Source organism: Passer domesticus, chromosome 2, assembly GCF_036417665.1.
Source record: "Passer domesticus isolate bPasDom1 chromosome 2, bPasDom1.hap1, whole genome shotgun sequence".
Lineage (NCBI taxonomy): Eukaryota > Metazoa > Chordata > Aves > Passeriformes > Passeridae > Passer > Passer domesticus.
In genome coordinates, this window is record NC_087475.1 from 55,772,957 (window position 1) to 55,917,135 (window position 144,179).

Sequence of the window (144,179 nt, forward strand, 5' to 3'; positions counted from 1 at the left end):
ATTACTACCATTTTTACCATGTGAGAAAACACAATTTTGTCAAAACACTTTACAGCTGGAAAAAGTGAAGTGTAAACAGTAGCTTGCTAGCTTAGCAATACTTTTTCTTCTTCCATGAAGAATGTATGGGTATTCTAAATATTTCCCAAGCCCATTAGACCTCTTCAACCTCATCACCACCACCAGTTGCTGTCTGCTTTGTCACATTTCTTGTCAACCATTTTGGGCTTTGGGTGCAATATTATTGAACAGATATTCAACAAATGATTTTATTTTATTCTGACTCGTTAACAGTTTTAGAGTGTACCCTAATACCTTATGGCAATTACAGTATCTAAAGCTGAAAAATCTCTTCAAAAACATGCAGAAAGTGAAAGCATCTGTTTCATTAAAATAATCAGGTCAAAAATAATTTTAATTCAAAGGCAATAAAAAGTGACACAGAAAAAGATAAATAAAACACGGAGACACACAGCTCACAATGAACATAATAACTATGACTAAAACTCTTCAACCACTTCAGTCACTAATAGATGTACCATTAAGAAAGTACAAACAAAGGTAAGTTTTGGGTTTTTTTCATTTTTAGTAAACAAATCTTACATTCACATCAAAAATATATTTTAATTGGATTGTCACTAAGATGTGACAAGATGTCAGAGAAATTTCAAAATATTGTACATTTTGTTTTCATAGAATCATAGACTCATCAGGGTAGGAAGAGACCTTAATGTTTATCAAGTCCAACTGTCTACCTATCACTACCACTTTAACCTCTAAACCATATCACCCAGAAACAGAGTTTTAAAATAAATCTTGTTGCTTATTATCCATTGTATTATTATTTTCTCTTAGGGAATATCACTTGATGGTCTGCTATGTATAAAATATATAATTCAAATGTATGATATTGCTCACAGCTGAGAGGACCATTCTCTGTCACAAGTGTTTTGAAATACAAGAAGTGGCAATCTTACTGGAGAAGTTGTAGCAATTTCCCTTGGAGGAAAGTATTTCAGAGAGCTATAGTGTCTGACAACCAATTTTTTTGCACAGTGGGGTTGCTATCAGCAGTCACAATCTTTTTATAAAGAGTGCAAAGGACAGCAAAGGCAGCTAAAGCACACTGTCATTCTTGCAATAGTTAGCTCAACAGGGGTGGAGAGAAGTCCAGACACTCTGCTCAAGACTGTGTGGGGCCATGTAAAGGTCATGCCAAAGTTATTCAGACCATAATCTCTGGGCAAAATTCTGCCTTGATCTGTCAGAGGACTTGACCCAGATAGAGCTCCAGAGGGAATATGATATTGCAGGTCTTGAATTCCTGGTGTTGAGAAGCCTCACACAAGGACAATGTGCTCTGGCCACACTGCTGAATTTCCATGAAGGGAAGCTGGAAGAATTGGACAGATTATACACCAGCTGGGAGGAATAAGAAAAAATTTATAGGGTCTTCACAGAGAATCTGCTGGGGCAGGATCCTGAGTCCATGGTGCAAGAAAGAAGGGATGCACAAAGTAATTTTTCTAAAGATAGCAGTGGATGCAGATTCCCAAAGCAGAGTTGTCTGGAAATTTGAGACTTAGGAGCATGAAGGATCCTTTTCTAGCTGCAGCTCTATGCTTCAGATCTTGTATAGTGCAGTAGAAATTGATAGTTGCAGACAAGACCTGTCACAGCAGACGTCAGTCAGAAAAGCCTCAACCAAGTGACTGCATAAAGAGAAAAACCCAGATGAAACTCACTGGCACCCTCCTCCAAGACCAAAGCAAACCAGACACCACCCTGTCTTATGTGTTTTGGGACATCAGATGCTTGTGGAGAGCTCAGACTTAGGATGTTGCAGGAAAACTCAAGATCTGCCAGACTCTTGAAGCATTGCTTCTTGCTGCTTAGCTGTGATGTGCACCAATTGCACTGTCAGAGAAGACATGAGGTGTTATCAAGAGTGATTTAATAGATTTTGGACTGGAGAGTGGAAAGCGTGGTGATATATGTCAAAAATGTTGTGACAGAGGAAAGAAGGAACTAAGGTATCCAGTGGATTCATTCTGCACAGGTCCTGTTTCAAACTGGACTTTGACTTTTTTATGGGACCCTGAGTCTGACAAGGATTGTTGGACAAGGACCAATGAATGCATCTGACAAGGTGGGGCCTGAGTATATTCAGAAACAGGGTTGCTAACCTAGTGAGAGATCTTCAAAGAAGTTATGCTAAGGAATGGTTCTCATAACCTAGGTGCAATGAAGGCATCTCAAGCAGTGAAGAAATTAAGCAGTGAACACCTGTCATGAATAGATTGATACAGGATAGAATTCACTTCACCTAACTATTGATGTATTGAAGAAAGATATCTCCTAAGCTGGTCCCTCTGGTTTCTAGTTTTCAAATTTCCTTATTGCTGTCTAGACTAAAATTTGGTTAGGCTGAAATCTAACAAAGCACATTCATTTCTGTTAGATGGGCAATATTCTTTAATATTGCTTATTTGGGAGTTGTCCAGACAAGTTATGTCCGTGTCTACAGAGGCATATTCCCCTTTTCAATGGGCTGACTTTTAAACTAGGTTTAATGGTTTCAATGGTTTAATGATAAATGGGCTATGTTTCTCTTCACTTATAACAAAAATAATCTAAATTATTATTTTAACTGTAGACTCGTATCTTATAAATAATTAAACTATAGTTATATTAGTCCCACCAACATTGTTCCCCTAATTTCACAATCAGTAAGTGACAGAAAAAATGGATAAAGTAGTCAGCCCAGTGAAGTCCACTGCAAGTAATACAAGAAAATAAAGTAAAAATAAATTGTTGCCCATCAACAGAGTGAAGGAGATCAAGGTAGCCAGACAAATAAAAGGAACTGAGGCATGACTTATTCTGTATCTAGTTATAAAAATCCACTTCATATATCAAAATAAGAGGGAAAAATTCTTAAGTGTATAAATATATGGCATTTTGTTTTGTTTTCATTTACTTGTTAAAGCATGAAAAGCAGAAGAAATAAGTGCAGACACCTGTATGGGAAGACAGTTCTGCTATTCATATTACTCTGAAATATAACACTAGTGTTCAGAATATGAATATACTCTCATGAAAAAAGCTCTCAGAAACAGTAAATGAAAATGCAAATATTAGTCCACGTGGAGAGTGGAGAGGAAAAGATCAACAGAATTCAGACTGAACCCTTATTATGAATATTGATTTTTTTGTGAGATAAAAGTGCTAGGTGAGGTATTTTTATCTTTCTGGAAGGCCCTAATTTTCTGGAGTATCTAACATTTACCTGAGCATATGATGTGGTAACAGCATAACGAAAAAATCAAATGAAATGTTTATTGATGAGAAACGAAAATTAAATCTGCTTTTCAAAGTAAGATACCATATTTCCTCTTCTTTTCCTTGGCAGAAAAAAAAAATCTAAGGTTCAAAATGTATTTAAAGTAAGTAAATTCCTCTCTCATCACTCCTGTGATTTTAGTAAAAAAATTTGAATCAAATTACTTTGCTCTCAGGGGAAAAAAAATGGCTCTTTTTTTCCAAAGGCCTATGCAATTTACATATCACTTCAATATATGTATGTTCTGCTCTCAGGTGATAGAGATAAATGTATTTCATTATCCACAAATAAACCTTTAATCCTGGAAGAAAATGTGTGGGGAGTTCAAGAATCTTTGAATCACTTGTCTGCTTTTCCAAGTGGAAAACTCAACATTTTAATGCTTTCAATAGTTTTTCCTGATATTTCAGATATGTATGAGATAATCCTTTATTATCAGTTTGTATTACATAAGAAGAGCACTTTTTAGGATACCTAGGTAGAAATTCCTTTGTGAAAAAGGTATATTTCCAAATATATATCCCTTTCCTAAAGTAGATCTCTGCATTTGGTCCTAATTTGTGTGCCTGTGAAGAAATAGTTTGATTCTGAAAATTTATACACATTGGCATTCAAAACAAGTAAGTTCTCATCATCTATATCATCTTAGGACATTAAAACAACAGCACCAGGGAGACATGTCCCTAGGGCAGGTAGCAGTTCAGCTCACTCAAACCCACTTCCATTTCACTTTGCTGTAACTCTCTCTGTATCACTGTCCTCTGTTAAAAAGATCTCAGATCTGCACTCCCTCCCTGCCTGCCAAGACATCTGCTCAAAACTAGCTCAAGGAAAAAAACCAAAGAACACTGTAAAGACAGGAAAAAAAAAAAGTTTCTTTCAAGTTGCACTGGAGGTAGAAATGGAAGCTGCTGTACCTGCAGGTCATTGTCAGAGCATCTTCCACCTCTGTCTCAGAGGGCACATGAGAAGCCTGGCCAGCTGTGGAGTCAGTGCAAGACGCACAGAGCACTCCTTCAGGCACATGGCAAGCTGGGAACATGTGACAGGAGGCAAATGGATAGGAATGGAAAGAGTTGGCATAATTGGAGTTGAATGAATGTTCCTATTAACCCTAGACATTGCAAGTCTTCCTTTTTTCCCTATATTTCTTTTCCCTGCAAAGGTGCTCTCATATGTGAATTTATATGGCCTTCTATAAATGCATATTCTTGTATAACTCAATTTTATGATCATTTCGAGGCAATGAAGACTAAAGTAATCAGTTGAATTGAAAATATAAAGAACATTTTAGAGAATATTCAATTATAAATATATGTTTATTGTAGCACTAATTTTTGTGCTGACAACTGTTTCAGTTTAAATAAAAACTTTGCTGGCAATACGTGCATGAAAACATAATAGGTATTCAGTCTTATTGTCTTTAAAATAAAAACCTGTTCAGAGAGTCTGCAATACCTTTTGTATTATTACTTACTCCTATTTTTTTTTTATCTTGAAAAGAAATTATACATCTGGTGCTTTCATGGCTATTGTAGCTACTTCTTGTGCTCTGAACTCTTAAAAATACTTTGCCAAACAGCCAACAATGATCACAGTCATATTCTAAACAAATTTGGAGAAACTGTTTGTTATAGTCCCTGAAAGCAGAATGATTGATTAAAATATTTCTGCTTTTAACTTTTGCAGAAGACATTAACATTTACAAACCATTTCTGCTGTTTTAGAGCAATCCTTTAGCAACTATTTTTCTTAAGATTGTAAATTGTTTTAAATCCTCTCCTTTGTTCTTTTTTGGGTTATTTTTTCATTTATTTATTTATTTATTTATCTGATTTTGATTATTCATTTACACACATTTATAAAGTATCTGCAATTATGCAATTAATGCCTGTATAAGTACTGTGTTAATGATAAGGAGTGAGTTCTTCCCAAAAGAATGGGCCATTTCTCTGCTGAATTATGCAGCCCAGATTATTTTTTATTCCAGGAAAAATCTAGAGGGAACCTTTTGGTCCTTTTCCTCTCTTACAGAGAAAACACGTAGACTAACCTCAGTCTGTTTGGTGCATGTAAAGGAAGATTCTCATAAAACAGGCCTATTAAATCAAAAGGATAATAACATTGCCAGAATGTCTTCTTACGGCTATATCTTTTAAACAGAGGCTTTATGATTCCATGGATTTCTGGAGATGTTTCCTTAATTTTCACAGGGTTTTTTTAATTGGTTCTTACCCACCTAAATATTTAAATGTAAGAGTAGCTGCCATTATGTATGCAAATGACACATAAATGAGTTCATGTAATTTATGTGACTGCATATTTTTAAGTGCTGAACTGAAAAAAAAATTTCCATGTTTTTCCAGCTTTGATGTGATTCAAAAATAATTCAGTTTGATTTTTCTGTGACCCTTAAAATGAAGTGTCAACTAAATACTCTAAAAAAGAACAGTACTTCGTTAGTAGAACAGCCTTTCAGTTGTGAGGGGAGTAGACTTTGTATATCAGGAAGAGACCATGAGAAACAAAAATATCATTATCTTGGTTTCAGTGTTGGGGACTTGTAAGAAGAGAAGAAATTTTTACTACTCAAAACATACCAGGATTATGATACAAATGCCCGAGTTGCCTACTGATTAAATCATTCCTCCATGAGTAAAAACATGAACACTTTTCTTGAAGTCCATTTTGATTTGCATGTGAAAAAAGGTGTTTTTTCAACCCAAAATATGTGTGTTCATGCTTGAGCTGCTGGGCTAGATAGAGTAGCCAGTGGTCAGAGAACAGTCTGTGTACTCCTAAGGGAACAGGTCTGCTCTTTCTCTATGTCACATTATATAACTTACACCTTATGTTCATAGTAGAGAGCTGAAAAACATGAAAATTTACTGTGTCAAATTCAGTTCTTCAGTCTTCAAGTCTGAAGCAAGAAGACAGGATAGAAGAACATAACCTCAAAAAATATAATTTGAAATTGGCTTGTAGTCATTCTCTTGCGTAGATCTGCAAATATTAAGGGCAATATTTACTATCTTGATCTCTTCAAATGTGAATAAGAAAAACATGAACAACTGAATAAGAAAAACATGAACAACATACCATCACAAATTTCAGTGACAGAGATGGCCATTCTGAACACTCAGCTCCAGTGCTTTCTTTTCAAGTTCATATCATACATAACATATCTGAAAGGCTTCAGGAAATTATTCATGTTTAAAGACAGCTCAGCTCATTTTAAAGACTGCAGGCACTGGTTACCTCCTGTGGAAGTTTTTCCAGTGTTTAATTACCATCACAGCTAGGAAAATGCACCTTATTCCAATATTGATTTTTTTTCTTATTTCAACTTCGACTCACTTAATCTAGTTTTGCTTATGTCAGCAATGTTCTACCACACTGATATAACATCACTTTGTCTATGTAGAGCAAGTAATTCTCAATGTTATCTTTAGTGAAATGAGTATTTTATGTATTTAAGCTCCACATTGTAAAGCTTATCTCCTGGCTTATTAATGCCACAAAATGTTCTCTGCCATCTTCATGATGGTTTTACTGTTGACCTTGACATGAGATACAAATGTCAAAAAAAAGGGGGTGACTGCATTGATCCACAGGGGAATTGTAAGTGGAGAAGCATTTAATTGACAAGAAGCATTAATTCTGCCTATTTTGAACTGGCTAGTCTGAATAGACCTCATATGAGTAATTTTCTCTCTAAATATGGTGTAATGTGAACACATGTATGATCTTTTGATGTATGACAGTAAATGCTAATTGTTGATTGGAAAGTAAAGATTTCTGTTACTAGTCAATCCTTCATGTGATCAAGTACTTTGAATAACCTCTCCTGGATCTGGTTGAACAGTATTAAATGAAGAAAAAAAAAAGAAAAGAATGCTATTCAATATATTTTTTCATGGCTGTTTTCCCATCTTTGTTGTTTAATGCATTTTTAGATTTTCCTTATGTATATTCATTAATGTTTAAGGAAATATTGAGGTGTCTAGGAAGAAAGTTTAGGAAATAAATATTTATTCTAAACTGCTGTCACTGATATTCAATGTCTCTCTTGTCACAGTGACAGTTTATTTCATTCTCAGAGTGACATATTCAGAGACTGAGGTGAGATTTTTCTGTCATTGCATAATGGAAATGTGATATAGGAAAAGTGCTTTTTTGGAAAGAGATTGTTCTTTTCTGCCCAAGTTCCATTGTAAGCAATTAACTAGCAAGAAGTTATACATCTGTTGCAGAGCAAATGTTCCTTTATTCCAATCTGCAGTTGCAGTATGGAGGGAAAGCTCAAGTTCTTGTCCTTTTAATCAAAGCTATTAACATATTTAAAACTATTGATAGTCAATCTAATTATACATAATTGCAAATTACCATAGAAAGTTCAAAGGAATCATTATTTTCTTTCTATTTTTTTCCCCTGCAGCAAAACTACTTTTCTCTAATGATAGCAGGCTCACATAACAAAAAGTTATTTTTCCTTCCCTTTAAATACGTTGACGCAACTTACCTAAGATGGAATTTTAAGAGATTTCTGAATTAAGAATTCTACTTTTAATAAAAGCTCTAAGACCTGTAAATTAAAATTGATATCACCCATAAACCAGATTATAATATGCATAGACCAAGTAGTCTGCTTAGTAACACTTCAGCAAGGGTGTCGATCCATCCATATAAAAGACATGTTCACATATGCACTGTCCTGTATATCCCAGCTCAAGCACTGTAGTTTGTCAAGATGATCTTGTTCCAGAGCATTTGGCACTGAATTAAAAGTTTGATAGCAATTACTGAACTAATGCAAACATTCTCTAACAATTAAGAGTATTTTGAAAATGGTGTTCATATTTTCATTTGACAGTGGAGAAAGACTAGGAAGTATAAAGTAGAACCATCATTTAAAAGTAGAACTATTTCATGGCACTGAAACCTTTTCAGAAGGGATTGTTGATATTACTTACACTGCTTGCTCTTCTTTTACTATTTACTTAGTGAATAGCGTAGAGCTTCATAGCATGGAAGAAGTGGTAAATTAATCCTTCCCTTATGATTGACTGAATGTGCTAAGAAACAAAAATTTCCATGTAAAAGAACATATTTCACAGAGAAAAATTTAATCCCTAATTAAACACGTAGGTCAAGCAGCGATGTTTCTGTGAAAACCAGGCTGCTGGAAGGACCTGGAGACACAGAAATAAACTTTCAGGTATCATAAGGAAAGAATATGTACAGAGGAATAGGTAAAGTGATTTGAAAGCCTTTTGGTGTTCTTATCATATTGTTAACTTTGAGGCTTCTCTCCACAAGAATCAACTACTTGAGTTATTCCAATACCAGTTGGATTTCTATGTATTTATCTTTGTAACTTTTGTAATCCTTCAAGGAATGGGTCTGGACAGATTCAAAAAGAAGTCTGATTTGATGTTCTGTCACAGAAAATGATAATAATGCTTATCAAAAGATTCCCTATTCCACATCACCAAAATGGTATTTTATTATTGTTGGGGTTTGCTGCATTACTCTAGGGCTCTTTATGGACATAACTTCAGTGGTTTTGTGGTTTTTTGGGGGTTTTTTTGGGTTTGTTTGTTTGTTTGTTTTTCTTGTTTCTTTTCTAAACTTCAATTATCTTTCTCAGATTTTTGGGGATCAGTACTTTGAACTTGTATGTGCTTATTCGAGATTAAATAAAGGTCAAAACTAAGAAAAGAACATTTATTTCTTCTATTAAATTACCCTTTCACACTATTGTTGGTAATTTACCTGCAAAGAAGTATGAAGTTTCATCTTAGCTAAATGCATTTACAGGACATTTTAATGTATAAAACTTTTGTTACAACTGTCAAACAATTTGCTGTAGCATGCTTTTGAATATGTTGCCTATAAATAAACATAGCCTTGTACTTAAAATGAAAAGCTTTTGTATCAGACAATCTCTTTTTCACCTTTAAAAGTGATTTAATTTAGATCAAGACAGAGTTTTCTTGGCTATTCTCCTATTCAAGGCTAGATACAGTGAAACAGATCTTCTTGGTATAAGTTAGCACAATTTAATGAAAAGCCGTTTTTTTGCCAATATGCAGTAAAAAATAATTTATATTTTTCACATCACTTAAAACAATTTTTTGGTGGAGAATTTAAAGAACACTGCAAAAAGATATATTTGTAATGTCTGCATGGGGGTCCTTTTGAGGACATCGCTTATGCCCATTATAAGTGCATTTTTCTAACTAAATATCTTTGAAATATTTTACTGCCCACATAAAAATACATTGATCAAAATATTTGAATAATAGTTTAAATCAAAGCTACTTTGATGCATTTGGATATATAGATATGGAATATTTTAATGTTATCTTTAAAAAGATAAAGCTATAATCAGTAAATACTGAGCTCTTGAAAGACTCCCAATGAAAGGAAATGCTCAGTTATAGAGTAAATATTGTAATTTTTCCTCCACATTGTATACAGCTATGGAGAAAAAAAGAATAGATAAACTTGAATACTATGTAGTACATTGCACTTGAATATTATACAAACCGTCATTCTTAGGCATAAGGAAGTAAAACAAGTATGATTTAAACCTTATCTTCAGTTTCTCTACTTTTATGGATTTAAGCCTGACCATTAATGCCCTTTTTGTGATTTAATTTCTTCCACAAATAAACTTAATTGCTTACTATGTCATATAATGTTCAATAAAGCAAAGCAATGAAGCAAAAAAGTAGCAGGACCTCTTAAAAAGGCTAAAATGAAACTTATGAAGACAAGAGTGAGTAATGCCTTGGTGCTAATTACAGTGGTATAGCCAGAGCATATAAACAGTATGAAACCTCATTAAGCTTGATTAAAATGTGGGTTTAGAATTTATCTGGTCAGAGCCATGAATAAAAAACGTGTAGTTTTATTAGCATCCACTGTCAACCATTGCTTCTCAGTGGGGAATATTGTCATAGGGTCGGGTTACCAAATAATGTACAATGAATGAAGGTTTTCTTTCAAGCTTTCAAGAGCAATAGACATTTTATGTACAGTTTACAAGAAAAAAAATGTTTTGATGTTTGTATAGCTTTACAAAAAAAGTTATTAACAATAATGTTTGAAATAAAAAAAATAGAAAGGAAACATTTAGAGATATTTTAAGAGTATTCAGCAGAAATCAGGGATTTTTCTTCTTCTGTAGTCTAATAATTTCTGTACTCTCATACATAAAAACACACTTTAAACCTTCATTTCTCTGTCAATCTCTGCAAACTATATACAAAAGTAAAAATCATTACACAAATAATAAATTACAATTATTATGATCATTCTTTTATTTAGTGACTGGGTGGTTCAGTTTCTCTGGGTGAATTAGGCATATGCTAAAACAGTTATGACTGCTCTTATTAAGAGTACATTATTGTGCATTAAACATCTATTTCCTCATTTGGTAAATGTGATGGGACACTGAAAAAATGGGGCAATGGTCAAAGGAAATGGACATGTCCTCTGATAAATGTTAATGAGAACACTGATTGCAATAAAATAAAGGTAATAAATCAAGAATATATGTCTCCATCTTGGCAAGCCATAAGCATATGGTTAATTTTAAATAAGTAATTCCATTGATCTAGCAAATTTAGATTACAACCTCTTTTCTGCAACTTTCCTACTCTTCTAAAAGCAGCTGATTCCACTTTCTGAAACTAATCCTACATTTTCTCGACAGCAGCAGTGATTTGCTTGTCTTTGAGACAACTAGTCCAAAAACTGCAACAGTGTCATATAGAGCGCAGAAAAGGCCAGTGTAGTTCTGAACTCCAGCAGTAATTTTGAAGGTATTGGCATTCTACCAGCTCCTAGAGATTCAATGTTTTCATTTTTCCAAAGGTGTGTAAAAGGTTTTGATATCTGAATGTGCCCTGGTATACCTGCTGGGACATATCTCAGCTTTCAGGTGATCTCTGTGCTTTATATTTAGTGTAGTTTAAACTGCAGTGTACCAACTTATGGACTAAACCTGCACCTTGGCCAGGTTAGATTGCAGATATTACATGAATAAAGGAAGTAGCTAAGTAGTCAAGTAGTCAATTAGTATTTAATGGCAATTCTTTTATGGCAGTACTTTTAAATAATGTTCAGTCCCGATGTATTCTAACTCTACATTCATTTTAACCAGAATTAAATATAGTTTTTGAAACAAACTAAAGTGAATTTTATTTTTGTTCTTTGTCTCTAGCTAAAAAAGTTTTTTATGTTTCTGTATAAGAAGGAATGACTAGCACTAGAAATTTCAAGCCTAATATCTATCAAAAGGAGATCCGAATATGGATGGAAACTATGACTTTGCTGTATTGACATTAAATGTCTCTAGAATCAAGAATAACAGTGGGAAATAAAACTAATGTATAAAGAATAAGTCTTAATAGTTACTTTTTTCTTTATTTATAATGGTCTTTTCTTAATCTTCCCAAAGTATTCAGGATCAATATTTTTAATAAAGGCAAATGTATATATTTGGTACTCAACTAGTATGCCTGAGACCAACTAACTTTCAGAACTGTAGAAGTCTGTAGATATGTAAATATTTATATATTAACATATCAAAAATATATGCAACCATATTTAAAAACTCTCATGCACATATTTTTTAAAAAACAACAAAACCAACAGTTTCACTCTGTTTCTGGATCTCCACCAAATATCTCTGGGAGCTCAGAAGACAGTCTTGAGATATACTGCATGAAAACTGCCTGAGAAAATATCAGATTATAAAAGGTGGTACATCAATATGAGGTTTTTACATAATTCTGTCACTGTTTAGTCAGTGCCACCATTAGTTAAAATACTTATAACTAATATTTGCGCTGTGCTCAGAGCCAGCCATAATCACACTGAGCTGAGCTCATACCTGCTGTTTGGAAGACTGGACTGTAGCTATAAGTTTTCTCATCTCTCTCCAACAGTGTATTTCAGTATTATATATTCTTCCTACTTTGCACCTGTACATATCATGAGTGAAATCCTGGATTTTTTTCTGAGAGAATTATTATATAGATGACTCCTTTAAGATGTAGATTACAGTTACAATTTAGTTTTTAGCATTTTCCTATCAGTATTAAAATTACTATTTTTAGGTATGTTTCTTCATTTTTAACAAATACTTATGCCAGAAAATAATATTAAATTCCTTTAGAATTTTTATGCTGTCAACCTTAGAGCTACCTGCTCATAGCATTAACCATATTAAAACAAAAATAAAGAAGAAAGAATTTAACTTTGACCATAAAGTGCTCTAGCATCAACAATGACTATTGAAGTCAAAGAGTGCAGGAAAAGGAGACCCTTCTGACAAAGGGTGGAAAAAAAAAAATACAACCTTTGCACTGCCACTCTGTGTTAAATATGGGTGGAAAACCAGATAATGGAAAATAGAGGTTTGGTCTTGCAGAGGTCTGAACAGCTTCTAAAGGTGCTTACTATGACCCTTTGGCCGTTCAACACGACAGATTTAAGAGAGGTCCTATAAAAGGGTTCTTGGCTGAAAATACTGCATTTCTAAAGGTTACTAGCAAGCCAACTGAAGATAATTATTTTTTATTTATTACATCTGTTCCAAAACAGCCTGTATTTGATCTCTGTTATTCTCAGAGTCCCATGAACTGCACAAATCTGTGCCCAGGGTATTCCATTCATAATGAATCCTTTAGCCACAAAACTGCATTGCAAAAAGTAAATTTCTTTTGTTTTTCCTATCATTTTTCTTCCTGTTTTACAATAACCCTGATAGGTATGAACACTAAACAATGACAAATTTTGTTCCCTTCCCACACAAAATCTCAAACATCACTGCAAAGAAATGTTTGGCTCTTGCCTTATCATCACAAACAGAATCTGGCTTAATGTTTACATAATCAGTGCAAATATTTTCAAGGCTTTGTGAACTGTATCAGCGTCTTAAAGTTTAATAATGAGATAAAAACATGATAAGCTATGCTAGTATCATAAAAAATGTCACTGATGATTGATTTCCAGATCTTGTATTTATCTCATCATTACAAGTAATCCCTGCATGCTTTTCTAATTTTCCCACTCTTCACCAGTGTGTAGGGTCATAGGGTCACTCACTCTCAAAATTCCTGCAATAATGTTGGTTTGTTGGTTTGTTTGTTTTTTCCCTATGTGAATATAATACTTGGTAGGAACACCAACAACCTGCTTTTCCTTACTTATAAATTTAACATGTAAAGATAGCTAGGATTTTTAATTCAGGTAGTGCAATTTATTATTATTTCACAATCAAAATGGGTAGAATATGTTGGGTTTTGTTTTCATTTCTTTAAGCAATGTCTGTATTTGTTTAGAAGCAAGAAACAGCATGCCTGTAGTGTTATAGAAGAGGTTTGCATTTTTAAATTTTTTTTTAGTTTGATTTTTTTTTCACAGAAACAGCATTTAGACCACAGTTTACAATCAGTGAATATATGTATTAGCAGCAATTAGACCCAACTAATTATCTTATCACAGAGGAAAAGGTTAGAATTAAGTTTCTTCATTGGACACCTGCTGTGCAGATAATTAAGTATCTCTATGGTTTCTTTCATTACTGCATTCAATAATAGCTAAATACCAGGGAAACTAGCCATAATCAGACATGATTTGAGGAGATATGAGGCAGAGAGAAAAGATAGAGGCAAACAATGTGTTCAAAAGGAGGTACTAGAACCTAGATTTTTTGTCTTAAATGCAAACTGTCTCAGGTAGAACTATGGAGATAGCCAAATAACAACATCATCAGGGAGGGTCACCTTAAAACATGGAGACAAGCGTATTCTCTAAAGGTGCCTTGGGTTACATTGTGGGGGATTTTTTTTTTCTGTCATGTCTTACTCTATCCCTCTGTCCCTTCCTGATAATTAGTACAGTGGCAGAGTCAGTATCATTGTCCATACGCTTGTGCTGTCCTTCCAAAATAATTTTTATTTTATGTCTATGTTTAGATTACTAGTTTCTAATTAAGCTTCCCATTTTCCCTGGAGAATTGAACTGAGATGAAATTTGCTATAAAAATATCATTTACCATCTATTATAGACTTTTTCCAATCCCATGGTCATCTAATATGTATCGACGCGGCAGACTTTAAGCTCTTCAGAAAAACACCAATCTGCTATACAGCAGCACATTAGCTACCCAAAATGATGCAGGTCTCACTAATTATAAGATTCCTGAATGGCATATTGAGATAAGCAGAAGTTTTTTCATATTTCTAGAAAGTGAATACGTTAACCAAAGTCTGAAAGTTAAATAGGTGAGGTCTTTTTCTGATAGTTTTTGAAGACACCAACATCTTTCCTTTCCCTGACTAATCAAAACATCTGTGATAGTTTGCTTGCTATATGCCTAAAAATTATGTTGAGGTCAAGTTTCTAAAGTATGTGTACTGAACCTTACATAGCACAGTAAGAACAACGTAACACCATTCCAAGTTGATCTTTTAGTCTCCAGCATTAATATATATGAATAACAATAATAATAATTCACCAAAATCACTAGAAGAAGGTAACAGTAATGCCATCTGATAGCTTCAGATTACATTATGCTTATTTTACTTTCTCATTATTATAACTATTTTCTTAAAATGATGATAAAATCATGGAATCTTTTAGGCTGGAAAATGGTTTATGGTTATTTATGGTTATTGCACCCAAATGTAAATGACATTTACATCACTGCCAAGCCCACCACTAAACCAAGTCTCTCATCACCACATATTCTTGTCTCTTAAATACCTCCAGGGGTGGTGGCTCAGCCACATCCCTGGTCAGCCTGTTCCAATGATTGACAAACCTTTCCATTGAGAAATTTCTCCTCATATATGATCTAGAGCTCTTCTAAAGCATTTTGGGATAATTTCTCCCTACCCTGTTGCTTTATATTTGGGAAAAAGATACAGATCCCCACATCACCACAACCTCTTTTTGGGTTGTTGAAGAGAGTCATAAGGTTCCTGAGCCTCCTTTACTCCAGGCTAAACAACAACTGCTGGCTTAGCTGTTCCTCATAAGACTTGTGCTCCAGACATTTCACCAGGTTTGTTCCTCTTTGAATGACCTTCAGCACCTCAATGTCTTTTTCATGGTGAAAACCAAGCATGGGATTCAAGATGTGGCCTTACCAGTCCAAACTGAGTAAAGAGATCAGGGAAAATCTGCAAGTTTCAGGATGCAAATGAATGTAGGATTAATTAATTATACTCCTACAAATGCAAGACACCAAAGTTCAGTTCTATAATTAAAAAAAATCCTTCTGATATTCTTTATTGTCAGTCCACCATAATGATTTAAAATTAATAAAAAGGAGTGACCTTTGGAATTTTTCATTGTTAGTTAAGGATAACTTTGCATAATGCTTAAAAAAAAGACAACCCAACATAATCTCATTAGATTTGCAGTCAGAAGCAATTCCTTAAAAAGATTAAATATAGCCAGAAGCTACTGTGTGATATAAATTCCATTGAAGACAGATAAAAACTAAGGTCAAAACTTTCAAATCTTAGTTTCTAGGACAGATGCCTATAAATTTTTTACATCCAAAAGAAAGTTACTTGTTTTTCAGTACTGCTCCACTAATTTTCCAAATTCAAAATGAAGTGAAATTACCAGCTATGAAGTCAGTTACCTTTCTATTCAGAGTGAAGAGTTTTAGTGTCTCCTTTTTGCAAAAATTCACAATAATACATCATGATTTTTATATACAATGTGAATTGGATTCAAAAATTGGGGTATCAGTTTAACAATTTATCATCCATATTTGATGGCCAGCACCACTATTACTTGTTAAAATTTCACTTTATTGAGTTTGATAATCACTGTTATATATGAGAGTCACAATTATAATCTCACTATCAGTCTTTCTATCCACAAAGTCTTACATAAATTTTGAAAGTAAAAAATCCATATAATTGGCTTAATGTTCCCTCTTTCTGAAATGGTAACTGGTCTGGAATCATGCAGACATACCTGAATTTCTTCAGAATTAAATAGGTCTCTTCATGCAACCCCATGGACATGCTATTATGGTCATGCATACAATGAAGTGGTTTAAAGAAAATTATAATTTACCTGAAACAGTACCTTTAAGATACAACATAATTTGATACTTTCACGTTCCTATTAATAGATATTAATATGCCTGTATTTAACACCTAGCTTTAAAAATAATCTTGTTTTTCTACAGAGTCCTTATGAATCTACATTGGAGCTTAGGAAGAAGTAAAACAAAACAGCCCAGATGTCATAAGCCCTAAGCCTACAATACATGTGCTATTTCAATTCCACAAGTGGTTTAAATTTTGACTAGGCTTTATACTGAATTATTTCAGTGTGTTCTCAGTAGCACAGCTCCTGAGAATAACAGATATGTAGCTGCTAGATCAAAATGCATGAGTCAGAGATGACCCTCTGCTCCTTCCACAAGACAAACATCTCTTGATGAATGCTATAGATCATGTGTAAGATGTGACAGCCATCACTATTTTAGGCACTTTCAACTGCAGCACTGCTATGACATTCAGGCTTTGCCCAGTGAAAAGTAAGAGAGGTACATTATACAGCTGAAAGCCTTAAGTGAAGTTAGCAAGCATCATAGCAATGTCACTAAAGGGGAAGGCAGTTACGAATAATTACTCTATCCAGAGGAACACAGCCATAGCACAAAAGTATTAGCCTTCATAATTTTTTGGACTTCTAAAATATATTGTCAAAAATAAAAGGAAATACAGAAAGTCTCAGTAGAGTCTATTACTCCATACTTATGCATTTCAATCTCAGTTCTAATTTTGTCTTGTTCCAACAGACTGTGTTCACAATCTTGACTATGCACAGACCTTCTATTCTCCCGTAAGTCTTTCATTTGGGGTTTGTGTTTCGGGCTTGTTTGGGTTTTTTCTTTAGTAATCAGGTGATGCAGGTAACTTAATAATGTCTTCATTCTTTAAACAATATCTTTGGTGAAACCATGGCAGTTTTCACACATTTTTATATGAACCAGTGAAAGGAATTTCAAAGAACAAAGACAGATTTTCCTTAATGAATTACTCTTGACTAATTCTATCAATATGTATGATTAGCTCCTACTGGAATATCATCCAGACTTTAAAAAGTCTTTTAAATTGACAAGAAATTATTCTGCTACCTGTTGAGGGTCATTATCAGCTCCTAGAATAACAGACTTAGATTGTTTCTACTTTGAAATAAAGCTACAAGGATAGAAGTCCAAGCCTTATTTCAATTAATGAAGACAAACATGTTTCCTGGGGAAAAAATATAATCAATCTCTAATTGACTAAAGAAAAAGAAGGAAAAATAATGCAAATTTGCAGTACAACAACTATTATAGGACTCCTATATCTGTAGTCATTCTTGGTTTCCTGCTTCACATTCTGAAAGTGGATTATAAAAAAAAAACAAAACTAAACCACATGGAATTACATAAATTTTCTCTGGAATTCTGGAAATGTCATTGTCAATAAACCAGTAAAATAGATACAGGACTTTTAGCTTCTATTTTTTAGTATGTAAAGCATATTTTGTCATTTTACTAGACACATCTGAAAGGTTTCTAGACAGTAGTCAACGCACTCCCCATATTATGATTCAGAGTTTTGCTAAATATGCTACGCAAGTTGAAAAAAAAGCCTACAATTAATGTTTTCAGACACCTTTGTCATACACTACTGCCTTGCAATAGTTATTATTATAGACATCTCTTTACCAGTATTTCCAACAATCTTTCCCAGTCACCAATTGAATTTTTTTATGTCCTTGCATAGGATAGGACCTTAACTCAGATATCATTCTTCTTCCTTTTGAGGACTGAGTACATGTAAAGTCTTGTGAAGCAAAAACACTAACAGCGTAAAAGATGAAGGACATTATAATTTGGTAAGCAAACTTAAATTCTATCCTAGATCAACAAAAAGCAGGGCCTTTCATGAGTTTTAGATTAAGGATGTTCTGGATGGCTTCCTGAACAGCATTTTAAATCTTTCACTTTTTTAAATAAATTGCTTGATTGTAAAGATGCACAATAATGCATTGATTTAAATCTTTATTAATTTACTACTATTGGGTCCGCAGGAAAGGGAAAACTTTATAAGGACTGAATACTACGTTTGGGTAAACAATCTCTATATCTATGAAATTGCTGAACTATTTGAAATGGAGTATATCACTTTAGAGTCTGGCTGTATTTTGTTATTAGTGGTGGGATTTGTATGTTTGTTTGTTTGATGTTGTTGTTTTCTAAGTTCTCATTACAGCAATGCATGGGAGATTTAAAGATAATCAGAAAAAAAAGAAAATTAATATTCATTATGAACTTCTGGCTCTCCACAATCTAGCTAATGACTGATAATAGAAATTCAACTTTTTTTTTTTTTTTTCCTAAAACGGGCATCACAGTGCAACAGCAATAAATTCTCTTGAAAATTCTTTAGTTATTTCAAGTTCAGAAACAGCTGAGCAACTTTGAATCTTTTGTCTAATTCAAACCTCATTAAAAGCAAAAGCTTGCAAGTTTCAATATTATGTATCTTATCACCATGTGTAGTCATGGAATGTTATGTATGTAATCCTACAAGTATATAGCAGAGAAAATGAGATTACTCAAATTCTTCCACTTCAGTAAAATTCACATGAATATTACATATACAGTTACAGACATCCTGTAGAAATAATAAGATTATAACTAAGCTACTCCCTCTAAGGATAATAAGAAAAAATGTAGTATTCTACATGATTATATTTCTTAATTCATTGTAAAAGACAGTAGAGAATATTTTTAATAGTAATAAAAGTGCAGAAGTGTCACTACTAATTCTTCATGAATCAACTCTTGCAGTATGTTATCAACATATATAAGGAGGATAGTGAAATTTCCATTTATTTTACCAGCCAAATTGGAAAATATGTTTTAAAAAATAAATAAATTTTAATTATGTGGGGGAAAAAAAAGAACTTGAGAAGATAATTTTTTATGCTTCTGCTAACTAGGAGAAATATTTTTTAAATTGTTTATTTGTCATTTTCTTGATTAATTACCTCACCTGTTTCAGTTAGAAGGAATTCACTGTGATATGAAGTTTTTATTTCTGATACAGTACCACCTATTATAAAGACTATACAATATCTGTTTTCTCTGAATGTAAGAGAAAGAGTACAACAAAAAGAAAATTTAATTCTTACAATGTTAAGCTTTTTTTAGCTTTCAGTTTGTTCAGGAGGCAATCTATTAAAATTTTTCTCAGAACTAAGTAACACACATGAATTTGGGTTGGTTGATCATTGTTGATGTCTGTTTAGGCTCTTTCTCCCTTCAGACACAGAGACAGAGAAATGTACATTTCAGTTTACATTTCAGCTGCATTTTTTCCTGATAGAAGGAGAATTATCAATAAATTTTGGAAAATTAGAACAAATCTTTTATCAAAACAATGAATTAGCAGCTTGCTGTATTGCACATAAGAGCCCTAAAATGTAAAAAAACCCCAAACATTATACCAATGTAAATAAAATAGCTTTAAAAAGACAGTGTAGATTTCATATTGGTTATTATTAGCTGGAAATCTTGAACACTGTCTGAACTAGGTCCTTCACCATTTCTGTAAAGAGCATACAAAGTTCATATAAAAAACATACAAAGATGGGCATTTGTCTTGGCAGAAATTGATCACAGTATTTCAGGAAACAAAACTTTTAAAGGAAAACCAATTATATAGTTTTAGATGAGATAGTTCTGATGTTCATACAATTACCAGGTTTAACTCATGACTATGATCAAAACATATCTGTCATGTTGGAAATTTTTTTTCTTAGAAGAAAAGGTAAGATCACAACAGAAAAGTATTTTTTCAGGGATCAACTGGACTTAAAAACAAAATAATTCCAGGAAGAAAAGTGATTTTGAGATTCTGAAAACCGTTAGTTTTGCCAGTGTGACTTCCCAAAACATATCTGAATATTTGGCAAAATCAAATACAGGGTGGAAAGGTTAAAATATGCTGCAAGGTACCATAAAATGCCAGTAAATTTCTGTGGTTAACTGCAGAACTCTTACTTGAGCCAAAACGTACTGTAGCTGAAGGTCCAGGAATCTGGAAAAGATTAGGCACTCTAAGGTGTGATAGACAGAAGCCGAGTAGGTTAGATAAGTTACAGAAAGATACAGATAAATTTCAGACTTTAGCTAGGAGTGAAAGAGGTCAACAGAATTATGCAAAAGAAAATCAAACAACAATGCAAAAAAAATCATGCAAAGAGTAACAAGCAGAAGCCTCTATTGATAACAAAAAGCTCATTCACCATGACCATCTTGTTCCTACCCAGAACAAGCTTTGAATTCTGGCAACTGAGGACATCTTTTTCTCTGAGAAAATATACAAAGGTACACTGCGAAGGTGACTATAACATCAGAAAGAAGGTGTGGATACAAAGAAGACATTTCTGTAAATTTAACTCGATTGGCATTGGTGAGGTTTGTCTGCATTAATTATATAATTTGGACTAAAACACTACTATAAGATTAACTGAACTCACAATAAATCCCACATAATAAGTGTATTTTCCTTTTCCCAACACAGTATTTTGAGGCACACAACACACCTGAGGACCTGAGATTTCAGTCTGAAATTTACTTGGATACCTAAAGCAGCACTATAGTGTAGGCACACAGTGTGTGGTAATTGGGAGTGGGCCGAGCCTCATTCCTGATGGGCTACAGCTGTGAAAAGCAGGTGACCAGTATTGAAGGTAATGAGACACAGAGTGCCCGGGTGCACTGACCAACCACCAAGGGAACAGAGGGCACACAGGTGCAATGCATGAACATGAGGGGTATAAAAGGTTGGGCCAAAGAACAAGAAGGGTAGTTGCCTGAAGCCTTTTGATGTGGTGTGCTGTTACTCTGTATGGGTGATGTTAAACCTTTCTGAAATTGGTTAGTAATAGTCTATGTGTTGTGGCATGTGCTGTGATACTATAGGAGCATCCATGTCTTTCCTGAGACAGGTTTAGATTACTACCTCCAGCTATGTGGAACGGAGAAAGACATGCAAATTCAGTTATATTATAAGACCTTGGTTTTGTGACTAGGCACTAGTTCATGAAGTGTTCAATACAAATATATGGAGGAAACATCTAGAGGTGGTGTCTGCACTCATCCATTGCAACTTTAAAGCTATATCCAAAAGAGCTGTCCTGGATCTTGGATTCCACCTGGCTTGGCTTCTAAAATGATAACGAAATTCTTAAAACTGAATATAGGCTGGGAATATTTATATGTAACAACTGTCTGTTTATGCATTTTATATATATGTAATGTATGCAAACATTCAGCAAGGAAATTAGAAATCACTCTGAATAGAAATGATGGAGAGATGTGGCCAGTTTTAAACCTCAGAATAATAGTTTGTTGTTTTGCTGTTCATTCACATTAAACATTGCCAATTATTACTACATATATAAATAGGTGTTTAAGACTTAGAACTCAAACCAGCAGCAACATGTATCTGGTACTGTATAGTCAGAATTTACAGATGTAGCTCTTAGACCTCTGACATCAAGATGACCATATCTGACAACTCTTTGACAAGGAAAGCTAGAAATAAAGCAGGAATATTTATTCTATCCCATCTTGAGTTTCTATTCATTGATCTTTTTTGTTCCACAGATCTCTCCTCAACTGAAGTGAGGTGGTCGTACCTGTTAAGGCCATAAAATTTGATCTTGTAGTACCTGTAGTTCTTAGCATTTTGCCAAATACTCTTCTTACTCTACATTCCTTTATTGAATTTACTGCTTGCATATATTTTCCTGAACCCTGCTTGTGGACCTATCCTGCAAGTCTTTGTGGTAACATTTTATATACAGCTAACATTATATATAATCTTGTGTTATAGAATTATGAACTGCTAAATCTGCTGGCTTGGTTTACTGATGTTCACATGTAAGACAAATATTAATTTAATTTTACTTAGTCTACATCTATGTTATACATATGGCAGGTTCTGGTTACAATATTGAAGGCAATCAGCTTTTCTCTAGGCTGTTCTACCTCTGGTGCTGTATCTCTACCACTCCCAGCTGCACAGTGCCTGCTTTTAGTTGCAGATGTGAAATATATAGTTTGAAACAAAAATATCTGGTGGTTTGGTGACTGTGGTAATCACCTGAGATGTGAAGAACACCACTGCAGAAATTTCAATCTAGGTCTTCTTATCTCCTAGAAAATGTTCTCCTTGAAAATTTATTCAAAAACCTTTGGTTTTAAGTGAAGTAACTGAAATAAAAAAGCACAGAGTTATGAAATGCAAAGTACAGCTTGTTCTAAGTGTACTGAATACATTAAGTCTCTTTTGCATTTTGTTGTATTTTATCTAGACATTTGCAGCTGTAAATAGATGTGTGTTCACAATCTTCAGCTTTAGGGTCTAAAGTATCTTCAAGTGACTAAGCAAGTTTGACAGTGTTTTTCTATATCATTCTCCAGGAACTAAACATAAATTTTATTTACATATCCATTTCCTCTATAATTTGCTTTGCTGTATTTAGAAACAAACTCTGATTTTGAAAGAATCCAGTGTTTTGAGCCTGATTCTGAATGCAGTATTTTGTATGTGTTTTTTAATATTACTGAAAGAAGAAATATGGGCTGCTGAAAAAAAAAAAATGTACGCACGCATATACATATGTCATAATACAGAATGTTGAAATTAATGCAGGCTGACTGAAAATACCATCACACATATTAATAATACATGAAATAATTTCTCTTGAGGTCTTAAATTATGTATTCACAGCAATATTCAGGGAGATTATTTGATAGATACATTACACATAGCAGAGCTACATCTTTCAGCAAATACTTTCTAGCAACTCTCAGCAGACAACTCTTATCACATTGTTACAACAGAACTTTTGTATGCATACCTGTAGATCAAAGTATAAATGTTTGGATTTAACAGAAAATTACAGGGATAAATTTTGGCACAATTAAGAGAATTAATAATAAGTTTTAAAATCCAATGTGCTTTAACAATCTTGTGGCTACTAAAAGTATATATTATTTTTATAATTTTTTCAAGAAAAAATTTGACTCAGGGAGAGAAAATAAATAGCTATATCTGTCAATAATTACTTCATTCTAGAGTAGGATTTATTTTTCATGTGTTTAATATCTAAATAGGTGTGGATCAGTCATGATTATCCTTTCTATTTCTCTTCATAAAGTGAGAGCACTGCTAACTTATTTCATGTAGTTCCTTCTTTTTTTGTCCCTCAAAGTTTATTTCTTTATGAGGAAATATCTGCAGTACTATACACCAGAATTTCTCATTATACAATTCTGTAATTATTTTTTTTGTCATATTAACAGAGACAAAGAAGGGGTTTAGGCTTGTGGTGTTTGGGACCCAAAGTGTTTAGCAGGCAGGGGTGTAGGTCTAGGCATAGACTAAATAGTTTGCTTAAGACTAAAAAGAGCAAACTTTGTACTCAGAAAAAGAAATCCAAATTGATAATTGTCTCAGTTTAAAATGACTTAGTTAGATCCTTTAAAATATTACAAAGAGACTTTTTAAAAAAAAACTAAACACTAGAATCTGCACGTTGACTACAGATACAGACCTAGATGAGTAGCCTGAACTAGAGGCCCGATTTTAAGGCAATGATTTTAAGTTGATTAATGTTGGGTGAGGAAGTTGCCCATTTCTTTTATGTCTAAATAAGCTGGTCTTTACTAAATATGAGTGTCTCAGGAAACATCCACAAATACTGGTGTACTTTCAGTAAAAATCAATAGCTAGCTTTGTAACAAAATGTTTACTAATATACCTGTACAAATATAATGCTTCTAAGGGTTCTTTGGTAATTTACCAAACAGGTTTTGTGTTTAGTTCTTGTTTTTATTCTGAAATACCCAGTTTCTTTACACAGGGATTGACAGCTTCCTTGGTACATGTTAAAAGAGAGCCAGTTATTACTGAGAACAGCAGTGAACTGAAACCAAGGTAAGAAGACTTGAAACACATTTTTTAAGGTCTTGGTGCCAGAAGTTAATTTTTCTATACACACAATTATAAAAATGCTACATTAAAATTACGAGGCACCTTCATAAAAGAACATCCACTGCTCATAGCGCTTCAGTGGTTAAAAAAAAAAAACAAAACAAACCACAAAACCAAATTATAATTCACTAAGCCATGGCCAATTCCTTATAAATAACTAAATATAAATATGAAAAATTCTATTTGAATGTGAAGATCTTAATGGCACATACAAGAACGAAAAAAATATATTCTCTCTTTGGATAGTAACTGCAAACAAAGATCACCTGACATCATTTTCCAACTCATTTCACATAGCACTGGTAGCTATTAATTGTTGTTTAACATGTCTGAAGCAGGAAATACATTATGAAACTATTAAAGTTATTCCACATGAACATCTGAATTTTGTCTGTGTAAATAGCTTTAAAAAAAATTGAACAGAAATGGAGCATTGAGCCTACTAGATAGTATTTATAAAATATATTTAAAATTATACTTCATTTGTAAACACTGTAAATCTATGATAAAAAGTTTTCTTTTGATACCAACCTAAAATTGTCCCTGATTAAAGAACCATTAAAGTGGTTTTATTCAAGATTTTTCATCTTTCTAGGATAAAATGGTTGCTGAAGGTGTGCAACAAGTAGGAGTTCATTTCTAGAATCAGAGACCCCTGTTACTACCAAAAATAGCACTAATATAAAAAAAATAAAAATAAACCAACTCAAATATATTGCCACTTATATAATGAAAAATAAAAGATACTTTCCTTCTGGAAAAAGGAAAAGTTTTTAGCAGGCCTAATCCAGGTAATAGAAAAAATAAAATTCCATTCATAGGTTTTGGTGCAAGTGGCAACTCCTCAAATGGCTTCAATTATTACTTTGTCTAAAATAACAAAACAACACTGCCTCTTCTTGCTGGATGGAAAGGACTGCCAGTGTTCCCAAAAGAAGGATGAGCACATACATTAATATCAAAATATCACAAAATTATAAGCCAGCATAAGGTTAGAATGGTTCAAAATAGAAATCATAAACTGTGGCAACGTAAGAAAATATCTTGTGACAAAACCAGATTTATATTTAATCTCTCTTCTACAGTTCTCTCTGAGTGTAATCTAGTATACAATGCTCTTGATAAAAAGAATTTTGATATAAAAAGAAGAAAATTATATTGAAACCACATTTGTTCAACAATTCATATAATTGTCTTGATTTAAAATAGATTTTATTCTAAAATTCTTCTCTTGTCTTCTGACACATAGAGAAGTTTTTAAAGTGTAAATCCAAGAAAATATTTTTGACAGTATAAAAAAAAACCACCCCAAACTTCTGATCTTTCTGCTTGTTTACAGTAAGTCACTTTGTAGTACAAAATATAAGCTAAAGATTAATTAGGCAGCATCAGTTTTTGAATAAGAGACATTGTAAGTAAATGTCATTTATATTACGAATTTTATTTTGAAATATGAACTGCAATGGCAACTAAATCAGGGTTTATTTCTTCTGTTATCTGGCAGAGTTGAAAAATAATCAGTAAGTTGAAATTAAAAAATGTGACTGAATTCTTAAACCACACTGGTCTGCTACAGCAGCATTCAGCTTGTCCTGACCCTCCATTACCTATCCAGCATTGTATCAAGAAAGTAATTTAAAATATTACAAAGAATGACATGTACCAGCAAGCGTGGACAGACACTGATAGCCAGTAATAAAGCAGAACATTGTCACTCAGTGAGTTAAATTAAGATTTTAATTGAAGAGTCTGACTGAAGGAGGTAGAGTTTATTCCAGGGATAAAGAAAATCACAAAAACCAGACTCTTGTGGAGATATGGTAGAGAGGGTATTGGTGAGACTCATGGCAAGCAGCTCTGAGCTGTACTACTGCAGACACATGGATGGAGTGGTTCTGAACACAGGAGACTCCAGGAGCAATGGGAGAGGATCCAGGGAAGAGCAAAAAAGAGTGTAGAAGAGGGAGGGCATCAAAGTGACAATCAGAGAATGCCTTGGCCCAGCACTAGGACAGCGGAGTTCACAATTGTGATTGTTGTGCAACTCCATTCCTGTGACCATACGAAAATCTGAGATCAGGCCATCTGTTTCTTCATAAGAACAGAGACATAGATGCACATTCTTGATCTAAACACCTAAGAAATAGTAAGGAAACCCAAGAGGGACGCAGCTGCTCCATCTCAGGTGAGATCAGCCCTTCCCCATCTGAGCAGTCTGCCTCTACTTCCCAGTCTGGGCCACCCATGCTGACTGGGAATTAAACTGCAGCACCAATAATACATTATGGCTCAGAGAGCCACAGAGCCTATGGCTTCAGGGACACTGGAGCTGGGAAAGGTGTACCAAGTGGGTCATGGCAGGATATCTCTATGAAGCAAAGTAGCACAGAGCCTCCAGGAAGGTGCAAAGGAAAGCCCCTTTATTGCAAAAACCAGGCCTTTTTAAGCAGTTAGACCTTATCAGTTACACAGTTTTACATCATAAGAAACATAATTCAACCAACCACCATACACCACAATGCGAATATGCGATAGTTATATAACTTGTTTTTCTACCTCTAATTCAGTTGAGTCACTTTCCCATAGTCCTCTTCTACTTAAACAAAGTTGCAGGCCAGAGCCATGATTTTACAAGAGTAACAATGCCCTTCTTTTATAAGGCTTTACCTATCTACAACAGACATAAACATTCCTACTTCCACATTTTCCATTCTGGAATACTCATAGTGATGGGGACCTCAGAGGCAGCATCAAGTTTCCATTCTGCTGTGGGTTAGGGTTCAGACCCAGACAGCCCATAGTCCAAGGGATACTGGGGCTGCCAAAGAGACCACAGCAAGGCTAATATTGTTGCTTCCACACCTTTCTAATCATGTTCATCCACATTGATGGGGAACTCAAATGAAGAACATGAAGATCCCTTTAAATTTAGGGTTTGTGTCATGGTTCAGAGAGCCACAGAGCCTGCAGTTCCAGGGACACTTGGATATTCCAAGTGGATCACGACAAGGTAACAACATGACTGCCTCAACACTTTTCCAATCTGGGCCATGCTGATAGGGACCTCAGATGCAGCATCACAAATGTGTTGAGGCTAAGGTAAGGGCTAAGGCTAGGGCTAGGATTGAGACACCCACAGAGCCTATTGCTCCAGGGCCAGTTGGACTAGAAAAGGAATGCCAAAATTATAATGGTGGGGCATTACACTGGCTGCCTCCACACTTTTACAAACTGTGTTCAATTTCTTTTAACTTAGGCCAATCATTTGGTACCATATAAGAGGATATTGGAAAGAATTAGGGAAGGAAATCAACTACATTTCAGAGCAGGAGTTTCAAGATTATAACAGGAGAAAAGGCTGCAATTTAATTCAATTAATTAATCAAACATATTCAAGTTATCCCTGAATGCAATAATCACTGAAATAAGTCTTATTAGTGTTATATTACTGCTATTGCACATTCGTTTTCCAGGTTCAAGAGGTTGCAGTATCTTTCAGTATTCTTGAACCTATTTCTGTACCTGAAAATGTACTTTCCAGCCCTACCTCTTCTTTGCCTTAATGAAAAACATTAGACTGGTTACTCTACATGCCATAGATATTAAGAGAACAGAAACACAACAGCTTTAAAATATAGTCATAGGAATTCACACTGTTAAATTCACTTCTAATAAGTTATTCTTATTTATTTATTTGGCTTTTGAAAACTAATTAAAAATATTGATTATGTAGGGCTTTTGCACTTAGTGAAAATTTTGTGTTTTGTTGTAGTTTATTCTTCTTACAACTTGTTAAATGTACAAGCAAATGCTGAAAGTCTTAGTCGCTTTCAATTCAGGTACACAAATGAAAAATATGCACACACATGCACAGAGGAAAAATTATATCATTGAGTCACAACTTAAATATATAAGGCAGAATAGATGCATCTTCTGAAAGTAAGTGCCTGCATTCCCTATGTAGTCAATGAAAGTGAGTACTTCTGAAAATTTTCAGAGTGAAAACACTTCACATTTTAAACATGCGTTGAAAGGAAAATAGCAGAAGTGAAAGTTTTAACAACAAACCTCATATCTCTAAAAGACAGCTAGCTTTAAAATATAGATATTGATATATATGGTCTTAACTATGAACGTAGAATTTTTATAGCACTCTCCAGAGGCTACCTCATCTGATCTACTTAGGGTATTCATTTGGGCTGAGATAAATTGCCATTCCCGAGATTAAACAAATTTCACCCAGCATCCAAACTATGTAAGAGGAAGTCAGATGCTGAAGTTAGTCAGAATAGATCTTCTTTTTATGGAGTGGTGTTATAGCTACCATAAAATTACATTCCATCAACAGTGTCTTCTGATAAAGCACAGCTGAGGGTGTTGAAGGTACACTAACACTAACTTTAATGACTAAAGCCTAAGTCAGACCACAAGCAAACAAACAAGGCTTTATAGAAGTTATCTGAATTATTTATTCAAAGCTCAATTTATTGTTTAGAGGGGAGGGAGCAGGGAGGGAGGACAGGTAATTCAGTATTTTTAATACCCTATTTAACTATGACTAAACGCATGTAAAATGAACCAAGCAATGAACCAAACAGAATGTGTGGAGTAGAAGGGCAGAGAAATATTCACATAGAATTTTGGTTCATCTATATATCTTGAAAAAATAACACAAATGCAAAATGTATTATTATATTATCTCATGAATAATTTTACTTTTTAAAATCTCACCTAATTGTATCACTTTTTGTCTTGACTCTCCTGTTACCCTTTCCTCAGTTTTAAAATGAGATAAAGTACTCTTCTTTCTAGAGAGCTTTAACTCTATAAAAATTGAGGATCATCAGTAGTGTGTGCATTTATATATATATATATATATGTAGGGTTAGTTTTTAATACTCTTTCTAAAATTGTTTTAACTCAAAAACCATTCAGGAGTTAATGTGTGTCATTTTATTCTTTATTCAATTAATTTAGGCAATTACAGACTTCCAGGTTGTGTAACCAATCCATGTACAGATCATTGATTTCTTTCATTCTGACAAGTCATTTTTGAATCCTTTTAGGGCAAAAGATTAGGCCAGATGCCTTTGATTGTATGAGAGTGCTATGAAGAGTAGGAGTTAGGTCAAAAGTTTGTAGCTTACTTGGATAGCTGGGTTTTAGAGACATGGGTCAGTGAAAAGAGCTAAACCAAAGACAATGCTCATGGAGAAGAGATCCAGCAGTAAGCAGTCAACCTGGACAGCAGATCACAAGACTGTGACTGAGAATGTGTTGCTATTTCGTTTTTTTTCCAGTTCAATGGCCTTGATGCTCTCTTTGTGTGAAATATACACAGTATCACATAATATTCCAGAGAGGAATACCACAACATTCACCCAGATTGCCACTTCTTAGCTATGTGTGCAATGCATGAAGTGTTAGCACAAACAGGTCTTCTTCACACACCATCCATTTCTGGAGGGGGGTTTTTAAAAGGCATGATCTATTTACCAACATTGAGTTGATCTTTTAGGCCTGTGCATGCTAATTGTTTTCACTCACTTTAACATAACATTTAATGATACATTAATATTGTATTAACATCAGTGATCATCTGGTAGAAAAGTATGTGCATTTCTTTTATTCAACATTATAAAGCAATTGAGAATGGTACCATTAATTTATCATGTCTTTCCATTTCCAGATTGAATTGGTCAAATTTTCAATGTAAAGGAAAACAGGCACTATAACCTGGATTTTTCATTTCAGGGGAGGAAGGGAAAGGAAGAGATGATAGCCTTATAGGAAACCTCCACCATTTTTGTATTATTTCTAGGAATATCCAGGTGGTGTAGGGCATCCCATGACTAATAAATAACAGGAATGGACAATGACTGATTTAAGTATTTTCAACAACTGTCAGAATAGAATTTAATTTCAGTCTTTAGGTTTCATAAGTAAATATCAATGTAATGTGCTCATCTATGAAAGACTAAAGGTTGATCTATTTAGCACATTTTTTCAAGAAAATTGTTTCAATAAACAGTCGCTCAAAGGTGAAAAATACTGTAGATTTTTTGAAAGCTTTATGCTAACAAAATCCAGCAAGATTATCGTGCTTTCTTCAATGAACTTAGAATCAGTAACGTTTTTATGGGTTGAAATATTAAGTGCTATGCTCTATGGCATACAGAAATATCTGCAGTTACTATTTAGGTATAATAAATGATAGCTCCTTGTCCATTAGAAGGTAATATTTAATTGAAAATATTTTGAAGAGAAAAACAACTCTAATATTATTCTATATCACTCAACTTCTGTGACTAATAAAGACACAGTAATTAGAAACAATATGCATGAATAAAACCCAGATTGAATGATCTTATACCTCACTGCTTGCATGTAAGACATTAAGGATGAAATCCACATATTTCCTTTTCCCTTCCCCTTCTACTTCCCTTCTCCATTTTGCTATCAATTACAGTTATATTAACATTGGTCATACAGAGATCATTGCTGATTAAACTATTGTTTTTAAAATGGAAATAGCCTTCTAATCTACCTACATGGATCTAAGTATGCACTTTGAGAAATGTCATTTTTTAAACTACCTTAAAGTCAAGAAAACTTTTACTATAGGCCAAGAAAAATAATTGTATAAAGGAAATGGTTATAATTGCAAACATGCAAGAAATTCCTTCTCTTTTTACAGTTTTGTAACTGAAAGAAGAATTCCTACATAAATTTCATAAATCATAAATAGATTTCATTCCTATCAAAGAGATAGAAAATAGTCCTACTGTCTTTGGTTAGCTACCCACGTTCTTTACATCATAGGTAAGATTCTGGAAAGCCTTTAAACATGCTCTTATGAAGATATTGGCTCAGATGTAGAAAGACCATATTCAGGTTTGGGGTTTTTTTCTCTGAAATGATTTGTTCCACATTTCTCCCAGGATGAAACAGTTCTCTATCTTTACTACTAATCTTCTTGAATAATATTGGTATGTAGGTTTTGAGTTTTTGATCTTACTCCATCTTTTGAAGTTGTTTTGTGAATGAAAAAGAAGTACTTGTGTTTGGTGAAGACAAGAAGGAAAGGAGACCATGACTTTCCGATGCACAGTTTTGAATATTTGCCAGGTCCTTCCTTCAAGAATTATGACCAAAAAAAAAAAATTGCTATATATTAGATGCTAGAAGCCAAAATATTGGATATTGTGTCTTTCTATTTTGTATTTACAACCTTGAATTCTACTCCTTTTAGAATAAAGTGTTCAGTTTGATGTAAGCAGTATTTCGTCTGAATTCTGCTACAGTCTTTTTGCCATTACCAAACAACACCAAAGGGATTCAGAGTCCTTTCTGAGTCCTTTCAATGCATTAGAAAGAAATCTTATAATCTAAGATAGATTTCAGAAATATTTTAGGAAAAGTTTTCTATTCTATAAATTGCATGAAAATAGGGTCATTGTTATTTCTTCAATTAAATAGAAAACTTTGTAAACAAGACTGATAGGGATTATATTTTACTGTTATATATAAACTTTGAAAAGTAGATAATACAGTAGAATGGATTCATATAAATATAAATGTATAAATTTAAATATATATATATGTTAGAAATTGATGGCTGAAGATGAAAGAAAGAGAGAAAGAAAGAAAGAGAGAAAGAAAAAGAGAGAAAGAGAGAGAGAGGGGAAAAAAGAGAGAAAGAAAGAGAACTCCTCCTGTCTGCTATTTTTACCCTAGGGAAAGACTTCCCTTTGTAAGGAAGGTTTGTTTGTAACATAGTAATTGTCAACTCAGATTTTGCTTGCACTTTTGAATGGTCATTGAGGTATATTTTGCAGATCTATCTCTACAGAGGTTTTTTTTACAGATCTATCTCTATAGATCTTATGTCTCTCTTATGTCTCAGTCAGTTCTTCTACTGGATGTCATATTTGCAGTTTCTGACACTGCCCTTGATGTTGAATACAAATTGCTGGCATTGATATGAACTTGTCTAATAGCTGCTCCTAAATTAGATGGTAGTAAGTATAGGAAACAAAATGAGTGCATAGCTATTTTTATTTCAAGGCATTAATGATAAAATTTCTTTCTTTAATTTGGGTTTCTTTTTGCTCTTGGTGGTTTTGTTTTGTTTTTGTTTGCTTGGTTGATTGGTTATTTTTCCTTAGAAGGATATCGTGGCTTAATACCTATTATAATGAGTCCTTTAGCTGGAGTTCTATTAGCTGAAATTTATCCACATAAAGGGAATCATTCCGCTTAGTTATCTTTCAAGACTAAGAAAATACATGTAACTTAGCAATTACTCTCACAAGCATGCTTGGTATAAAGTGCTTAAGGGAAAACACAAATAAACAAAATAATTGGCAATTTAAGCTTCTTTATGTTCCTATTTGCACAATAGATTAAAAAGAGTGAATGACATTGGCAAACTGTGTTGATTTGGTTGGGGCGGAGTAAATTTTCTGAGGGCAAGGGGTGGAGGGACTTTCAAACATCATGATGATGTGTAGCAAAGAAGAAATTACTGTGCTAAATCTGTGACAGCTGTATCTGGAAAAAAATTGATCATGTAGACAAACAAATTCATACTTCATGTGCAAAAGTCATGTTGTCAAAACTATTTGCAATTTTACTAGAATATCCATAATTTCATGTTTTTCTAGTTAGTGATATCCAGTAGTTCTGGAACTCTAAATTTGTACATATTTATACAAATAAATATTTCAAGGCTATGATTAAATCTATCTGTGCATAATATTGATAAATTTGTCACAAAAGCTAAAAGGAATCAACTGCATTATTTCCAGGAAAATTTAAAAAGTACTATTTCTATATTCATAAATTAAATATGCTGGCTTTGTTTTGTTTTGTTTTGGGTTTTTTTGTTTGTTTGTTTGGTTTTTTTCCCCAGTCTGGGAGACTTTTACAACACTGGCATCTTTATACTAGATACCTTGTATTAAATTATATAGTTAGATTATATTGTTGGCATTGTCCTGCATGAAATGACTATCTGTACTAAATCAGTAGTCTCTTGAAGGACTACAGTATTTCCTTGTTTTAAAAAAAATAAACTTTTTAGGAAAAATACATTAAAAATTATAATAGAAGAAAAATAAGAACAATAGCTGCTTAAGCAATTTCACAATCACATACAAATTCAATGCCATCCTGCCAAATTGCTACAGGATATAAAGAATCAGAGGAAATCTCTTTATAGGCAACCCATGAAAAACCTGAAGATCTGTATACATTTAAGACCTGATTAAAAAGATAGTTGAGCAATGAAGGCAAACGTGAATATTACTGTTGCTAATACTGTATTATTCTACTACAAGGAGCAGGCACATGTTTGAAAAGAGCAGGTGGTGGAAACAGACTGTAAACCTTCAGGAAGTACTATAATTTCTACCATATTAATGTAAATCTAAACGTAAATATATGCTCACTCACATTCATACAGTTATATACGTATGTTCAAGAACAGGCTACTGATTTTGCATATGTATGAAGTAATATTCAACATTAGAATATTAAAAATATCAGATGATTTAAGGTATTGCCTAAACTGGATCTAAGATCTGTAAAACAGAAGCACAAAACAGAAAAATAATACTTTTAATACTTTCATTTAAAGTTATCTCTCTGTAGAGTTAAAAACAGCAACTAAGTGATTGGAGGAAACAGGTGATCTTTACATTGAATCTAGCTGCTCATGTGCAAAATTATACACTGTTATAGTTTCACATGTCATGAAACTTTTGATGTATTTTAACTCTCTTTGAAGAAAACTAAAAATGTGACAATAAACTGAAAAGGTTAATCTAAAAGCATCTCTTATTTTAATCTGTGTGGCTAGCCAAAATTGTAAAAATATAGAATCATTGAACTATTAAAGTTGGAAAAGGCCTCCAAGATCATAAAGCCCAGCCTTTATTTGAACACCACCATGCCAATTTAACCACAGCACTAAGTCCCGTGTCCCATTGTTTCTTGAACACTTCCAGGGATGGAGGCTTCACCACTTCCCTGAGCAGCCTATTCCAATACTTAACTACCCTTTCAGTGAATATACTCTTCCTGATGTCCAGCCTGAACTTCCCCTGCTGTGGCTTGAGGCCTGTTCCTCTCACCCTATTGCTGGTTGCCTGGGAGAGGAGGCCAATTCCCACCTCGCTACACCCTTCCTTCAGGGAGTTGTAATGAGCAATAAGGTCTCCCCTGAGTCTCCTCCAGGCTAAACAGCCCCAGCTCCCTCAGCTGCTCCTCATAGAGCCCACTTTCTAGACTCCTGACCAGCTCCAGTGCCCTTCTTCTCAGGTTGCTCCAGCCCCCCAATGTCTTTCTTGAGGTGAGGGGCCCAGATCTGGACACAGGACTTGAGGTGTGGCCTCACCAGTGCTGAGCGCAGGGGGTCAATCACTGCCTTAGTCGTGCCGGCTACTCCAGTGCTGATACAAATGCCAATGGCCTTCTTGCCCACCTGAACATACTGCTGGCTCATGTTCAGCCAGATGAGTAATTTAATCTTTAGGAGATTCCTAAAGAAAAAAGCATACCTTGGGAACATTAGTTGGGGTATTTGATTGTGAATTCTACTTTGCTTAACTTAGGTTTCTAGTTTGCAACTTAATTTCAGCTGTGTCACAAACATAAATTCCTAAATTAGGCGCCTTATTTTTGCATACAGGTGGGTGGATGGGGCTCTTAACATGAGTTAAAAGCCTCAACAGGAGGCTTGTGGTAGGTATCTACTTGTGGTAGGTATTGAATTCACTATTTATAAGTACATGACTGTCAAATCACAGCATACTGATATCTAAAATGGGAAAACTGAGTTACAAGGAGTTTCCAGTAAAACTTATTAAAAGCATATCTTTTCTTAAACCAAATATTTGCTCAAGATACTGTAGTGGCCTTTTCTTAGGCACATCGTTAGACAGTATAATAACATATGGTGACAGTGACTTTGAGTTGTCCTTTAGTTAAAATTGATTCACAGGTTCTTTTTTAATGAATTTGGTGTTGAAGAAATAAACTTGTTGCAAAGTAGGAGCTGCCATGACAGCACAGAGCAAAGCATCACTGTGGAACAGTATGGAACAAGGTCGTGGCCAGAAACAGCTGGAAGGGAGCCATGGTGAGCTCTGCACATTCTTTTGTGTGATCACTTCCATTGGTAAAAGCAGCAGAACAAATGGTGTCTGATGAGAATTGGCATGTGCAGAAAATGTGGCTTCTCCAAAAACTTCACACAGTTCCAGTCAGGAAATAGAGATTACCCCTCACAGTATTTCTCTCTTATGTTGTGGAAAACTTGTGCTATATCTCCCTGGTTTTGCTTCTGTTCTTAGTTTGGTTTCCTTTGGTACATCTGCAGATCTCAAAACAGGTTGCAAACATTTACCTACTAATTGTCTCCATTCTACACTATCCTTGGTTTTACTGGAAATCTCTTTAAATTTGGAGGCTGTACAGAGTTGATTTCTATTGTGTATTTTTGTTTGTTTGTTTGCTGATAGAATTCAAATACTATTTGGGTCCCATCCAAAAGCTGTGAATTTCTGACAGCTTTGTTCAAAAAGAAAAACACTCAACATTTAGCAGATCCATAGTTAACTAAACCCTAAGTTATATATGAGTTTAAAGATGAACATAAATACATAAAGGAAAGGGCATAACATATTCTCATGCTTTAACCCAAGCCTGCAACCAAGCTCTGTGCAGCTACTTGCTCACTCCCACACTGGTGGGAGTGGACTGGGGGTAAAGTTTTACCTGAAGGGTAAAACTCATTGGTTGAGATAAATACAGTTCAATAGGAAAAGTAAAGCAGCACACAAGCAAAGCAATGAATTAATTTACCACTTCCCATGGACAGGAAACTGTTCAGCCATTTCCAAGAAAGCAGAGACCCATGACAGGTCACAGTGACTTGGAAAAACAGACATCATCACTCCAAAAATGTATCCTGCTTCCTTATTTCCCCACTTTATATATTGAACATGATGTGACATGGTCTGGATTATCTCTTTGGTCAACTGAGGCCACCTGTCCCAGCTGTGTCTTCTCCCAGCATCCCATGCACTCCCAACCTGCCCTTTGCTGGTATGGCAGCAGGAAAACCTGAAAATAGGCTTTGACTAAAAAGGCCTTGACTCTGTGTAAGCCCTGATCAGCAATAACAAATAAATACATCTCTATATTATCAACCTTGTGTTCAGCACAAATCCAAAACAGCCCTATACCAGCCACAGTGAAGGAAATTAACTCTCCTCCAGCCAAAACCAGCACATACATTCTGACTCTGCCTGCCTGCAGTCATTGACAGGGGCACACAGCAAGCCCTGGAAATTTGTCTGACTATAGGCACTGAAAAAGGTATACACTAAACTACACATTCTGCCACATAGTGCTGACTTGAGATAATTGTAATACCAGTTTGGGAATATGGGGTCTAAGGTTTCAAAAAATGAATCTAAAATTACCTGCAGTGTTGACCAACCTTTCTCTTCAGGAAAATGAGAAAGAGTAAAGGCCAGAAAAACAGAGAGCAAACAATAGAAGAAGAATGATGGCACAGCAAAGAAGCCAGAGAGAAGGTGAATTCATACAGCAGAACACAACAGGGAGAGTACTGGTATATGAAAAAGTCCAATATCTGCAGAATTAACACACTATGTACAGAGATGTGAGCCATGAGAGTGCTGTGTTTGGGGGACAAGCAACACAAATGAAAGTTTTCTTTGGAATAGAAAGAAAGCAGCTGTGCAGTTGACAGAAATATTTCTTTCTGATGTATAATGCTCTTTCATAAAAAAAAACTGCTTCATCAAATATAGGCAGTGTGGTGCTATTCCACCATGATCCATGTAAAATATTAGCACAAAAACATCGCATCAATTTTTTTCTGCTGTATTAGTTTCACTGTATGTAAAACAAATCTTTTTTCCCTTTTATGATTAAGAATAAAGAGATTCTCCAAGAGTTAGAGATCTATGATAACACTTAAAAAATAGAGGATTTTTTTTAATGAAGAAAGTGCAGTTCAGCATGAGTTTAAAATCCTATCAATAATGGCCAAATCACTCTGAAATACTTGTATGATGTATGAATAAGTATATTTAGTATTAAATGCATATTTTTAAAAACCAAACCAAAACTCAAGACTTCAGGGGTTCAATCTACAATGATGTGCAAGCAGTGCATAAGGAAGAAAGTGTTTAAAAGTGGTGGGCTTTTCCCCCAAAATTAGCTGGAATTCTCTTGAATTTGTGAAGCTACCTTTTCATATTTGATCTCCTGAGTATGCTTAATTTTCTAGAATGATCAGTTTTATCACACAATAAAAAAAAAGCCTACAATTTTTATGATCAGATTAAATATTCTCCACTGTGCTTCTTCTCAATCATATAAAATATGCTTATAATCTAAAGTCTCATTTGTGGGTCTAGTCAGCTTTAAATATTCTTGTTCCATGTCCTCAGTCACTTAAGCCATTACTTTAGCTCTCTTTGTGTTTTTGTTCATTCAGCTATGAGATTTGTTCCTTCACAAAATATACAGAAAACTGACTGTGTTTTGTTTAGAGATGCTGTTATGAGCTGTCATCAGTTTACTAATTGTGAAACTAACTTACCCTCTATTTCATCCTTTCTGAGTCTATTGATTATTCTATCGATCTATTCATTATGTGCTTGCTCTTTTGGACTTGTAACAGAATGTGCCTTTTATTCCTTGTTTCCTTAGGTTTGCTTTAGACACAAGCAATAAAAGCTGGTAGTGTTCTTATTGTAAAGTCAACCCTTTAGATTTTATTCTGTGATTAGTAATTGATCACCAATAAAAATTGTTTTATCTTTGCCTAAAGACAGAAGAGGTTAAATTTCAAGGAGAAAACCTGTGACATTGTCACTGAAAGAGAAAGAAGGAAATAGAATGATGCAATAACACTCTATGGAAAATATTTATAACACCAGAATTTAAAATGGAGTCTTGGATGTCATAAACTATAATTTAAAATTATAAAGAATTAAAATTACCCAAATTTGAAATATCAGCAACAAGTCATATATCAATAGGGTCTTTTAACTGTAGTAAAAAAACCTGAGTAATGTAGTATGTGCAAGGCACTGCAGATGCTAAATGATACAATGCAAATAAAATACATGGGAAAAAAACAGAGACAAAATACATAGTCACTGATGCTACAGAAACAGCATAGGAATGCCTTCACATGTTGAAAATCCCATTGAATTCATGTGTGTGCAGAAAGATCTTGAACTTAGCCAAATAGTCCCTGAAACTTTTTTCCCTTTTCTTCTTAGAGAAGGTATTATTAATAAGAAAGTTTGAAAATATTAATGTTTAAACCAGAACTTGATGGGAAACCAACTTCCTTTAAAAATGTATCATTTTTAGTTTAAGTACACTTGATGTGTTCTTAATGATTTCTATGCTGCTCAGTGCATGCGATAAATTTTATGAAGCCTTTTATCCCCTACCCTCTTTCAAATTTTCCAAATCATAACCATGTCTTATGGTTTTTATTGAACAGTTGCCTACAGTTTCGACTCTTAGCTCAGTTACTTTCAGATAGGAAAACATTAAACAATCTGACTCTCAGATAACATAATTAAGCCTAAAGAATATTATATTATGTAAATCCCTATCTAAATATTTCAGAAATAAGCCAGAATAAAAAAATGTGATAAGAAGAAAAAAGCTTAGTAATTGTTGCACTTGAAAAAAATTTTTTATCTTCAATTATACACTTTATATATAAATACAAGATAAAGCACAATGATATAATACTTATGGCTATAACAACTTCAGAAAATTCAGTCTCAATTTTTTTTCTAAAATTTTAGTTTCATCTTAATGAACTGATTCTTTCCAGAAGGATGAAACATTTTTCACAGACTGTATATTTAAAACTCAAAAGTCCTAGTCATTAAGAAATAAAAACAGATTTTGGAATTTACAAATAATTTTGATTTTTTTCATGAAAGAGAAACAAATTTCACAGGCTCGGAAATCCACTGGGAGAGTAAAATTCAATAGAGTCTGCTTTCAATAATCATCAATAATTTCCCATGGACAGCTCCAAACATTCAATTATTGACAAAACCATTACTAGACAACTATTTTTATGTAACTTTAACACAATTTAGTTCATAAAATAAAGCTGTAAATAAGTGTGCATAATCAATAGGATTAATATAAATCAATTTTACATTTCAAAAATGAATAAAAGAAAGACACTTCTAGTAGCTTTTATGTGTTTACTATGTGAGCTAATCATAACAACAACATGGAAGAGTTTTTACATATATATGTATGTAATGGTTTACAGAAAACTTGGTGTGATCTCCCAATAAAATAACCATGCTTCTAGAGAGTTGGTTTGTATGTTTCTTTGTTCGACAGAGATCTTACATACCATAAATCCACCATGGTGGATTTTGTTACTTTAAGAATCTTAAAATAAGGTTATAGATAAAAGGATATTTTCTACACAAACTTTTTTTTTTTAAAGTGGATAGTCAAATTAATGTTTTAATGCTCTAGAATTCCTTCGTTGTCTACATTTGTCTAATCAGTGTAGAAAAAGCCTGATAAGAAAAGGCAGAAATTACTGTCATAACTTCCCCAGTATCTTTCTCTTTTCTTGAGAAGCACCTTTGTTCTGCCACAGTCCCTTCTAGTCCTAAAGTCACCATTTTTGGTGTTCCTCAGGAAGAGGGGTAGATACAGGAATTTCCAATTCAGCAGCCATTTCCTGCCATTTCCTCTCTGGGAGGAATTTTATGCCCACAGTAGTAGAGTCTTCTTTCCTAGTCTTATAGTCAGCTTGCTTGTCTTTTTAAATGATTCCTGCAACAATAATATTCCTTCCCATGGGGTCCATCTAAAGGCACAAAGTAGTCTCCTTCAGAATCAGCCTGGGGCTGTCGATGCACTGTTATTAACCAGAGACAGAATATGATACAGAAAATACACAACCGCATCCATACCATCATACCATGTACAGTACATGAGAACTGCTACAGGCTGGAACCAGCTCAGTCCAGTACAAGCTCAGGCAAATCATGAGACCCTGTGATGTCAGTCAGTGTCATGTCTCTGGCCACAACAAAGAGATATTTACCGGGCTAGAGCCTGCTCCTCATCTTTACCTTCTGGAAAATACAAACATAATGCTTATAAAAGGTCACTGATATGGAAAACATGAAAAATCCCACTAAAAGGAAAGATTCAGAGACTGACCCTGTCCTGCTTTTTCACCTCTGTATCTCAGTATCTCTTTTTTTTTTTTTGAGCTCCATTTCAAAAGGTGTTGTGTTCTTTGTTACTCTTAATTTTTATAAGCCTCATCCTTCTTGCTTCTTTTACCAAGTGAACTCCTGATTTGCATTTGTTTTGACTTTTAGTTTTTTTCTAATGACTTTTACGTGGGTTTTTGGGGAATTGATTTTTCACTTTGCCTTACTTCCCTCATCAGCTCAGTTTCACTCATTGCAGGCTCAAATTTCCACTGAAGCCTTCCATCCAGCCTTCCATCCACTTGTCCTTCTCACCAGGAAACTGTCATGAAAAACCACGCATCTGGGACTAAAACAGAGAGAACACTTAGCAGTTTGTGCTATGGGCAAAAGAGAAAAAATAATTTTATTTATTGTCAATTACTGTAAATAATTAAAGAAGACAAACAATGAAATACCTTTTCTTGCCACATTCCCAGGTTTAGCTTCATTGCCAGGCTCTGCTTCCATGCAAACAACTCTCTCAGTATCTGCAGCACAGTGGGTTGGGGTCAAGACATAGTTTCTTTTTTTGTCTTCTTCCTTTTTGCATTTTTCCTGTGCTCCAGGACTGGTTCTCCACAGGCTGCAGTAATTTCAGAGGAGTACCAGCTCAAGTAAAGTGTTATTCATGGGTCACAGTCCCTTCAGAGGTGTGCTTGTTCTGCTTTGGAATGCCTCTTCCTTGATGAACTGACTATATCTGAGTAACATTGCAATTTCAAAGTTAGTATCAAACAAGTTTTCTTGAATTTAGAAGCAAAAGATGAAGTAAAATATATGATAAAAGAAACAGACATTGAAAACAAACAAACAAAAAAAAAAAGCAAGAAGGCAGCATTTCAGAAAAAGAATCCAAATAATGGAAGTATTTTGAAAGTGTTAATTGATGAAGAGCTTTTTTCTTTAGGTTTTACAGTTTTAACTGTTTAAATAAGAAGTGTATTCTGGAACACTTTCTTCCTCCAGATCTTTTTATAAGCATTACAATTAATTATCTGTGATGGGAGAAATAAGAATTTAAGCTAATACTGCATTCTCAAAACTACCTTATATATATTCAGAAAATAATTGGAGTTTACTTGTTCGAATATTTTTATTGTTTTCTTTCAAATTTCAAGGGGAAACACAAAAAATTAAAAATTAAATATTTTCTCCCTGTCTCTTCATGAAGAAATGTTGAAAAACATCTGGCTGAAGTTCTTCAAGGTTCTAGCAATATACATGTATTTAACCTTTATTGGTTTTCCGAAGATGTTACATATGCATTAAAAGAAACTAATCAAGACAAACTTTCATCATCTTCTCTCTGGAGATTTCCCGTGTGTATTATTAAAAGATGCATACAGTGATGTGTTTGAGGAAAAAAATGCAGTTGACTGCTTTCATTTTTTATCACAACATTTTTTTATACTTTGCAAGACTTTCAAGATGTATGCCAAAATACATTTGTCTTATTAGTTATACAGTGATTTGCAGTTGTAGTTGTGATTTTGGTGGCAGAAATCAATATCACTCTTGCCAGCAGATATTAGAAATATTACATGAAGTGATGAATATCTAAGGTTTTCCTAGAAGTTCTTTTTTCCCCTCTCCCAATTAAAACATAAATCATTCATCTATACATTTTCACATACATTTCCATAGCTGGCTTTGTGCTAAATGTTTTCCTAGCATCTTCTGTCATTCTTTATTGCTTTGGATTTACATAATAGTCCTATATTTTAAAGATATTTGAAGGAAAATTCATCTGTGTCAAGAAAAGAACTTTCCATCAGGAATAAGAGGGTAGTTGAAATGAAAAAAGTCAATCCAATGCATTCAATTGAATTACTAATTGCATTCAGACCTGACTTGATTTTCCGCAACACCAGGAGCTTGCATTCAGCTGTTTCTGACCTGAATTTTGAGCTATGCAGAATAAATAAACAAATAAATAGTCACATTGTAGCACTTTTTAACCTTTCACTAATTACCTTTAGACTGATTTGTGCACTTTATTTTTTGGAGAAAGAATGCATATTTTAGCAACAGTGCAATACTAATGTATACAAAAATACCTAATGATAGGTTTAAATAATATTTTTTAATTTTACTAAGATGTAAGCTGATGCAGAATTTTGGAAGGTATTTATTAAAACTATTTATGCAACAAACATGAACAAAAACACTTCTAAAATGTCATCAAAGTAAGAAAAATACATTCATTTTATGAAGGTATATTTTTGGGTTTTTAAAATTCTTCATTTCTGTATTTATTTCTTCCATGCTGAATAGACATGCCAAAAATTATTGGCGAATTTTTATGTTATTTCTGATCAGCTGAAGATTTTCCTTTAAAATAAAGTACCAGAAAGAACATATAATTTGGTCTTAACTCCTTTAAACTTTAATGTGAATATTTGATTCTGGATCATTGCTCTATGAATCTTATTGAAAGGTAACTTTCTGTTTCAAGAAACCGAAAGCAATAATGTAAATGTCACCGAACATTTCCAAGTGTGGTTTCAATTGCTATTAAACTGAAGAATAATAAGACAAAAAGTAGGTAAAGTTAATACATATATGAAGATATTTCAAAGTTCTGGAGATAAGCTGTATATGTACAGCACAGTTTGTCATAGGTCCTACCTGTTGTTACCAAAGGGAGATGCCTAAAATTGTTGCTAAATACCTGATTAGATAGAGAGAATGAACGTTACTAACACTGATGTAACACAAATTGCAATATATCTTAAATGAAACTTATTTCTGGTTGATTGTTAAGCTATTGACTTGATAAAACTTTCATGAAATTGGTTTGACCTAGGTCTGTTGTGAAAGCTCTTATTATTACCTGCATTCATAACTTGATAGTTCCCTATAACACTTGAAACTCTTTGCATAAATACTTTGGAAAAAAAATAAACTGTTGTGCCTTTATTCAAGTACATTGATACGGTACTTAGTGTGTGTTTATCTATTGTAACAGTAAATGACAGAATTATTGCAAGATGCATTCAATTAAATCTCATACTGTGACTTCAGGCATATTAGCAATTTCAGACATTAGCAATATTGCATTAAAACAAAGGAGAAAAAGATTAAGGTTAAAATGTATTTATTGTACCAGTAATCTTTAAATTGTATTCAAAGTGATAAAAAAGATGAAAATTAGAACTATGGGATATTATTCTTGCCCCAGCAAGCATGTGCTTGTGCACGGATGCACAGATGCACGGTTACTATTAGACACTTTTTAAGCAATATACCTTTTGTGCTGTCACCAAAGACATTCTTTAAACTTTTATTCACTAATTACCTTATTCTATGATCTTCTTTCCTTCATCTTCTTGATCTTACTGCTGATTATTTTTTTATTATTGTTCTGTATGTCATATTGGATCTAATATTTTCTTTTCCCTTTTGATTCTCCTTTAAACATTCACCTAAGGGAGCGGACTATGGCAAATATTGTGATTCTCCAAAGCGTAATACCACAGGCAATCAGTATAACAGAATTTGTTAAATTAAATATATCAGGAACATCTGGCAAATCGCAAAGTAACAAGATTTCATATTTATTAAATAACATTATATATTTTGATTTCATTTTTCACAGCACCTGTTCAGTATACCATCTCAGATTTTTTCCTTGTTTCATCATGAAAAAGAATAGAAAATATAAAGTAAACCCGGAAGAAAAAAAAAGTCTCCTAAAGCTGTTTTTAAAGAAATTAATCATCTTTCTAATTCTATTCAATATTATACTATCTTCTTCAGGTAATTATATAAGCCATCACTATCACCATAACATATTTATTCTTTTTTAAGCCTAAAGATATAAGTGGAAGTAATTAATAAATATTCCTTAGTAATGATAGGCTTCAGGTACTATTTTTACAACATGTACTGTATATTAAATTTGCATGCCTATTTCTATTTGTATAAAATTTAAACAAGACAATGGAAATTTTACCAGTCAAAAGCCTAGAGAAAGGAAGAATATGTACATAATTAAATGACTTAACAAACCAGAGGTTGGTTGGGGCATAGATTCATGTGGATGATGTTCAGCCTGAGAATTCAGCAAACACAGATGCCTACAGTTTCTACCTGCAGGAGAGCACAGGCTGACTTCATCTGCCCACGCAAAAGCAGGTCCAGCTGGAGAACCCTGAGGCATCAGACACATGCACAAGAGTGACACAGTGGCATGGGACATGTAGTAGGGTGATACCCCTTCAAGCAGCAGCCTTAGCCGGGTGGGGACTAAGGCCTTTCAATGACATTGGATGCCTTGGTCTGGGTTTCCAGATGACATATGAAACCATGATAGCAATCTGGCCTTTCAAAAGTAAACATGTGGTCAGCTTAAGAAGTTCCTTTAGGATTCTCCTATTTATCCACTAAATAAAAAGTGTAAAAGTGTTTAATACCACAAGAGTAGATATCTCCTGAAATTAAACAAAAAACAAATAAACCAAAAAAGCCAAAAACCCAACCAAACCAAAAGAACAACAACAACAACAACAAAAAAACCAACCTCAAAACCTAAAAACATAAAAAACCCCAACCAAACAACAAAAAAAACCCCACACAACAAAGCCCCAAACCCCTCAAATTTGAGAAATGGCTCTAGGTGTCTTCAATGTGATTAATCGTAAGAAATAAGCACTTAAGTGAAACAATTTGTCTTCTAGAAATGGCTGTGTTTCTTTGGTTTCTTCTTCATTGAATCACAGAATCATAGAACAACTCAGGTTGAAAGGGATATTTTGCTGGAAAAGGAGCCAACATGAGATGACCTAGCTCCCTGTCCAGTTGAATTTTGAAAACCTACAGTGATGAAGACTCTGCCATATCCCTTGGAAGGCCAAGTGAATGACTGTCTTCTTACTACAAACTTCTTATTAAGCTGAAACCTTTCCAAGTGCAACTTATACCCATCACCTCTGGTATATCACATATGGTATATCACATATACCATTGTCATCTCTATGCGTCTCTTTGTGAAAAGAGAGCCTCCATCCTCTTTGTAGGAAAGTTTAGAGTATTGGTTCCCCTTAAAGTTTCTCTTCAAGAGGTGAAATGCTGTAGTTCCTTCAATCTTTCCTCACCAGAGTGTTCTCCAGCCTTTTGCTAATCTTCTCAGCCCTCCTTTCGGCCCTCTGAAGGCTGTCTCCATCTTTCTTGTACTGGGGGGACCAGAACTGGAGATGGTAAGTTAGGTGTGGCCTGACAAGCGCTGAGTCTCTCTCTCTCTCTGCTAGTAATACCCTTGTAGATATAGCCCATGATCTGACTTGCCTTTTGTTGCTGCAGCATCACACTTGCTGACCCGTGTTCACCTGGTTCACCAGGAGCCCCAGGTGCCTCTCAGCAAGGCTGCTCCCCAGACACACAGATCCAGCCTGCATTGGGCTCCTTTGTTATGACCTCCCAGCTGCAGAACCTTGGACTTTGTCAATTGCTCACCCATATCACCATCCAGCCATCCAGCCTGTACCTTGCCAATTTGTCCAGCACAAGGCTGTGGGAAGCTGTGTTGAACATTTTGCTCAAGTCCAGGTAAACAGCATCCATACTCTCCTGACAAATCAGGTTAATTAGGCATAATTTTCCTTTAGTAAAACAGTGTTCCCTTTCCCTATCACCTGAATCATTTGATTTGGAATAGTTTTAAGGAAGATTCTTTACAATACTTTTCCAGGGAATGAAGTAAAGCTAATGGCCTGTAGTTTCCCAGGTCTTCTTTTGGGCTCTTCTTGTAGATGACATTTGTTCTTTTTCAGTCTTGAGAATGTCCCCCCATGTCCAGGATGTTTCAAATATTACAGGCAGCGACCTTGCACCAATATCAGTCACTTTTCTTAAACCCTAGGGGGAATTCTGTTCAGGGACACAAATTTGTGTGGGTTGAGCTCTTGCAAGAGACCACAGATCAATTCTTCCTTGACTATTGGTGTGTTGGTATGTTCATTGTCATAGCTGCCTGATCCTGTGATCTAGTATTAAATCAATATAATTAGTAATTCTTGGAGTATGTATATGTACTTTCATAAGTATGAAGTAATAAATTACAGCTGCATCAAAAGGTACTCCAATTGTTACATTACTACATTCTCCTAAATATATTTTATCAAAAAATTTATACATATATTTAAACAATACAGAATCAAGTGGAAGTAATTAAAACTTCCACTAAATGAAACTAAAACAGGGCTTTGACTTTTCCTTTATTTTGTTACCCTTAACAACATTTTTAAATTAGTGACTTTTTACGATTATTATTTTTTAGCACCTATATGAAGGAGGAAAATAGCTAGAAAAACATTATTTTCCTTATTTTTCTCATCTGTGTGTAGGTGAATAGAATAAAGTGATATAAGTACATAATTACTGTGTCAACTGTATACTTTGCTAAACAAAATCTAAAGGGAAGCGTGTTAAAGTATTAAATGTAGAAATCTGAGGGTTTATCAAAATTTTGGAGCCTAAAATAACCCCAAAATTTTGGGGTATATCTAATGTCTGTATATGCAGCTCAGAAAAATGAATAATTAAAGGATGAAATTTTCTTTGCACTCATCATCTTTAATTAAGTAGTCCAGAATTCTGAGTTTGGATAAATTATGCTTTATGCTGTTTCTCTCTGAAACAGCCCACAAAGATCTTTAATATGGACCACAAACTGCTGCAGTTTGAGGTACTCTGCAACACATAAGCTGCCTAAATGTGTGAGACAAAGTCATAATCTTTCAAAACCTCATCTACCATAGTATAATTACATGATTACACCTCTGAACTTCTCATTTCATCTTACTTTAACCTGTTAATCAAAAATGTTTTATAATAGAGATGAGTGATAATATCCCTGCATTTTGGAAGGTTATCTGAATTTTAATAATATTCTGGTTTTCAAGGTTCATAATATATTTTCAATTTACTATAGTTTGACCTTGGCAATGGAAGTTTCTTTCTGTCACATGAAAGTGTAAGCAATGTACCTTGGTTTTCTACAGAATAAGTTATAAATAAGAACTATTTTCCCTTTAAAAAAATGACAAATAAAAGATTGAAGTTAATTTTAACATTATTTTAAATATGTCTTAAGGAAAATTTAGGACTTTATTCCTGGCAAAAAAATTATGACTTTTCCTGACAAAATTTTATATACATACCATTATAAGTACTCTTTGTAAAGTATAATTATGTAACCATGGTGAAGTAATATTAAGTGACTAATTCTGTATCTGTGAAGCACAAAAATGGATGAAATTAACAAAATTTGGACATAAAATTCAGGAAAAAGAAAATATCACAATACATTTTATATGTCAGTTCAGATCAGGACAGGTTAGCCCTCAGCTCCAAATAAATATAATGAATTAGTAGGTAGAAGATATATGGAAATAACAGTATTATTGGAGAGTATGCCTCCAAAAGTGGGGAAAAATGGTACTCAAAGTAGTAAGTGCAAGCTATGTTTTCCTTCCTATCCAGTGTAGCAAAGCCAGTCAAAGGGGGGCAAAATGCACAAAATATTTTCCTTCATGAAATAAGTGAGAAAATTTATATTTTATATGTATTTTTTTAAAAGTAATAATATTATTCTGACTGCATAGAATTAAATCAAACAGAACCTGTCAGGTCAAGATTAATAAAAAATGAAACAGCAACAGATATAAGAAAGGATATTTTATTAAAAGTCTTTGATAGATCCATGGAAAAATGGTTAATTTGAATATACCTCTGTTTAATCTGGAAAATAGGATATTTTTTTTTTTTTTTTTCTCAAGACTAAAGCTAGTATCAAAGGAAAATGCAGAACCTCAACATTTCTGAATTAGGAAACATGAAGTACAGAAACTAATACGTATAGAGATGTGAATTAATTAATAAGTGTGACAGAGAGAAAAGACAAAGTCAATGAGACACTGTCACAGAAAAACAGTGTGGGATGTTTTTTCTTTTCCAAATAGAAATGTGTTTAACTCAGATGAGGGGAAAAAAATGTAAAAGGCAAGTATCCAGAGGCTATGTGCATAAGTGGATTTTTTTTTTTTATAATTTCATTCAGTATTTTTTTCATTTCAGTTGTTGTTATTTAAGTTGAAGTGAAAAACTATTCTGTTACTCTTTGAAGACTTTTTGTCAGTCACTGACATCATATCCTGGAGTGAAAATGCTTACATATGTTGAAGCCAGTTGGGTTCGTTATGATAAAATAGAGAATAGGAAAGGAATGAAGAAGGATTTTATTATATTTCAGGATGACTGAACCATAAGATTCCATAGTCAGCGAGGCGAGGTATTGTCTGATGAAGAAAGAGTATTTGAGATGCACTTATAGTGAACTTAAGTCTGCAAAAAATGACAACCACCAACAGCAAACGAGATTCAGAATGAGCTGTATCAAAAAATAATGAAATGCAGGCGAAAAAATTTCTTCTAAAACACGTGAATTTATTCTGCGTGATAAGACATCAGTTGTTAATGGACCACCTCCATGATCTTTTCTGGACAAGATGGATTTTTTTTTAATATCTATATACACATACAAACAGAAAGCTCATCAACTGAAGAAAGAAGCATAACATATTTTAAAAGTATTGATCTTCTATTGTTGCTGTTGCTTTTGCTATTGATTTTACAGGTGAGCTTCAACTTTTAATAGTCCACATTTTCTGAGAGTTACATGTATAATGATCAACAGAAAAGGACTTTAACCACCAGGCTATGTTTTTCCTGTGATTCTATTTCTATACAATATATCAAAAGATTGTTATGTTTGTGTTTGAGCCACGTGTTGTCTTCTGTATCATGTGGCTCACCTTAGAGTTACAAATTGTAAAGCATCTTTTCCACTTCTTGATTTTTAAAGGACATGAGTTGCCCTTTGAATCAGGAATTTAGAGAAATTTGGCAAATGGTCTTGAAAGCCACCTTGAAAACATTATTTACATTTAACTGAACTGGCAGGTAGGACCATCTGTCTCCTGTGCCTCTTTATGTTTTAAGATATGTTAACTAGTGACAGACTGAGTATTCATTGGGTTTGCATGGACCGATTTTGCTCTACAGAAGGTGTTAATAGTTTCCTCCATGTCCAGCAGAAAAAATGCCAGCCAGCTCCAAGGTGGATGTGCTGCTGACCAAAGCTGGAGACAATCAGAAATGATGGCAACACGTCTATGATAAAATATGTAAGAAGAAAAATAAATTATTGTGCATAAGGAATTGCTCTCAGAGAAAAGTGGAGTGAGATTATTTTAAAGGAACAGCTCTGCCAACACCAAGAGCAGTGAAGAAATGGGGGAAAGAGGTGCTGGAACTGAGATTCCCCTGCAGCCTGTGGTGCAGACCATGGTGGGGCAGGTGTGCCCCTGCAGCCCAGGCAGGAAGACAGGGCTGCAGAGATCCAACTGCAGCCCATGGAGGGGACCAAATCTAGAACAGATGGATGCCTGAGAGGAGGCTGTGAACTCATGGGAGGCATATGTCAGAGCAGATTTCTGGCAGGGATCTGCAGACCTGTGGTGAGAGTGGCCCACCCTCGAGCAGTTATGCTGTCAGAATTTGTGCCAATTCCCCATAGGGAATCTATGCTGTAGCAGGGGAAGGACTCTTCTCCCTGAGCAGCACAGAAACTATTTGTGGTGAACCAGCTTTAACACCTGTTGCCTGTCTCTCTGCACCTCATAGGAAAGAAAGCAGAGCTAGGAAGGAAGTGGAGTAACCTCCCCCCACTCCCCTTTTTCAGGCCTTTCACACTATGATCTGAGAACTGCTCATTAGGCCTTAGCACTTGATGAACAGCACCTGGACTGAGCTCCTCTTGAGCTTATTGGAAACAACAGCTGCTCCCAGGAACTGATGCTGTCTAATGAGCTCCTGCCTTTTTTTTTTTTTTTTTATGAACAGCCTCAGAACTTCTTCTTTATTTTTATTTCTTTTTTTTTAAGGAATAGAATAAAATTCTTGTGCTCACACTTTTAAAATGAGTTGTTGATCCAAAGGGCAGCCGGCAAGAAATGTGGTTATGACCAAAGCCCACCCTGTTGTGGCCTATAAACAGCAGTCCAAAATGAGAACATTTGAGCTCTTATGGTCCACAGCAGTCACTGTTGTCACTTTTATACTAAATGTGCTTTTACTGATACCTTTCCTGATGATTCTTTCAGTGATCTCAAAACACTCATTTGTAACAGTTGGGTGAAGCTGTTTTAATATCTATTTTTATTTCTCAATATCCTGCTCTGATTTTATTAGTAATAATTTCAATTAATATCCCCAATTCAAGCCTGTTTTGTCCACGATGGTATTTCATGAGTGATATGTCTTTGGGACATTATCTTAAACCATGAACTATTTCTTATATTTTCTCTTCCCTGTCCAGTTGTGAAGGGAAGTGGAAGAGTCACTGGTTGTGCCTGACATCCAGGCAGGGTCAACCCACTCTAAGTGTGAATGTTGTGAAGCTGTATATTACATCATTCAGTTTTGCAAGACTAAGTTCATGCATATTAGAAGTAATGTTTAAAAGTCTCTGAGATTCCGATGAGCATTGCACCTTATCCATAAGGCAGTCAACCTCATTTAATCAGAAGGGAAAAGTCAGCTACCTAAGAGAATTTGCAGGGCAATCACTCACACATAGGAAATTGAAGGTTATTCTTACAATTATTTTTCTTTTTGTCATACAGAAACTAATCTTAATTAGAGAGGATCAAGGACTTTATTGCTATTCCTATACCAAATATTAAGTCAGTGGAAATCTTAAAACTGTACAATCACCGTGTAGCGCAAGAGATTGCAGATGAGCACTGGTCACAATTGCAAAGACATGGAATAGTACATCGGTTAAATACCTACATTTAACAAAGTTTTTTTACTGAAGATGATTTAATGAAGATTCTAGTGTAACTGATTGTCACAATCCATCCTATCCTCTTATCAGACTCTATTCCTACCTACTTTCTATTCTGTTTGTGTTGGGGGCACAATAAGCAGTTCACTTCAGGATTAACAGGGAAGGAGATGGAGGCCAGCATCTGGAAAGACATAACCTCTAAGCTGGAGACCAAGCGAAACACCCAGGCTCTGGGCATGGAAACTGGATGATCTGAAAGTCAGTGTTTGAAGTGTCAGTAATTGTGGCTGAGCATGTGACTTGGTGGTGGTATGCATACATTCCGATATGCAAATTTACTAGTGGATAGCCCTAAGGAGGAATAGGGTTGGCCTAATTTCTGTTGCTCATGTTTATTTGTGTGCTGTTTATGTTTGTGGGTATGCCTGTAAAAATTCTGTCCACCTTTTTTTTTGCGTGCTTCTGGGTCCACACAGTGTGTATTTGTTGCGGCAAGATTTTTGTGAATGCACACTCAGCCTCACTACTGGCAGGACACATCTCTGAGAACCACAGCAGACTCTCCTCCAGCCAGCCAGGAAAGGTGGTGTCTCCTGAGTCTTCAAGTCAAGCCTAGGTTTTCTTTTTTTTTTTTTTTTCAAATACAACCCCACCAAAATCCACAAACTAACAGAAATATGTATCTCTACCTTAGTAGTAGAAGGAGTTTACGTAATAAATGTAGACATAAGGTACATGGTAGCTGCAGAACAAAAGCAGGACAGGGAGTACATTCCAATATTAAACATTTATTTTTCATATTGTTTAACTCTTTTTCATAGTGTTAATTCTTTAACAATTTCCTGACTGATTTTGATTATTCCATTTTTCCATCTTCATGCAAATCTGACAAAAAGAATACTTGCTTTAAGTATCATGGATTCCAAACACTTGAGATTTGATTCTAAGTATGGAGATTACCAGATTATCTTTAATTTGGTAGTACAGACATAGCTTTATAGGCTTAATTTTTAGGTGGCTAAAATTAAATTGAGTGAAGTAGAAGACATATAAACCTGTTATTTTATAATATCTAATTAGCCTTTTTGAGGTCTTTGTGCTACTTCGTATTGTGGCCCTAAGAGGAAAAAAATAAAACAGGACCTGCTAAGCAAATAAAATCTAGGCATTCTTCTGAAAGATCATAGGGAATCTATTAAATTCATAGGCTGTCTACTTTCCCCATTCATAAAAATTTGTTTTGTCATAATTCCTAAATTATGACAAAAATTTTCACTAGAGGATTTAAACTGAAATATATGGATAAAATGTTTTAAATTATATATTGCTCTTTGAACGAAAAAAGAGTGAAAGACCTTCTGTCTTCTTTGAATTTGAGATAAAAATTAAATTCAGTGACTCTTGCATGCTATTCAGGAACTGTCCATTACTAAATAATAGTTAAACAATACATAGAATTTAGAAAATATAATGGTAGGTAAAGTTATTAATATGTGAATAGCACATTATCATCAACCGAAAAACAGAAATAAATATCATTTATCATCGTCAGTCACTGGTAACTTGTGCTCAGTGTAAAAGACTGTTGATTACTGAATAATTTTGAATAATTTTCAAATTAAGATTTACCAACTTAGTTTATTCTCCCATTGCAGCAGTAATAATTTGATACCTCATTTTCTTGTTGCTTTTGCATATATTTTATATCAGTCCATCATTATTTTTAATTGCAAAGGCAAAACTAGCAATGAAAATTGTGCAGAAAATCAGTAGAACTTTGAGTCTTAATTCTCTTTAGTATTAAATTACTTCCATGTGGTAAAATCGGCCTTCAGCTTCCTAGCAAGCAAACTTATTTTCTTAATAGCTGGAATCTTCCTGATAATACTTAAGAAAAAACATTATTCCTAACATAAGAGAATATATATCTATTTTCTTATTGTGCATAAAGACAATAAATTCTTTAATACTTTGTAACACCTTATGAATTTAAACTTACATGTGATATTAGCAGTGCATTTTATTAACTGAGTTGCTGTTCAAACTGCCTAAATTTCAAAACTTATGGATCATCCACACCACCTCCAACCTGAAATACTGAAGATCCAGTAGAGAAGGATTTTTCATTAGAGTATAACTTTAGAATTTTTCACTCAGGAAAAAAAAGCCAAAGTCAGACATAAGAAACTACTATTAATGACAAACTATGTGTCCAGTTTCAGTCCCTTATTTAGGTGGTGTTTTCTTTAGATTTCCTGAGTTTCACTAAATTGGAGAATATGTCGATCAAGTCCTAAAATATGTATTGAAATGCTTAAGAAAATGTGAGGGATCTATTCCACTGCACATATACTTTTGTTTATTAAGTGGAAAATATTAAAGTGGAAATTAAGCGCCTGAGAAAAATGTAGAAGCACTCTCTACTCCTGCTGCAGTAGAGCTACCATGGTTTACAACCCTTTTTCATGAGTCTTGTAGATTTGCAGTGACTAAGTCTTTAGAACTGGGTTGTTGATATAAGCAGTTGTAGCAAGTTGATAGGAAAATATAGGTTGAAAGAGATAATTGGTATCCCCATGTAGTCAGGCAGTACAGCCTAGAGGTATGCAAGATTTAATCTGTTGAGTTTAATAAGCAAGGCTGAAGAAGTAACTTGTTAGAAAAGAGAGAATGAAGATGTTTTAGCTCTTTCTTTCTCTCCAGGAAAAGCTAACCATGGAGTTGAATGATCCTTAAGACCTCATCAATACAAAAATAAAAATGGCCAAAAAGGATTAAATGCAATTATGGAAGCATAAGTACCACAGAAAAATTCAAATTGGTAGCTTTGTCAAGTCTGTTTTGTAATCCCAGAGGTAATTCATCTAGTAATTTTAATTTGCATCCTGCATGAGACTTTTAGACACTAATCACTAGACAGAGTTATTTTGTGTTGTTTTCTGATTGCAGGCAGTGCAATTGGTAATGAATTACCAGGGTAATTCAGATTGTCAAGGAAAAGGGAGCATTTTTATTATAGTATCTAATTCTATTTGTTCAAATAGCTCCAAAGAATACGCACAATTAATATGAAAATCTGTCCCAATAGCTGCCCTTATTTGTCTGAGAAATGGTCCAGAAAATAGAACATGTGAAAGTTTTCTTTCCCAAAATTCAGGGTCCTGAGTTTGCCCTATGCCTGACCCATATTCCTCAGGATTGTAAATTCCACCAGTGTATGATTATGGTCAGCTCAGGCTGTTGTCATCACCAATTAGCTCAGTTGCATTGGCGTTCATCAGGTATGGTATCACATCCCTTCCTGTGGGGTCGTCTGTTAGTTGGTGTAGGACATTACCCTCCATGCATTCCAAGATCAGCTATACTGCATTTTCAGCAGGTGCCAAGCTGATTGAAATCCCCCAGCAGGACAAGTATCTGCAAGCATGTTACCTCCTGGAGCTGGAGTAAGGAGGCTTCCACACAGGTATCTTGTAGTGGGCACCAGTCACAAGGCTCCCTTTGCTGCCTGAGTCTCTGACTCTCACCCACAAACTTTCAACCTGTTTATGGCCATTTTTCAGAGAGCTCGTTCCCTATCCATGTTTTGATGTAGAAAGCATTTCTGCCTTTCCTTCCTTCCTTGCCTGTGCTTTCTGAACAGCCCATAGTCATAGATAGCCTCACACCAGTCACTGGATTCATCACACCATGAATGGTGTTTCCATCACTCCCTGGATAGCTTTGTCCAGCTTGACCACCATTTTAGTGAAGAAATTTTTCCTAATATTCAAACTAAACCTTCCCTGACAAAACTTGGGGCCATTTCCTCTATGGCTCATCACTATGGAAAAGAGACCAACATCACCTTCCTACCACCTCAGGTGGGTGTTTCAGAGCAATAAGAGTTTCCATCATCCTCCTTTCTCCAGGCTACAGAATCCCAGTTTTCTCACCCTCTCTTCACAGCGTTTGCTCTCTAGATCTTTTACCAGCTTCATTGCTTTTTTTGGGAAATCACCTGTCTAGGCTTAGGGCCTGATCACATATATTCAATAAGTAGCAGAGAAGACTGCAACAGCATAAAATCATCAGGCAAGAGCAAGCAAGGAAAACTCGCACCTTAGTTACAACTTTCTGGTTGATGAGTTCTCATGTCTGATCACCTGAACCTTAAGGATAAAACTAATCAGGATAGCTGTCAATACTAAGTCCACAACTTCAGATCTATAGAAATGTATAATCACAAATTATATATAATTTAGAATATAATTTTTAAAAAGTGAGAGTTTTGTATTAGTTTTTAATTCAAAAGAGAAAATCAGTCAAAAACTTTGTTTCTTTGTATACTAGATTTATCCTTTAAATAGAATATGAACATATAGACAGATGCCATATGAGAGAGATGGCATATGAAAGACAAACCACTTTTGTAGTAGGTTATTATCAGAGAATTAGGATTTACAGAACAGATCTTTTCTAATGACTTAAAGTTATTCTTCTGTTTTGTGCATTTTTATTACTGTGACTAACAGGATTAAACAGTACATGATAAGACTTTTAATAGACTTTCTTTTTTTTTCATTATTTTAACAACAAATATTTTTAATACTGTTTTCTTAGGAGCTTTTTGTCAATAATGAACAACAACCAACAGCTTATATTCACTCCTTATAAAGCACTATGCAGAACACTATACAAGGAATAACCTCTGTTATCGCTCATAAAATGTATCATACTTTTAAATATAGATAAAATTATTTCCCAATATACTGCATTCTGCACATAGTCTGGAGTGATATGTATGACATTTGTTATGAAGATCCAATTGGTAATTCTTAAATTTCTTAAATCTCATCTAAATTATTTTTTCAGGAATTTTAGACCTATGTTCATATCACCATCTTTGACCATCTCCTATTTAGAATACATATCTCCTATTTAGAATACATACATATTTTATTATATATATAAGCTATTCTAATGGTACTGAGAACACAGAGTTTTTGCCTTTGTTGCTGTTATTTTTTTAATTATTAAAGAAAGTAATTTATATGCAGTATATAGTCTCTAATTTTTATAGAAAGTAAAAGAATTAGCCTGTCCAAATATTTTGAAAGCTTCATCTAAAAAAATACAAACTTTAAATTACAGATGAGGAAATCAATATTTCTACTGCGAGCATATAGAATATTGTTTGTAAAGAAAATAAATAACACTGCCAATATAGATAAAACAATGACTTCGTGAGTAAGAGCAGGAGAAAGTAATGTAAGTTTTATACTGGAGTTTATGATAATTACCTTATATTAACTAAGCTAAAAGTCAATGTATTTTCACCATCTATTTTCAAATTATTTTACTGATAAATAACTATTAGCCATCATATACAATATATGGGCATAATCTGCATAGACATAGTAACGTTGTGTAAGAAATTTCAAAAATTGCAACTGAAACATGATAGATTTTGACATTACCTTCTATTGAAAAGGGAGGGCTCAGATGTACAAAATTAAGTCAGTAGGGACTCTCCATGAATTTCAGCTGGAGCTGAAAAGGCAGTTCAAAGTAGGCACATGAATCACCCAGAACACCAAGTGACCACTAAGACAGCAACATCAGAAACATCAAGACATTGCAAGTAATAAAAAGGAGGTACAAGCTGACCAGAGCTGAGGAAAATGTTGCAAAGTAAAATTCTGTTCTTCATTTATAAGAAATATTTTTTCGTGAATTCTGATGATTACCTGTTCTCTTCATGCTTCACTGAGGAAACTTCCTTCTCGATATAAAATCCCTGTTGTTTCTACTGTTCTGTAAGCATTCCATTCTGAGATGCTCTTTGAATACATGAGCCCAGTTTTTCCCAAAGCTTCCCTCTCCCATGGTGGTTCAGATTGTATGCACCAAAAAAGACAAGCCCCTGAGATTGCAGTAGCCTTCTCTGGTGCATAAACCTATCTATCAAAATAAAGATACACAGAGCAAAATTTGTAAATGACAAATTTATCACATCAGTTACTTTTTAAATTCCAAACCCATTTTATGTTATAGAAGGTGTTATATTAGATTTTATTTATAAATATTTAGTTCCTAGATATCAAAGCACACTTATAGATAGCATCCATGATGTTCTACTGAAATAGAGTTATGCAATTATAAAATTCTTTAAAGTTCCTGGACTGTCTTCATAAAAGAACATGTCTTAAACTGATTAACCACTTAATCTGCATTGAAATACTTTTGTGCTGTCAAAAGTTAGGAAAAAATTGGTTTTGCATTCCTAATCAACTTTATTTTTTTCCATAGTAGTATTGCTTGCCATTTGTAACTAAGGCTATTATAAAACAGAAGATATATGTTCTTTAATAACAAAAATGTTGGTTTTTACTTATTTTTAGAATTCATAATTCAGAAGCTATTTAAAGATGCAAATTATTGTAGCAAAACTTCATGGGGCCATAAAGATTTATAAGCTGTTAAATGATCTTCAGGGCAGGAGCAAATAACATGTAACACCTGGCGTAGACAGTATGTTTAATGATAATACAAATCCTTTATGGTACATTACCACCTTCAGAAATGAATAATGTTCTAAAATCATTTCCACAAAAAGTTACAGATGAGGGTCAGCACATAATGTAATTGCGCTGAACAAAATCAGCAAATAGAATTTATCTAACTCTTCTGTGCAAGCTCTCTTACCATTAATATTCCCTAACAAACAGAATTTAAGGTGTGTTTGTGATGGATGACATTTATTTCTTTGAGCATCTGAACTATTTTGCTATTTATCAGAATTAGAGTTATTATGCATTCTATTCCTCATTATGTGCCTAATTAATTTACTGTATTAAAAATTCATCTTACTTTGTTGAGATCAGGCAAGCCAAAACCTTTTAATTTTATTGTGCTCAAAAGATTAATTTTCTTTGCTACCATAAGGATTAATAATTTATTAATATTACCTGAATCAATCAGAAAATCAGTTCCCCCCCCCCATTTATTGCAAAGCTAAAGGGCTTCACTAAGCATTTGCTTTCCTGCAAATTTAAAATATTTAATTGGCAAGAATGGTGCTATATTGAACTAAGTATTGTGTACTTTTACAATACATTTAGGGGTATATAACGGCTTTACCGTGGAAGAAAGACAGCAAATGGTCATTCTGAACATAATAATTTTAGTGAAACTCACTAAAATGTTGGGTTGGGTTTTTTACTTTGAAAGATAACAAAGGGGTTGTGAAAACTGATAATATCATTCAGATTTTTAATACTGAATTCTTTTTTTTTCAGTCTGTATCAACAAAATCAAGCAATTAAAATTCCTATGACAATGCAATGGAGTCAAGAGTTTTGAAAATGAACAAGTAAATAGATGATTAGATGAACAGAATATATATTCTCAACATTCAAAGGACTAAATAATTTTGATGAAAGTTGGTCTCTTATAAAGACAAATATTTCGTTCCACCATGTTATTTGAAAGAGTTACATTATAGATGTGTCTGTACATCTGTAATGTAACTCTTTATAGACACTACATATCAGAAATACATATATACTGAAATATATAATTTTGTCTTCAACTGAGGATTTTTTAATCTGTTAGAAAATACTGTAATTTTACAGATTTTTTGATGTTTGAGTTTTTGTTATTAATCAGATTTTATGAAGACTCTTTTCTCTTCTTTGAATAATTCAATTGTAAATATACGTAATTATTTTATATGTATATTGTACCCTTTGTAATATTCCAAATCCTAATAAAAAGAAAAAAAAAAAAAAAAGCAATTTCACCAATTATTTTCCCCTTTTTACTTCACTATAAGATGTGCTGTATTTCACGTGAAAAAAAATATTTATGAATAAAAACTATATAACTTTCTACATGCTATGGGCACATATTAAATCAATGTTCACAATTTTTACTAAGAAATATGATGGCTAAGGTGTTCCATTTATCATTGACTGAGAATGAGATTTATCTTGGCAAACATTTACTGTCTTTAAATTTGATATGTAGTCTAAGACAAACTGTGTTGATTAATTCCATTTCAGAGTCAATGAAAAGAGACTGAAGATACATGACCATAAGATACATGGAAAGAATAGACATTTTTAGGTGTATTTTTTCAGTAGATCACTTAATTTATAGGAGGATGAAGAGAAGAAAAACAAAACCTCTTCTTGAAAAGTGTCATTAAAATACATATATCTTCCATATTCCACTTTTTATCCAAGTATTTTTAATAATATTTCATTTTTTTGTCTATAAAGGCCATCTTATTCCCATGTAAATTAAAAAAAAAATCTGCTTAATTATGGCCTTATCAAGCAGAATTATTATACAGGCGTCAAGGAAAATGCAGGTGAAACCAACACCCTGAATGTGTGGAGAATTGTAATTCTTCAGGAAAGGGAAATGCTGGTCCAAGAAGAATGAGCCCAGACCCTAACACAAGCAAGGACTCCTTCACGAAAATTTGGTACACAAAGAGGTGTTGATAAGAAAACTCAGGCTCTGCGTTTGGATACTTGGATGAGTATTCTGACATTTGGGTGACTGTTAAACTACTCTCTCCAAAGAGACTCCAAATTGCTTTCTCTTAAACAAACAGTCTTTTATAGGCAATAAGGTCCTGAAGAACATTAACAAATATTATTTAAGAGTAGGAGATTCACAGGATTGTGCCTCTCAGGCTGCATCCATCCCAGTACACCTAAATGTCAAGCCATGGTCTTGAACACTGGCACACTTCTCTCTGACTGCCTGCATGCTTTTCAGCATATTTTGTCCCACACCAGCTATCATGCTCCTAGAAGAGCTCAGATGTGGTTTGGGGAATAACAAATTTGTTGCAAATAATGTGGTCAAGGCCACCCTGCTCTGAAATGGAATTAAATCTATTCCCACAAATGAGAATCAGCCTTTCACACACCTGTGGGGGCAGAGGAAAAATGTCCTGGCCTATTTTACAACATGCAAACATAGTTTAATAGAAAAAGACCAAATTTTTGCATCCTATACTAGGGACAGCCATAAACATTTGCCATTTTGTAAAAACACATTCTTAAATGCGTGCAAAAGTTTAAGGTCAAAAGCTGATTGATTACACAATTATACATCCCTATAATTAAGCAGCACTGAACACTAGCGTTTAAGAATCTAGTTCTGGATTCAGATCCTGTAATTTCCATATGTAATTAGCTTCAGTGAACTTTCTAAACTTTTTTAAAATTTTATTTCATAGCCACTTTCAGCTTATTTTGCACTCGCCATATCTGAAATAATAGACATTACACTTTTGTGGAATTTATGTATCACTTAGTAGATATTTTCCCATCAACCGAGTAGACACTAAGAATGAGATTTTGCAACACTTGCCTAAAAGCATGGATCATCTGGCAGCATGGGAAAGCCAGGCACAGATAGGTAGCAGCAAAAGTTTTTTAACCTGTAGTGATACCACACTACCTTCTCAATGCTGTACGTTGCTATGGAATTGGGTGTCTACAGGGCCCAGTTCTATTGCATATGTTAACTAGACGTTACTGTAAGAAAATGTGCATAGATGTTTCTCTGGATTTGAAAAGTTTACTATGCAGACATCTAAGAATTACTGCTAAAGAAGTCCTTGTAAAACATGAATTAGTAAACTTACCACAAAACCCAGTCTTCCAGGTCCTTATATAAATTGCCATAGAGTATCAATTCTCTGTGCAATCAGGGATGATTTTTTCAGTGTGGTACTCCACGGTGTTTAATTCCTGCCATTTTCTTTTCCTGTCTAAAGCTGCATATACCTCATGCATTCCTCTGCTCTGTTCCATAAACAATTCATAGAAACAGCATGATCTGTGATGTACAAATTAATATACAAAACATATTTGAATTGTTTAGTTGTCTTAATGGTACTAACATATTTAAATTCCACTGGTAGATTTTAATAACTTAGTCGTGGTGTCACATACAGGAACCCTACAAGGTAGTGATATACAATTAGAAGGATTTGTGGGTTTTGTGTTTAATGTTTGTAGCAGATGTTAACTATTTTATATGGAAGGTGCACTCTCTGTGTATGTATTTTAACACAAAATTATTTTGATTTTTGTTCAAGTTAATTAAATCTATTTTTTCCAACATTCTGAAATGGTTTCTATTGTAAAATTTCATCACATGCATGCATGATTGGCTATTAGTAAACAGATATCACAAATATACATATACATATATTTTATAAATACATAGCAAGACTAATAATGAACTTGGATTGATACAGAACTGTAAAAAAAACACAGAAATTTCGCATACAGTGGAGATTTTAGACCAAATTTAAATTTTCTAGTAAACATAGGTGCATATATTCAAAATCATAAACTTGATAGTCTTCTGTCATCTGTTACTTGACAGTGAAGCACAAAAAAAAAGTTAATTTGAGAGACAATTTAGCTAGAAGTTTCCTTAGTTCCTTTGAGATGTGCTTCTACATGTAACAGGGCTTTTTCTGAGCTGGTTAAAGCTCAGCATCCTGTGAATAACCTGATGTGGCTGAAGTATACAAAATTTGTATTAGTATGAGGTACTTTCATAAACAGCTATTGTGTGTGTATATATATATGTGTGTGTATATATACAAAGATGAGTTGATCTACTCTAATTATTAAAAATAATCACCAGTTTGAAACTCAAAAAATGGTGCAAATAATGTTTTTTGTTTTTTTCTGCCTCAAGAGGTTTTGCTATGGACACACATGTTATGATAAGATAGTGAAGTTACTATCAGTTTTTCTACTGCAGCTACTGCACAAGACCCAGCAAAATAGTAATAATTTTAAAAAATCATAAAGAAAGGAAAAAGCAAGAAGAAATGTAGGGATTAGAACAGTTGATATGAAAATAGGAGAAAATGTACAAGTTTTAAGACAAATTCTACTGGTTAAAACACAAACTGTCCAATGAATTGGCACTAGGTTTAGGCTTCCACCCAGGTTGGTAAGGCCTGTAGCAACTAAAGCTGCACAGCTGTGTTTCTTTTCATGTTTTCTTTGTATGACTCAATGATTCTTGAATTATGTTCTGCACAGTGGAACCAGGCTAATAGACTTAGTAGCTTACACAATGGTTAGGGCACTTAAGTGGAAAATTGAAATATGGTTTTTAATCAACTCATGCACAGAAAGGAGCTGGACGTCTATCTCACTCTTTGTATGTAATTTTTATTTAACATAAAGGCACTTGAAAAAGCAGGCAGGTTCACCACTGGATTAAAAAACCCTAAACAATAAAACCACAATAAGCAAACAAACCTGAGTTTTGTTCAGTTATTTGAAAGACTGAAAGTAAGTGGATAACTTTACCTGGAAACTACAGACTCCTACTGATATCTTTTTGTATGTCTTCTGAGTGAGGCTTTCAAATGGGATACTTAAGCTTTGTATCTTCACCCAAAGTACAGTAAGCATTAAATAGAAGCATATTCTTGCTCAGTGTTTTGAAATATCTAGCCTATAGTCAGTACCTTTGATGTTCCCCCTCTGACCCACATTCACTATTAATGGGTATTTGATATGATTAAGCTTTATTTTAGGTTATAGTCTTTACCAGAGTGAGTATAGTGGAATTATATCTGCACTGTGGCAAGATGGCTTGTCAGTATACACATTTATCAGGTATAGTGATAAAGATGCAACTTACAATTTTGCAGCAGCAGTAAAATCCCCTGGGTAATGGCAAAATGTAATGACATAGATGCTGAGTGAGGCAGTGGCACCTGAGAATAAAGGGATAGCTTTATGAAGAGAGAGGTATAAAAATATACACATCACAGTTCTTGTGTCTCTGTGAGGAAATTTTTTGAAACTGCTATCAGGGAATGCAGTATGGAAAAACATACCTTTGTACAAGATCATAAAATTAAAAGCTACTTATGCTGACAATTTATATTTTTATGGTGTCTGTCTTTCTTCCATCTAGGTACATTTTTATGTGCAGTCATCATATAATTTTAAAAGTGAACTAATTGAATCATAACTAAGAACCAAAACCATCCATACACAAAAAAACCCAAAAGAAAACAAAAGAAAACAAAAGAAAAAACAAAAACCAAAACAAACAAACAAAAACACCTAGAAACAAACAAACAAAAAAAAATCAGTGCATGATAATTCAGATTTTCCCAAAACTTTTGCTGGCAGTTTTCTATATCTGAGGCAATGGCTGGGACAAATTCTAGAAACATAAACCACAAAATTTACATAATAAAGACCAAACACACATAAATTGTATAATATATTATTTACAATGGGTTATGTTAATTGTATTACTCTGAATAAACTTGTCAAGAATGTCTTATGTTATAAAAAGGGTAATTTGCATTATCTTATAAAATAGCAATATTTTCCCAGCTGGTTATATTTCAATCACACAATATGCTCATTTGAGCACTTTTAAATGATCTTTAGGAGGAAGACAAGATTTGCAATGTTAAGACTGTTTGTTTTGTTTTGGGGTTTGGAGTCTTTTTCTGTAAAAACTGCAGACTGCACAGTTGTCAATTTCTATTACTAAAAACCATGTAGGTTTTGATGATAACTGACAAAAGACAAACTATTTTAATAAAAAAGCAAAACAAAACAGGATGTAAATTTCTATTATTTGATTGAAAGGATTGTTGAGCTAAAGTAATAAACTTCAAAAGCTTTTTTTAGTTTTTACCTCAATTGTTAAGTTTTAAAAGTACAGTTTTAGGAACCAGATGCAGCTTCTATTGTAAAGATAAAAAAAGGGTACTGTAATACATATAGCTTTGGGGAAAGATTCTTCTGGATACTTTTTATGGTTCTATATCCCATCAGAACAACTTCTGCTGATTTCTCTGAGGGACAGTTAAATTGAAAGCCTGAATGCAAAAGCAAACACCTTTTGTTACCTGTATTAGGATAAAAGTTCTATATATTGTTCTCTGCAATACCTTCTTTAAAATGTCCATCTGGGTAATTTCCAGTAGTGAAACTACTGTCCATGTAGTAGTCATAGATTCAGTAAGGGGAAGATGACAGGTTTTCCAGTACTCGGATAAGACATGTTTTAGTGAAAAGGATATCAAAATTGTGCCTGCTCATCACAGCAAATGAATGGCTTGTTAACAAAATGTCACTGCAGAGTTTGAGAAGCCAGCTGTCAGAAAATTAGAAAAGAACTGCCTAAAGCAGGCATAAAAAAATATACATATTGTTTGTTCATGGACTTCTTGATTGCTTCCATGTTTCCTATTTCTAATAATTTTGCCTAAACAATTTTAAATAAATAATTTTTCCTTTGGGGTATTGTGGGGTTTTTTGGTTTGTTTTTTGTTGATAGAGGGGCTCTTCTGCAAGAAAAAAAGGGAATGTTCTCCTTTATATTTTACTTTGTAAGCACAGGGAAAACTAGCCTATGTAATTCTGCTTGCTGACCAGCTGTTCACATTCCTTGAAACAATGAAATATCGTGATAGCAGTGTATCATTTTGAAGACACAGAAGGAACAATTTTTTTTAATAACCTGGATGTGGCCAGAGGTAATCTCACATTGCAGATAAACTGCAAGGCTTTTGTTTCTGTTTCATACCAAAACCACACTCCTAAGATTTATAGAAAAAAAGAAGTCTTGCAGGAAAACTATTAAAATCTTACATGTAAATGAAAGATAATTTTAAATGCTTACTTCTGGAGTGCAGGTTAAACAGCTAATGTGTTTCAAATTGCAGTAGCTGGCTTTTTGTGAGCAACAGCATTAAATGCCAAAGGTTTTATTTGTTAGAATTTTTTTCAGTAATTTACTGTCATTATAAGTGAGATGAATTTTAAAACTATGTACTAAATTTGCACTAAAAGCAGAAGCAGAGAGGAGAAGAATGAAAATGTTCATGCTCTGGGGACAAAACTCAAGAGAAAAAATGTAGTACAATGAGCAGATAGACTGTGAATACTTTTCAGAATTTTCTGTGGTAAGAAGTTATGCATAGTGGACCAAAAGCCAATAGAAATAATGACACAGGGAAAATGTAACAAGCAATCAATAAGAAACAAGCCCTAATTAATGTCAAATGATGAAAAGAGTACTATATTGAGGTCATGATTTCCTGTTTTCTAAAATCTATTTTTTTCAGTGTAGTAATGATTAAAAAAAAAAGAAAAAGGAAAAATTACAAAGATACAGTATTAGAGTGGAGAATTTACTGAAGCAAACCTAAATTTTCAGTTGTTTTTGCTGCACAGTACAGAAAGTCTACAAAAAATCTGTGCATTTGTTACCACCCCCTCACCCTCCCCCAAAAAAGCAAACAAGGAAACAAACAAAAAAAAACCCACAAAAACCAAAACCCAAACAACTTCTGAAAACAGGGAAGAGAAAAGCAGGATGAAAATGTGTAGGCATAGAGCCAGTAAGAGATTGCCTTATGCGATGGACAGGTCTAAAATCTGCCTTTGTGGCTACTTGGCAGTGGATCACACTGAAATGAAGATGAGTTTGGTGTGTTCTTCGAGGGAGTTGAAAGGGAGAAAAAGATTCTTTCTTCAGTGCTGAAAATACTCAAACCAATCATATGGTAAAATTGAGGTAAAGCGTATGTAGCCTGGGCTTAAAAAGAAGACAAAGCAACAGGAAGCAAAACGTAATAAAATGAGATCATAAAAAACCACACAATTCTTTAAAGATGCTACTTGCTAAGGAAATTCCATTTGTTAAGATCTCATGCTTTAAAACAATTGTCTGTATGTAACTACAAGGCAGCTAATGTTTCTTGTTAGCAAATTTTTCTTTCTCTGGAGAATGAAAAGAATCTTTACTTACCAATCATTACACTTCAGTACATGATTTGTTACTTGTTTTTCCAGAATTTAGTGATGCCTCTGGATTTTCTCGGCAGTAAATCATCCTCTGTCACAGAGAATGACAGCTTAGCCAGAATAATTACTATAAGTACATGTTAATGATTATTCAATATTAAAAATTCTAGTCCTTACATATTCTATTGTTGCAATAGGGTGGAAAAATTTCCAAAGAAGTACGTCTATGAATTACAGTGACATCTTAAATACTCTGCATTAAAAATGAAAAAAAAAAAAAGTTTTCTGTTAAAGACATTTTGTTTGTATTTTTGATTTTTCCTTAAAAGAAAAAAAAATTCTTCTTTGTGAAACAAATATTTTCCAGTTCTTGTTTCAGAAAGAATAATCCTTTCTTTAATCTTTATGTTTCAGAAACCTCAAGGACTTTTCAGACAACTGAGAAACCAAATTTATACTTAATTAGGCTATTATACAACCACATTAATCTTCCTGTTGCTATAAAAAATGGTCAGGCTGCTACAGGTAGCAGATACTGCAATGATACTGCACTTGCATCTTAAACAAAACAAAAACCACACACAGAGCAAAATATTTAATTAATCCCCAATATACTATGCTTGATATGTTGTAGGCTTTGTACAAAGTATTTTCATTATTACCGTCTTTTAGGTTTCTGAGCATTGAAAAGATGGCAGACAATGAAAAGAAACTGAGACCTTGTGCAAAGTCATCTACAGTATAGCAAGGTTATTTACAGAAATGTGATGGTAAAGGACTGTATTTGGTATCTTTACCAAATTTAAATTGGGCTTTAAATTCCTTTTGAAAGAATTTTTTTTTACATTAAAAAAACAACATAAAACAGCTGATTTCTTGTGTTGGTGGTATAACTGGTTAGCCTTGCATTCATTTATCAGAGAAAAAGAAAATTACAATTTTTTTTAAGAGGAGCATTTAGAATTTGTTCAAGATTAACTCATGTAGTTTTATCCCACAGGCAAATAAGAGAGGAGGGACAATGAGATACAGGATTCATTGAATTGTCAAATATTCAAGATAATGGAGTTAACTCTTCCTACTTGGCTCTGAAAAGTATTATTTCCCTGCACATATCTTCTGTGGGAAAGTTCTTATGCTGTCAGCTATATGAGGAAGGGTGTTGGCAGTGAATGTGATCCCAGTAGTGAGGCCCACTGTCACGGTCCCTACAGGGAAAGCAGACTCAGCGTAACATTTTGAATCGCTTCAATATACTGATTCAGCATTTCTCATATAAGTAATTTAAAAGAATAAATTTAGCATAACATCAGGTTGGAGTCTAAAATAAGGGACATCCTTCACAATGAGGCACATTTGACAGGTAGTTTTTAAGCAAACAGACTTACATACATGCCCACAATCCCTGGTGTAAACATAAAAAATAAATAATGCACATTCAGCACGGCTTCTTTTAAGTAGAAGCACTTTAAAGGAAATTGCTGTATGAAGGAAGGTGCTTCTATAGAGCATCTTCTTGATGGCTGGATTTAAATTATTTTTAGGAATTAGGGATACCACATGAAGCACGGAGGAGTGTCATATAAAAGTGGATGGGTTCCTTGAACCCTTTATGTTTGTTCAGCCTGCCAATGCTCTGGGAAAGCCGAGAGCTTGTGCCTGACCAGTCTGTTAGTGTCCCATTTTGGGGGCTCCACTGTGTTGGAAGGTGATTCAACTAACTTGCTCAGGGATACCTGCCAAGAGAATCAGAATCAAATCCTTTATTACAGTTTAGAAAGGGAAACCTGGATGTCCCTGCTTTTGTCAAATAGGTTATCCACAGATGGCAACTGCTAACATTCTTGAGGGACTAATGCTAAACGGTTTACAGAGTAAGACACTTTATTAACAAGCACATTGGTAATAGAAAATTATGATAGATAAGGTTTGAAAATTGCTGGTGATGGTAACTGCAAAAGCAAATTTGAAGCAATATAGAGACAAGCTCAAATAAACAAGGAAAACTAGCTCAAGATAATAATTTAATGCTCATATTAAATTATTAATTATTACTATTAGGTCTCCCTATGAGAGAGAAGCACAGGTTTAGCTCTTCTGATCCCATAAGTTATATTGGACTCCTTTAATTTCTAGCTATTCTTGATTCACTTTTACGCTATTTTTTTACATTTAGGTGGCTCTTGAGTGACTCTATTTATACATGCTTTTGTTACTAACTGGTGTAAAATTTTCCTAATTTGCTCTTCAGGTATAGTCAATAAAATCTGGAGTGTTTGCTCAGTGGATGCAGTGCTCATGTATCCACTACATGGTGCTATCAGCTTCCCTTCCCAGAGCCTGTCCATGGTGTCTTCACTCCACCCCCCATGCCATCCCTCTTAGCTCGTGCTTCAGGGTGCAGGCTGTGTGTTGGGAAACACTATGGAATAGACTCCATGAATGCCAATCACATTCCATCCAATAGTAGCAATTGTGTTTTATCTTATAGATTTCCTACTGTTACAGCTGTTAGAATGCTTTAACTTATGTATTAACTTATGCATTAACTAATGTATCTTTAGTTTTCTTTAATTTTGCTCCCAGTTAAATTCCCACCAAGGAAAACAAGACATTGTTCTGTCTAAATGAACACAAAAAAGCCATTGTTAAACTACAGCTATTACATATCTTTACACAGATGTAGGGTGAAGCCTTTTCCCACTGTAATATTCTTCAAGGAAAAATATTCAGACGAATATTAAGATGTCTGCTAAGATTCAATTATTTAGAGATGTCCCTGCTAGAATTGAGGTGCAAATGAGACATATTGCCAAAGTCAATAATACAGATTTTATTTAACAACGAATTTGAGGTAGAGGGTTAAAAAGAAAACAGACAAGAGAGACAGAGAGACCAAGCAGAAGATAGAGCATCCATGGATGTAGTGCCAGCCTGTTGGTCCCCTTTCACCCCTAGTCTTCTCAGTTGTATAGGGTCCCAAAGTTTTCACTACTGGTTAAATTCACTCTTGGTTAAATGATTTCCTCACTTCTAACACTAATTATTCCCATGCTCAGTATTTCTCTCCTGAGTCAGAGGGTTGCTTGGTTCACTGTGTTGTGAGTCTATCGTCAGAATCTCTGCCTGCCAGAGTTGCCTTTTACCCAGTCAGAGATGGTTTCAGCACAGTTGGCTTTTCTTGTGGATCATAAATTCTGCATTCTTTGTGTCTATTAGAAGTGATCCATTCTTCTCCTCCAACATTGTTACCTTCCCCTAGGTCTGAGATAACACCCAGACTACAGTATCACCTTTATCTTATCTCAAGTTCACAGCTATTGTAGCTTATCTTCCATCCAAGTTTCAGGTATCCAGAGAGGCATTTTTGGGGGAGCTTCCTTGCTCATTGCTGGTCTTAGACATCTTCTATCCCATGACTTGGGGTGATCTTTGTTTGACAGGTCATATTTGTATTGGCAGTTGCTTCTTTACACAGATTTCCACAGTGGAAATGGTTGTCTGTGTGTATTAACCAGGATTTGGTAGCCAGATCTCATCTCTGCTATGTTAGAAACATCCTGTCATTCCCTTCTCTGCTTATCTCATGGCAATGTCCTTCTGTGACCTGAAGAGTGTTTGAGACAGGCAACTATGCTCTTACAAAGCCAAAGCTTCCAACCTAGTGTATTACCAGTCAGTGTGTAGCCATGTCATTATCTTCTTCCCAAAAAATTTGCAAGCTCAACATTACTGAAATTAATATTGCACAGGTTAGATATTGTCACAGATAGATATTGGAATAACATAATTTTATGAACCTGTGCTTCCAAAAGTAACCACTAATAAAGTTGCAGAGATACACTTTGTTATATTACCAATTAAAATGTGAGGCAAAATATACCTGTTTTCCCAACTCTAAACTTTTGAAACTACAGGTTGACTCATGTCAATCAGAAAAAGTTAATGCTTAGTTTACAATTTCCATTGACAATTTAGATAACATCTTTAGAAAAGATATTTCAAAACTGCGCCTTTCCTGCCTCTAAGCTAATCAAAATAATTATTTTTATCAGTAGATCAGTAAATTAACAGAAAGGATGACTGCATGGTTAGTATTTAGAAACATTTGTGCCCCTTAAAGATTTGTTGGTGGCATGAAGGCAAGCGTTGGTTTCAGTAATAAGTTCTGGATTCTGTGAGAGCAAATATCAAAAAAATAACTGTACTTCAGAAGATGGAGGATCCCTTCAGAAGAGGAAGGATCACTTCCTGTTCATGAATCTTCTTGAAAGACTCCCATGGGATAAGACCCTGGAATAGAGAAGGGGCTAAGAAAAGTTATTCATGTTCACCAAGTAATCACCACCTCACTAATATTCCATCTAAAAGAGAAAAGAATTTGGAAAAAAAAAAAAAAAAAGTCAGGAGGCCTTTTGGATAAGGAAATCATGGGAAAAATCAAATGTATAAGGAATTGTACAGAAGATGGAAGAAAGGACAAGTAACCTAGGTAAAGTGCAGAGACTGTCAGGGCATACTTTCCTGACCCTCTGGTCAGAGACCTGTAATTGAATCTGGCCAGCAATGTCACAGGTATCAAGAAATGATTCTATAAATGCATAGGTGATGAAAGGAAGACTCTAAAAGCAATGTAGGCCTGCTGCTGAATGGAAAGAGTGACACAGACCATTGGAAAGGCTGAGATACTGAATGCTATCTCTGCCTAAGTCTTTACTAACAAGATCAGTCTTCAGGAATCCCAGGGGCCTGACACCAAGGACAAAGGCTGGAAGACTTTACTTTGGTTGAAAAGGATCAGGGTACAGAATATTTATGCAAAATGTCTATATAATCCATAATCCCTGATGGAATACACCCACAAGTACTGATGGACCTGACTGATATCCTTGCAAGGCCACTGTTGACCATCTCTGAATGGTTGTGGTAATTAGGAGAGGTGCCGGAAGGTTGAAGGAAATCAAATACCACTTTTATTCTCAAAAACGATTCTCAAGGAACTTCATCAACCTTACCTTGATACCCAGGAAGGTGAATGACCAATTAATCCTAGAAAATATTTCCACACACAAGAAGACAGGTAACAGGAACTCAGCATGAATTGACCAAAGCGAGATGCTTGAGCAGCCTGATAGCTTTCTATGATCAAATTACAGACTTGATAGTTGAAGGGAAAACAGTGGATTTTGTCTACCTGGACATCAGTAAGGATTTTGACACTGTCTCCCATAAGATTTTCATAGACTGGGTGTTGATGTGTGGGTTGGATGAGGATTGAGGCGGATTTAAAAGCGGCTGAAAGGCTGGGCTTAAAGGGTGGTGTTCAGTGACACAAAATCTAGTTGGAAGTCAGCAGCTAGCCAGGGATTAATAATGGGCTCAGTCCCATTCAACATCTTTGTTAATGATTTGCGTGATAGAACAGAGTGCACCCTCAGCAAACTTGCTGATGGCACAATACAAGGCAGAGTGGCTGATATGCCAGAGGGTTGTGCTGCCATCCAGAGTGATCTTCACAGGCTGAAGAAGTGGACTGACAGGAACTTAATGAAATTCAACAAGGGGAAGTTCAACAAGGGGAAGTTGAACAGGGAAGAGTTCAGAGTCCTGAATCTGGAGAGGAACAATCCAAGGCACCAGTACATGCTGTGCATCACCCAGAGACAGTGCTGCTTGATGGAAAATGACCTGGGTTTCCAGCTGGTCACCAAGTTGAACATCAATGTACCCTTGTTTCAAAAGGTACCTTTGTTTCAAAGGGTACCCTTGTACCCTTGTTTCAAAGCAGGCAAATGGTATCCTGGACTACATTATGCAGAGCAGGTCAGGGGAGATGGTCTTTGCTCTCTATTTGGCACTAGTGAAGCCACACCTGGAGTCCTGTGCACAGTTCTGGGCTTTCCAGTGCAAAAGAGACATGGCCATACTGGAGATAGTCCAGCAAAAGGTCACAAAGGTGATAAAGGGACTGGAGAATTTCCTCCAGTGAGGAAAGTCAGAGACAGCTGAGATTGTTCAACCTAGAGATGGCTCATTTAGCTGAATTTTTAAAAAAACTTAATACCCAAAAAAACTTGAATGTTAAAAAAGATGATCAATATACTTTAAAGTTTCTTTACCACTGTTAACACAGTTGCAAGTATGGCGTGAAATTAATGCTGGGTTCCACTGCCATTTTCAATATTTTAGCTCTTGCTCTCCCTGGTGGATCTGCTTAACATAGCGACACTAATGCCTTCATAAATCTAGATTTTATTGTAAGGAAAGGTTAATTAGCACATTTTCTTCACCTCCTGTAAAAGTCTATATTTATGACAGTGATGGTTTTAAGTTAAAAGAAAATTCAACTACTATGAACCAACCCCCCAGCTAAAAGAACTTAGATTTAAAACTTATTATAACTTACAGTTAAAAGACACATATAAATTACTATTTATATTTACTGAAACAATTTGGCAAATTAAGCAGACAATCTGAAAACAAGTCACATTAAAGCAAACGATTCTCTTTCTTTTAATAACTACTGAAAAAAAAAAAAGGAAAAAATATCAGAGAAGAAATTAGATTTGCAAGTGCTCTTTTTCTTTAAGTGATGAAAGAGTAATTGTCTATAGATTCTGGCATCCTGCAAAGCTTTTCCAATGCTCTGTGAAGATAGGAAATTTTTTTCCTAAGGCTTGTGAATCAGGAACAAGCTGCATACATAGTGAGTGCATTTGAATGTCTGTGTTTCCTTACTTAGACAACAGCAGACTCAAGGTCTCTGATCCCTTTTTTTTGTTTGTTTTTTCTTTATACTAGCTGCTACATAAAGCAACACAAATTAGGAGAATACCTAATACCCCTAGCAGAATACCTTTTATAGTTCTAGCATTTCTGTATGTTTCATTAAACCCTTTCACCACATCTCACCTGGAACACAGATTTCTGGTATTCTGCAATATTACAGTATTTTTGAGCCTGTTTCCCTAATAGTGACAACACTGATTTCCTGGTTTGTCATGATGGAAGATACTACTCATTTCACAAAGAATTGTGCTATCATACCTTTGCACAGAGAAGCATGACCTTCCAGCATTTACTATTTTGCTTAGATAATCATCTTAGAATCACAGTAATTAAGAGTTGGAAGAGACCCAGAATGATCATCAGGTCCAGCTCTTAAGTAAATGGCCCATGCAGGGATTAACCCCACAACCCTGGTGTTCCTATCACCTTTAAAACCACGCTCTAACCAACTGAGCTAATTTTGGGGTCACATAATTCATAAACGTGCATGTCTGGAAAGCAGGAATCCCATGAACAAATGGCATTGATCTAGATGAACAAGCAGATTAAAAACAACAAAACAAAACAAAAAAAAAACAAAAAAACAAATTAAACAAAAAAAAACCAGCAAAAATTGGTATGGTTTGAGAGAAAGAAAGAAACAGCTTCAGAGGAGACAAAATTTCATGACACAATTTTTAAACCTTTTGGTTCTGGGGTGACATGAGTCATAGAGATTATCAGTTTACAATTGAGTTTCTGAGACCATTTCTATAGTTACACTCAGGTACCTAAGAAAAATTTTTTTGCAAGGTCTTCAACACAGGAGTACATGCAATCAATAAATATCTACCTGGAAAGTCTTCCAACTTTTTCATATTTCAGATCTTAAGTTAATAAAATTTTCAAATAATATAGTTTTCTCAAGATCTTATCAGCATTTTTTGTACTTAATTAATGAAATTCTCTGCAAGTACAGGTTACTTTTCTAGACAGTGATTTTTGCAGTATTTCTTCTTCTGACAGCTGTAGGTAAAATAACTACAAGAAGAAAACCCTAAATGAAACAGAAAATATTCATTGCTGTATCATGGCAAGGTGACATTTTAAAATTAATTAATTAATGAATTGAAATAGAGATCATTCTTGATAGATCATTAAGAAATCTCCAGCATCATAGTCTAAAAGACACTGAGGATTTTCCAATAGCTCTAACAAGACTGACAATCCTTTTATTTTCCTTCCTAAATATCCCTTTATTTTCTGGATATAATATGCATATTTAAATATTGGACCTCTTGCATTGGCATTATTAATTCAGCTCCCTTCAGAGAAAACATATTTCTAGTTTTAAAGCTTTCATACATATTACATTTTAAATGCAATCTAGTAGCAATTTATAATTCCTTGTTAAAAAAAAAAAGAAAGAGCAACTTAATACTGTGTTGGGCAACACATTAATACTTTGAAGGAACTTCTTAAGAAAATCCTTGCAATAATTAAATTGTCAACAGCTAATAGCATCAAAACCAGGTTTTGCTGTTCACCATAATTGCCTCAGCAGGAGAAAAAAACTATCAATATCGCTTTCTGAAGTTCAATGTAGTTTCCATTCAGTGCACTCTTACTTTGATTTTCTAATATATTACTTTGAAACTTATGAGCTGAGACACTCATTACTTTTGACTACAAATGGCTGCAAAATTGATGGGAAAGCTGATTTAGACAGCACACTCAATAAAAAGCCCCTTTTACGATGTTTTAATGACAAAAATCTTGGTGACCAAGGATCCATGTATCTTTCCTGCATAATATGAAAACAGAATTCTGTTTTGCAGTTTTTGCTTCCCATGGAGACAGAAGTAGATTTGAGGATTATAGTCACGTCTCCATCATAATTATATTCACTTTAAAACCTGTAATACACACAGAAATATATCTCAGAAACATTTAAATACTTATCATAAAGGTGTTTGTGTATGTTGGAAATAGAGTAAAAAAAAAGTTGCAAATAGAAAAATTAGATCTGAGAAACTAAAAGAATAAAAATGTAGAGGCAGTCTCTGCACATAAATCATAAGTATACTAAAGCTAAAATGGCCAGAGACTCAAACCAATAAAATAATATTTATATATATTCCAAATAAATATTTATATATTATTCCATTCATGTATTCTCAGTCAGCTAAAGCAATCAGGATGTTAATAGATATAAGGAATCATGAATTTACTGTAGAAGATTATTTGCAAAACTTATTGAAATTAGATTTACCTAGCTTGTTTGTACAGAGGTCTGTCTCTGTAGAAATATTGAATCTGAATGTCTGAATTCATCCTGTGAATAATCACACTTTTTTCCAGTCAGAAAATGTTTAAATTGTTTTTTAAATACACAACTGAATGAGCATAGCTTATAAATGGTATTTTAGAAAAGGAAGGCCTTATTACCTTAAGTATTTCCATAGTCATTACAACTGGAGTATTTTGCATATAGAAAAGAAATGGCATATTTAGTTCAGAGATGAAGAATATAATTTTAACTATTTCTATTCATTGGAAGAGTAGACAAAAAGTTTCAATACCTGTACAAGCAAAAGAAAATCAGGAATATTCCAAAATTTTCATCCCTCCAAACATCCTCTGCAATATATGGTATTTCAACATTTTTGTTCACCCCTTGAAGGGTTCTTAGAGAAGGCAGAATGTTGATGTGGAGAGACAAAATCTGCATTTTTTATGTTTCAATAAAAAAAAGTTAAGCACTACCTGTTTCTGAAAAAATACTTTTTTTTTGCTTCTGAAGAAATCAAGACTGTCAGATAGATTTATACTGATAGGCTGAACAAAGCCTTTTACTGCAAATTATCTCCACTAATTATTTAGGCACAAACAGGCAGTTTTACTGTCATAATCAATATGTTAGACATAGATATCCTGGTGATTTTTTTTAATATATACATACATAATCTATAATTATGAGCAGCCATATACTTAGTGTTTGAATTATATATGCACACAAAGCTTGTAGACCCTTAGGGTTACGGCTTTTATTCTGAGGCTAAATTTCATTTTCATTGAATCACCAGGTATACGAAGTCTCAATGTCATCAGTGAAGAATGTCTAGTTATCTAACTTTTGGCCTAAATATTGGTGAGTCTCTTCTAGGGAAATGCTGAGAGCTACTTGTCTTTTTCCATTGGTTACACTGTGGATTTATGGAGTCTCAACTCCTGCATAACATAATATCTTTAAAAGGTTATTATAAGGTGTAGGCAAAACTAAGGGTCTGAGCTTTACTCATTCAGCCAGGTTAGTTAACACATATTATTTTATTCCAACAAATAAAACAATGAGTTATAAAATGACTTGTAATTATTCATAAAATTTGTGGTTTATAAACAAAAATATCAGTTATAAATGACTGTTAAAAATGAGTTCAAAAACCTTTGTCATACACCAGTAAAACATGTTTGCACTGATTTATTTCTGCAATTTTGTGATGAGGATAATTATTAATTTTTTTAAAAAGCACAATATTATCACCTTTGCATTAATTTACTGGGTTTTGAGTTTTCTGAAGCCTGATGTGCATCATCAATACACAAAACACAGCACCTAAAACACAGCATTTGGACTGCTGAAATTTACTGGGCTTATGTGTCAAACCTCTAAAGTAATTTTGTAATTGCTGCATATATTGAAAAAAAAAAGGAAAAACAAACAAACAAACTAACAAAAACAAAAAAGACACCCCAAAACAAAAATCAAACAAAAATACTCAAAATGTATTGAGGAAACATATTATTATTCTTCTTTTATCTGATTCTTCCCAATAAGCAATTTTTTTAATAATCCACTATAAACTATCATATTTACTGTAGTATTAAGAAGGATCATTACAAAATTATGCTAGAGGATGGATTTGTACCAAAGAATTAATCTGTTAACAGAAGATAATGCAATTCCTTGAATCCAGCCAGATGGCCATTTTATCATTCAGTCCAAGACCTATAAATTGCTGTATTTTTAGGCTTTATTTAATTTGATTGTTAATATTCCACCTATTTCTCTTTGAATGTTTTGTTTGTTTTTTCCCTCATAAATAGAAGCCTTTTTTGGCAAAAACATTATAAAATTGAACAGAAATTCAACTGACATTTTCCCTATATATAGAAATAAGTCATAAAATGAGCATTTTTTTCTTTAAAACAAAGGTAAGATACAAATAAGAGGAAATATTTTTTCAGCATGACATTGTCATGACTCAGGAAAGGTTCAGAGACATTGCGGAGTTTATCCTTGATAATACTCAAAATCCAACCAGACACAACCCTGAGCAGCATGATCTAGCTGACCCTGATCTAGGCAGGGATTGGACTAGCAGATGTCCATGTGTCTCTTCCAAACAAAATTGTCCTGACTTTATATCCATGGAAATCTTTGCTTTGCAACCCTGTAATACCACAAAATATCTTGACAGGGGATGTCCATTTACAGAGAATGCCCCATAAGTATCTTGGATAATGGTGTTGAAAGCAGTATTCAAATTAGTGGGAAATTTGAAGATGTAGTAAATATTAGTAAATATCCAACTATATTCAAAAGCTTTTAGATTGTTTGTGTAGTTGGGACAACAGATGATAAAAGCAGTTCATTATAAAATAAATAACTAATTGAACAACAAGCTGCTAATGATGGGTAATTTTTGTGAAAAGAAACAGTCATTGGGATAGTGATCTGAAAAAGGTTTACATTGCTATTTTGAAAAAAAAACCAAAACAAAAAAAAAAACCAAAAACCAAAGAACAACAAATTCAACCATTATGCAAGGGACAAAGTGTGGGAAATGTGTGTGTTTACAGTCACCTTGTTTTATTAGCAGGAGAATACTGATTTTGAACCTGCAAGCTTTCCAATTTCACAAAGTAGACTTAGTCTCTTAATGTCAATATGCTAAATTAAAAGTTAATGTTAATGCTGTTACTTGTATGATGCTCTTGCAGTCTCATTTATCTCATAATGACTCCATGGCTTTTCTTTACTACACCATGATTAGATAGGGAAGTGCTATGAATAGAAATGACAGTAAACAAGACACTAAGTGTAGATATTAGAGGGGTTTTTTTTTGCCCAGAGACTCTGAAGAAGTCAGAAACCCAAAGTCTTACACATCTGTCAGAATTAGTTCTTCCTCTCTGTTCTACACACTGTATATAAAATTGTGTAAATATGCATACATACATATGCACTTATATATACAAGCCCACACAGATATGCATATAATTTTGCTTTTATTTTGCTTTTCTGGGATTATTTCCATGTCCCAGAAAAGTAATTTTTAGGAATGTTGTTCATTGCAAAAAATAATAACAGACCTCAGCATCACTGTCAGAATCCAATAGTCTCTGACAAAGTACTTCACCCATGGAGGGTATACTACTTGATATCATATTTACTTATTTTGAAGATATCTGATATTACACAGTATTTCTGATTTATGTGTGGTAATATATGTGATACAGAGTGATTCAATGACACAACAAATACGTGTTACATTTAACAAGATACAGCAATTCCAACATACAGTTCAATCACCATAACAATGGGATTCCCATTACTGGTCTTCATGACATGCTCACTCCCACAGAGCGAGCAGATCCAGCCACCAGAGGGGAGCACATGCCTTGAAACCACCTCAAGCCCCTTGCTCTCATCAAAGTTCGTGTCCTACTTGGGTTTTATACTCTATGTTGGGCTGGCCTGGGTACAGACACTTCCTCCATGTTGGTCTACCTAAGTATGGGAGACATCCACATTCTTTGAGTGTGAATGCACAGTGAATGGACTCAGCGAGAAACATTTACAGCACCAATTGATACACCTTAAAATAAAAACCACTCTCAGATTGTTGTCACACAGTCTGTGGTTGTTGGACATAGAACAGTGTCACCTATTTCAACAACACTATATCGGTCTTTTTCAGATTAAAATTTGCAAAGCCTTCATAATGTAAAGTAGGCAATTAATGTAATGTAAAAGAGTTTTTCCAATCAGAAGGCTAATCTGACAACTTGAAAAATCTTCAAGAGTACTGAACTATTATCCTTTAATTGAAAATAGAATGTAGTTTTATTATACCCTGGTGTTTTCAGAATCCATAGGCATATGTTTTCAGAAAACTTATTTCTACAGACATCTCAGCTATTATTATTTTAAAAAAAAAGGTCAATTACAAACAACCATACAAATGACTGAGCTACACAGCATGTCAGCCCAGAGGCCCATCAGTCTAGCATTCTGCCTTAAACAGGAGCTGAAAGAAGATTGCTGTGAAGCAGCATAGTAATAGGACCCACATGCAGTGATATTTTCCCAGACCATTCTGCAACCCTCCAGCAATCTGCAAATTCACAAGCCTGAAGTCATATTTTTGTTTTCTAATGGCCATCAAGGGAATTATTTCCTCCATAAATTTATAATAACCATAATGCCTTGTGACAAGGAGATCTGCACCTTAATTTTACACAGTGAGAATCTACCAAGAGGCAGTTGGACTGATTTCTGCTATTTTTTTGATAGTCAGTAGCTAGATCTGAGTTACTATGTACTGCTTTTCCCAGTATAGACTTCTAACTTACTCTGTAGATTCCTAATTAATTCATTCAGTGTTATTGTCCTTAGCTATCTTTCATTCTTCTTGTAAAAAAAAATTTTAAAAATTACTAGCTACATTCATGCAGATGGTATGACTGATATGCTCTGATGGATTTTCAGAAAAACTGGTTAAACCTAAAAGAAGGGAAGTGGTTCTTAAATCTATATGATTTTTCTTGGTCAAGATACGTGAGATGGAAACTGATTCCAAACTATTCATTGAAAAATGAGAAGAGAATAAAAAATGCTTTCTACAACACAGTTCTTATTTTCTTTATAGCTCACGCTGTCAGCAAAGTTCAAATAAGAATAAAAGATTGTCTTCGACTTGTAATGGAGCTGTTTGTCATTTATTTTTTTCTGATGTTATTTTCAATATAACTCTCAAGCATACAAGTAGCTACCACAAGGTTAATCACTCTATTGTGCTCAGGCAGCTCGTTTGATGTTGCACTTTTTCATAAGCTACCTATATGATTCAGATGTTTAATTCCCACTTACATTAAATGAAACAGTCCTGTGAAAGAAGACAACGAGATGGTTATCATGCCCACAAACAAAATTAATTTTTCAGAATTCTACCTGCAACAGTTAGAATTCTTTTCTTGTTTATATTAAGCTTTTTTTTTTTTCCTTCAAGGCAATTACTATTTCATTATTAATATAAAATAGAAAATATCTAGAAGGGGAAACTAAGACATATGTATCCCATAGCTGTAATCTGATGACTTTGGCAATACCTGGGTTATGTGGACTGAGCTTAAAGTTTGTACTTTGATTATGGAGACAAAGTTTGAACCTGAGGCTATGGCTGTATTTTATACTGCTGAATAAAACAAAGGCAGGCATTAATCTGTGGTTCCAGATATAAGTGGCATGGGTAAACTCAAGTTTAAACTAGGTAGGACTGAAGTCTTTTAACCAATTGGAGGCACAAGCCACAATATTCTGTCATTAGTCCAGAATTCATCTCACTTCATGCAGTACTGATACCCTGGCTCTTGATGCATTGTCCTTTGACTAAGATCATTGTCACAGACAAATTGCCAACGCTCTGCCACTTGGCATCCTGACCCTTTACTGTTGCAGCAGCATAGGCAGGATGCCATCCACATTATCCATGTGATGTGATACTCTCAAATCACTGGTGGAGTCAAAAGGCAGTGCAACTCTTATGTGTATTAAAGAGGCATTTGCGTGTTTGGCTGTTGCTGCCAGATTAGCAGGTTACTAGTGTCCCTGGCACTCTGCCAGAGCCCTAGCATTGCTTATGATCCTGTATTTGTCAGCAGTGGTTGGGTGAGTTGTATGCTCATGTTGTTGATTATCTTTCTTACTGCCTCAAGAAGATTTCTTTTTCTTCACATATGTTGTCAGGTCCCCTTACTCTTCTGACCAGAGGTACCTAGTTATTGTGAAAGATTTTCCTGCCAAAATGTCTGAAATGTGATGATTCCATTGTATGCATTAACCAGTACTTCTACAGAAGAGAACATATGGTGTGTGTCTTAGGGCAAGTCTCCAGAACATGTGAGAATTCATGAGTACAAAGCATTCTGACATCAATGGTAGAGGACTACACAGAGATGAAGGCGTCATTCCTCTTGCAGAGGCATTCTGTGCCTTTTGGAAGCTGTAACTGAAGGGAACTGTTCTCCAAGCTATGCCCATTATTTTCTTGGGAAAACAACTGAAATGGCTCAATGAAACTAATCAGTGTGGAAGATCTGCATCCAGTGCCTGGCCTCATTCACTCATGCTCTCTCTCCTGCTTAGATCCAGTTCTAATGTTTCATGGTGTCACCAAAAGAAGCAATCTTATTCTCTTCAAAACTACTTTACTTTTCCACTTTCGGAAAAGTTCCTTCCCTTATGCAACTGTACACCTTAGGCCAAGCTTCTTCTATGTTTTACTGAACTTCCAAAAAAAACATTAACAGTTTTGATTCTGTTAGGTGGCTTTTGTTGCTTAGGGGAATTTGTTTTCTTTTTATATTGGACATATTGATTAAGGAGAGAGATACTATCACAAAAACATTTTGAAACAGTTTTGGTTTTTTCCCACCAAGATGATTTTTAATGGGTTTCTTTGAAAATAATTTTAAAAAAAAGTCTGAGTTGCCCAGAAAAAATGAAAATTACTCTGCATATTGCTTGTCTCTTGAATTTTAAGAATAGAATATAGCTGTGGAAAAGATAAATGACCTGATTTACATCCCAGCTGGAGATCATTGATTTCCTTATTAGTCTAAAACTTAACCTTTAAAGACACAGAACTGTACTACAGCTTAGGAGAAAGTTGTTGTAGGGATGTGGCTGTCAGCACAAGAAGAGCAAGTAAAAATTATTTCTGTCATTAGGAGTAAATACTGTAACTGTGTATGTGTGAGAAAAAAAATGTAATTTACTGCTAATTGCAAAAACTGAAAACCAACTGACAAATGTTTCTGCATTTATTAAGAATTCATTTAAATTCTTGTATCTGGTTTGGAATGAAAGAACAGCTAAACTACACATGGTTAACATTCACTGACTATAAAGACAACTCCTCCTTCATTAATTGTAGCTTTAAAATTGAAAGGAAAAATAAAGAATAAATCATATAGCATGTGAAATGAAATTAAACTGAATTAAAGTCTTGTAAATTTTTAATAATTTTAAACAAATATATTGCTATTTCATACAGCAACAACAATATACTATTTTTAGAAAATATATTTTAGAATTCCAACTTTCTACAACATGTCTGTCCATTCAATTTAGTTTTTACTTTTCAAAGGTTTTGCATGAAAAAAGAACATGGTACTAATATTTTTAGCAAAGCATTAAAGATTTACAACAACAGAGGAGTAAGGATTATGAAATACTAATTATAATTGAGTACTTATTAAGCATTCCAAGCACCACTAATATTTCTAACACATAAGCCAAACTCTACTGATGTTAATTACATTAATCATCTCATTATCTTCTCTGGGACTGGCATAAATTAGTTAGACAATTAAGGTGGTTCCTTTTTTCACAGATATATCTGTACAACATACAGATTAACACTGATAGGTGTATTGAAATAAAATCCCATTGCTTTTACAAAAAATTTAATTTTATTTTCTTACAGTGAAGGAGAAAATATTATATTTCACAGTAAGCAAAATGCAATTTTCTATTTAAATTAACTTTTAGAAGGTCTCATTTGCTGGAGGTTCTTCTCTCACTTTATTCCTTTCCTTAAAAAAAAAAAAAAAAGGCAAAAGATCTTTGTAATGAAATTTTCCAGATGAAGTTGTAAATCCTTAATTTATTCTGCAATATACTGGAAAATTATAATTGAAAGCAGAATATTGTACTATACAGGCAAAATAAATAAAAAAAAAAAAAAAACAAACAAAAAAACACAGAAGAGAACATGAAGATATTGGTGATAAAATGGCCCATGATCACTCAACCCATCAAAATCTTTTTTAGCATTGCTTGTGTCTCAGGATGCCATCTAATTTTTGCAGCTTTCTCTATGCTTTTTGACTCTACAATTATGCTTCATAGACAATTCTGTATGTTCATGAGTCTCCGCGCAATCAAATGTTTCTTGATATCTGCTCTTTCTTTTTTGTTTCCTTTTCCCCTCCTCTCTGCCTTGCACAAATCTGACCAACATTGGGTTTTTTTCACTATGAAGCTGAGAATAAAGTGTTTTGTGTTTTAAGTCTGAGAAGGCTTTTTATTAAATATACCTTTGAAACACATCCCTGCCCTTCATATCCTTTCTCATCCCTTCAAAAATCCAAACAAGCAAAAATAAAAACCTACAACAAGTTATTTTTAAATTTGATTAGAAAGTGGAAATGCTTGAGAGGGACTTCAAAACAAATATTGTCAATTTACTGACAATTTTGTCTGTGGTGGGATATTTATATTTATAAACGAAATTCCAAAAATCAGTGAAGGATTGTATCACAGGACCAGGTTCCAAAGGAAGACTCTACTGTTGCTATATTTTGTAGTACCTTAGCTGATTTAAAGACAAGTAAGTGATATTTTATATAGCCCTGACTTTTCACATGCATCCTTCAGAGAAAAAAAATAAAAATAGTGAAAATGAGAGTATTCTAACATTATTCAAATTTTCCAATGACTACTCTTTAGAACTCTGACCACTGTATATTCTATTAGGAAAAAAGACCCTGCAGAGGAAATATTTCAATAAAATAAAAAATGTGAAGATTCTCTTTGTTCATTTGTAATTCAACTAGATATATTTTTAGAAAAAAATATCCAAGCTTGTCTGTCAGTAGTCCACCTGCTTATTTCTGTTGATATATCACCTCACAAAGGTAATTTTTATTTCTACTTTAAACTCTTTTCTGTTATCATTTGTTCATTTTCTATATGGGTATATATTCTTATATACATATATATTCTAAACATATGCATTTCAAATTATTCTGTAACTTTTTTTGGTTAATTTGAAATACTTGAGTGCTAGGTTTCAAAAATTTTCTTTTTTGTAATGTAGATACTAGAACTGGCCATGTAATTTATTATTACTGACACCCATGAATAGTGAAGAAGTACCCTTCTCATTACTCAGTACTATTATCTTTATCCAGTCTTTAATCTTTGCAAAAATCACATTGGTGTAGTCATTTCTATTTCATTCAGATTGTATTGATTTCTTTGTCTTATTTCAGATAGTTCCAGAAAATGTAGGATATGTTTCTTTTTCTGTTTGAAATTTAAAAGCCCATGGGAAACTTCTGTTACTGAAATGATTATTTCTCTTCAGAAGAAACAAAGGCTACTCTGAGAGTGTGCATCTTTCAATTCTCTTGCTTCTTACAGCTAATATTGCAACATAAGTGCAACCTTTGAATTATAGTATATTATTAATGTGTTTGAGAAAAGTCCCTTTGAAGTCTGATGAAAAGACTACAGGAGCACCTTTTATAATATTTCTTGTATGGATTTCTCCCATAATAATTGATTCTTGTTCACAAAATGGAAACTTCTTGTTGCCATGGTTAATACATGTTTTGCTATTAATTTGGTATCAGTCTTGCTGAAATTTAAAATTGTCTTTTACTGATGTTGCATGCTGCAATGTTATTACTATCACAAATCTGGGGTCCTAAGTATGGATCTCTCTGTCTTAACACTATGCTGAAAGAAGGAAATAAATCTTAAGCATTAGATATTTCTTAATTTTTGTCATTTTTTTCAACATAAATGTGTCAATATATATGTAACTAGTCTCATATGCATAAAACTATTATGTTTCAGCTGTTATTGTTCAACATCAGTCTCACAGAAAAAAGTAGAATTCTCAAAGTCTTGTGGGATTTTTAGCTCCTAATAATTTGGGTAGGTTTACTTTTGCCTTTTACATTTTTTTCTTATGACATTCACTATTAGGTTCTGTTTTGTCGGGCCAGGGTTTTATGAGCCTTCAAAAGGGAACCTAATACACCCAAGGATAGCTTGGCTATTACCTTTGGAGGCAAAGAATGAGCAGGATGGCTTCTGCTGCAGTGTTAGAAACAAAAAGAATTAATAAAAGGCAAAATAACAAACAGAAAATCCGAGCCAGGTACAGAGGTCTGCTCCTGGTAGAAACACGTTCACAAAAGGCCCATGGTCCTTTTGTTCTCTTCTTTTCTACCTTATGGCCCAGGCGGGACCTTTTGGCTTCTATCCAATTAGGTGACCCCAAGGTTTTAGTGAAGTCTCTGGGGTCCTATAAGGTGGCTTTTCACGTGATCGTTGGGAGAAACTTCTGGGCTTCTCCTTTTTTGGGGGACAAAGGCTAGCTTTGCCACTCTGTCATTAGGGGGCATTCTCCTACACTCCTACAATTCACCATTACTGAATATCTGAGCATCCAAATACCAATATTTTTGTTTCCAGAATATCTCATGAACTTAAATGAGACAATGAAATTCATTGTTAGATAGGAAAAAAAATTAAAGGTGTGATGACAAAGAAGAGCAGACAAATGAAGATTAAATGGTATAGATTAATGCATAAAGCTTTGTTGTTCAATAGTTTTTGTTCAATAACTTCTGTAGCACTTAGTCCACAGACCCAGTTTTAGAAAGGGTATAAAGTGGCTAATAACACATTCTGTTTCCCCCCAAAATATGTATCCTTTATGAATTAGCTTTGACTTATATTTTGTAATGTCATCAACTTCTGGTATTTGGAGAACAATTTGGCCTTATGTCTAATTACTGAAGTATAAAGCAAAGAGTTTACTGAACAAGAGTGTTTACTAAAGATATTTGATGTTTAAACTATTAGTCTTTAATTATGAAAACACTAACGAATCAGTTCTGATGTTTATAATTGATTTTCAGAGGAAAATCCTCTGACAGTTGCATTTGAAGGCTTAGCTTTTATTCCCCCTGACAGCACTTGGTCCCAAGTTCTGCAGCATACTGTGATTTTGACACAAACATCAGTGGTGATTTCTTCAGCGTCTCTTGCTCATTCTTCAAACAATGTTAAGATATTTGGGTTTTTTTCCTAAGATATTATAGCATGATAAAGAAAAATTGCACAAACAAAATTTTCCATCTATAAATCTCAAAAACATATCAGTGAAAAATATTTGATCAAACTGTAAGAAAAAGTAGATAAATTATATATTATATTCTATATAGTATATATTGTATATATCATATTATATATATTATATTATAAATTGCATATATATTATATTTGAGCATAACAACCTTCTCCTACAAAACAAATATTCCTAAATTTTACTTTATGGTTGAATGTTCATTTAAGGTCTTTAACTTTGGGATGTAATGGATCCAAATTTGCAGTCAGGAGCTTCTTGTATTAAGTAACTATCAGGTGATTGCTCCTAAGTAGCAGGGACAAGTGTTAGTTCATGGGGATCCATAAGCAGAGTGTAATATTGATCATTTTAGCTTCTTATTTTCATTGTTTTCTGGTGTACCAGGAGGTTTTTCTTTGCCAGAAACCAGTATTTTTTTCTGTTTCCTACCCCTAAAACTATGTCTGCATACCACTAAACCAGGATTTTAAAATTTTATTTTGAACCCAGGATATACAATTAAAATACAGCAAATTAAAGAAAAAAATGTTTTAAATTTTATTTTATTTGGATTGCCATGATTTAATCTCAATCAGCAGCCAAGACCCACACAGCCACTTGCTTACCCCCACCACCAGACTAAAGTGGGAGAGAATCAGAGGGTAAAAGTTAGGAAACTCCTGGGTTAAGATAAAGACATGCACACAAGCAAAGTAAAACAAGGAATTAATTCACTTCTTCCCATGGGCAGGCAGGTATTCAGCCATCTCCCGTCACATGTAACACTGATTTGGAAAGACAAATGCCACCACTCCAAATGTCCCCCCATTCCTCCTTCTTCCCCTCACTTTATATACTGAGCATGATGCCATATGGTCTGGAGTATCCCTTTAGCCAGTTTGGGTCAGCTGCCCCAGCTGTGTCTCCTTGCAGCCTCCCATGCTCAGCAACAACTAAAACATCTCTATATTTTCAACCCCGTGTTCGCCACAAATCCAAAACACAGCCTGATACCATTGAAAAAAATTACTCCATCCCAAACCAGCACAGTGAGCTAAAATATCACACTAGAAGAGTAGAAAGAATGGGATGTTACCATTTTATAGATCTCTGAAATAACGAATGAATATATCTACACAGTGCTTCAGCAATCCATTTAATCACCTGAAAAGCCATGACTAGTGTACTAAGAAACCACTTATTTATTGCTATTCTTCCTAACTCTCATTAATTTCATTTCATGTCATCCATTTCACTTAAGCTGGACATAATAGTTACACGAGTAAATACCAAAATAATCCCTGCTAGTAATGATGTCCGTCAATATATCAGTAATTTTGTATTTTATACACCCTCAATAAAATGTATTGAGAAGCAAGAAGTTAATCACTTCATAAAACAAGCCAGTGCCACAGTGTTTGCAGGGGCTGGGACAGGCTGTTTACCTGGTTAGCCAGTGGGAACAACCCCAGGCACAGCCTGGCTCTGCATTGTCACCCTGGCAAGAGTGCAGTCCCTCTTGGGTGCTTGTGGGTACACATATCCAGGGAGAAACAGAGTTCACTAGTATGGGCACAAACCTTTCTGAGGCACCTGGCTTCAGTGTCAGAAAATGGTTCTGGATGTGTTTAATTTATTAGCCCTGACAAATATGATTAAGTACAAAAGAGTAGATGCATTTTATTCCTTGAAATGGGCTTTAAAGTTAGTTGAGTTTAATGGAAAAGAACCTTTTAAACTTACTGGCATGTAAAAAGGCATAGAGCAATTTCATCTAAATTTAGATCTCTAGCAGCTGCCATGTAAGTTATCCTGTGCTCTCATTACGGCCAAAGGAGAGGAATAAATTCCTCCACATCTAATTTATGGTAGCTGTCTATCTTATAACAACCTGAAATTTCTTCTGTAGATGTTTCTTTCCTTTCACTGATTACAAAGTGATCCTTGTGCAGATTCTGAAGGTTAACTTTTAGAGTCCTAAGCATTGCATTGAAATTAATTCTAACCTGAATTAACTTTTTGAAGGTAAAGTACTAAGAGGTTTTTTTTTTTTCTCAGATGTGTAACAACACCATTGCAGTTTTTGCTGTTTCCTGTTGTAGGAAGTGAAAGTTTGAAACTGGGTTGACTATGCAAAAGATTTTTAAACTATTTAATCTAGAAGCATACTTATATCACAGCTTATACTCTACTTTTTGTTTGCTTTGTTCACATAGGTCCTTGAATCAAGGATTTTGAGTAACGTAAAGGGCATATATATAAAATATTTATCATCATTGTGATCATAACAACTACCCATATATTTTATAGAATAGGGTTTGTATATAGAATAAAAATATTGATCAAGTGATAAGAGCAGATACATATCTGTGATAAAACTGTAAATGGTTTCATTAAAAAAACATAGCTCTGGCAATTTTTTCACTTGTAAGTCAGACTGAAATGCCTATCATTACATTTTGAATTGTTTCTCTACCATTTGTAGGATCAGAAAAATTATTGTCAAAACATAATGACCTTATCATTGTGAAAATCTCAAATCAACATCACCACCTTCTCATCTTTTGACTGAGAGTAATCCCTATACTACTATAATGGTAGAGTAAAAAGGCATACCAGTAGCACATCATGTGATTTTTAGAAGTAAAATACAGCAATGGAAAATGGACAAGACTCTATATTTCCACTTAAGGAGATACCCATGAATAGTACCCAAATTTAGCCTAAGTTATATTGACCTTTCCAGAATTTAATTAAGGAGAAAATTTTCATGTCTTCAAGACTAAATCTCTATTATTAGATACTTAAATTATAAATAGAAATATGTTTTATTAATTTCTCATTGTTTCAAACTTGAACTCTTTTCTTACTTGAAAACTTGAATTTTATAACTTAAATATTTTTGTAGATGCATGTTTAATTTTCTTAATTTATTTATGTTTCGTTCCTTTAATTTTTTATTCTTTTATTTTTGTGTTTTTTTAAAAAATAATTACATTAACAAACTTTAGATTTTACTGAATAGTAGAAAAATCGTAAAATAGGTTGGGTTGGAAGGTACCTTAAAGATCAGTCAATTCCAGCCACCATGTCATAGGCAGGGATAGCTTTCATTATATCAGGTTGTTCAAAGCTCCATCCAACCTGACCTTGAACATTTCCAAGGACTAAAACATTCACTCTTTTAGAATCTTCAGGAATTGTAAACTTCTGAAGTTGTCAAAACTCAAAAAGTCCCCTAAAACATCCCTAAAAGTTGTGAACTAAATTCTTTATTATACCAACTGACTCTATAGGTCCTGGATCCATGTTCAAAGGTATAGCATTATTCTTTACCTCTCATAATTTTAAAATTTCTCTTTCTGCACAGGATTGACTCTGGGACAGTTTCAATTATTTGACCTCTTTCTACCAGCTCTGCTTGCCTACCTGTGTTGCCAGTACCTAAAGCTTGACAGGAATTACTTAAACTCTAACATAGAACTGAATTAGAAAATTTGTGCCTTATGTACACTTGATAAAAATGATAGATGCTTGCCCAACTGACTTTCCTGAAAATCTGCAGTACCACTAGAAATATTATCAGTCCCTAACTCTGCGTGCTGTGTATTCAAGAAATATCATTTCACTTTCCCCCAGTGCAGCTGTTTGAACCTGGCTGGATGCCAGGCACCCAGCAAGCCACTCTTACTCCTTTCCTCATCAGGACAGGGGTAGAAAATACGATGCAAAAAAACCTTATGAGTCAAGATAAAGGCAGTTTACTAACACAGCAGCCAACCTCATGAGTACACAAACAAAGGAAAATAAAACCAAATTTTATTCTCTTCTTCCCATCAGGAAGTAATGTCTGGCCACTTCCCAAGAAGCAGGACTTCAGCATGTCGTGGTCGCTCCAGAGGGCAAATGCTGTAAATAACAAATGATAAATCACTATCTCCCTCCTTTTTCCTCTTTAATCTTAGCTGTTATTGTTGAACACGTCATACAGTATGGAAAACCCCTTTAGCCACTTTCATTCAGGTGTTTTGGTTATATGCTCTCCCAATATCTTGTCCATGCACAGATTTCTGGTGAGGATGAATTGTTGGATAAACAGCGTTGAGGTTGTGTCAGCCCTATTCAGCAGGAACCAAAACATTGTGGTGTTATCAACACCTTTTCAGCTACCAATGAAAACTGTAGAGCTGTGAGGGCTGCTGTGGAGAAAATGAACTCCCTTTCACCTAGACACAACACACTAAGCATAAAAAAATTATATACATAATAATCAATTAATAACAACAATAATAAAAATTGAAATAACAACCAAAAAATGCTGAACCTTTCTTATGTTCTGTATTTATATTTTGTAGGCATCCTTTTAATGCTTCAAACTGATTAGAACTCTCAATTACTTTTGATAATCAGGCACAGACACATAATATGTCCACAGACAAATTCTGGGGTTTTATATGGCATATAGGATTTAATATTGATGTTTGCTAAGGATTTAATAGAAAGAGAAAACCTTAGAGTCCTTACTAAGCCACTTCTTTCTAACAGGATTAATGAGTGCTGGACTTCATTAATTTTAAGTATTTGCTCTGAATCAAGTGCTCTCCTTAATTATTTAGCAACATAAAGCTAGTATGGGGTCAGACTCACAGCAGTCCTTAAGCTGGAAAATTTCTCTTTGCCTTTTTTTATTTTTTAGATTTTTAGATCCATGTGTATTTTACCTGCCTTTTTTTTCTTTTCTTCTTCTTCTTTTTTTTTTTTTTTTTTTTTTTTTTTTTTTTTTCCCAGAGAGGGACAAAGAATCATTTAATACTGTCATTGAAATTCACAGTTATTATTAAACACAGTGTTCTATGTGCTCCTGGACAGACAGATACTGCCTAGCATCAGCTAGACTGGGAAAGGTCAATAATATTTCAAATGTATCAACATAAATTCAAAGAATTATACTTCAGGGTTCAAAATTATTCTATTACCATGTGAGAATGCAGTTCCATGTCATCTAACCACATTTTAACTCATTTCAGATGGCTTTGGATTTTCATCAGTATACATGGGATGAATTCTGACCACTGTCTTTGCTGATTATGATTTTTTGTAAATTCATTCTGTCAGGAATATGACAGCACTCTGGAGCAATCTGAAGGTTGTTATGTTCTTGCTGATGCTGGTGTGTGCAGAGGTGGGGCTGATTACTGTCAATGTGGAAATAAAAAAGGCTGAAACCAACGACATCCTGAAAGAAGAATTGTGGACAGAGGTCTCTTCCCATGTGTAGTGCAGCAGTCATGTGCCTGTCAGGACACCGAGAATTCTGGCTGCTAATGATTAGAGAAGATTACAAGAATCATAACAAGTCTTTGAAGTTGTTACAGTTTTTATAAATGAGAAGCAATATGGTGAAACATGGAATCTTTGAGAAGCTGAATTATTTTTGTTCCTGTAAATCACTTTTGCTTTACAGGGTATTTCATGGAAATTATCTCATAGCTGTAATTTCAGTAGTTTTCTTTTACATTATGGTATGAACAGAGAAGTATCTCAAGAGAAATGTCCGCTCTTTTCTTTAAGAAGGGGAAGCAGAAAATCTTAGTGGACTAGAGGCCCATCAGTCTGCCACACTCCTCTGTAAGATATGCCCAGTTGCAGGAAGGACAAGGAAGTGCATAGGAACATCTGACAAAGAAGCAGCAAGGTCCATTTTATAGGGACAGAAAATGTGTTCTTTGAGGGACAGAAAATGTGTTCTGTTGACTTTGTAATGTAATTAAAGACCAAAAAGGTGGGACAGAAAGCCTCCACAAGTCCAAAGACAATAGCCAGTTGTAGGGAGCAGCTGATATGATGCAGAAAGCTGCTACCTAGAGGGACATCCAGAAGCTGGAGGAATGTCATCACATTCAACAAATCAAATGGGAAGACCTGTCCTTGGATAGAATAATTCCAGTGCAACCATGAAGACTAGGCTGCTGCTGGTTAGAAAGCAGGCTGCTGGAAAATCATAGGAATGTGAACAAGAAGTTAAACATGAGTCATCAATAGTCTCATGCAGCAAAGAGAAAGGCAATCACCTGCTGGACTGTATTAACAAGATGGAAGCCAGCTGCTACCAGGTGCCACTGAAGTAGTGAACCCTGCACTCAAGAGTTTGCAGTACAAGGAAGATTTTGACATGTTGGAATTTAATCGAATCTAGTGCTATAAGGCTGCTTGGGGTGTTAGAGCACTGGGCATGTCACTGTGATCAAAAATGACACTGCTGGTATCTCTTTATTGAGCAGAGACAGCAGAAGGTAGATTATCAGGGGAAAGCTTTCTCATGCACACACATATAATTGGGGGCTGGCCTACTTTTGGCTTGGGTAGAGTTAATTTTCCTCCTATTAGGCAGTATAACCCTGTGTTTTGGATTCAGTATGAGAATAATGTTTTTGTTGTTCCTCAGTAGCACTTAAAATTAAGTCAAGGAGTTCTTCATTTCCCAGGCACTGCCAGTAAGCAGGGATACAAGAATCTGTGAGGGAGCATAACCAGGACAGCTGATCTGAAGTGGTCAAAGGGATTTCTCATACCATAAAACATCAGGCTCAGTATGCTGACTGGGAGGATAAGGCTGTGAGCTGCCTTGGGACTGGTGGGACTGATTGGTAGGGGGTGAAAGACAGTATTAGGCATCGCTTGGGATTTTTGTTTCCTTGAATTTTCTCTTGCTCTTTTTATCTCTCTGCTGGTTTCCATTTCATTGTAATTATTAGTGATATTATATTATATTGTACTTTATTGTATTTCCATTATTAAATTAGCCTTCTTTCAACCCACAAGTTTCAGGTTTTTTTTTCTGATTCTCCTCCCCATCCCTCCAGGGTACAGGAGGAGCAAGTCAGTGGCTCTACGTCTTTCTGTTGTTGGTACTATTTACAGATAGATATTGTAAGGCTATGTGAATGAAAACTGTCTGCTCTTGTAAGGACACCTGGTAAATTGCCTTTTTAATAAAAACCCACACAAGCATACAAACCAACATCAACAAAAACAAACAACCAAAAACTAAATAAACAAAAAAACAAATCACAGAATAACAGAATTGTTTAAGATGGAAAAGGCCTTAAAGGTCATTGAGTCCAACCTCCTTCTACAGAACATGAACATCAAGCCACTTGTTAGAATAGGGTATTTGTATTATGCTAACTCCTCACAGACTTTCACTGTTGTAAGCTTGTTATACACAATTGATTTTAGTCCTTTTTCTTTTCTATCCCCACCAGTAAATTTTATAATTTTCACCACAGGATCATCCATTACTTTAACTGGCAAAAAATACCTGTATAAAATACAAAAGAAATAGCAAATGCAATCTTTTTGAGTTGTTTAATGGATGTTGTATAGCAGTTAAAAAAATCCTATGATACTCTCATGTGCAATCACATTAAATACCTGTAAATAATAAAAACATCAAACACACTAAAAAATATTGTAAGAATATCTTGTACTATTGTTATGACCCAGCCAGTGAGAGGTAACTGCCCAAATTAAGGTACAAGCGAAAACTTATGCTGAAGTCAATAATAAGGATTTTATACAACAGTAAATGTGAGGCGGAGAGATAGAAAGACATAGAAAAGGGGTTGGGGGTGCTGCTAAGATCAATGTCTATGAATGGTCCCCTGAACAGGATCAGTTGCTGACACAGAATATTTTCTGCTCATGTAACACAATGGTGACCACAAACAACCCCTTTTTCTGATCAGAATACCTTCAGTAGAAGTAGTTCCTAGACATGAAACCACAACTTAGCAAGAAATATCTAAAACCAAGAGGAAAAACAAGAGGAAAATAACACAAATTTTAAAATTTAACAGGAATGTCACTTTTTAAATTAGTTAAATATCTTAAAGACAACCATTTTGTTTTGTTTCATTTAAGAGAAATCTAGTTTTCCTTTCTTGAGGTTTATATTCCAATATCGTGATCTCTGTCAAAGAACCCACTGTTTGTGACCAGTTTTGGCTCTGAAATCTTTTTAATAAGGCTCAGGACAATTAAGGTTATGAGGAAAAGAAACCAACCAAACCAAATATTTCCTCTTTGTATTTAAACCCTCAGTGGCAAACACCAAGAGCAAACACCTCCTAAACGAACCTCATAATGACAAGGCCAACAGTGGGAACTAATCTTTTCTACTCAAGTCTCCTATGTTCAAACCTGTAAAAATAACACCTCAGCTTCAGATCACAAGCCTTGTTTCTTCAAAAGTATCAGTTCATAGGTTATAAGTTAGGAATCAAGATACAATGTGTAATAGACTCTGGACTTCAAAGAACAAGGAGAAAAGCAGAAATAACCAGAGCAAGGGGAAGGGCAGACCCTTTCAAATCTCAGGCACATATAGCTGTTAAAATAGATCAATCTGTTATTCAGACTGTGTCAGTTTGTTTCAAGACTTGGTTTGACCTTTGCACCACTTAAGTAAGTAGTTTTTGAGATCCTTCTGCTTAGAAAACTATTTTCTGGAGGCAATCCTGAGGGAAAAATTGTATGAACCCTTAGCAGACTATTACCTTGTACAAGACCTTTCTCACCTCAAAAGATCATGCATCCTAAGAGCCTAAAATCTGTCCACAGAAGTACTAAATGTTTAGGGAAAGAAATAGTGTGAAGTAAGCAACTGGTAAATATGATTTTTGACATTAATAATAGAGGGCCATAGATTTTGCACTTATAAGGCAGCAGTGGGCCTAAGGGCTTGTCAGCATTTGTGTTCGTCTGACCTGATTTTAGACATTGCTAGGGGTCTAGTGACCATTGCCCCAGCCATGCTATAGCTGAAAATCTGTCAATAGCACATATAGTGCAGACATGAGAAACTACGTGAAAATGTCACTGCTTAATAATGGCTGGTGGAAGCTGCAGTGTGCAGCTTTCAGACTTTAAGTGAGCATCAGACTCCCCTGAACACCAAACTCCTCCTACAAAAGACTCTTGGTGCTGACAACTCACTGTTATGCACCAGAACATCCATGCTTCAGAGAGATGTGACCAGCCTTTGGGCCCAGAGAACATAAACAAGTAAGAAAAACATCAAAAAGAGGGTGTAAATATTTACTTTTAGAGCATAAAAATTTTAGGTAACTATAAATAATAGATATAAAATTATAAAATTAATAATATATATATATATAATTGTAATTGTTGACTGAAAAACCTGGCATTACCACAACAGAACCAAAAAATAAATATAGCATTCTGATTTGATTGTTAAGCATTACAGACTAGCAATAAATATCTATATTCCACTGTTTAACCAACCTGACAGAAAGACAATATTTTCTTATGTTGACATAAAATGCCCTATATTTCAGTTTTTGCCCATTGTGTCTCATTGTTACATTTAAGAATCTGGTTTTGTCTTTTTTATACCTTTCCAGCAGTATTTAATCACCTTGATCCTTCTGAGCTTTCTCCTCTCGAGATTCACCAGTCCAAGGTCTTTCAGACTTTCACCAAATCACCTCCAGGGCCCTTCTGTGGACTTGGTGCAGTATGTGCCTGTCTCTGTTGCAGCAGGGACCATACACCCAGACCCAGCACTCATGATGCATTTCACCAGTACCAATCACCTTCTTGCCCTAACATATCTGGAAATGGATTCTAGAGCAATTTGCTCCATTACCTTCTCAGGGGCTGTGTAAGGTTATTGGTCATGTAGTTCCTGTAGTTTTGGTTTTTCTCTTATGAATCCTCTTATTTCCTAAAACCAACCCCAAAAGATTTGATATACATTCCCTTTTTACAGCTAAAGCATAAGTATAGGTGAAAAATATGTACAAAGCACATTCTTTATTGAAGATTTTGTTAGTCAGAGCTACAGCCTGTACCCTATACCATGGCTGGAATTCTTTAGAAATACAAACAAATTTACTATTTTCTTCTTCTACTTAAAACAGATGAAGTGATAATTGTCATATTAATTAGTGCATTCACAATTTCATATGTGACTTGCAATGAGATATCCCTTTTTTAAATTCCTGTTGTACCTTGGTCATTTTAAAGCAGTATTAAGTCTCTGAGAGTTTTCTTCCTTCTCAAACAAATTATCAGTATTTTGGATCAGATCTTTTCAAAACATTTTAACATCTGTTTTACTGATGTTTTCCTACATGTATGAAGTGTAAATATGGTAATAGAGCATACATTGCTAAATACACACATCTACACTTCTAGAGTTCATGCTCTCTTCATTTGAATACATCTTTTCCTTTTTGAAATATCTTTCTTTTAGCCACCTGTCTTTGATAATGAAATTTCAATACTTTTCCATATTTATGCTATTGGGCTTTTATTTATCTTCCTCAAATTATTTTTGGATTCATGTAGAAAGTGATATTAAAAGGAATTTTTTTTTCTAAAAATTTTTTTTAAGTCCTTGAAAAACCTTCTTTCATTTTTTTTACTCTTTTATTCTTTTAGTCACTTTTTTCACATTTTAAAAATAGTAATTATATAAATAATTAAATATTAGTAAATTAGTACTACATTTTAAAATGTAGTTTTTGAAATAACTACGTCATTCTTTTGCAGCTTTTTCTACTGACCTTACACTTCACTGTTGAGAGTTTCACATGCACTGTTTTTCTCCTATAAGATTTTACTTCTGAGTAAACCATGAGAATATTTTTGTTTCTTTTTTTTGTTTTGTTTGTTTGTTTGTTTTTCATTATATTATATCTCAGTCCTGTGGAAGGAGAAAAAGTTATTATTTTCTTGTGATAGCCTGATTAATTTTTCCAAGAAGCACTTTATTGATGACATCTAATTTATTGCTTGTGTCTTGCACTAACATTTACCCACATTACTTGGAGTAATTGAAATCTCCTTTGCAACTTCTCATCTCCATTAGACACAGATGAATAATGCCATTTCAGATGCCCTAAGGCAATGGAAGCTTTCACAGGGAGTTGAGAGGTGTGACATAGGTCTTTAGGGCAGCAAGTGGATACCACAGTGAACACCACAAGGAAATGTCACTAGACACCTTTCTGCTAACAACTGAACCATGTCCTGCTCTTTATATACAGCAAGATTCTTCATCTGAAGCTAGGTAAGTCTGCTAGAAAACATACTTTGAGTTCCTTCATTAGAACAACAATCCAAGCATATCTTGTACACTCCCAAAGTGAATATCCACTCGTAAAATGCCACTCAAAATCTACTCTCACTGGGATGGCATTACATATGAGATTCAATCATTAATTTTTTAAGAACTTAATGCTTGAAGCAAATCCAAAAATATCTTATAATTCACAGTTCTATTAAAATCTATATGAAGTCCATGATAGTGTTGACCCACATTTGCAGCAATTAAGAAAATAATACAATTAACATCAATTTCAATTAATTTCACCCTGGTTTCCTACATATAACACAAGTCCAATTATTTCAGGTTTCTTTGAAGTAGGAGAAAGCACATTATCCAAGAGGGAAATATGCACAATACAGTTACCACATGCAGAAGCAGTCAATTTGCATGGTACATAGCAAAGCTTATGGCAAAAGCTAAGATATTAAAAACACTTTCATTATATTTCTAAATTCACTTTTATCTTTAAAGGTCTGCTTTCATCTCTTGGGATAGTTGGAGGGGAAAAAAAACGACAGCTGCTGTACATCAAAATTATGCTTAGTTGTAAACTACCTTGTAATTGTATCTGCGAAAATTAAAAACAACTAAATATTCTTCACATCTTTAAAACAATATTGAAATTATGTTCTGTAAGTAAAATTGAAGTCAGAGAATAAGTCAAAGGTAACAAAAGGAAATGAAAATAGACTCTAGATAAGATGTAGCAGTAGTTTAACTATGGAAGTATATAGCAACTGTCTTGACAAGCTTCAGTGCTCAGGCTACCAGGTGTACTAAAATGTGATTTTGAATACAGTCAAGGGAAGAATGCAAAGTACTTTTTTAAGACAGAGATAATTATAAAGATAAAAATATATATGTGATCATCCTTCACTGTTAAACATAAATAAAATTGCTTACTGATTATTCATAAACGAGGAGAGGAGAGGAGAGGAGAGGAGAGGAGAGGAGAGGAGAGGAGAGGAGAGGAGAGGAGAGGAGAGGAGAGGAGAGGAGAGGAGAGGAGAGGAGAGGAGAGGAGAGGAGAGGAGAGGAGAGGAGAGGAGAGGAGAGGAGAGGAGAGGAGAGGAGAGGAGAGGAGAGGAGAGGAGAGGAGAGGAGAGGAGAGGAGAGGAGAGGAGAGGAGAGGAGAGGAGAATGCAAGTACAGCTGTATTGTTTAAAGGAAAACAACTACCTAGAATCTAATCTCCAACATTACGTAGGACAGAAATAATGACTGTTCCTGCACAGTTTTTTTCTACATTGAGAGTGTTTTGTGCCTACAAAAAGAAAGAAGCTGCCTGGCTCTTTCTTGCTCTTTGACCCAGGAAGTCATGGAGATGGTTACCACAGCAGCATCACAGTCCCAAGACTTATCACTGTTGCTGAACTTTCTACTGCTGCTGATGCAGACACTACAGAATTTATGCTCTCACTCCTAGCTGTCCAATATTCTGCTTATTAGATAAGAAAGAATAAATGTGTGTTCCCTCTTTACAGCTATGGGTTTTCCTTACTTCTCTGTCCCCTTGTTTTTGGGTATAAAGGTTACTGCAAAAGGATATTTGAAACCTCCAGCCCATGGCAGTGTCTGCAGCTGCCCTGCATCCCTGTTTAACCCTTCTCTCCTGCCACCAGCTTGGGTTGTCAGCTCTTGACATGCTCCAGTAGCTGCACCCTGTCCTATCAAAACCACCAGAGAATCATAGAATGGTCTTGTTGAAAGAGATGCTAAAGATAATTTAGTTCCATCCCCCCCCCACCCCGCCATGGCCAGGGACATCTGCCACTAGACCAGGGTGCTCAGAGCCCCATCCAACCTGCCCTTGAACACCTCCAAGGATGGATCATCTGCAGCTTCTCTGGCAACCACTTCTGCTTTACCACTGCCTGAGTAAAGAATTTCTTCCTAACATCTAAACTAAATCTCTTCTATTTTAGTTTAAAACTGTTCCCCCTTGTCCTATCACTGTCTGCCTATGTACAAGTTGCTCTCCACCTTTTTTTATAAGCCCCTTTAAGTACTGAAAGACCTCAATGAGGTCTCCCTTCAACTTTCTCTTCTCCAGGCTGAACAACACCAGCTCTTTCAGCCTGTCTTCATATAAAAGATATTCTGGCTTTCTGATCATCTTTAGGGCCCTCCTCTGGACTCTGTCCAACAGGTCCTTCCTGGGCTGAGAGCCCCAGTGTTGGACGCAGTACTTCACGTAGGGTCTCCCAAGGGCAGAACCGAAGTGGAAAATCACCTCCTTTGACCTGCTGATCTTGCCTTTTTTGATGCAGCCCGGGGTGTGGTTGGTCTAAACAATCAGTAACATGTTTCTACCTGTTTAGAAAACTGTCAAGGCAAGCAAGTCAGCTGTTTGCTAAAAATAAAATGGGGGGACTAGATCATCAAGAACATGCATATCTTCCACCACAGAAGCTACCCTTTTGATAACAAGGAGTCAGACTAGTCCTTTCTAATAATATTGCATTTCTAAACTGGTAGCTGTTCTTGCACTATAATACATTAGATAAGTGGTAGAATTTAGCTGTACAACAAAAACAGGACTCAAAACCCTCAGACTTTCAACAGTACTCTGCTATAGTGCATTGAGCCATGTCAGTGGAATTTGGCAAAAGTTTAAATGCATGTTACTGCTATCTGTAATGTTCCAGGAACTGCTTGGAAATGACAGATGACTTCTTGGGGACAACAACAATAAATAAACTAGCATAAACTCATTATGCTGGATCCAGTTAGATGACATTTTGAACAAAAAACAGGGGTTTATTTTCTTGTTTGTTTGTTTTACTGAGATAAACTTGTTTACACATAGCCTTTCCAAATGCCAAACAATTGTTAAATAATGAAAATGAAAGGGATTGAGATTATTTATGAAACATTATTGTTAGCTTGCTCTATATAGTATTTTTGTTTGAGTTGTAGCACTGTTTTACTACAAAAAGAAGTGTTTAATATATTGGTCCATATTAAAAAAAAAAAAAGAAAGAAACAATACACACAACATTAGGTGTTGCCTTAATCAATGTCACACTTATTTTCTGATTTTCACATATTCTTCAAAGTCAGTTTATACCCAAGCTGATACTTTCAAATACAGATATGAAAAATACAGAGATTGGTAATACAGTTTTTGACAGTTTCCTCTTTCTTAGCTACTGCTCTGTAAGCATTTAACTATTAGTGAAATACTGGTGAATTAAAGTAAATATCTGCCTCTCTTAGTTTTTCTGTCTATCATCTGTTCTCATTCACTCTATCAGTTTGGGTTTTTTTTTTTCTGTACACTGGAAGTACAGCACTGAAAACATAGTCCTTTTTATAAAATCAATCCTCTTAACAATTTATTTTAATACTGACACTTTCTTTGTCAAAGTATGCATTCAGGTATATTTTTATATACTCATTCAAAAATTAGATAGTTTTGCAGAAGGAATGAAGAACTCACAGCTATATAAACTCCAGGGGAAAAACTCAAGGGAACAATTGTACAAACAGGTAAAACTATATTTCTTCATTTAGTAAATGGGAGATATTAAAACATGAATGTCCTAGTTTAAACTAAGTGAAAGCTCTTTTTCTTACTGAATTTGATCTGGTTTGAATTCTAATATTGGAACCACAATCCAGGAACTAATCTTCACAATACTCTGTACATATTATTCAAACATTTCTATACAAGATAGTTTTGTCCATCTTTGTGTATATATATATATATATATATATATATTTGTATATAAAGTCTTTCTATGATCAGTTTTAGGCAAATTTCTGTCTTTTATGTTGTTTGAAGAATACTATATCCAGAACTGTATTCACTTTTGAGTGCTGGAAAAGCAAAATCCAAAACACACTTGCCTGTTTTCAAACAATGTAGAATCAGAATTCCTTTGCCCACATACAGATTTCTACATTTGAACAGTTCTCCACTTTAATATTATTTTTATAACTAATAGAGAGAAATATAGTTACAGCATTAACATTAATCTTACCAGATAGAGGCATCTACTCAGAATGAGTCAGGTTCTAGACATGCCAGTTTATGACCATTGCTTAAAAAGACAAACAGGGTGACTAGCTTGTGTATAAAGATATACAATATAAGTGTTGAGGCAAAAAGATTTCCATCGAGTACATTTTTACCTTGAAGGAAATAAGGGAAATCTTAGGGATAGTTTTATGTGCTTCAAAATAAAGACTATTTTTAGCAACCAGAAACAAAAATAGGAAACTATTACTCAAACTTAATAATCATAATTGCAGATCAATGAAAAAAAACTAAGGATAGATTGAACAAAGATGTGTCTCACCATATTAAAGATAAAATTAAAAAAGGACAGTAGTAGAAGCAACAGTTCTAACTTTTTCCTACCCTCCTTTTCTTTTTCCCCACCAGCCTTTTCTATAGCTTCTGTTAGAGAGCTTCTCTAATCGCAGGGAAGGAAGTAGCGAGAGATATTTTCGAATATAATGTGCTTGCAACACAAACCAATGCCATCTTGATGAAGGTGGATAAAAAGACTGCAGATATCTCACACCATTCCTACTACAATCTCTATTTGCAGCAGCTCATGCTTTGCAGTAGATACCTCAGGTGCTGTAGCAATATCTTCAGGAATATCCTGGGTGGAAAGCCATGTTTCAGGCTCACTGGCTTCAAAGATTAGTTGTGAGTATAAAAATAGCATCATAAAATATAGTTCCATCAATGCTTATCTGAACAGAGAAGCTCTGAGGCTTTTATGTTTGTCTCATCATTAACTTCTTACCTACTCAAATGCTCCTTGAACCATTAACAATATAAACAGACCTAGTGAAAAAATGGGTTGACTATAATTCCATGGGGAAAGCAAAAAGTTTTCTGTAAGAAAGCCCCTGAACATTGCACAGACAAAGGTAAAACACAATTGTTCACTTAGGAATATATTTTTATATCATACCCTGTGATGCTATAAAAGCTGGGGAAAAAACATTTTCTGTCTCAAAAACATATTCTTTAGATATGACTTCATTACAAAATAACATTTTTTGAATTACTTAAGTGCTCTAAGTACTTATGAAATGTGTTTGTCTAAAGAAATCTACCTGTATTGAACAAAATGTTGCAGCAATGTAGAAACTACTAAGAAAAAGGGGTTTTGTGTCAAGGTTTTTTGTCAATGGTTTTTTGTTTCATTCTGAGACCTACTTTTTTTTCTGTACATCCAAACTCCATGAAAACTGAATTTTATAATTGTAATAAAAGAAATGTTCATTTTCTTAGGCTAACAGCCATGTCATTCTGTTCACACAGTTTTAAATGTAAAAATATGAAAATACTTTTTCATCAAAATTAAATAATATTTTTTCTTAAAAAAAACCCCACTAAATTTATTCAGTCCAATTTTGTATTGATAATATAATCAAATTTTGTACTTCTTCATTTGCCTTTTTCACTCTGGCTCAGAATCATCAAAAATAACATTTAGAATCCTCAGGAACTGTTAGGAAAAATCTTTTTTTAATCTGCCACTGAAAATGACTTTTTTTAGGATTGCTATGTAAGTGGAAATATACATTCAGAAGTGTAACATAGTGTTAAGATCCAATTATTGAGAGATGCTTCTGTCCGAATTAAGGTGGAAACAAGACCATATGCCAAAGTCAATACTATGGATTTTATTAAACAATAAAGTGTGAGGTAGAGACATAGAAAGAAATAGTAGAAGAGGGAGGGAGGGGAGAGAGAGAGAGGGGAAGAGGCTGGTCATTCAAAACTTTAAAACATTTATAGATTTTAGCAGATAATTAATTCTTATTGGGTACACAGTTCTCTTAGTCTGTTGATTAAATTTTTCCCTCACTTCTAATGCTAATTAGCCCCATGCTCACTCTTTCTCTTCTTCTGAGTCAGTGGGTTTCTTGGTTCAGTAGGCTGTGAGTCTATGGTCAGAATCTCTGCCTGCCAGAACTCCATTTTACCCAGTCAGAGATGGTTTCACACAGTTGCTAAGTTGGCTTTCCTTGTGGATCATAAATTCTGCATTCTTTGTGTCCATTAGAAGTGATCCATTCTTCTCCTCCAACATTGTTACCTTCCTCTAGGTCTGAGATAACACCCAGACTACAGTATCACCTTTATCTTATCTCAAGTTCACAGCTATTGTAGCTTATCTTCCATCCAAGTTTCAGGTATCCAGAGAGGCATTTTTGGGGGAGCTTCCTTGCTCATTGCTGGTCTTAGACATCTTCTATCCCATAACTTGGGGTGATCTTTTTTTGACTGGTCATATTTGTATTTGAAGTTGCTTCTTTACACAGATTTCCACAGTGGGAATTGTTTTCTGGATGCATTAACCAGGATTTGGTAGCCAGATCTCACCTCTGCCATGTTAGAAGCATCCTGTCACTCCCTCTGTGCTCATCTCATGGCAATGTCCTTCTATGACTTAAAAAGTGTTTGAGACAGGCAACTGTACTCTTTAAGTCCTTACACCTAATCAAAGCAGTTAATGAATTAAAAGGGATGTTGATTTTTGAGCTTTAAAAATTTACAAAAGTTATCCAAATAACAGTTTAATCTCACATAAAAATAATTTTCAGATGGAAATAAAACATGTTAGAATATCCTTTTCACTGAGTGAAAATAAGGAAGGAGATGAAAGGTTGATTACAGATTCTCCTTTTTTAAAATTCTTATTTATTTCTTCTTCATAACAACAATTTCTATTCTAACTACCATAAAATGCCTATGTCAGGAGACAATCTAGCACTGCTTTCTGTCTCATTTACTTAACATAATAGGTTGGTTCAGGTAGTATACTAGTTTTGTCTGGGAACTAATTTTATTCACAGCAGCCTGAAAGGTGCTGTATTTTGGATTTTTGACCACAACAGTCTGGATAACACAGGGATGTTTTAGCTATTGTTAAGCAGGGGTTACTCAGCATCTAGACACTTTCTGCTTCTTATACTGCTCCTCAATTGAGTAGACTGGGGAGCACCAGAGTTTAAGCAGGGACACAGCCAGGAAATCCGACCCCAACAGACCCACGCATACATCATGCTCAGCCATAAAACTACAGAAGGAGGAGAAAGAAGAGGGACATATTCAGAGTTATGGCCTTCATCTTCTCAGGTAACCATTACACCTGATGGATCCCTGTTCTTCTCAGAAGTGGCTAGATATCTCCCTGACAAAGGGAAGCAGTGAATAAATTCCTCATTTTGCTTTGCCTGCATGAGCAGCTTTGGTCTACCAGTGCAACTCCCCGTATCTGAATCCATGGGCCTCTCCTGTGCTCTCCTGGAAGGAAAGCAAGTGGCTGTGTGAGGCTGAGCTGTCTTCAAGGCTTAAGCCACAAGATATATCTTCACTCTACCCCAAGTAACGCTGCTCAAATTTCTAATGGAGAACTCTTCATAGTTCTAAACAGCTCTCTAAAAACTGAAGATTACCAGAGCATTCAGCTGTTTTATTCTTCATTACAAGATTCTTATTTAATAACTAACTTTAGTGAATTTGGTGAGCAAGTATCTCAGGTCTTAAATGAAATTCAGAGAGGCTTTTTTTTTTTTTTGTATAAGCAACATGCTCAATTGGGTTTAGCTGTCTGATGTCTCATGTTTTTAAAAAAGTTTGTCTACATGTTTGTGTTATGATGCACACTGCATAAAACTTTAAAGTTGCACTAAGTCAGATATATTTTCTAACTTATATAATCTCTTTGTGTCTAGAATTTGGTCTTTAAGACTTTTTGTTGTTCTAATAGAGTCTCAAGTTTATACATAATCATTTTACTTGACATTTTGAGATACCACTCTATATATGAAATGAAAAGGAAAAAAAAAGGAAAAAACCAAAATGTAGACCCACAAACCTCATAAAATTTCACATTAAAATTCACCAAAAATAATTATAAGATCTTCAGTAGGTATCATCAAAGTTGATTTAACGTACTACCAACAAGTAAGTTTACCACGATGGATGTAGCTGTGAGGATAACATACATTACAGGAATTTAATTTCATTACTTCTGTGCAAACAGTGCATAGCTAACTTAAAACAAAGTTCTCCTTTGAAATGCACTATTTGCTAAGAAAAAAAAAAGGGTATCTTGTGAAGAAACACATCTTTAAATTACTTCTGTTCTTTCTCTTGAACTATAATTACCAAAGGATTGCCATGAAAAGAGCTAAAGGCTATAATTAATATTATTCTCTTTTTCTTGGATGAAGCATTTAAATACAGTGCATTATTTCATTGATCTCCCTGCAGACAAAGTCATGCCAATCCTTTTTTAGAAACAAGTTTCCTACCAAATTTCCCCTCCTTATAACTTTGAACAGCGTGTTCTTTTGCAGTTCCCAAATGTTCAGAAACACTTGCAGAATAACAATGAAATGGAAGACATGAAGATTGCAATCATGTTAACTTTTTTGACTAGATTTTTCACAGATAATTAATAATTATTTTCTGATTCTTCTTGTACTGATTTAATGCACAAAATTGACCTGCAGAGGGTTCCAGACATTTTCTTGGCAACAGCTTCAGTTCTGAAAGAATGTGGAGCCAAATTAAATAATTAACTTGCATATTAAATAATCAAATGTTTTCAGACCAATTTTGCTTAACCGTATGTCCTTCCTCTTTGTTGTAGTCTCATGAGCTACAGGAGATGTTCAGTTTGTTTTATAAATTTAAAATATTAATATGGGTCAATTATTTGAATAAAATTGTTATTTAAGGTGTTTATTTTTTTTAAATTTTTTTTTTAAATTTTTTAAAGTAGATTTAAGTAATATTTGAGAGATGTCTCTTAATAGTACAGTGGTTTCTCCTGTAGCAAGCCTTTCCCTTGCGATATCCCACCAAAATAGTGGTTGCAAGTGAGAATAGTTGCCTATTTAATTAAAAATCACTTAAATATATTTAAGATTTGTCTTCTTTGTCTATTTCAAAATACACCTGTCTTTCACTTTAGCTTATTCACTCATCTGCAATAGCTGTAAGAGCTTAATATATTGTATAGGGGTTTTTTTGTGTGTATATATAATTATAATTATAATAATAATTATAATATAGAATTATTATTATATATTCTATAACTGAAGAAAAAATACCACATATTTAAAACAGAGTTAATATACCCTGTCTACTTTTGGAAGGTGATATGTTCTTCTGACATTAATAGCTATGTTCTTGAAATGCCTCTCCCACTATCTTCTGTTACTAACTTCTTCAAATGAAAATGTTAAATAATTATATAAAACCTTAACAAGATTTTGTATAAACACGTGGCCATCTTAGAATTAATAGTGCATGACTGTCATCACATAATATTTTTCTATTTTTTCATTCAAGAAATAAACACTTTACAGTACAATTTATGCAGCACAATTTAAACAACTTTGATGCTTTAATATAATACTTGTTAAATACACAGATGAAAAATAAAATTGTCTTAAAAACCCAAAGATAATGCTGGTATTTTCAGGAAACAAGTCCTGTGATAGCGCAAATTCCAATTTCTTTGTGATTAGTATACTATAAATATTTTCTTAGACAATCAAAATAGACATAATTAAAATTCAATATCTTCTTTAGTCTGCTATTAAACATTTCTAGATTAATATTCTTAGAGTGTTAGTTGAAATTTCTCATTGATATGCTAGGCACTCCGACCTTGGGATGTTAATCTGAAAACAAACATTTATCTCTGCCTTGTCACTCTTTTAGCTTGTGTCTTATGATCAAATCTCTTAGATGGGTGGATATCCATCACTTTGCTGCCATTGGCCTGTGTTGATTTATAGATGACATCTCAAAGCAATATTTGTTTTGACCAGTTCAATGCTTCATAAAATAAAGCAAGAAATTGCATAGTACTCCTGTGCTCTGCTAGTAACTACAACTATTCAATATTTCCCAGTGTGATTTATCATACTGTGGAATAATACATTGACTTCTCCCCTCTTTTTCCATTGCTTTAGTCTTGTATTAGCCAGTAAGATGCCATGTGGTGGCTATATTCTTAAAAGAGAAAAGAATCTAAGTAAAATTCCTTGACAATCTTGCACGTAAATTTTATTAATGCTGTTATGTTTTGGGAGCTGTGATTTTTTGGCAACATTTTGTAGCATTGTCTCCAGTAGAGAGGAGAACGTAAGCCTTTTCAGTGTTCACAAAAAACAGTAACAAATATCATAATGGAAAAACTGTAAAAACATATTTGAATATGAAGGATATGGAATTTATTTCTATACATATGTAGTTAATTACACAGGATCAAAGGGAAATGATAATAATTAATAATGTGTTACAAAAAAGTCTCTCTCTCTCTCTCTCTCTTCCTCTAAGGAGAAAAGAAACTAAGAGATATTTTTAAGAAAGTACGTTATTAAAGTAGTCTTTTCCTTTAGATAAATATAGTGAATAGATTTACCTCTTCATTTTTGTTTATGTAATTAACTTACCAAATACTATTACTTTTTATATTTCATTTCAGTGTTTGAAATACTGATATGTGAAAAGATTGGTCTAACACATTGTGTAACTGAGGTGCTGTTGCATTAAGGAAAATAATAACTGGTATTCATTATGTGAATATGTATATGTATACATGAGTATGTATACCAGGTTCTGGAGTTTTTTTAGTTGAGATTTTGTGTATAGGGTTTTTTTTCTTGTGGTAGTAGTACTAAGGCTTCTTCCCCACAGAGGATTTAAGAAAACACTAGAATCTGTACCTTTTGATAGAATGAAAATTTGGGAGAAAATTCTGTTAAATTCTACACAGTATAAATACTACTGCCTCCATAAGATACCAAGAGAGCAGAATAATTCAGATTAGAATGGATTTCAGAATGTCTCTGTTCCCACATCCTGGACATAAGATTCAGCTGTTATGTCAGACCAGACTTTGATTGGTCACAGTTGCATAGTGTGTACTATGAAATCTCAGAAGAAAGAAGCTAATTTTTTTTTGCATTGGTATTTTTTCCACTAAACTTTATAAGTATATTTTAATCTTATTATCATTACAACAATTGGGACATTCACATATAGATTCAGCAGAGAGTTTTAGAGAAATTCTAATGTTCATTAAATAGTGATTTAAAAGAAATAAGGGAAGAAATGCATACTAATTTCCTTGTTTTTTGGGTTTACTTTTCTGAAGAGTGAAACTGACATAGGCATATGTCTGACATATGTCATTGTATTCCAGGCTTCCCAAAAATCCTAATACATGTAAGGTTTATTTAACAGTAATGTTAAGAATTTTAACGTTTTCTCCCAAACCATAATAATAATAATATTAATAATAATAACAACAACAACAACAACAACAACAACAACAACAACAACAACAACAATAATAATAATAATAATAATAATAGTATTATTATTTTTAAAATCTGGTAAAAATATCAGACATACAACAAAACCAAAGAAATTAAATGCAGAGGAAAATCTTACACTTGGTACATAGCAGTAATTTTGCAATTTTTTTGTTATTCACCTTTTATATCTATTTCTATTAATACAGACAGCTATAACTTTATCCTAATACTGGCATTACTTCTGTTTTTATCATTTTATTCAGAGAAGCATTTTTCCCCCAGTATTAATCAACATATATTATAAAAAAATATCAGGGTAAGCAATCTGTTTTTTCTTTATAAACTTTGTTAATATAATTTTAAAGATTGGAGGGGTTCTACAAGACACCTAGCCCAATTTTTTCCTCAAAATACGTCCATTGAGCACAGGTTGCTCTGCACCTTATCTTCTTGAGTTTTGAAAATCTACAAAATTTGAAAATCCATGGTGTCTCTAAGCATCCCATTCCAATGTTTGACCTCCTGACTAGTGAACTTTTTTCTCCGTACCTTAAGCCGGAATTTCCAATGTTACAATCTGTTCCTGTTGCTTCTTGTCCTACCCCTGAACTTAAGTATGTAGCACCAGGTCACATCATCATTCCATCCTCCCTTGAGAGCAGGATTTTACGCTCATAAACAAATCCATTTTTTCAGCTTTTCATCATGTCTCTTTTTTTTCTATGTCTCTTCTACTGGGAAGAAGAGACATAAATAACATCTAATGTTCATACTCTTTTTGCCTAACTGAGCTAGTTGTTTTGTTGCAAACTGGTTGATGAAACATGATTTGCCACTGGGTAATCCACTCTGGCCAACTATATTCATGTTTTTTCAAGTTTGATCTGATATTAAACTGGTCTCTCTCCATTTAGTTGTCCAGATCCTCTTACTGTCCAGTCTTAGAGATGAGTGTGATATTAGGTCCTTCCAGTGCTCAGGAATATTTTTTTTTCCTATTCTTTTCAATGACCACAAAAAACAGCTTTGGAATGTCCAAATACATTGGCCATACCTACCAGTCCCCATGGGAACATGTCTCCTATCTTCATGGTCCTTAATTTGTCCTGCTGCTTCAAATACTCCTTAGCTATATTATTCTTGATTGTAGGTGGTGTTTTATTTTTTTATTTAAAAGGAATTATCTTTGGAAGCTGGAACTGACCAGTGAAAATTGAGGGAGGGAATAACCAATCAAAACAAGTAAATTCTGCAAAGTATTTTTGATATTTTTCTATATCCTTTTTGTCACTAGGTACACTGTTTTACAGAGTAGTGGGCCCATTTTTTTTTTAAGATATTTGTTTATTTGTTTGTTTTCCTTTTTCTTTTCAACTGATTAACTTACAGCAGCCCTTTCTATTGACTTTGTATCCAGTGCCAGCTTCAAGTCCCATTGAGATTTGACTTCCCTGTTCTGTACTTGCATTCCCAGGTGTTCTCTTTGTGTTCTTCATGGGTAATTCACTCTCGCTTCCATTTCCTACAGACTTGCTTTTTCTGTTTCCCTGTGCCAGTCTTCTGCTTTTCAGACTGGACACAGCAAAGGACTGCTTTTGTTCTTTAGATAAATTAAAGATCAACTTGTTCTGCTTGGACCCTTTGCCATTCAGGAAAGCATTCCAAAGGGGTCTGTCAAGGTAATCCTTAAAAAAAGACAAATTTCTTTCCCTTGAGGTCCAGAATTCGGGATTCTGCTATTTGTTTGGCAACTTCTCTAAAGATTTAAAAAGCTGTCATATTGCACTTGCTTCACATCCCCAGTGAGTTTTACCTTGTTTGTAATTGTTGTGTCAAGCAGAACATCCCTGTGTGTTCTCTCATGTCATTGAGATACGTCAAGACAGCCCTGTCTCCTCATTTCCCAAGCTGTCTACCATTTATTACTGCACCTAGTTAGGTGACCTATCCCACCACATATCTACAGTGCCAGTGAGATTATGGCTGTTCAGCTGTATATGAACCTCTAATTCCTCATTCTCTTCTTTCGCCGTGTGAATTCCATATGGATCCAGTCTCTACCTTACAGAATAAATACTCTTAGTTGGGAAATGCTTTATACTTTTTTCCCCACAAAAATAAAATCTTCAAAACGTTGTGCTTTCCCCACAGTCAAATATCAGCTACTGCATTGAAAATTACTTTCAGCTGAATGTAACAGATATTTTATATCTGCATGTAAACATTTCTTTTTGCCATTCCCCTGTCATTATATATTTGATTCAGAAAACTACTAGACATTACAACTTCAGGTCTGTAGGGCTGGAACTCCATTTATGTTAAATATGACATATGTAAATGATTTTCAAGAGAAAAACAAATATGTTGAGCTAATAATATATTTTACGTATTATATTTAAAGAAAATAATTTTACATTTTGCGAAAACATTACCTGCAACATTGATTTTTCATTTGAATATGTGGTGGGAAGAGAGAATGTAAATACATAGTATAGTGGCTGGTGCACCACTAAATAATTTCCCTTATTTTTGTAATGTTTTATTTACAATTCTGATAGTTGCAGAAATTTGATTTCATTAACATTTTACTTTTAGTAGATTTTAGTACTGTTTTAGTAAATGTTTTTACTCGGGTTACTGAAGGTTTGTGGGTTTTTTCCCTCAGAAAACAGCAATATTTAAAATTCTATAGTTGGTTCACAACAAAAATATAAAAAAGATAAAAATAATTCTGAACTTTTCAAGACTTTCAGTGGAGCTATAAGAAAACTAAATTGTTCCTGGTCATTGAGGCATGTGATAAAAACTGATGACCTTGATTTATGTGTTCTAGAAATAGCCCTTTTCACTTTCACATCCATCCATCTTAAGGACAAGAAGTTAGTCCATGGTAAAACTTAACATATGCTCCAAGGTGATGCTAAATGTCTAGAGAAACAACTGTAAAGTCTGTCAATGAGGCATGGCTATGGTAAATCAGAGTGTTCCTATGCTTTCACTGGGTGTCATTTTTTGTTATACTATATGCTACTTACCCTGCTTTTAAAACTTTCATAAAAATCTATAAAAAACTTGTATGTTTTTCTTATTAATCATTTGTGCATTTCCTAGATAACAGGTTGGCACAAAAGTTAACAATTTCCCCATTACTCTTTCCCTTCACTTATATCACTCTCCTTTTCTTAATGAAACTGGATAAAATAAATATTTTGTCCCTTTGATGAAAAGACACTCAGAATGATTACTAAAAAACATTGTAGCCAGCATTGGGGTGGGCCTCAGCTATGCTGTTTGCTGTACTAAGCGAAACTGAGCAGAAGAGTTTTCTTTAATACATACATATTAGTGAAATACAAGCAAAGTGGTTGAATAAGGACAGTATTCAACCTGGTACACTATTAACACACCAGGAGCTATGCTGAGAAAACTTCAGCAGTGTGCCTTACTGCATCTTCCTTATTTTGGGATGATTACAGTCAGACTTCACAGATAAATGTGGAGCAATGAAGATGTCAGACTGTTACTAGGATCTTACTGCCAGCAGGGACGGAAAATTAAGGCAGGTTTAGAGGCAGTCATGATAAAACTGCGTCTTGACCAAAAGCTGTACTGGCAAAAAATTACTGCATTTTTTCTCTCTAGAGGGACTTCCACAGCTCTACATGGACTGACATTCCCTCACTAAAGACTAAAATTCACCTAGTGTAAAAGGAGTCAACACTTTATTGCCAAATCAGATGAAATATTTCTAATGATGCACTCATTTTATGAACTGAGAAGCGCAAATGGCTTCTTCACTATTTTTCAAAAGCTTATTGCTTAGCCATAAAAGGAATGGACTCATAACTAATACCTGCTGATTATGCAAATATCACTTCCTATCACTGCTTAGGCATATCTTCAATTTGTGTATGTTTTTGCGCTACCAAAAAAATATTTCCTCCTAGTTGTTTATATGTCAGTACGTATTTGAAAACTCAAACAGATGTGTAAACAGGTTTGTTAGCACTCACCAATAAAGCTTTGCAGATGCATTTGTCACAACCATGAGCAGATAGAACAGGAAAATTACCCAAGCAAATAGAACATCACAAGACTTACACAGAATCCTCTTTGTTTTGTGCATCCAAAATAACTAGATATGTGTTTCACACACAGAAAATGCTTAGGAGAAATTAGTGTGTAAAGCTGCAGAGAAAGCCCAGCTGAAGTAATTTAGAGACAGTAATTACCTCCACATTATTGTTATTGTAGTTCTTACCACACACCACGAAGCAGAAAATAAGAACCTCTGACTCACAGAATACTTGAAAGATATTGTAAAGATTCCCCATAGTAAAGCTTTTTGTGTTACCTCATCGAAAAAAGTAGTAAACAGATAATAGCAATCATCTAAGCATGCTTTTGGAAGTAATGGTAATTTTAAAGGGGCATTTTTATACACAAGTGTACATTTAGATATACCTATAATTGGTGTTTTATCTGTATTCCAGTTTATAGTCTATAGGTGAACCATGACTGGGTACTTGTGGAAGAAACATACCTAAGGAGTTTAATAACTTTAGTACCTTGTACATTCCATATTTCCATAGCAATCCATAGTCAGAGGACAAGTTGAGCATAGTGAAAAAGAATGGCAGTTAAATACCTTAAGCAAATCAAGAAAATGAGACTTAATTAAATTTTTTCAGGTCTGCAGAAAAAAAAAAAAAGCCAAATCAGGTCACTGTAAAATCTTTAGAATATTTTATTGCACTCCTTCATTTTCTCCCATCAGCAGTAATTTCCCTTCATTCTAGCTGACCTTTTCTTCCCCTATTCCCACCATAATTCATTAGGAGAATTTTACCTTAAAATGCCACATTTCTCATAAACAATGAAAAAGAAATAACTTACAATAAGCCTCTCCTGTTATACTAGTTTCAGGTTTTCTATTTTTATTTTAAACTAAAAAATACTTTTATATTTGTAAGAGAGTTGTACATGTTTTATTTCATCTAGCAGAAAGAGGAAGCTCATGCTTTACTTTGCTAAGCAAAAGCATATGCTTTGTGCAGCAGCTGCTGTTTACTACTTACCATGAAATCGTTCTGTTTCTCAATTCTTCCAACCTGTTAAAATTAATTGCTTTACTGATTTTTGTGGTGAAGAAAGGATGCTATTCGTGATATCTCATCTAAGCAACAAATTTAGGTAAATTAGCTATCTAATTATCTTAATCACTGGATACCACATACTTAGAGAAACAAGTTCTGTGCAATTTATATAAACATAAAAATAAACTACAATTATTTCACATTAATTCTCAAGATCACTCTTTACAGTTATAGAAATTCAGAAACTCGATAACAAATACAACATACTGTGTTTCTGTACTATTTCACGTAGAAATCTTCAGTATTTTTTCATTGGATGAAAAGTCAAAATATCACCTTTTCAAGGTTATACTTTTCTAAAGGATCTGACAATAACATATCTTCAAAATTAATCAGTCCATTACAACATTAGCGTTCTTCTCTTGGAGCAGCTCTGAGTCTCATAATTATTTTCCTGTCACCATTTCCTGTGTTCAGATTTGGATTCCTAAACGGATGACTTTTCCTACCATATCCCATGGCTACTTGAATGCAAAGAAGCACATGAAAAATTTATAATAGAAGGTGTATCCTGACCAGCAAGACTATTTAGGAGAATAGGTACAATAAATATGCAAATGTATATTTTTCAGATGCCATAGCATTGGTATTGATATTAAACTGACACATAATTAAAAATCTGGATTTATTGTGACCAGACAATGCTTTATTTAAAAACAGTTTTGGACTAATACAGCATGAAAACAAATATATTTCTAGTTTTGCTCTCAGTTTATCTCAATTCAATTATTCAATTATTATCTAGTGATGTATTTTCTGTTTAGAAAAACAAAATAAATTTATGTCAAATACCTCTTAATCAGTTCCATTAATGAGCAAATGTGTTAGGTTTCCCTCACAAGGTTTTGGTAGCAAGGTGTCTGCATGAATGTCTTTTGTGCTAAGACACTCAAAGACTCTCCCAAGTGTGAGGGAACTAGTTTCAGCCATCTCTAACAGAGACCCACTGCTGGCCAAAAGAGCTGGAGGTCAAAAGAGCTTCAGTGGAATCTGTAAAATCTCAGATTATGAGGGACTAATATGTATGTCTCAAACACTGTGAGCTGGATGTCTGTGGAACAAAGCAAGTGTTGCTAGTAATAATATGCCATGAGAAAGAACAAGATGTGACAATTGATGGGGATCAGGGGATGTAGGGCAGCACTTTTCCTGGACAAATGTCCTTGATCTAGTTTCTGGAGGTGAGCACAACACAAAACAGTGCAAGGTTTCTCCTTCCTGCCTTCCTTCCTTCCTGCCTTCCTCTCTCTCTCTCTCTCTCTCAATCCTTGTTTATTTCTAACTCCTTTATCCAAAGCCCACTACTGTATGCTTATATAATAGATCAGGGACTAGCATACTAATTTCCATGTCAAGTGTGTCATTTCATAATAAAACTCTGCCAGTGGTTTTTTTTTTTTTGGTTTTTTTTTTTGGTTTTTTTTTTGCAGATCCTCTGAATTTTGTTGCTCCTTTTAGCCATAAGCATCTAAAATCTTGAATGCTCCCTTCCCCTTAAGGGTGGGATGTCACAGTAGTTCCTCTACAATAAAAGATTTAAGAAGAGGGTGAAAACCACTGCACAACAGCAGACAGGAAAGAAAGAAATCAGAATACATGAGAGAAACAATTCAACATGATAGAAGGTTCAGTGAAGGAGGGGGAAAAGGAGATGCCAGACCAAAGATTGCCCTGTAGCCTGTGGTGAGAACCATGGTGAGGCAGGTTGACCCCTACAGCCCACGAGTGATCTTAGACTAGAGCAGGTGGATGTACTTAAAGGATGCTGGGATGCTGGGAGGAGACACAGCTGGAACAGATGACTCTGACTGACCAAAGGGATATTTCACACCTTAAGCAAGCATGTTCAATATATAAAGTGGGGTAAGAAGGGATGAGAGGGAGGATATCTTCAGTGATGTTTTTTGTCTTCCTGGGTGATGTAGTTTGTCTTTCTGCGTTACCATTATATGTGATGGAGTCCTGCATTCCTGGAGATGGTGAACACCTATCTGCACACCCATAGGAAGTGGTGAATTAATTCCTTGGTTTAATTTATTTGAGTGCTTGACTTTTGCTTTCCCTATTAACTTGTCTTTATCTCATCCCACATGTTTTCTAGCTTTTTATCTTCCAGTTCTCTCTAGATCCCCCTGGTGGGGAAGTGAGCAAGTGGTTGCTGGTTGGAGTTGATCCATGACAGAGGTCCAGACATTAGGCTAAGGTATTCTCCTTAGTGTCTTTAGTTCCAAAACCAGCACCCAGATATAGTTTTTTTGCCTTTGTTTTTTAAAATGAGAAGTCACAGATTTTTCCTAGTAGAAAATTTAACTTAAGGCTATCAAATTGATTGTGTTCAATTTGTTTCCCTATACCTTGTTGTTTTCCTCTACAGTAACTTTAAAATTATTCTTGGGAATGAAGACAGAAATACAGCAGCTCTTTTTTGATATAATAAAAACACTACTGAGGTTTCATCCTAACTTTCCTAATTTATTCAAAGTCCAGTCTATGTCCGCATATTTAACTCACTGCAGCTGTAAAATCTTGACAATGAAGCTGCAGTTAATTCAAGCAAAAACTTATTAAATATTTTTAGGGCATTTCTCCCAAATTCTAAAAGTGGAAATTTAAATATTTATTTTAATTCTTACTGTGTAAAAAGTAAGAAATCCTTGTTTTAGCAGCACTGTAAGAATTAGTCATACTCACACAAGCCAGTACCAAAATTTTGTTGACATTGGGGAAAAAATACTGTGTCTCAGCTGAATAAGTGATCACTTGAATGACTCCTTGGGCCAGTCAAGGGAAAGAAAACAAGGATGCAAATTTATGTAGTGATTTAAATGAATGAGATGCCATTGTCAGTTTAACAGTTACCTTATTCATCATGTTAAGATGATGTAAAACATAGCATATAGAAATGCTGAGATAGCACACACTGACTAGAAACTGTGTTAATAGCTTTAGGCTTTTTATATACCTATATATATGTATATATAAACATACATATATAAAAATTACATAAGAACTAAAATTCTAGTAATTTCAAAACATGAATTTTAGGAATTTTTAAAAGATCTACCATTGCAGTTGCTTCCCCTCCACATGTTTCTTCATAGGAAGACAAAATAACCAGTCTCCTCTATTGAATATACCCAGTCATACCTTTATTGAATTAATTAGATGTTTATGAACAGCAGTTCTTTAGGGATGAGTATGTTAATTTTAGGATGACAGTTATTTACTTTTGTTCTGTGTTTATGTACTTGGTGGTGATAACTAATATTCCATTCTGCATTATCTCGTCAGCTCAGCTTGCTGGAGAGCATTTTGATAAGGTAAACCAACAATGAAACTGAGCTTAAATTAAGATTTCTAGCATAATGAAACTCAATATTCACTGCTCCTATTCCATGACTGAGATCCTGCACTCATTTTAATGCAATTAAAGTAAGGGAGGAGAAATGCTGTAGAATATAGAATATTCACGCTGAATTGCTTTCAAAACTGAGAAAGCAAACCACCAGTGAAACTGAGATGACACGAAATGTTATCTCTATATTAAATATAAATGCTTTCAATGATCTTGCTTTTGCTACTGAAGATAATATTGAACTTTCAGACTACAGACTTTCTTTGAGTGCTACTAAGAAGGAAAAATGTTAAACATGTTTAATTCTCCTTTTATAAAGATGTATAATTCTCTCCTTTACAAAGATGTATAATTCTCCTTTTATCTTGACTTCAAAACTGCACTTTCCTGTAGGAGTGTGGCACCTGATATCAACTGGCACTTGTTTGCCTGTACAAAATATCCAACAATAGAGTAAGATGGAGTTATTAAACATTCTTTATACCTTATATATGAAATGTTCCATATTATTTTTTTTTTAAATTCCTGTAAGGGATTTAAGAGATTAGTTTATGTTTTGTACTGGGACAAATGATATGAGGTAATCTAGCCTACTCCATTCATGTCCACAACCAAAAAGACACAATAGCAGACAGCTTAGGTCATGCATAGGCCTTTGGGGACAAAAATTACGCACATATATTTTTGAACATGTTTACATGTTTATGTTTGCCTGTGACTATACCTAAGTATGTGTATTGCACTCTCATCCTCTTTTCTCCGGAAAGGAATGTTTTTAGAGGGAAGAGGCTTTGACAGTGTCTGTCATCATTTTGCTCGGTCACCATTTTCAGGCTGTACTAAACATCTCCATGTTTATCTAATGCTCACATTTGTGCATTTGCCAGCTCCATGTATAATCCATTGAAAAGTCTTAACTGACAAATTTCATAACATCCTGTGAGTGTTGAATTTTGCCCAAAATATAATACAATGGCTAGAATTGTGATTATTCTAAAGTATGTTTTGTGATCTAAAGTCTAGAAATGTTGACAGAAGACACAATGGTACATACAGCCAGTACATACCAATCTGCTTTCTTACTATTTTTCCTTTACTACTGATTTGTGTTCAGAAAATAACTGTAGAGCTTGTCATTGACATGATTAAGCTCTCTTATTTAATTTTTCCTCACCATCTTGAAGAACAGCAGGTCTTTTACCTTTAATGTTGCAAATAGGATGATTTACAAGGTCAGTACTTTTTTGTGTATCGGTAATTTTGCATATCTCCTATTGTTCACCACAATCATAAATTAGATATAAAGAACTGAAATTCAAACTCCCCATCTTATGACTTGTTTCACTAACATAGAATTTAAGATTTCACATAGAAGCTACTGTGGGCAGCTTCTCTCACAATCATTTTGTTCTTTTGTAGAATAAATATTTGTGAAAAAACCTGAAGACTAGGTATCAAAAATTGTATTAAATGTATAAAAAATATGTCTCAGTCCCTGAGCAACAGTCTGAGCTCAGTCTCTGCAGACTCCAATATCGCAGTATAAACTCCAATGCATTTTCTTCAGACACAGGATTGACCAAACTATTCAGAAATTGAAACAGAAAAATAGAATTGGGAAGCTTGGGATCCCTCATTAAATTACAGATGCTGAAGAATGGTCTGTGTAAGCAATATGAGTCTCCTTTGGGGAGAAAAATGAGAAAAGTATTTTCTTCTTCTGTAACAAGCATCTTTTATTGTACACTTTATAAAACTCTTTAAACTTTTAACTTGAATTCTGTTTTCCAATGTGATGAGTAGAGGATTATAGTACTTCAGTGCAAATAAACTCATGTTTTATAGAAGACTTGCTTCTACCAAAATACTAGGTCAGTCCCACACGCTATAGCTTAATTTTTGCTCAAGTTAAATAATTTAATTCATGTTATCCAAAACTTTGATTCATTTTTCCTCTGTTCTGCAGACAAACTCACACCAATCTAATATAATTATTACTTGAAAGAGTTTGTCAGTGGCAGATTTTTTGTTTCAAACAGCATTAATAGGAATCTTGCATTCCAAATTAGTGTGTTTGGACAGTGCTATGAAAGCATTCAATGTAATTCAGATTGATTAATCTCTTACCTTATATTTCAAGTAGTTTATTTTACCTGTGTTGCCAAACATTTAGGAATTCTCTTATCCTCTAGTTGAGGTTCCCTCCTGTGTGTACCCATTTACTCTTTATGGAGTATTGGAGAGATTAAACAAACAAGTACAGAAACAAATAAGCAGTACATAAGACAGTCCAGTTAAAATATTGGAGTCCCATCCTTCCTCCAGGACAAAAGCCATCCCTGAACGGTGTCAAAGTCGAACATACATGAGCTGTTAGTTTCTGGGTTGCAAATACCCTTTATGCTCAATAGATACCTTATTTTAGAAACTAAAATTTCTCTTCCACAAGGCAAGGACAGCTATATCATGAAAATACAAATCAAGAGTTGAATCTGGTGTGAATCATCAGTGGATCAGCAAAGCAGAATTGATGATTATGAAACAGTTCTCAACTGAGAATGACACAGTGTAAAGGAAGTTTTACAATTAAATCTAGGTGGTTGATTAATGGACATTTTGAACAGTTTGCAAAGAATTTTTCAATCGCCTGAAACATAGCAGTCTTCTTGATCTGAATGACTACTATTTTAAAGTATTACTGAATAATGTTTCTACTTGATGTGAAGGATGGTGAAAATGCATTATTATGCATTTATGCTACTACTGTCTTTACACTGGGGAACACAGGCTAAAGAGGATTACATCATGAAAACTCATCTAATTTGTACTATTCTCTGCAATGATAATTCTAAATGTGTTTTGTTCTTATTTGTGTTTCATAGAATCAGAAAATCATAGAAAGGTTTGTGCTGGAAGGGATCTTAAACCTTGTCTTTTTCCACATTCCCTGCCATGGGATCCTGCCTGGTATATTCAATTAGACCAGGTTTCTCAAAGCCCCCTTTACATACTAAGTGACTGCTAAAAGTTCTCCCTGGGGACTTTTTTCAGTAGGCTGGGCTACCCAGCTCTCTCAACCTGTCTTCATAGAAATTCTGCAGAGCTCTGCTGCTATTTGTGGCCCTCCTCTGGGCTTGTTCCAGCAAGTCCCTGTCCTTTTTCTACTGAGGGCCACAGACTTCAATGCAGTACCCCAGGTAGGGTCTATCAAGGCAGATTATAGAAAGACAATCATCTCCCTCCACCTGCTAGTCACATTAATATTGCTGTAGCCCAGGATGTGATTGCCTTTTTGGGCTGCAAATGTACATTGCCTGGTCATGTTGAGCATTTTTTGCACCACTACACCCAAGTCTTTCACCTAAAGGTTACCCTTAATCCATTCTCTGCCCATATAGTATTTGTGTTTGGAATTGCCCTGACTCACATCTAGGACACGTAAAAATTTTGTACATGAACACAAAGAAGTATGAGCTAAATATTGTACATTTATATCATATATGTGATGGACATTTCTTCTGTCCTGCCCAATAAAATGTTTTTTGTTTCTATGTTCTGTGCAATAGTTAAGTGCTCAAGATGTAGAATAAAGCAAAAACTTTGAAAAGGTACATATAATCTTTCATTTAAATTTTTACATGAAGGATTAGAATTCAGTATAAGAAATATAAATCTAATTATTTACAAAGAGTCTTTGAAAAATTAATTGTAATCCTTTTTCTGCCATTGACATACCATTTGTATTTAAATATGAAAGAGAAAAAAACCCTAGGAGCCACACTACTGTTTAATATTTTGCAAAGGATTAGGGATGAAATGTCAATTATTATAAATACAGTAGAAAGTTGCTGCTGTCTGGAAGAAAACTTTCTGTATGACACAAGAATTTGTTTTCAAGTATAAATACAGATAAACTGTCTTTCTTGTAATATTTTTTTAATGTTTCCTTGCAATAATATTGAACCCAATTAGCTAGTTTATTCACCTATGAGGCAGCCAACTAACATTCATTTTTTTAAAAATTGCAGTTGTCTTTGTGCTGCAGCTCCAGTCACAAATTAGCAAATCTTTCTCTGGATCTCCCACAAAGCTTTCAAAAGTAACTGATGAATTACCAAAGAGAATAGTACAACCTTGGACTCTCCAAGCAGATATCTGCAGTATGAACCTTCATATGAGATATGGAATTAATGGCCAGGATGGAGAAGCAGCCTTTATCATTATTCATGTCGAAAATTTAAATAGCAAGTCCTTGATACTTTTCTTCAGATCACAGTACTGCTTCAAAATCTAGCCAAAGATAAGAAGGAACATCAGCAGAGTTGTGCACAGCTGTGATTCTGGTGAAGCAGCTGGAAAACTAGCAGCAGTGTGGAACCTTTGGAAGCTTACTGTACTTGTTGCAAAATGTGGCAGAATTTAATATCTGCCCAGGACAAGATAGAAGCAAACATGTATCAGAATTGTTCTATTTTTTTTTTAAATATAAACAGGTATAAGTTTTTTAATAGAAGAGAAAATAGTTTGGTAACAAAAGCTTTCTTGCCTTTTCAGAAGTTCATTAATTAAATTATTTTAGTTTTCAAGTAATTCAGTAAAGCATCAAGAAAAAACATATCACAAAAATTCTCCCTCAAAAAAAAAAAAAAGGCAAAACAGGCAAACAAAACCAACCAAACAAAAATACAACAACCAAAAAAACCCACCAAAAACCACAAAAGAAATCCACTATTTCAGATCACAAGATTTCAGAAACATAATCAAAGTGCAAAATATATAATTACTTTTTTGGTTTTTGAATAATTATATACCAGGAAGCTGCATTTAAATCAGACTCTCAACACAAAATCACTTCCCTCTTTAGAGTGTACATATATTTTTTGAAAAGGAATTTGTGTGTATTTTCAAGGTTACCAACATATACTGTCCATATATGAAAAAAGGCTGACTTTTTAACAGTCTTTTTGTGACAGGACAAAGAGAAATGGTATTAAACCAAAAGATAGTTAATTCAGAGCAGATATAAGAAAGAAGTTTTTACAATGATGTTGATGAAAACAAAGGAACTTGTTCCCGGAGAGGTAGTAGGTGCCCCATCCCTGGAAATATTCAAGGTCAAATTGAGCAGGGCTCTGAGCAACCTTATCCAGTTGAAGATGTCCCTGCTTTTAGCAGGTGGGGGCTGGAGCAGGTAATCTTTAAAGGTCCTTTCAGGTCAAAACGATCTACGGTTCTATGATCCTATAAGGAAAATATATACAATTCTCCTGTATGCAAAGAACTTCAGAAGCACGGTAAGTAAATTCTCATTTTCTAAATAGTAACATTGAGTATTTTCAACTGGAACAAAAGTTTCTAACAATTCTTGAGGAGACAAGGGGAGGAAAGGAAACTAAGTAGAAATGGAACAACTTTATTTTTTTATCAAAAACATTTAATCTTATTCTGTGAAAGCAATTCCTAAAGGAATCTTCCTGTAGACTTCAATAAAAATCACATTGAACAGGCAATCAGGAAGAGCTGAATATAAAAGAAAAGACAGCAAACAATCAGTTCTAGTGTTTTCATTCAAAAACTTACTTTATTTTTATCCTGTTTCTTTTTAAATTAGGCTAAACAGTTCTGGAGAGCAATTTTTCACTCATATCAGTTTAAGATATGAGCCTTAGTGTGAGGTTCCCTTCATTCATCTCCCCTTTCACTTGCTGCATAAATATCTTGAACTAAACATACAACTTAAATCACTAAAAGAGGAAGTTAATTCCCTTTTTTGGTTGTTCTTGATTTCTTTACTGACTTGTAACAATAAAAATAAGTAAAAGAGACATACAGAGGTAGACATAGCTCCTTATCATTTTCTGCATAGTTTCATGGTGTTTTAATGAAGAATTTTATTTATTTATTCTGTAAAGCTGAATAAAGTTTTTCTCAGCTGATTATCAACAGAAACAATGAATACCATTCCACTATTGTTGTTCTCAAATGTGTGTTTGAAGATGCTGGTTCCGAGGAAACCTTTGAAAAGACAGATACACCAGGGTGAAATGGACTTCAGTTTCTTCTCCAAAATAAAGGTGTACACAATTCTTTGCTTCTGACCAGTATCAATTTTCTCTGATGCATGACATCATCTATCAAATATTTTTGAGGGGAAAAAAAAGAAAAAAAAAGGTCATGCTTTATTATGAGCTGCAAATATCTGATAATCTCCCATTAACAGAAAACAGTACTTCTTTCATCGATCAAGTAAGTCAGAAATTAGATCTGTTTGGTACCCTTTGGTACCTGTTTGTTCCATTTGGTTTTATATAAAATCTGAGGGAAAACAGATAAACATCTTTTATATTAGGGTTTTTTTTTACTTCTCTAAGTGAGGCTTAATACAGACAGGTTCTGTAAATATAAATTATTGACCTACAGCTGAAAATTAAATAAACTTAGTTTTCATGTCTGTATTTTTGCATACTGAAAGCAACAATTTTTTTAAAACTAGAGGAATAATAGTGGATTTCATGGTGAAGGATCATTTAAAAGAAATACCGAAACCATGAGGAAGTAGAAATTCACTTTGATATAGAAAGTGTAATACTGAAAGAAAAAAGTAGCTTATAAAGATAAAAACTAACAAAAATGCATACATTTTAAAATAACGTGAAGGAAGTGGTTGTGCATGTAATGTAGACAAAATCCCTACAAAACTCTTAGATTTCAAATCCAATGGTATAAATGGGGTGGAAAAATGCATTACAGATTTAATTTCTAGCCTCTGTTGCTACATATAATCTTCTGTATTCTTGAGACAAACTAAATACTGCTGTGTTTCTAGTTCTATCAACAAGTATCTTAAGATTGAAACAGATGTTCCTGGGTTTTTTTGCCCATTGGTGCCAATACTCATTATAACTTTGCCCAGAGGAGTAAGGGAACTAATAGAGGATATCTGTAGCATTAACTTGCTGAGAAATGGTCCATGTATGCCAGAGATTTGCTTCAGAGAGCACACTTACATTCAGTTTTTCCCCCATGGTGCTCATCATAGATATCCCAAATACCTATGAGTCACTGAGGGGTTTAGATGGGATAAAATATGTAATGCACTGGTTTGCATTGTAGATAATTTCCCAAAGACACAAAGCAAATCTAAAAGAGTTTATATGCATACATTTTTAATTACAAATTTTTACAGCTTAAACATATTGGATTGCAAGAAAATCAAGGTTCACTTACTCCCCTATGAGCCATCATAATCAAGGAGTAAAATCTTTTTTTTTTCCCCACTCACATTAAAGGAATACAGTAAAAAAGTTCTTACTGTAATGATAAAAAGTATTTTTATTGCTCTATATTGTTAAAAGTACTCACTCTAAAAAAATAAAAAGTAACTTGATTTTCAGCAGTAAATGGATGAAGAAGGATGCAGCAGATCAGTGATTAACATGGAAAATTCAGAGAAATATACAAGTTTAGGAAGAATGACTGTGAAATTGTACACAAGATCCATGGTAAAACTCATAAAAATGAAACGTGTGTTTGCAGCCTGTGGTATTTGGAGGATACACAATTTCTTCGGTATATTCTTTTGCCTAATATGTGCCGTGATTTAGTTTTGACATGTAAGAGCCTGCACAGTTTTGGTGGGTTTCTGTAAGTGTGAGGGGAGAAGTTGTTTTTGTAAATTTCACTAGCAAAAGATTGAGGTAGTCTTCTAAATATTTTGTTTTAAACAAAATAACAAGCATCATCTTTGTGTCCCTTAAAATCACTTTTTAAGTTCTGTTCATGGATTATAGATTTCTGTTAGTTCTCAGATAAAATATCACATATAACTCATGGATAGCACATTCATTCTGTTACAGGTTTTGTACGTCTCCTGTTTATATGCTACTTAGAATGCCTTCAGATAAACAATAAACCTAATGCATAAGTATTTGTATCTTATTTGCCAAAAATAAATAGGTTATCTTCAAGACAAGTTTATTGAAATGCATCTGCATCAGACTCTTTCCATATACTGTGTGGAGTTGACCTCTGTATGCCCAGGTTTTCTTGATGTTTGGAAACTTTAAATATCCTCTGAGCAGATGGGTAAATATTAAAAAATTCAAGGTTAAAGGATACCACAAATTCAACCTACATGCAAATTCCAAGTGGCCAGTGAAGCTTTTAGAGAAATCTGAATACATTAATGGAATTTGATTTATGAAAATGCTTGATGACTAAAAACTTTTATTAGTACAAGCCTTAAGAATTATTATTTTTTAAATAATCAGTACCCTATAGACATAAATGTGAGATGGAACTTTGATTGATAATTGTGTATCGGGCCATGATCAGACATTATTTTGCAGAAAGCATTCTACTTCTTCAATTCTTAGAAAACTCTTTGTCTTTCATGATACATCTCTGGAAAGTTACATGTCATAGGCAAATCTCTAGCTCAGAGTTCTAATAAGATTGTATATGTAGCTAAATGTATGGGACATCTTCCTGAATATTCTAAAAAAGACTTTTCATTTTTATTTTCCTGTCCAAAAGATCATTTCTATTTATAAGCAGCCCATGATTCCTTTTGGAGGAGACCTACTATGATGGACATCTGTTACAATTTTGATAATTTCTCAGAGAATAGAAGTATATAGAATCTTAATATTCTTGTAAAAAATTAAAATATATTAAGGATTCTGTCCTTGTCCTCACAAATTATCAATTAAATAGTGAAAGAGCTTCTGAAAAATTAAGGGACTTTCTCTTTTTTGTGCTACTTCATTTTTACCAGACTTAAATTATGTAGGTTTGGTTAGCTGTAAATGGATATCTGGGAAATTACCCATATAATCAAAGTCCAGGCTTTAATACTTTAAGCTATTCCAAACTATTGTCTAACACTAACTGTGAAACTGATCTAATACCTGATGTTACTGAGTTGTTACCTTCCAGTTCCCTTCTTTATTCTTAGAACTTAAAACCTTTTCATTCAAATATTTACTTTTAAGGTTCTTAGAGTCACTAATGATCTGCATCCATGCAGAATCATCTTTTTTTAGCTTAGTACTTTCTGTTCTTTTTCTATTGAAACCTATGCACATTTCCAAAGTTTCTTTCTGAGTTCCACATTTCTCAGTAAACCTAAACCAAGGTCACACTGCAGTTTTACATCTAACAATGCCTCGAGAGATGTCTCAGAGACAGCTGAGAGACACCTGGTGTTATGCCAGTAGACACAGAGAATTGGATTCCCCAAATACCATACATCAAAATGCTGCCATATGAAAAGATCATGCATGCAGACAGCTTGGGAGCAGCGCGTCCTTCATGAGGAAATTGAAATAATTCACATGAGGCACATGATTAACTTACACACTTTTAAGTTATAACAATCTGGAGCGTACTTTAGCAGGTACTAAAAGCTTAGGTGTGGTCTGTGTTTGGTTCTGAACAAAACTGTATTTTCTTAGTGTCAGAACATAATTCCAAGGTAGCAAAATCCCCAAAGAACCTACTTTCTAGGCATTATTAATAGTCTAGGCATTATTAGTAATCACAACTACCATGCACTATTGACAACAACTGCAATATTGGTAGAATTGCTCATTTTGAACTAATTTTAAACTGGGGAAAGTCTCCAGAGATGTAAACCTTTTTTCTCTCTTTACCCTTCTCTCATTCTTCAAGGAAACTGAAATATTACTCCAGTACTAGCTAGTAATATATAATTCTAAAGGAAATATAATACTAAAAGAAGTGGAAGGGCATGATTGTCATATTAAGCAAGTCCTACTAGTGTCAGTAGGAGCTATTTCTTTGAGTAAGCTGGCTATTTTAATCTGAGCTTTCTGTACCATGTGGTGTGCCGTGTTGTTTCTTAGCCTATCCACCATCTGTGTATGAATTACTCGCAGGGAATATTTTGTCCTTCAGAGAAGCAGGTTGCAGCAGTATCTATAGTTTGCAAACTCCAAGGACAGAAGGAAACAAGGCAGGTTTTTTTTCTTTTCTTCTTTTTTTTTTTTTTTTAACAGCTGAAATCCATCAGCCAGTAACATCAATGATTCTGAGTAAAAACTGTTTTAAACTCTAAGCACATGACTGGCAACTGTGGAGAAAGACTTGGAGTGCCTACAACAAACTGGTACAAGGCACTTTAGAAAGAAGTGCTATTCGTTTCCTGCTCTCTCTTCTCTGAAGTCTAGCCTGGCTATTACAAGTAGGGGCCTATGCTGGGAGTGAATAGTAATCATTCCACATCCAAGGCAAGGGAAAATCCTTAGAGGAGCTGAGGAACATATGTGAAAGCAATTTCTGTGACTCCTTTTGAAAGGTTACAGAACGCATTCCCCTAACACCCTGTCATTCTCTGTTCTGCTGACTAACACAGAAACAAGAGTGGGACTCAGTTGCTCCCTTCCATGCCCACCCCTCACACTCTGCCTTATGCTTTCCACCCTTTCTGAGCACATCAAAGACCTGGAGTTTGTGACAGCACTTTGCTCGAGGCAATGGCTGCTAGCAGGCTCTCTCCTGTGCTCATGTCTTGCTAGGACTGTATATTTAATATCTTTACCCTGTGCAAAAAATCCTCAAATTAAATATGTGTGCAAAAATATTTGTTATGTTGAGAAAAATATCAGTTTAACAACACAGAAAACATTTTTCTGATTTGTCACTGTAAATTTTGAGCAAGAAGCAAGTTGTTTGTCTCCACCTACTTTAGCAAGATAAAATTATAACACAAGATGTCATAATGTCTGTTATTCTAGGAAAGACTTCATTCCATGAATTTAATGACTGAGTTTTTTCTTTGCTGTTTTGAGCCAGTAGGCTGTTAAACCCAGTGAAAAAACTCCACAAATCACTCATGAACTTCTTATATTTTTAGCAACTTAAACCTACAAAAATGGACACTGGTCAGCCTTTTTACTTAGCTCTTATTGAAAAAAAAAAAGAACTTTGATTGTGAATGTTAAAAAATGGTGGAAGATGTCTTTTTGACTAGAGCTATAGCTTCCTAGAAGATTGCTGGAATTTAAGGAAACTGAAAAAGCAATTTTATATGACAAAAAATAGTAATAAAACTATTCAGTTTAAAAGTTCTGGCAATTTTTGATTTTTTTTAAAAAATCTTCAATTAAAAAGTGACTCTGTTTTTTTTCTAGTTTTCTCTGAGATCGACTTCATTTAAAAGCACGGGATTGCAATAGCAGGGACCTTATAGAGTACAACAAGAGGTAAAACAGTTGACCAGACACTAACTTCAAAGTTTCAATATTTTCATTCTGAAACAGAACACAAAAATAAAGGTATGTGCAGAATTTTGGAATAAAAAATAAAAGGAAATAAAGGAGAGGAAAAAATTCTGAGCATCCTAATTACAGGGAGGCAGATATGTAAGTAATATTAAAACAGAAAGAAAGTGTAATTCAAGGCACTTTGAGCAGTCTCAGATTTCAAAGCAGTATTCACTGTTCAGTTTTGCATCTGGCCATTCCTTTGGTACCTGACCTTGTAGTTTTGAAAGTCACTCAGAGATTAAAATGCAAGGCAAATAGATAGATAAGGCAAATAAAGAAATAATTCTTGTGTGCTCACTAGCAATTTTAAACAAGACTTATTTAGAATCAGCTTACTGTTTTCTTATTTACACTTCTTAACCTTGTGTTTTTCTTTCATATTCATAAAACATGATTTTAGGTACATCATTGTGGTATGATGTTCTTTTCACAAATGTCATGACATTTGTCCTCCAGGCTGATTTCTATTCACTTCCCTCATTAACATCCCTGCTTGGAGGCTGCCCATGCTGTTCTCCTTATTCCTGTGCCAATTCATGACACCTGGCCACAGTAACCTTTCAAATGGTTTAGGATGTGGAATTCCCTAGGTTTAGGATAATTTCAATATGTAGTTAAAGTTATGTATGTTTGGACAGATGCCCAGGTGTTTTGGAGGCTCCATTCTCATTTATAATTTTAAAATCCTGAACTGCTTTTACCAAATAAGACAGTATTTATTCAGATTTGATCCTTCAAGAGACATAGACACAATTTTGCAGAGGGAGACACAGGCAGAGATACAAGAGAGACAAGAGAGTTGTCAGGGCAGGAGGGACACCAAAGAAGAAGAAACAATGAAGAAGAGCAAAATAGGTACCCAGATCAGGGCAGGAGGAAAAGCAGCCCCCCCAGAAGAGACAGTGAGGAGGCTGAGGAGGAAGCATGAGTGCAAAGGGACTGCAGCTGATGGAGGAGCTCACATCACAGCAACAGAGCAGAACGTGCACTGAGCTCTAACTCCTGCACTGCCCCTCACCAAAGCAACTGGGGTATAACATGGGACACTAGGAATTAGGAAGGATATTAGGGAGTGTTTTTTTAGATATTTGTTTACTTGATTCTTATTTATTTTTCAGAATTGGAAACCAAAAAATTTTGGAATTTTGGAATAAAAAATAAAAGGAAATAAAGGAGAGGAAAAAATTCTGAGCATCCTAATTACAGGGAGGCAGATATGTAAGTAATATTAAAACAGAAAGAAAGTGTAATTCAAGGCACTTTGAGCAGTCTCAGATTTCAAAGCAGTATTCACTGTTCAGTTTTGTTAATGGGCAATTAATTAAATTAATGAAGTTCCCTTCTTGAAGTTCTTTTTATTGTCTCAGGACAGTTCTTCAGCCCTTTTGAAAGAAAATGTGTAAAAGTTTAGAAACTGATGTAGTCCTTTGTTTTCTGTAGGTTTTTGTTTGTTTGTATGTTTGGGGGTTGTTTCAGAAATAATGGTAAGATCCACTTTATTACCAATTATACGAATAATATAGTGATGAATTTCTAACAAATAGGTAAAATGCATAAAAATAGGATCATTAGATTATTTATAGATATATTAGATCATCTATGTAATTGACATAAATGGATTTACTGGCCATATCCATAATTAAACATGATTTTCATTTTTCAGAAAATTACATTTTTAATGCATAATACCCTCTCTGTCTTTATCTCATCTCATGGCTAGCATTTATTTCTACAAATTATAAACCTCATCTTTCAATGTGTGAATTATTTTTGAGTACATAAAAATAAATCAGTAATGAATTAACAAGATTTTTAATATTAGATACTCTCAAAGATATTAAAGTGTTCTGTTGGTTGGAGTGTACTTTCACACCTTGCAGCAACATGATAGATTCCCCAAACTTGTTGGCCAAAAGAAAGAACTTGCTGTCTCAAAAGAAACCATATTCTTTTTAATCTATCTAGTGTTTATCATATATTTACTCTAATCCCCTGTATTTATCCCATAAACACAGGCTTTCAGAACTCTTTTCTGGGTTTGTTTTTTTCTTAATGGGCTTAACCTGTTCATTCCTTTATCTTTCAGAATTTGGTAAAATACAGCCTTGCCTTTGTATTTCTGGCTATGTAAACCTCCTGCTGTACCACTATTTTCATATCTACTGACGAATCCAAAATTCCAACCGAAAGACATAACTTCATCTTTTTCTGAGATAAACCCAAAAACTATTAACAAATTACAAAAATAACATCTGTTCTGCTTGACACTGATAAATAAGAGGTGCTTCATGTGAATAAGACTTATGATAAATGTTTTCAGATAGGGGTCAAGGAATCTCTTTATTAAAGGCAGTAAAATAGAATGATGCGTGGGAAATGCCCCTTAAGGTCAGTGGAACTGCAGCCTAGTTAGCCAAGAGCATATTTCAACCCCAAATTTACTGTGACCTGCTGAAGAGTTCTCCTTGCAGTTAATTTTGTATTTAATGTCTGGATTTGATTTATATACAGACTGTTGTAGAGTTCTCTAACAAAATATTTTATATTTATGTTCTTCTTAAGAGTGATTAGAGGTGAACATCTGTGCCCCACACAAATTATGTCATTATGAAATTAGCTTTCAGAAGCTCATAAAGAGATATGGTAGCGGCAACAGCTTTCTTATTCATAACAATATGGTGACCCAGATATCTGACAAGCTGGAGTTGTTTACCTTTCTTCTTCTTGGCATGTGTGTCAAACAATACATAAGGAAGTACATACAGAAGTATGACAAACAATAAATTATAGACAAAATAAACCTATATTTTCATGGTATTGTTATATAAGGAGAATGTAGTAACTAATATACACGGTGTTAGGATGTTTCTTAAGTTGTTTGGAAAACCAGACTACCTACATCAGTCTACGTGTGTAAAAGAGAGAGCATGATTTGAGAGTTTGACCATATGTATAATTAAAAAATTAGATATTTATCTACTTTATTTAATCAGAGGAATCAAGGCTAGGATATATTTTCTTATTCATCTTTGTAGTTTGACAAAACAAAAATTCAATAATCATTTATTGGCAGCTTCCCATTATCATAGAATGGCTGCGCATGTGAAGTATGAAACTTAAGATATCTTGAAATATCCATCTGTATCACTTTAGCTTAAGCTGATTATAGAATGTTCTGCTTCTGGGAGCCATCTGATTTAGACGAAACATGATAAAGAGAGGGAGATCTGTCACAACACTGCAGTTTTTTAGGCAGAGAAATAAAGATAACAGTGGAGAAAAGTTAAGTTAAAAAATCCTGGTGACAATATGTTTCTTTCAAAAGAAGTTTGTTTGTAAATTTCCGCATTTGAATGACCACGCTTGTCACTGATTTTTGATCTTTGTGACTTTTGTTGATAAGACTTTTCAATGGCAACTGTGACTATCCATAATTTTATCATATAATAATTCAACATTTTTTAATACTTCATCATTGTAAAAGCTTGTGTAATGATTTGCATCTACAAGACAGGTCTAGAACTCTACCTTTTCAAAAATAGGATTTTATATTTTACAGTTCAGAGGGGAAGAGAGTGCAAAAAAGTCAAGCTCAGCATTTTAGTCTGACAAGCTCTTGAATATTGTTCCTAGCTTTAACTCTTGCTGTACTAAGAATCTTACAAAGTTAGAAGGGTACATGCCAGAGTATTTGACAAAGCTGCACTACCTTGATGATTATTGGAGATCTCCCAATGTGTAACCTATGTAAAAAGGAGCTAGTTCATTGAAATCTCACAGCAAAACATCTCACTGTAGGTGAGAGTTCTCACAATTACCGTAATAAGGTTCACTGCTTTGTCATACTGCTGTGCTCTACTGCGAAAGATTATTACAACAGAAGATAGAAAATAATGCCAGTTGTGTTTAGTCATAAATATATTTTCTGTACTGTCAATGATGTGGCATAAAATGTATTCTAAATTGAGCTACACTGTGTATATGATGATAGGGTGTGTGAATATCTAGACAAGAAAGAACAGAACCTGAGGAAGAAAAAGTTCTGCTTTTGTGAATATGATGCCAATCATTGTGCTGAAAGCAGGTGCAAAGCCTTTCTTGTTGCAGATCAAGGAGCAAACATTGTAGCCTGTTGACTGCAAATTATTAAACAAACAGAGACTTTCTCTAAAAGATCTTAAGTAAAATAAAATATTGTCAAATAAATAGCAAAAAAAAACCCCAAAAAACATCTGCAATTTGCCTAGAAATTAATGTCACATTGTTAGGGAGATAAAATAGAGTTTTCTTTCACCACAGTATGGTCCAACAGAAAATTTTGCTTCCTGTGCGTTGGCACTAAAATTGTCTTCAAAGAAAAAGTGAGATACAAGTAAAGGAATTTTTATGATCTGTCACAAAATTCCAGTCTGCAGACTGTATAAGCACTCAGAATAGAGATGGGCAGTTTGGTCCCAAAGCTAAGAGAATCAAATGAGTAGTGCATAGAGCTACAATACACATCCAGCAAAAAACAGGTAAGACTTCCAATTTGATAAATGGTCTTTTAGGAAGGACAGGATAAGACTAGAAAGGGGAGTTTCCCTTTATATGAGACAGCAACTGAGTGGATGGAATGAGTACATGGAGCCCTGCCTGGAGCAGAAGGCAAATAGTAACTTTGAAAAAGATATTAAGGTATTTAATTTAGGAACAATCTTTTCAGGGGCTAAGTAGATTTTTTTTCCCTATTTTTTCAGTTGTAATTGTTTTCTATTTTACTTTCCACAAATAAATTAATAGTCAAATTATGAATATTGTCAACCCTGTTTACCTTCATTGGTCACAAATACTCAACATGTATGAATAAGATATATAAGATATTTATATTTTTGTTTCTTAGATGATATGAAAGCCTTTTCTGGTCCTATTATGTTTTATTCTCTCTTTGAATGGACCTTGCTATCCTAGTTTTTCTTAAGAGTTTTCCAAAATCTTATCATTTTAGCTTTCCTTCTGCATTTTTTAAAGTTTGACTGTTTTTTTCTAAGTTAAAATGTGATATGAAAAATTAAAACAATTTGAGTTTATTTTCACATGCATCAACATGCAAATATTGAATTATAATCATAAAATCTATAATTTGCACTTAAACTGGCATTACATTTCATTGAGTAGCCACTGAAAAAGAAAGTATCCCTAGCTCCACTTAGTTCCACAAGCATATAAAAATGGTATTTTAAATTTTTCTTTACATAACAAAATATATATAAAATGACCTACTGTATTCTTATTTCTACTTGTAATGATTTTAGAATGAGAACAGATTTAACATACATCTGTGCTTAAAAACAGCAGTCTCATGCTTTACATTGTGGATCATTTCTGTGCAGTTAAATTTTTTTAGTACTTCTGACATGTAATGACTACCTGTCCTGTTATCTTTGCTTGAATGAATGGAAAATTATATAACATCAAAATACATATCTATATGCAAAGTTTTGACATTCTAGCAGGAGTATTTCAACATAGATATATTTCTAGTTATTATAATATTAACCCATAAAAAATTTCAGCTTAACATAAACAATTCCCATGGGCATCTGCAGATTGGATAAATGGCAACCTCTTCACATAAAAGTATGGTTTTTTAAAATATGGTATCCAATTCAGCTGGTTTTTTTGACTCTTACTGCTGAGTTGATTGAGCATCAAATGGCTCAGCATCCCCTTGTGTGTACAAAATGGCTAGCCTAGAAAGAGACTGTGTTATAATTTCCTGGTCAATGCAAAATTAAAAGTCCTGTTTATACTTCGATAATCAGATAAAAGACAGAAATATCTGAAATAAAAATATACAGAAGTTTAGTGATAATAGGGAGGAAAGCTACCCCTGAAGGGATTACTAGTGACTGAAACATCATTTTGTAGCACAGTGAGGAGTTATCTGCACACATATTGATAACATAATCTTCCGTCTTTTTATGCCTGTTTGTTTGATAGGAGTCATCACATATGTTTTGCCTTTTTTTTTTTTTGTTGTTTCAAATATTTGTATCTGTGGATAGTGTCTACAATATCTCTCAAGGTAATCTGTTATCTGTCTTCATTAAGATAGCATCAATTGTTAATCAAAGTTTTATCTTCATGAAGATTTCTGACTTCATTCTTCAAGAGAAACTTTTGATTAGCTACCAAGTTTCCATGGAGTTACCACATGGGAATTATGTCAGAATTTATATCATAATCTCATTACACATCTTTATGAAATTGATTTGTACATTTGTGCTTGTGGTGGAAATAACAAATATGAATAAAATATTTACTATCTTCCACAACAAATAATCAGCAATTCCTTTACATGGACTTACCAAGTATTTAAATAGGTGAAGAAGTCTTGTATTGATCACAAAAAACCTGTTTGTTCAGCAAAATTTTCTTATTGATTTTGTTCAATGTGCATTCTGAGAAATCACCTGGTCATTAATTTTAGCAGTAAGACTAGAAAATATATTTTTGTTGTATTCTACACTGCCTTAAGCTATGGGACCGTAGTACATTGTGCCTTGTTTTACCAAGGCCATGAGACTAGCATTGTAAAATTAATTCATTATTGAGGACTCAAAAGAGGACCTCCTCACAGGTGGTCAGGTGGTAAGGGCTCAAAATACAATCTGAATTAAGATTGTACAGAATGATATGAAAGTTGGGGTCACAACTTTTTTTACACTTGAATAATACACACCTGGACATAAATCTTAGTTAATGAAAAGTGAAGCAGCAGAAGCGGCAAGTGAAGCAAGTCTGTGAAAAGATACTTGAATGAAAACTCTATTTCCTAGGGTTTTTCGCTTTTGTTGTTTTTTTTTTTTTTTTTTCCTTTCAGCAATGGATATTTGTATGCTGAAGTATTAATATGAATAAATTGAGCAAAAGTCACAAGAAGGAGTAGAAGTGATATCATTACAGGAGATAATTGTACCAGAGCTAGTCACAGAATCACAGAAAGGCTTGTGTTGGAAGGGACCTTAAGGATCATCTAGTGCCAGCACCAGTGCCATAGGCAGGGATACCTTCCACGAGACCAGATCACTCAGAATCCCCTTCAACTTGGCCTCAAACAGTTTCAGGGACGAGACATTTGCAACTTCACTAGGCAACCTGTTCCAATACCTCATCACCCTCACATAAAGAATTTCTTTCTAATATCTCATCTAGACCAGCCCTCCTTCCGTTTCAAACCAATGTCCTGTCACTATCTGCCTGCAGAAGAATTCTGTCTGCCTCCTTAATAAACCCCTGTAAGATACTGGAAGGCCACAATGGGGTCTACCTAGAGCACCTGTTTATTAATTTTTTCAGGACAGGGATATTTTGCAGGATGTTTGTTTTTATTTTGCTGCCAGTATTTCCATTTGAATGTAAGTAACATTTTTTGCAATATGTGAATATTAGGCAGTTTTCTAAGGTTAAATCACACAAAAAAATTATATATATATATATGTATAAATAAAATATACATTCAAATTAATTGCAAAATAATAATTGGATTCAAATGCAAGATAATGCTTTTTTACCTGCTGTGCCACCCCCAAAGGTAAAAATTTCTTTCAGTCATTCCATATTTTGTTATATTTGTTATTTTATTATCTCTGAAAGTTAAGTATCAACTTTTGTTTATGCAAAATGCAAATGCATTTTAGAAAATTTGATCTTCCTCTAGATGTCTTGATATACATCACAGTCAGTATAAGTTTTGAAAATATAAGTATTGAAGAGAAACAATATCTCAGCTTTACCAATATGATGTAGAAATTCAGTATACATTATCTCTTAGGTAATGTTACCAAATAGGAAATTTTTTGTCCATAAAAATCAAACCTGTTACTATCCATAAGATGCATACAGAAAAGCTTTTACATTAGAGAGCATAATTCAACTTCTGTGGAAATAATTTTAAGTACTTTTCTTACATACATGTTAAATCCACCCCCAATCTGCTATAATTGGCAAATAACATGACATGATCCCCAAAAATGAATAACCATAACTAACTACTTAAGAAGCACAGCTCACTTTCCCTGTTATCAATGTCATTATCAGCTCTCTGCACATGGAGACTATTATTGCAACTGTCATAGAATTAAATGAAATCTATCCAGCAACATCTGGCTCTTCAGAAGAAAATATGAATAATTTCACCAGCTTTCCCCATCTCTGCCTGCTTATTCTAATTATGATGTAATGGAGGACATCAGCAGGCTGTAGACTTGGTGATTAACCCAGGGCAGATGAGAAATAGGCATAGTGAGATGAGCAAGGAACATAGATCAGCTCAATCAATTATCTTTTTTCTCAAGGCTCTTAAATACAGCAGTGACCTTGTGATGGGAAACAGTAAGTTACACTTGAACCCATTTAGGAGGTCAGAAATTTCACAATACATTACAGCAGCTAAATTCTTGTTTTTCAATTCAGTTACACAAAAAGGAGTATTAGGTATGCATATAAAATGTACAAAGTATATATGTATATGTGCGTGTATATATATATATATTTATACAAACTTTGCAGGCCTTTATGTTTATAATACATATAAGCATATAATACATATAATACATATAAGCATTTAGCTTGTTCATTTTTTCTTTTCATTAATTAGCCTACAAAGCATTTACTCCCTTGTTTGGTTTCTGTTCTGATTAAAAATCTGTCTGCAGCTATTGAAGTAATATGGAAAATAATATGACTGTACAGTGATTAGGAGAAGAAAATCAAAAAACATTTGAATGCTATTTCCAGTCCTCACATATAAGTGTGGACATATCAACAAAATAACAGTTTTAAAGTATATTCACATGTAGTGCCTGGTGTTTTAAAGACTGTGGAGCTCATTTAATTCAGATTGCAGACATCCAGTTTCTTGCCTGAAAAGTTATTACTATAGAGCAATCGGACTAATGATCCTAGATTTATTCTGGTAGCATTCTATGCTGCCTACACTAAATGAAACAATTCGGTGCAGCCAGACACTAATCCACAGTGTCGTATTTGGCATCATTAGTCGAAACTTTGTGATCAAAGCAGTTGTAATGGAATGGGGAGTCTACACACTAACAGAGTTTCCTATACTGCTTAGTTGAAGACAAAGTAAGAAACATCCATCACAATAAAGACAAAGAGTAAACAAGGAGAATAAATCCAGCTCATTAAAATGAATGATTTTAAGGGAAGCTGGAAGAGTTTCACAAGGGAAGTGAAAATGCCAGTTGTGATCATTAGTGAATATTTGGGGAAAAAAAAAAAAAACCCTCAAATGTTTTTACCATGAGTAGGGTTCTTTCTGTACTTCAAGTCAATGTAACCTTTCAGTTGAATTATTAGATGGAAATAAATGTCATAGAACTTAGCAGTTTTGTAGTGCCAGATGCTGCTGCAACAAGTATTGTTAGTTTAGATATTGAATTATGACTTGAAAAGTATCAATGATGGAACTTGCCTTCATTTACTTATTTATTTTTATTGACTTGATTTTTCTGTCACCATATAGGAAGGTAGTCCACTGGAACTGAAATTTTCTCCTCAGGTTTTAGTGGGAATTTAATAAGGGTTAAAGTAATGTTTTTTATTTGCTCCTGTATGTTATGAGGTGAATTGTAAAGTCCATTGCAAATAGGCTAGCTTCAGAAAGGGACTTTATTACCTGCAAATGAGGAACTACCACAACGTTTTGAACTCTTGACAAGGAATCCAATATCCAGAGTAGATGACAAATTTCAAAGTTTAAAAATATTATTTAACAAGCCTCTTGTACTTTAGGGGTTTAGGGCAAATTTGGGAGGAAACTCAAAAAGCAGTCCCTCCAGAAAGCAGATACATGTGGCCCCTCCCCCTACTTTTTCAGGAAAAGATTGCCTTGGAGAAAAGTGGGAAAAACCCTGTTTATTTAACAAGCAAAGTATTCATGAGCATAAAAAATTAATAATATTAAACAATGTAAACTCTTGCTGTTCTGAAGAAATGGCAAATTTAGAAAGTCCTTGTCATGGGCTGTATCTCGACTCACACAGTCTCTTACCTGTCCCTCCTGTGCTGGAAAATGCCACGTCTTGGGCCCCGTTGGGCCACAGGTGTGAGCTCCTGGTGTTATTCTGGGTGCTCAGTCCAGAGCAGGTTTGAACAGTTCCAAGAAAAAGAAAAAAAAAACCCGCAGTCCAGGGAACTTCTCGGCCTCCGTTATCAAAAAACTAACTGGCAGCAAAGGAGAGCTCTGTCCCTCTGTCCATGCTGCAGACAACACAGTCCAGGAGCAGGAATGTGGAGGAGTGAGTGCAGTGTCTGAAAACAAACTGTGTGCTTCTTCTCTGCCCCTTCCTTCTCGGAACCAATCTTAAAGGTGCAAAACTTATTTCTGGGCTAAAGAGATGAATGGGGATATAATTCAACACCATAAAGTCAGCCCAGGACATCCCCTAACTTAGTACTGACATTCAGTCCCCCAATAGTATTATGCTAAGGATGGTTACCCAACGGTATTATACTCAGGACATTTTAAAATTCTTTTTCAAGAATATAAAGCACACTTTAGTCCAGGCTGCTTTTCCATCCCAGTCTTTTTCCCTCTGTACTTCCTTGGCTTTAAGTACAATTAAAAAAACTTAAAACAAACAGACAAAAACCCAAGCCCCTCAAACAAACAAACGAAAAAAGAAAACTAACAAAACAACAACAACAAAAAACAAAACCCAGACCTAAAAACTTATAATTATTAACCAAAAAGGATTTCAACAATGAAAGCATTCTCAAATCTCCTTGAATTTGGTGACTAATTAATTTTCACTTTTTGTTATCTCTTGCAATAATCAAGCTACTTCAGAAATCCAAGCATAACAGAGACAAAGGGCTTCTTTCACCCTATTGTCTCTTAGTACAATGAAACTTGGTAATTTCAGGGATCTGAGAAACTGTGGCTATAAGACTATAACACAGAAAAATTACTGTTAGCTTCCATGACTGGCTAGTAGCCTCCATATCACTGAAGCTGTTTGCATTTCATTTACTTAGGCTAATGTGAGAACAGCAGTAGCCTGAGAACAGCTATTGGACCTATTCAGACAACAGGACTGAGCTTTTCCCTGCTGACACTATTTAAAACATGAGAGAATGAAATTTCTGAAGAAAAATAAAATGTTGTTTTGCAAAAATGCAAAGCTTTTTTCTTGACTATATCTAAAATCAGGAATATTGATCTGCCTTGGACTGTCATTTGGTGGCATTTTCAACAATTTGAAACACAAATCTAAATTGCAGTTCTGTTTCATCTGAAAAGCTTTAGCTATGAATTTCTCGGTATTTATTTATTAAAGAAGACCAACATAATTTATTATTCTTATTTTCAGCAATATTTGCTGAATAAAGAGTCTAATAACTCTCTGAAAGAAAAAATGCAAATACATATGTGAAGTTATTTGTTAGAAAATTAACTTCTGGAACATTAAGCCTAGTTTGTAATGTAAGTTTCAGGTGGGAGGATACCACATTTTTGCGGGGTTGAATCATAAGGCAATTTAAAATTTAAATTAAAAAGTAATTAATAGTCATAAGTATAATTTGATGATACCCAGAAATCACATCTGAAAAACTTCTCTTTTCTTAAGGTAGGAATCATTGAAAAATCCTGGAAATAATATTGTAATTTTGATTTATATTTGTGACAAGGGCTTGAACTTTTGAAGATTTCCATTTTCTGCTTTGTTAATTTAAATAACATAGTAGAGGATAAGTCAGATAATCATCTGGTGTTTCAGTTAAAGTGAAAAACATGGTAAGAGTTTTTCAGTTAAGAGACTCTCTAGAAAAAGCAAAATAATTTTTGTTTTTTTCAGTTCTTCCTATGTCTGCAACAAAAATAAGTTTCACAAAAGATAATATGAGAGTTTAGTTGGAAAAGGCACAGCTTGAGTTGTAGAGAAGCTCTTACATTTGTATCTGATTGGCAATATGGTTTTCTTCTCTGTGATCACAAGTTTTTCCTCTGTTTCATTTTTTAGTGAAAAGCCCTGCTGTTTACTTCCCACATATAGCAAGTGTTATGTCCCCCTAGGCTATAATATTAAACATCCTGACACACACTTGTTTCAGTTCCCTGGATGGTGCTTTAGACTGAAATGGTTTTACTGGGTTTCCTCCAAGCTTCAGTAAAATAATGTCTTAGAGTATTTTCCACATGTTGTTTAATTAACATCTAAATTTTTTAAAGAACAAGAGGTCAAAACTGGATATATTTATGGAAAACAATAAAGCATTGTTTAAGATTTAATGAAATAGTATCATCAGTGTCAACACTTCCCTTACTAAATGAACTTTACTATTTCTTCTGCTGAAGAAGCTAATATATTAATAAGGCATTAACAAAGACCTTTTCAGGAATGGCCAAGTCCTTAAAAAAAAATTGAAAGTGTATTTGTGTCATTTTAGTTTTGCTTTTTTTTTAATATTGTATTATTATTATTCAGTTATTATGAATTACTGTTATTCAGTACACAAAACGTGAGTTGAATCTACCAAGAACAAAAGCTTTGACAAAAAACTTCAACATTTGAGCTGCAGGATAGAGAAATTTATTTAACAAAAAGTTTTAGTTTTGTTAACTTAAGCTAAGGATAATGCATCCCTCCCCTTCCCCTCAGCTGCCTCTTATCATACACAACCTCATAAGCACCAACAGAACAAAATGTATCTGCCAAGGACCCACATGGGGCTGATATTTAGCCAGCCTGGCTGCTATCCACTACTCCTAGTCTTTAGTGCCAAAACAAGTCATTTGGAGTCAGATGAGCTGTCCATGTTTGCATAAAACTGCAGGTTTAAGGCACCATTCATTGATTAGGCCAGGTAAAACTATTTTGCCAGCTAAAGATGGTCCTTTAGCTTAGAGCTATATTACTTAAACATATTCTTACTGCAGTCTCATCCCATTCCCAGCATCTATTTCCACAGCTTCCCATAAATTCAGTAGAAGAGTGTCTTTGCAGCCGCTTTATAGTCTCCAGGAATTTGTTACAGAAAATATGCATATTATCAATAAATATGCAAATATTGGTATTTCCAGAGATGTGAATGTCAAGATCTTACTGGGTTAATTTTGATATAAAAAGTGGCAGATATTTTCTCAATAAGTTCAAAGAGATGACCACTTCTGTACTCTCATGGCTTTATCTAAGGCTACACATGCAAATGTAGGTCATATTTTCACTTCCAAAACTAATATATAGTTGCAAAAATTTCTGCTGTGTCTTCAGCAGCAACAGATGGTTCCTGTGTATTTGAAGTACACACCCTGCCTTCTATCTCCCTTTTAAAAGACACTGACTTGAGGAGAAAATAGTTTCTTTTATTCTTTTGTGGTTTGCAGCAACAGTAGTAGCAGTATTTTCTGGTAAAGGTAAGCAGCAGTTCAGAGAAATTGTACACTTAGAGAGATAAAATGCTACAGGAGAGGGTGATGCCAACCAAAAAGGGAAAGAGCAAGAGAAAGGTCTTAGCATTTGCCAAAACTGTATTCTAAGAGCAGAAACACAGACTGACTTCCTGGGTAACTCAAAGAGATACATTTGTTTTACAAGTTGTTTTATGTCAGTTCTCTTCTTAGTCTAAATTTGACCTGGTAACTTATTTGTGCTTTAAATTAAAAATAGCTGTCAATTTCATTGTTTATTTTTGGGTTTGTTTTTCATGTGTACGTGAGGTCAACTCTATAAGGAAAAGTCACAGGAAGGTCTACTTAACAATCTGTCCAACTCAGATTTAATTTAATAATGAAATGTTTAAAATTTGTTCTATCACAATCGGTTTGTTCACGACTGAGGTTATTTACAGACCTCAGAAATTTTTTATGCAATTTTCAAACACTTTTCAAAACACTTCCTCATCAAATATGCTAAAAGAAAAGCTAGGAAAGAGAAAGGTATGTTTTCACGCCATTTCCAGCAGTAGGCATTCAGTAATGGTAAAACTTAGTGATTATCATATAGCTGTAGTAATCTGTAGAAAAGATGAGATAAAACAGCTCTCATTCATGTGTCACCGTTTGGTAAAACACTCCTATATATCTGATCTACTTCAATACAGGGATGTGCCGTGGTATTTACAAATCCAAATCTGTTGATTTCCTCAAATCAGCTTGAGTAGTCCTCCAAAATAGATCTGCGGGTAATGGGTGTTATTTGGCTGCGGTGTGCATAGGTGTGAACTTGGACATTATTATCCTATGTCACAGTCCCAAAGCACTCTTGTAGCATCACAATTCTACCCTTTTGGTCCATTATCAGAGCTGTACTAATGTTGACTGGAAACTTTGCACCTCCACCTCAGTGCCCAAAAGGTTAAACAGTACAGAATTTCATTAGCTATTCACAATATCAGTCTTTCAAAGAGGAGAGTTAACTCCAGTGTTAGTTCCATTCTTTTTGGGGTTTATTAATTTATTTTTTTTATGTTTTCCAGAGAAATCAATATTACTTCTTAAAAATAAAAAACAAAGGGATTCCCCCACTATTATTTTTAAGTCTTCTGCATGCTCTCTGCTCATTTCCATTTGTTCTGATGTTTCTGTCGCTCATTTATCTCTCACTTGCTAACTCTTTAAAAATCACTGTCTACTACTTGTGGTCTACATCTTTAATACAGATTGTGCATTGTTAATGCAGCTGCTGCCTTCAAGGATATGAATATTCATATGCAGCTCTGGAATCTCAAGGAGATAAATGAAGTTTAGTAAAAATCAAATTTCAACCTTGCTGTGACCTCATCTGTGTGTTGCAGTTCTCACTGAATAACTTAACCTGACACCCCTGGATTAGTTGAGCAATTTTATTATCATGTAAAAGCTCCAGCTGAGATCACTATGTGAGGCTATCATACAATTTGTGATCTGCTGTTAATTTGCATGTCCATTTTATTACTAAAACAGATTATTCCTAACTGCTGAAAAAGCAGGACTGAAAATAAATAAACTGAATTAGCATTTAGTCAACTAGTTATGCAAGCCCTACAGTTGTCACAGACAAAATTGTGAATTTATATTTCCCTATTAAGACCACCCAGAAATATTATTTGAAATACCTAATTGGCTTACTTGATTTCCCTGTAATTGACTACTGTAAAATCATCACAGAATCAAAACAGGAGCAAGATGCATGGGAAGATATCTGACCTAAACCAGCAATCAATGGCAGTTTAAGGCCTTGAGCTCCCCAGCATACAGTGAACATGCTCTTAGTCAGAAGTCTCATGTTAAGCATCTGTAGGAGGTGCTTTGGAGAAAGATGAGGATTCTATCTGAGGATGACAGGCCACAGCAAGATTATATAACAATGTGAAATGCAGTACTGATATAAAGAATCAGATATCATGAAAATATAAGAAGGATTTAAATGTCCTTGAATGAGTCCAGAGAAGGGAAAGAAAGCTGATGAAAGGGCTGAAAGGAATGTTCTGTAAGGAGAAGCTGAGAACTTGAGACTTG

At 34.3% G+C, this 144,179-nt stretch overlaps 3 long non-coding RNA genes across 4 annotated transcripts; 1 reads left to right on the top strand and 2 right to left on the bottom strand.

The window, feature by feature from the left end:
- Positions 1-40,634: 40,634 nt before the first annotated feature.
- On the bottom strand, positions 40,635-113,990 carry LOC135293941 (uncharacterized). The gene is made up of 6 exons (XR_010356060.1): positions 113,954-113,990; positions 66,445-66,531; positions 63,304-63,379; positions 57,081-57,153; positions 41,186-41,469; positions 40,635-41,076 (listed from the first exon to the last, which is right to left on the bottom strand). It is a non-coding gene; the product is annotated as an uncharacterized LOC135293941 (long non-coding RNA).
- On the top strand, positions 46,185-49,988 carry LOC135295622 (uncharacterized). Its single transcript, XR_010357753.1, has 2 exons — positions 46,185-46,316; positions 49,862-49,988. It is a non-coding gene; the product is annotated as an uncharacterized LOC135295622 (long non-coding RNA).
- A 6,369-nt stretch (positions 113,991-120,359) lies between the features above and the next one.
- Positions 120,360-138,993, bottom strand: LOC135293940 (uncharacterized). Of its 2 annotated transcripts, none has more exons than XR_010356058.1 (3): positions 138,732-138,993; positions 123,346-123,517; positions 120,360-122,627 (listed from the first exon to the last, which is right to left on the bottom strand). It is a non-coding gene; the product is annotated as an uncharacterized LOC135293940 (long non-coding RNA). The 2 variants fall into 2 exon arrangements; XR_010356059.1 differs by lacking the exon at positions 120,360-122,627 and adding an exon at positions 122,647-122,906.
- Positions 138,994-144,179: the final 5,186 nt, after the last annotated feature.